The sequence below is a fragment of the Delphinapterus leucas genome, chromosome 4 (genome assembly GCF_059928025.1).
Source record: "Delphinapterus leucas isolate spDelLeu-1000000601 "Yukka" chromosome 4, BTC_Dleu_Yukka2, whole genome shotgun sequence".
NCBI lineage: Eukaryota > Metazoa > Chordata > Mammalia > Artiodactyla > Monodontidae > Delphinapterus > Delphinapterus leucas.
The window spans coordinates 148,418,514-148,562,692 of NC_143132.1; positions in this window are offsets into that span (position 1 = coordinate 148,418,514).

A 144,179-nucleotide genomic window follows, 5' to 3' on the forward strand; every position below is an offset into this window, starting at 1 on the left:
TCCAACTGTCAGCATCCAATAATCACAGTCTTCTAGTCATAAGCTCTCCATTTTTGTAGGAGTTTAGAATCAGCCCTTTTCAACAGGAGTCCTAGAAAGAACTAAGCCCCAATGTCCTAAGACATCCCCTGCATCTAGAATGGTAGTGACCTTGTAACGTCTTTGAGAACATTGTGAAAATAGTTATTCAGATGGATTTCTGCATCCTTTGGCTCCGCTGAAGAAACATGGTTGAGAAAGCCTTAGACTCTAGAACAGGAGAGTGCAATAGAACTTTCCATGGTAACAGAAATGACCTCTGTCTGCACTGTCCAGTACGCCAGCCATATATGGCAACTGAATGCAAGAAATGGGACCAGTATCACTGAGGAAGTGATTTTTCAATTTCATTTAATTTTCATTTGAGACAATGTGGCTGGTGGTTTCTGTACTGGGCAGCACACGTCTGGATATTTTTGCTCCATCAACATATAAAGCCACGTAACAGCCCTGTGTTGTCAGAGATCTCATACTAGTGCATTTGAATATGTCCATGTTTTGGGAGGAGCATAGCAGCATTGTGCTTTATAGGACATGGTCTACAGGGCCTGGGTTAAGAACCTTGCACTAGCAGCTGGGTGTGATTCAGGCCAGGGTCTTAACTTCTTGCAGAGTAAGTTCCTTACCCCATGAATGAGGTAAAGAATAAAGGAGTTAATAGTGTGCAAAGTGCTGGTGGAAGTAAATACTCCCTGTGCCAGATCCATGGTGGTGGATGCTACTCCTTGATTCAGGTGCCTCAGATGTGGCTTTCTGAGTATTTAGAAAAGAACTGTGGCCTTGAATTGCACAGACTAGCAATGTACTGAGGAGAAGAGACAGTGGCAAGGAGTATTTTATCACTGAAATTGTTTAGAATCACTGAAGCTTGGAAATAATAAAATGCAGACAAGCATTTTTTTGGTATTTTTAAAATATTTAAAAATTCTCTCCAGACAATGCAATCCCTTCTCACCTGTTCCTGGGCTGAACACTAGCACCCTCCCCTGCACCCCTGCCCCAATATCCTTTTTGCACAGACCTAGTAACAAGGGTCTAATCTTGTTATTCTCACCTTTCTTTCTCCCCAGCCCTCTGAGATGCATTAATTAATGAAGCAAAAATTCTATCCCTACAACCTTACACTCTCCCTGGCATACCCAAGGCATTCAAATACTTGGTAAATGCAAGAATATATTATTCTCACTTATTCATTTTCAATCTATTTTTTATCATAAAATGCTAATAGTCATATAAAAGCACAGAAAACATGGTGGACTCCACTTACTCATAACTAGGTTTACAAATTGTTAATTTTCTGCCATATTTGTTTTCGATATCTCCTTTTAGAAAAAATCTCATGATGGTATATAGTTTTGAAAGCCCCCTCTACTCTTTTGGGAATGCAGCGGGTTGTTAATGGGAAGACACGTCCTGGCATTTCATGTACTATAGGATCCCAATAATGTTGAGTCTTTGAACAAAGAGAATGAAGCAAAAGCAGTAGGACATTAGGATATTAGGAATTAGGAGAAGAGGAGGAGGATAATAGTATTGTTGAGCCAGATTGCAGTGAAGGACATATGATATTGAAGCCCATTTGGGGGTATAGTTTACGCTAAGTGGTGGGAACCAAAGCATTGTTTCCCAGCAGCTCATTGCTCAGTTCTGTGGTGCTTCAAATATAAATGCCACAGTCCTTGCCTTCAAATACAGGTTCAACTGGAGAGATAATACTGACCCACAAATATATCTGAATTGAAAAAAGGAACAGTTATCCATGGATGGTGCTAAAATATCACTGGAAAGCTAAGCAAGTCACCAGGACAAGAAGGATGAGTTAATGATGGCTTTAAAGTGTTTGAACCTGATGGAGAAATGGGGTTGCTAAGGAAAGAGAGATTAAGAGCAATTTTTGTGGTAAAAATAAAGACTTTGTTTTTGGATCTATCAGGATGGAGAAGACAACAGGGCAAGCTTAAGTAAGTATATAGCATGCTTTTGAAAACCAAAGCCCCTGGATGCTATGTTCTAGGCTGCTGTAAGAACAAATTATCCTGTTCAAATAGTTTATTGTTAGATCAGGATAAATTACCCAAATGAGGCTTAATATGATACTCCCATCACTACCCTATTCTCAAGCCAAATGTGCTTGGCTTAAGAAATGAAGTGAAAGGGCCAGTCTTAATGTTTTCTTGCCATAATTCAGCTGAACTTCAAACAGGAACCATTGAAGGTTGATTCCATTAATTTGCAGAGTCACACAAGACCCCTAAAGATGAGAAGAATGCACTTCTGTCATCCTCCCGTTACTATACCAGCAGGATAGATTGATCCAGTGATGTTGTTATCCTAACCGCCCTCATCCTCAAATTACATTTTTCTTGTAGAGCCATTTTTGTCCTTATATTATCAAATCAAACACTTCATTCAGTGACTCTGATACTTAACTAGACTCTTGGATCTGTATAGAAAAAAAAAATGAAACGTGGAAATTTTCATGAAGGAGCTTAGCTATCATTACATTTATTTATTGTTATATAGGAATCACTTAACTTGTTCTGAGTTCCCCAGTTCTGAATCCCCAAGTAAGCTATGTACTCCATTGTTCCTAAAAGGATAGTAAAAGAATTGCATGTAGTGGACGTGTTTTTACATGAGGCAGCCCATGTGGCTTCTGCACGGCAATGGGATACAGTGGCCATGATTGTCTTTGGTTGGGGATGTATTGAGTTGAAAACTCTGTGTAACATCTGCTTATTTATCATGTCTTAAATACTTGAGTGTCTGTGGTAGCTCTGATGTGAGCTGAAGACTATGGTCAAAACTCAGAAACATGCAAAGGAACCTGTGGCTTGGAAAGCATTGCTTATACAGTGTTACAAATGAAGGGGTTAATTAACCCGTTACAAAAGTATCCCTGGTCTTAGTGGACAGGGTTCCAAAGAGCAAATGCTTTTTGTACCCAAAGTATAGTCCATCTATTACATATCAAGAGTGTAATACATGGGTTAAACTTTGGTACAAACATGTATTTAGTAACTACACTTTAACAGCTTTCATTATATCATTGAATATAAAGATGGAAAGACCTGAGGGCAACAGATAGTCCTTAACTCTTGAAAGTTTTTTATACTTAAAAGAATTTCTTCAATTTTAAAGGATTTTTCTTTCAGCCAAGTGATCCTTCTCTTCCCATAGTCTTAATCGTTTTTTAATTTAGACTCAATCGCTGAAAGTTCTTGTTTTGGGGTTCTGGTTTTTCAGTGTTAACATTTTTTGCTGAGAAAGAAACTTATCTCACTGTCTGCTGATGCTTTTCGTGGTCTTTTTTAAAAACTCAATTAATTTTTGGCTGCTTTGGGTCTTCGTTGCTGTGCGCAGGCTTTCTCTATTTGCGGTGAGTGGGGGCTACTCTTCGTTGTGGTGCACGGGCTTCTCATTGCGGTGGCTTCTCTTGTTGCCGGAGCACGGGCTCTAGGCACGCGGGCTTCAGTAGTTGTGGCACACGGGCTCAGTAGTTGTGGCTCGCAGGTTCTGGAGTGCAGGCTCAGTAGTTGTGGTGCATGGTCTTAGTTGCTCCGCGGCATGTGGGATCTTCCCGGACCAGGGCTCGAACCCGTGTCCCCTGCATTGGCAGGCAGATTCTTAATCACTGCGCCACCAGGGAAGTCCCTTTCTCGTGGTTTTTAGAGCCAAGTGAGATCTAACTGTTCCTCCCCAGATAGATACTTGGGGTTAATTCACATTCTCAGCCACCAAATTCTCACTCAAACTCCCCCCAATTATAAGAGCACTCTTCTTCCATTTAGAGGTTCTCTCTTCTTATTTCATAGAACACATATAGTGCTTCTAAATAATCTGGTATAACAAATCATCTTTATTTTGCATTAGTATTTCCTAGAAACTGGGTTGTTTTTTAATACAGAAAACCTTGAAACAGAAAAAAGAATCTTACTACCCAGAAATGATCACACTATTAGTATATTGATCATGTTTTCTCCTAGTCTTTATTGTAAACAGTGAAATGCCTATTGTTTAGAAAAAGGGCTTTAGAAAAGACATGGTGTAAAAGCAATGAAATGAATATTTTCCCACCTACTATTATGTCAAATTTACAATATTCTTTGAAAATAAGATACTGAATTTAATTAACAAACACATTTACAAATAGAAAGTATTTTCAGATATTCCAAGAGAAGACAGAGTGAGGACAACAGGTTACTAATGGAATCTCTTAACAGATGAACCTGAGTACTAGCATTACTTAATATTTTAATAAATGATTTGGAAGTTAGAGTGCACAGTGAAATCTCTGCGTTTGCACATTGCACTAGCTATTCTTATGGATAAATTATAGGAAGATCTCACCATGCTCTTGAGAGTAAGCAGAAAAGTGACTGATGATATTCAATAAAAATGCATTTTAAGGGGAAAAATGTCCTGAGCTGTAGTTTATAATATGATGGTTTGGAACTATCACTTACAAAAGAGCAAAGAAGCAGTTTTATTCTGCTGTTTGAAAACATGATTTTAGACCAAAAAGCTAAAAAAACACTGGTCATTATTCATTCACTACACAAATAATTGTTGAATCCCCTTACATAATTGTAAACACCATGCTAGATTCTGAAGATGTAGGGTTAAAAAAACACAGTAATTTATGGCTCATTTCTAGCAGCTAGATTGCTAAATTCTCCCTCCTTTCTCTCTTTTTATTCCATCTCTCAGCTCTGCTCCTTAGCACTTCTAGACGAACCAAAACTTCCAAACTCTACCTGATAGCAATATTAATGTAATCAGTATGGCCTACCTGTAATGCCTGGGCAGTGCTGCTATAGGGGTCAACGCTTCTTCTTTGGATTGACTCCTTGAGAAGCATTTTCTTAATAAGTATGAAGGAGTAACTATGAAGAATGTTTCTTAATAATTTTGAAGAATAACGTATATCTCACTCTACCTATTTTACTGTGGTTTTTCTCACCTTTTTTCATTTCTCACTGTGAATAATAATCTAGCACAGTATGATAGCTCAATAAGTTACATGTCTAGGTATATTTTAAAAGGGATATTGACAGCATTCTGGAGTCTCCTTTGATACAGAATATTTTAATTTGAATGAAAAAAAAAACAGCAACAATTTTCTTTTCTTTTTTATAGGTCATACTGCCAAAGAACATTTTAACACACTGAAAACAGAAGCGGGTCTATTAAAACACAATTAATATTGAGCTGCATGAACTGCTTATGTATTTTGGAGATTAATCCTTTGTCAGTTGCTTCATTTGCAAATATTTTCTCTCATTCTGAGGGTCGTCTTTTCGTCTTGTTTATGGTTTCCTTTGCTGTGCAAAAGCTTTTAAGTTTCATTAGGTCCCATTTGTTTATTTTTGTTTTTATTTCCATTTCTCTAGGAGGTGGGTCAAAAGGATCTTTGCAAACAATAAATGCTGGAGAGGGTGTGGAGAAAAGGGAACCCTCTTGCACTGTTGGTGGGAATGTAAATGATACAGCCACTATGGAGAACAGTATGGAGGTTCCTTAAAAAACTAAAAATAGAACTACCATACGACCCAGCAATCCTGCTACTGGGCATATACCCTGAGAAAACCATAATTCAAAAAGAGACATGCACCACAATGTTCTTTGCAGCCCTATTTACAGTAGCCAGGGCATGAAAGCAACCTAAGTGTCCAACAACAGATGAATGGGTAAGGAAGATGTGGCACATATATACAATGGAGTATTACTCAGCCATAAAAAGAAACAAAATTGAGTTATTTGTAGTGAGGTGGATGGACCTAGAGTCTGTTACACAGAGTGAAGTAAGTCAGAAAGACTTACTGTATGCTAACACATATACATTGAATCTAAAAAAAAAAAAAAAAAAAAAGGTTCTGAAGAACCTAGGGGCAGGACAGGAATAAAGACACAGACATAGAGAATGGACTTGAGCACACGGGGAGGGGGAAGGGTAAGCTGGGATGAAGTGAGAGAGTGGCATGGACATATATACACTACCAAATGTAAAATAGATAGCTAGTGGAAAGTAGCTGCATAGCACAGGGAGATCAGCTCGGTGCTTTGTGACCACCTAGAGGGGTGGGATAGGGAGGGTAGGAGGGAGATGCAAGAGGGAGAGGATGTGGGGATATATGTATACACATAGCTGATTCACTTTGTTATACAGCAGAAACTAACACAACATTGTAAAGCAATACTCCAATAAAGATGTTAACAAAAACCCACAGTTAATGACATGAGCAAGTATAAAGTACAGTTGTAACACAACAGTTGTCTGCATTTAGACAGAGTGCACAGAGTTTTCCTGTGAGGGTCGTGTGCTTGGGGGTCTTACCCTTTGATGGTTCTGAATGAAAGGGGGGTGGGATGCATTGAGGCGCAGAAGCTTTACCACCATTAACTTTGTGTCTATGACTCCTGCTGGAATTGCAAAATATAGTTGTACTTACGGTCTTAAAATTCTCAACAAAATTCCCCAAACGGAAATAATTTTAATTCACAACCATTAAAGAAGACCAGTGAAAGCCATTCGATGGGGCATTGAATGTTCCTTTGCTGTAAATTCCATCAGAGCAGGTGGTTCTTTGTCTTTTTCATCCTTACATCCCCAATGTCTGGTATCCAAAGCATGGTACATGATAAGAGTTCAGTTAATACTTATTTATCCATCACATGCTTATACACTGCCTACTCTCTGCCAGACATTATTCTAAATGCTCTGCACATATTAACTGCTTAATCCTTAAGTCAGTTCTGTGAGATATGCATCCCCATAAAGGTGAAGAAATACCAACAAGTTAAGTAATTTGCTCAAGATCACACAACTTGTAGGTTAGAGGAGTTGGGAGTCTAACCCAGACAGTCCAGCTCCACAGTGCATGCTTTTAACCACTCGACTGTGCTTCATTGAACTGAAAATAATTTGGGGAGAACTACTGATTCTTAGGATATATTTTTGAGCATAGACCCAATTATTCCTCTTCTTTCCTGCATGAAAATTCCCCCACCTTCTAACCACATAAGGAAGAACCTTACACTTCTTGGCATGTCATTTAAGACTTCTCTTAATTTGACCTTCTTTATTTTCCACCTTATTTATCTGCACTTCCCTTATGGCTAGAATACAAGAAGCGCAAAATATCCCAATGGCTGTTTGATTTTATACTTCAGTGATCTTGACTTCCCTTTGCCCAGCCCCAGTTCTACAAATCTATCAAGACCAGATTAAATGTCATCTGTTCTATGAAGTTTACAGGGAGTTGTCTAATTTGTATACATAATCCAGGGTCTAGCACCACATCTGGTACAAAGGACTGATGGGTATGGTCACAGAAGCGTGCACTGAACAGCTCCTGTAGGCTTCTCATGTGCCTTTGTAAGCATTCTCACACACATCTGCCTGTGGTATTCCTATAGTCTACAGGGTAAATGGTGACCCCAGGATTTGGGCAGTGCACACTGGCACAACAGTACAGGGCAGCCCTCTGGCAAATAGCAGGAGCTCATTAAGGATTTGTTGACTGAGTTAGGCACTTTTTGCTATCATGAGGCCAGAGAATGTCCAGTCTGGCTCTGTCTTCCTATTAGTTGTTTGGAGAGCAATTACCATTCTGTTGGTCCCTGGACTTAACGTTTCTAAATTTATATCTCCTTCCACAAAACTATTGGGTAGAAAAATTGAGGCGATTCCAACTAAATGCCAAGCTGTATCTTTGGATACCTTTGATTTCCACAATAAACAAAATTTCCCAAGTTTTGGAGGCTGCTTGAAAGAAAAATTTATTGTTTTTATTTTTTTTTTTACCTATTCCATGTACCATATGCTCTGATGAGAAAGAAGTGATGCACCTTAGAGTGTGGCCCTCACCCAGGGGAATTAAGTGCACTTCTTGATCCACAAGACAAGCAGAGAAAAAGGGAAAGAAGGCAGTGACTCCCAGCAGGTCTCAAAGTCACAATTCTAAAATTGGACCAGCCTCTCTCCCACTCCCAATGCCCCAGCACCAGAATGAGGGCATGGAAGCCCCAGCACTGACCCATACATTTGTCTCATTGTGTAGTGACTCCTACCTGCTAGAATTGTTGAAGGTGCTTATATATGTTTTCTTTTATCATTTTAATTGCCATTAAGTTCATATTCACTAACACCTCTAAAGAGCTCATTAAACGTGCATTTTAATGTGTTCTAAGTGTATACATATGCACACATTTTTTATACATATTCATAGATATATCTGTATGTTGAATATCTCTGTTGTAATTTTCCAGCAACCTCAAAGCCTTCTATATGTTTATCCTGGGCTGAGTTTATCAGATTGATCTACTTTGTTATTTTTAGTAATTAAAAAAAATTATATGGGGACAAATAGTATTGTCTTCAGCAAGTTATTCAGAGAGACTGTTGGAGGTTTTGATATGTGACCAGAAAAATATTATTTACTAATGAAACAAGAAACATCTAGCAGGATTGAATTATAATTAATTGCTACTGCAGTTGGGAAAACTACCACTGGCTGACAGAACTCGTAGAGGTGCTGATCTTTCTTCCACTTTTGTTTCTGTCCCTGCTCAGAGAAAGTAATTAATCATTATGGAAGAGGGGAAGCCTATATAATTTGTTTACTGATAAAACATCCTTAAATGAGAGAACCAGAGGTGAAGAAATCTATCTTCTTTCAGAAAATTCAAATGAAGTATGATTCATAACGTCATAAATTAGGGAAAAATAATTTTTAGGAAGAAAGAAGGTACATAATTAAAGAGATAAACAATTTAAGGTTATTTCCCTGTATATGAATCTATTTTTTTACAAAGCAAGGGTAAAATATGTACATCTTTTCAGTCTCTTAAAGTAGAATTTTTGACCTTCGATTGAGGAAGACCAATAACAATAGTATTTCACTTCAGATTTTCTTTACAGATCTTCATGAAAGTAATGAATGTTTAAAATATGAATGTATTAGGAAAGAATATTTTACGTTTTACATGGTTTTTCTAAGCTTTCAAAAAAAAATTCCCTAAATGTTGTTTTGAACACCGATAAGAATTTTTCAGAAGCCAGTTTAAATAAAATTGAGTATTCTATCTTGGTAGTCTTGTTAGTTTCTTAGTGACACTGTCCTTTCACAGTCTTGTCTTTGAGTAGAGTTTTTACCTCTTCCAGCCAGGAGCAGCAGTGTGGACTGGTGGTTAGAGCGAATTGGGACCACACCTAGCGTGTGTATCCATAGCTGAGCTTGTCAAGAGCAGGATGGTTCTAGAACACTCAGAGACATGAAAGCTCTAGAAGACGAGAAGGCTTACTTATACAATGGCCAGTTTAACACATTTTAAAACAATTTATTTGAAAAAATAAAATATCCATAAATAGGTTTATGACCACTTTTTTCACAATCCCTTTATTTTTGTGTTGTAGCATATAAAGACATAATCTAGTAAGAAAGCATCAGATAAAACATTAAAAAACAAAATGTTGCTGTTCTAAACTGAAGTACACATAAACATGTATATATCCATTTATATTTCTTTGTATTTTCCAATAAGGTAAGGTAATAAACTACATACATTCTAAAGAAGAGACTAGAAAACGTTTTCAGTATCCTTGGAACCTTCAGAGAACGACGTTTTTGTCTTGTTAAGAGACTTCCCGGCTTCTCAGTGAAGTAAGTTCCCTTTGAAGGACATAATGATAAATAATGGAGTGATTTCAATTGTTATTTTGCCAAAAGGTATTGTCTGCTTTTTTGTGTTCATCATGACTTGTGAAAGTCAGCTGTGTCCTTGGTCTTAGCTAGCCAGAGCAGGGAAAAGGCAAAGCCATTCCATTGTGGCTCTCTCCGGTGTGAAAAATCAGATGCCATGCATTAATGGTTGTCAGTCTGATGACTGCTCGCCTACCATTCTGGCTGAGGGGTGGAAAAGTTACCCGCACATCTCAGCCTGAATCAACGTAACCCAGAGATAATCTGGAAGACCTTTCTGGTAAGAATAGCTCTTTTTAATGTATTGTTTAGATGACTTTGAAGATTTAAACTGCTTTTGTCTTTCTTACTTACATGTCTGCTGAGGGAATATACCGTACACTCTGAATTTCTTACTTTTATTAAGTTGGATTTGGTCTTGGTCTATAAACTGTGGTTGAATAAGCCGGACGTCTCTGTTAATAGAAACTTCTGTCTTTTTGTAGTCTAATGCATGAAACTAATAATTTCACACCTCTTAGGCTATAGCTATACTGAGTTTTAGTAAGTTCTTTGGTTGCTTCCATAATCAAAATATAAATAATTTTCCTACCATAAATAATTATATCCATTTTAATGTAAAAGAAGAAAATGCCTGGCTGTATTCCTGTATTGTTAGGACCAAATATCATTGGGGAATTTGCTGCACTGGAAAAAGTTTTTAAGTGAGCTATCATAAGGTATAAAATGAATTTAGAGTCTGTGAATGACAAATAAGATTTATCAAGCAGCATAAAGCAAATTGGTACATTTAAAAGTTAATGGTATTTTGGAGTACCAAATTACAGTGGGGAGATGACAGAAATATTTTGCAGTTCCGAAAAGCACCCTAAAGACTTGAAGTGTTTAACAAACCATATCATGTGGTATTATAATATTGGTTTCCATTCCTTTTGGACTGTGACTGCATTAACTTATGTTTTCCAGAGGTAGGTGTTTTTGAAAGGCGGAAGTTTATTAATGTTTGTCATTTTCTTCACAAAGCTCAGTAATGGGCTGTAGCTGGCTAATTTAATCCATAAGGCACTTTCATACCCTGTTGCAGGTTTTAAGCAGAAGTCAAATTGCTTTGTTACATTTAGGTATAGAACAAAGGCATTATGTCATTCTATATGTATACATCCCACTGAGCTCCAATAGTTACCAAGAGAAAACCGCACTTCATTCCTTTCCCTCTCTGGAAAGCCATAGGTGTACGACCTCCAAAGCAAACAAACAAAATTACCATGCCTTAAAGAAAAACAAAAACCCAAAATGAAACCTAAGGCAGTATGAAAGCCTGGAACTGACCCTGTCCAAGCTCTGTGCCTTTTTAATTTTAATCGCCACAGCCTGCAACTCCAGTCTCCTCTGATTTCACAGAAGTGAGTTGACTTTTAAAGATCTGTTGTCAATGTGTGGAAATATCTGCACCTCTAACTCTATAGGTAGATATTGGAAAACGACCAGGTTTGTGTTGATCTTTCATAATCCTCAGGAATTGGACTGCGCTGCCATTTGCTAGGGTCAGATGACTGACGTTGGGAGATGGGTGGGTGTCCTCAGGCAGGCCTGGCGGGATGAGTGGAACTTGTCTAGATTCAGAAACTGGATTGTTTTTACCTTCTTATGTGACGACGCTGATATGGCATAATACTGACTGAGCTGCGATGCAGGGCCGTCTGCTGGCTGATTTTCATTGCAGGCCTATTGACAGAGTCTCATTGTTTCTGCTCGGTGTTAATCTTCTTGATTTCATCACTGATGAATTGGCACAGAGTAGGTGAATTTTGTTCATATTTTAGGGGAATACACCAACTGAATAATTATTTGAGAGGATCTGAACGTCTTCTGAAGCTTAACTGTTTGGAAACAGTGTGGCTTCTAAAGAGCCACAATGTACCATTTAAAAAAAGTCCTCTTAAGGTCTCAAAATTATATTCTAGAAGCACTCTTCTGAATTTTTCATTTCTAAATTGTATCACCCTGTCCACGCTTGTACCGGATATGGCATAGGTGTAAATGCTTCTTATTTAGCATCATAATTTTGAGATGTGTGATGGTGATTGGGGCACAGAATTATTCTTGAGATTCTGTTTGTTTTATAAACTAATATACTGAGTGAAGACGTTGTCTTAATTTTATGTGTTGGGACCTCAGGTCACACAATAAAATAAAAATATCTCAAGACTATAATCTACAACATAATATTTAACCTTCTCAGGATGCTCAACTTCACATAATCTTAGTTAAAAAGTCAGGAAGTACTATCAAGAACAAGTCCAGAAAGGCATTTTTTTCACATCAGCTTAACCAAGACTCTTATCCGAGGCAGCTAACGATCAGCCCAAATGACTAATTTGATTTTCTACTTCTCTTCCTTTCCTTAATCAGAATTGTGATAGAGGGATTAATTAGCAATAAAGCAACATGAGGAAGATGGAAAGAAAATGAGGGCATAGATAATCCACAAACTATATATAATCATCCCTGCGTAATCAGAAGTTAACTATCATTAACATGACATTTGCTTTTAAAGCCAGGAAGAAAGTTATGATTTTTGGCACTAACCTAATCTTTAATTATAGCACAGTACCATTCTTTCCTTGTGTTTGTTAAGATAGCTATAAATTATATTAGTCTAGGGCTTTTGTGTCATTTCCTTTCCTTTTCCATGATTTATATAGTCAGAATACTGACCTATAATTAAGTGTACTTGAGAATGGTCTCCAGTTAATTAAATGCTCTGGAGTGTGTAGGGTGTTCTTTGCCAAAATTCCAAGGGAAGAGGCCATCCCTGGGTTAAATATCTACAAGGAGTCTGGGTAAATCTTCAGTGCTAGTCTTCTATGACTGTTGAAGCTGTCATGAGAAGTAAAAATAAATCTTTCTTGACTATTGTCTATAAAAGAACATAAGATTCATCTTTTCGTATAATTTAAGGATATCATTTCGAAAAGTAATTGTCTCATTTGAGGCATGCCTGGTTTTTAATAACTAGTAAAACAGATATATCATATGGAAATGAAAAATAAACTCTTGTCTTCCTTCCTCTCTTTATTTCTGTCCTTTTATCTTTCTCCATAACAATTCTCCATTCTCTGCCAGAAACAACTAGTGGCCACTCAATTTGATTCAATATATGGATGTGAATTTGCTTCTGTGTGCAGTGCAGTAAGCTGAAGAGGGCCTATTAACACAAGTAACTCTTACCCAAAGAGCCTACCCAGGTGCCAGAACTTGCCCTCACTCTAAGGGTGAGTGGAGACCCTGTCCCTCTTTATCTGGTTTTCCATCCTTACCTCACTTTGCCAGCAACACCTCGCCACCCAAATGCACGTATGCCCTGAATGATATGGAACTTGTTTCCATTCCAAGATCCCAAGGCAAATCCTAGGGCCCATATCAACTAAAGGGAATGAAGAAGGGAAGGTGGGGGGAGGGAGGGCAGGGGTTATGTGGAGGATGGGAAAGACTCTCATTCCTCTGTGGTTTCACGTAGAAAGGAAACTAAATTTGCTTGGAGGCTGCATCAAAACATTTATTCAGGCAATTGCTCACTGTAGTTGGGTCATCTGTATACAGCAGAGGGATATATACTGGCAGCTGGGTGGAGGGAGTTGGGTCTACAGATGTTGTATTTGGCATGCACAGTGTTTTAAAAAATTGAGCCAACATTTAAAAAATTAACAGATTTCAATCCTAGTCCAGATTTCTGGCTTCTTTTGGGAAAATCAGAAGAGTGGCAACACTGCATCTGTAATCTCCAAACTAAACCTTGAGGTGACCAGAGGTGACAAGGGTGAGCATACTTACTGGTGATCAACGGGATCTGTTACATTACTGCCTGGCCCCTATATAGACGGAGCTAACCTCCTCCCTCCCACCTTTCCCCTCACACCTACACATGCACACCATTCATGATGTGCAGGTAGAGGTGCTGTTTTGGAGGGAGAGGTAGACGACTTGAGAGGTGATCAGATCAACCTTGGCTGGGCCAATATTAAGGTGAGGGTAGGAAGAGAGGCAAGGCACCCTCCCAGGTTTAATTGGGACCATATGAAATTTACCTTTTTATAGTTCAGAAGCATCACACTGGCACTTTTATGTCTACAGTCCACCTTCCCTCTCCTTTTCAAAAATTCTGCTGTAGCCCTAGAGTCTTCATTGTTCTATGGAATTTGTTAAAGAATGGTATATTGTCCTTTTAGATCCCTAGGACTTCAGTGATCCATGATTGGATTTTAGGGAACAGCTTGCCTTTTCTTTCCTCCATAGATTTATTTTTTATTTTCAGCCCAGTAGATATTCTGTTTCTCTCCAATTAAAAAAAAGTAATAATTTACAGACAGAATCACTCACTGTCTTGTGATCCTAAGCTTTAATAACTCTGAACTCAGAAAGACTAATATATATATATATTTATTGTGATAAAATACACATAACATAAAATTTACTATTTTAACCATTTTTAGATGTACAACTGACAACATAAAGTGTATTCACAATATTGTGCAACCACCCCTGTCCATTTCCAGAACGTTTCTATCATCCCAAACAAATTCTGTGCCAATTATATAATAATTCCCCATTCATCTTTCCCCAGCCCCAGGTAACCTACATTCTACTTTTCTTTCTCTATGAGTTTGCCTGTTCTAGGAACTGCATACAAGTGGAATCACACAATATTTTTCCTTCTATGTCTGCTTATTACACTAAGCATAATGTTTTCAAGGCTCACTCACGTTGTACTATGTATCAGAATTACATTCCTTTTTAAGGCTGCATAATATTCCATTGTGTGTATCTATCACATTTTGTTTATCCATTTATCTGTTGATGGACATTTGGCTACTGTAAATAATGCTGCAGTGACCACTGATGTACAAGTGTCTGAGTCCCTGCTTTTAATCCTTTTGGGTATATATCTTGAAACGGAATTGCTGGATCATATGTTAATTTTATGTTTAACTTTTTGAAAAACTGCCAAACCGTTCTACAGTTTTACAGGGGTGACAAATGCAAACTGCCTTAAATCGTCCTTTTAAATTACGATAAAGCCAGGCTTTTTTTTCTTTTGCCATAGGAAATATTTATCAGGTCAGAGAAAAGGTAAATTCTTCCTAAATATTCTAATCAAAAAGAGTTTCATTAGGGTCCAATTTTGATGAACACTGTTTCTGGTTTTCAAGCCTATATGCAGCACTTTTTAGTTTCAGATTAACTGCTCTGATAACGATTTTTAGAATTTAAATTCTTCCATGGAAACCATCATAGCTAATGAGCCTATTTGCACAACCAACAAAGTTAACTCTGGGTTCCCATTCTTCTAATCCTGGAAGTTAATTTGTTAGCACATTATTATCACACAAATGCCTTTATGTAATCATACATGAACACATGTGGTTTGAGTATGATATTAACATACATGCACACATGTGCGGAGGAATGTTAAACACAGTGCAATCTATACCCACCAGTAACAGTTTGTGCCATGCGTTTCCTTATAAGCAAATGGCACTCGTTTTAGATAAATTTTATGATTCTCATCAAAACAATTTTTCTCATTTAAGCCCTCTTTAACTTTATTATGTAAATGAACTTTGGGGATGGCAGTGTAAGAGTTAAAGTGAGCTCTGAAACACTCTCTGGCTGACTTCGGGAGAAAAGAAAAGTCATCATTGGCAGTAATGTAGACAGACATGTCTCCTTTTAAATGGTGGCAGTGGTCTGTGTCTGCAGTCAAAGCTGTAGCGTGTGGGTTCATGTTTTCATAGTACAAAGGAGTTGCATTTGACAATTTCATACCAAATAGTCCCTTATGTTCAGCCATGGAAATAACGGGAGCAGATCTGTGGGCGGGAATGGCTACATTGGCTCAAAAAACTCTCAGGACCAAGATCCAGGTCTGTGATGTTGACAGTGTGGAGAGGAGATGCAGTGTGGAAAAGGAGGAGCTATGTCTTTTGTTTAAAGATCTCAGTTAATCCCATTTTCTGTTATATTTTACAACGGGATAAGAGGATCAGAAGGATTTTATATCATTTTAGTTTTCAAAATAATCATTCAAGTGAACTGCCTGGCTAAGTAACAACTCAGATTTCTTTTCCATCTAATTCCTTTCCTATGTTTTTTTGTTTCCTTGTCTTGCTTCTCTATGGCAGTATCCTGCCGGGCACCCTCCTCTAGCTGGACCCAGCTGAGTTCCTGCCTATGTGCATTCCCAGTATAAGCAGCCAATCTAACTTACCACATACTGGGGGAAAGGCATGGACCCAGGATTTCATTCTGCCACTTGACAGTGATGGGACCCAGGGATAGCACGGGCTCTGCAGTTACGCAGCTCTGGCTTTGGGGTCTGATTCTGTCCCTTACTGACATTGTCAACTCTAGCAAGTTAGTCAACCTCTTGCAGCATTTAAGTTTCCTCATCTGATATGTTCTTTGTAAGAAGTGTAGGAATTTAGAGAGAAAATGAGGACTGGGAACCAGGTAGAGAAGAAGGACAGTGAAGCATTATCTGAGATGGAGTTGCGCAAAGGACTTTTAAGAACAAAGCCAGGCAACATTAAATTTTAAGTTGCTTATCATCCCATGCTATAATGGAATCCCCTTCTTGTACTAACACCTTGTTTAAAAAAAAAAATATATATATATATATATAATTTATTGCTGATACTTTAGAATGGAGATGAATTTAAAGGGGTTTCACTTCTGAGCTAATAGACCCTGAAAGAGAGAAAAGAATAGTCATAGGTGAAGTATATAGTATCCTATATGGTACCCTATATGGGGAAGTCATCATAAACAAAACTAGAATAAGTGATTATTAGGGGAAATTGAGCCTTGCTGGGCATTCCTGGAGATATTGGACTAACCTTGGATTGCCAAATTGTTTATTATGTCAAAGGATATTTTCAAAAAACCTCATTATTTCTTCAGTGATTTTAATGCAAAAATGAAGAATCATAGAACAAAAGAAGTTCCTTTACACTGAATAAATATGGCCTGATGGAAATTTTACTATTATTGTTTTTATCTTTGCCTCATTTTCCCGTGGGCTGTCAAATACTTCATTCCTAGACCAGCATGTAAAAGTCTTGAATCTAGCTTCCAACTCCTTTCAAAGCTAAGACTGACATTTACCTAAAGTAACTGCCCAGTTTACAAGGTTGGGAGGCCCAAACCTTTGGGGTAATTCCAGGTTTTGCACTTGTGATTCTTTGTGTATCATCAAACATTCCCATGGGAAGAAAGTGTGGCTAATCAGGATCCCAGGCTGAAGGTTATAAACTTTTTTCCCAAAGGGAAGACAGAGATTCTGTACTACAGGAATGATTCGGTCGTATTGATGTGGAAGCTTTCTTAGATTTTTTTGGTCCTATAGCCTCATTTTACAGATGTTTTCATTTAAGTTTGGAAGCGTTAAGTGATTTATTCAAGCTCACACATCTGTTTTGTGGTAAAAATGAGATTGAACCCAGGTTTCATAATTCCTGGTTCATCTAGATATTTGTCCATTTTAACACCTCCTGGGGGCCACTATTGCATGAGGTACTGAGAAATCATAATAAACCACACAGTTCTGTAGCTCTGTTTATCAAGTGTTGGGAAGATACCATCTAGAAAGCAACAAATAGATGCATCAAACCTTAAATTTGAAATGGATCTTAGTGTTTATTTACTCTAATTTGTATTTAAGATAATGAGGCCCTAATCTAATGAGGTAACTTGGGATGAACAGACAGATTTGAGTAATTCTGGTGTTAAGAGTCAACAAGACTTGATGGCTAGTTAACCATGGAGGCTGAAAGATAGAGAATTCAAAGGTATACAAGGAATTAAGAACTTGGTAGCAGAATAGCATAGTCATTAGAAACACAAGCTGTGTATTTCTCTGCCATTACGATTTGAGGGACATGAGATCAGGAGACCTCAGTTTACCCATCTGTGAAATCAAGATCATTTCAACTTGAGGGGTTTTGTGAGGATCAAGTGGTATTACATTTGTTGCACTATATTGCCTGGCATGTGTAGGTGAAGTATTATTATCAAGAGCATAGTGATATTGATTTATGAGAAAAAATGAGGTGTGTTGGTTTAGGGAAATTCTTTCTCCATTAACTTATGGATTCAATTTTTGATTTATGAAGCCTCTAGAGCCTGGCTACATCAATTAGCCATACTTTTTCTTGTATCCGCCATCATCTCAGAGCTTTTTAACTACTAAAAAAATTAAAGGAATAAGAGTAGACTTGGGCTACCAAGTTTTGGAACAAGAATTCAGTGAAACGTGAACAGGAAGACCACTGAGTGCAATCCAGGGAAAGAATGATCGCTGTAAATCATACAGTGTTGGCTATGAACTCTTAGTGAATGATGCCAAGAGGATGTCTTGATTCAGATACTGTAAGCCGACTCTGCACGGGAGAATTCTCTTGAGGTGATCTTAGTTGGTAGCACTGGTTTGTAAAATACTTCTGAGTTTAGGGGGAGCAATAGTAACCAAAAGCATCCCATAAAACAAACTTCTGTTTCCTTTTATTGCACTTGGTGAAGGTTATTAAGAATGTAATTCTTTCTGCTTGCTATGTGATTAGCAGCTGAACCTTTTGGGGGTACATTTCCATTGCTACGCTCTTGTTATCGCAACTGGAATTTGCATGCCTAATTCCCTTCCCTCCATATTGAATCCATACCCCTTCAGGTCTAACGGCATGCTAAAAATGATTCCAAATCTCCGATGTTGATTGTGGGCCATATGTTAGCACTAATTATATAAATGAGGCTTGGTGGAAATGTGACATGCTAAGCGTTTTGAGCTTAAGGAATTACCTAAATGAATTCTAGCTTGAGTTAATGCTAGGAGAGACAAGGAAATGCGGGTGCAGGTTTTGAGCAGATGTCAGCAGGTCTTCTTGGCTCTTCATGGTCTTTATTTGTCTAACGATAAGGACTGCTGATGGAACATTGTGTCAGAATATCTTGAGGTGCCATTTTCCTGAAAACTGCATTTTGCACCTACAGATGGATCCATTTTCTGAATAAGCAGAGTGGAATGACAGAATATCAAAGATCAGAATCTGCAGTCTTGCTGTGAGTTTGAAAACTTAGCATTCACTGGGGCCCATTGCTGAGATCATTATGGCACTGAAGCTGGAAACTTTCTAGAAGGACATTTCATTTCAGTATCCAACATTCCTGAGCTTTAATTTTCAAAATAAAAGTGAGAGAGGAAAAGAATGGTTCTGGTTCAAAGCAAAAGTGAACTACAAAATCGAGACACATTTTCTCCTTGTGTGTAACAATTGAGGAAGCTCGTGCCATGGCATGTGTTGCTTGCAGAGGTTTGGGGAGCTTTGGGACCCTAAATCGTGTCAGGGCGGGACTCCAGCTCACTCCCTTTTCCTGGAAATCATGAAGTTCCAAACGTGTCAATGATTACCTGTTTCAGAACCCGTGGTAAACCTCACTTATATCCTTGTCTATTTCCCTCACAAACTTCTCAAGATTGGACTGTATTGCCGTTTAAAATTGGCAAGAAAGCAGCTGATTGACAACCAATCCCCAGTCAATAAGTATATTTAGAGCATTTCTTTAGTGTGTGGCACTTAGGTCCCACCGTCCTGTCTTCTCAGGTGCTTTACACAGACTTTGATCCCCTTGAGGATGTAAACTCTGCCTTTTCTTTCTGAGCCCCCAGCATAAAGTCCAGTGCTTGACACGCAACAAATATTTGCTGAATGAGTGTTGCTGAAATCGTAGAAATAGCTAACCTTATTGAGGACTTACCGTATTAAATATTAGACCAGCATCATCTCATTTTATCCATACTGTTGTGTTCTTAGAAGGGCTGCTCTTGTGGCTTTGCAGATGAGGAAACTGAGGTTAAGAAAGAATAAACAGCTTGCCTAAAAATCACAAAAATAAAAGTGATAGAGGTGGAATTTGAATCTAGAAACGTCTGACCCTGTGTCTGTCTGTAGGGTATGGATTCTGTCTTTTAGACACCTCTGAGGTAAGTTCATTGTTCTCAAATCTGCATCTCTGAGTATATTCTTGAGGGCTGGTGAATTTCCTTGAGTGAGATGTTCTGTGTTCTGTGTGTTTTTATTGCAGTGGTAATCTAAGTAGAATGGATCTGAGTGTATTCTTGATCATCTGGATGACCATGTTGTGATGGTATTTACTATCAAGTTAGTGCTTTTTCAACTAGTATTACTTTAATTGTAGGACATTATTCAGGGAGCAACAGAGACAGACTAAATATGGAGATAATAATGTGTTTGTGCCAATGAAGTGTCTGTAACATTAAGGGTTGTGGAGTGGTTTAAATAGAGAACTAGAGTGAAAAAAAATAAATTTCTACAGAGCACAAAGCAGTGGTGATGTGACAACACCATAGAAGCTGTGCCCTTCCAGTCAGACCACATTCACATGGGGAACAGTAATATGGTTTCAATAAACTAATATTAGCCATTATATTGAAGAGAAGTGATTTATTAATTTCTTTTATAATCTTACATACTTGTTTTTCTTTATAACCTTATTTTGTTTATGGATATAGAGCACTTCAGACATAAGGAGTTACAATTTCATGTTTATGCATATTTATGTAACAATAAACTGAATCTGTCAAGACTGGGGAGGGAGCCATAATATTTTTTGTTGTTTTTTGTTTTTTTCCCTTTCAAAGGAATCTGTATACTCTTTGAGGGGTGAGTGCCTACATCAGCCTTTGGGCATCATATGATCCCCAGGGATAAAACTGAAACTAGATCAGGATAGTGTGTGTGTGTGTGTGTGTCTGTGTGTGTGTGTGTGCATGCATGCGCGCACATGCTTATATCCGTGAAACATAAGTGGTGGTAGTGGAAGTTTGGGGGGATGGTTGACTAGCATCTCCTGGGGCCCAACTGTTTAGTCTTGACATTAAGCAACAGTTTCTGAAGAAGATTTCCTACCCCAGGTGGTTTTCTATGGGTGTCTTATGTACTCAATTCCTATTGCACCGAAGAAATGTGGCTTCTTTGAACCTATATATTTCCAGAATCTTATTCTTGGTGACCCTCTTTTGCCAAGAAGTGAAAAGACATTCCCTTGGCACATTGGGCCACTGCAATATCTTTATATGCTGGTCTCCAGCCACCGGACTGCAAACCTACTCCATGTAGAATGACGAGTACCCCCTTGTAGATGCATTTACCGTAGTCCAGATCAGACCCTGTGCCTCTTTTAGATCATGACTCAGTGCTCATCTCTAGGGCCAGCTGGCCTGAGGAATTGTGCTCAGATTATTAGAGATGATTGAAAAGGTCTTTGAGAAGGAAGCGTTGGCATCCCCAGGACTTAAATCTCCATGTACCCATTGGAGTAGCACCAGTTATAGAAGCAGACATCTCTGTCTACCATGATGGAAAGTCCAGGCAGAAGGGGAATCAGAGGGAGATGGAGAAATAAATGCAGATAACACCAGAATTCTGGGTTCAAATCCTAGCTCCTCTGTCTTTAGCTGGGAGCATTGCATTCTTCATCAGCAGGATATGGAAAGGCAACCACAGGGAGTGTAGATGAGAAGCAGCTGAGAAGATGTTTGTTTATTCCCATCCTTTCCACTGGGTCCCTTTATCTTAGGCTAGGAAACCTCTAGGGCTTCTTTTCTGTTTGCTTAATGAAGGCTGAAAGAAATTTAAGAGGAAAAAGTACTCTCGTGCTGTGACTCAGTGCTATTTCATGTTCCATCCATATAACCCCTATGATCACCTCCTTTACCTGTTTCCAGTTGGAAAATACTCTTAGTTGTCCTCAGTTTGTAGAACAGGGTCAAGAGATACAGCCTGATCCTGCTAAAGGATTGGGACCTTCCCAGCCTCGGGTACCACTTGGCCCATGTCATCAGCCACCTACAAACTTTGGGAAGCTTCCCTGCATTTTCTCCACCTGGTCTCAGATCCACAGCTCTCAATGTCAAAGCAACAGAGCAACTCCCACTGGAGCTGCTCTTGACCTCATTCTCCCGAAGTCAGGCTGCAGGCACCGCTGAAGGGAGGTGTTACAGAACACACCCAAAGAACTCCCTCTAGGATATGGGGAAAATATAATTCTCTTTCTCCCCCAGAACAGATTGTGCACATAGGTGGATCTCCAGCTCACCTACTCGGAAGAAGGTGCACAGTACAACTGAGGATCAAATTGGAAGAAAGGCAAATTGTAAAAATAACTAATATAGCAATTTAAAGTTTGTAAAACAATTTCACATACATTTATGCTTATGTAAGGAGACATGTTACATGAAAAAATTACAAACAAAATATTACTATTAAATTTTAAAATGAGAATATATGCTTTTTGAGTCTTTCCATTTGATCTAAAATTTATTTAGATCTTTGTAAGCTTTGCTGGAAATAACCTTTGTGTAGGACATTACACTAGAGTCTCTGGGATGGAATAAAGTACTCTGCAATTCCAAAAGCTGGATTATAAATTGCATGCTTTCTGAATGGAATGGGTACAAGATGAATTTGATTTGTACCTTTAATTTTTCCACCAATATCCAGCAACTGGTTAGAAAATACCAGGCTTGGTTGGCACAGGTGTAGGGACAAGATTCACCAGCCAGCCATATCCTCCTCCCTTTGGGAGCCTCCGGAGATTAGAGAGCAGAAGGAAGGGACAGATTACTGCAGTCGCAACAGTGTGTAACAAAAGTATTGTGCCCTTGAAATGCTAATATGGGTGAGCATCACATTGTAAAATTCACACGGTTAGGAGGCAGCCTAGCCACTTGAATCACATAGACTGATCTTTATGGGAGACCTCTTATTTTATTCTTTGCATATTTCATTTTCATCCTGTGTTTTCTTTGGAATTAATAGAGCCTCTTAAAAACTGCTGTCTATAAATTTTCTCTCCTGCATATGTCTCGAAACAGTTTCATTTCTTCATTTAAAACATTACAGCCATTTCAAAATGCTCTATTTTGTATTTAATTTCACCATCTCATATAAAATACATGTTCTTCACATAATTATGTAAAAATGGGTTTGCAAATGTGCTAGAGATCCATATGATGGGCACATTATAGGATTCTAAGTAATAATAACCTCCTGTTTACATTAGACCTGATTTTCATGCCAGTTTTTATACTTTAATAGAGCCAGAACAGGGCTTTGCTCAAATATGCCAGTTTATTCTGGTCCATGAAATACACTTGAAATATCACAGATAAGTTTGCCTGGGAGAATGTGCAACTACATCTGATACTTTAGAGGTGAACGTAATGGAGCCAGAGATGGGAACCATTGTTGTCCTGTTTGCTGTGAGCAGAGCTAAACCAAGCCCAGCAGGATTACTGGAAGACCCAAGGCATAGGCAAGGGAGGAGGAAACAGAAAAAGGAAAATATAAATTGAAAACAGTAGGCAATTAGGCAAACGGAAAAAAAAGAAAAGGTATCGTGTTGTATAAAGGAGAGCTCGAGCACACCAAGCTCAATTGATACAAGGAAAGCACAGTGGTTTTCAAGTGTGGTCCCGGGAACGGCAGCATCAGCATCACCTGGAAACTTGTTAGAAATGCAAATGCTCGTGCCCTACCCTGTCCCCATCCTGAATCAATCCATGGGGAAGAGACCCAGGAAGCTGAATAGATCTTCCAGGTGATTTTGATGTGCACTCATGTTTGAGAACTCCCAGTCTCCTGGAAGGTTCCAACAGCCTCAGCACAGTGTGCTGAGTGTTTGAGAGGCTGTGCACCTGTGTGGAGTGACACCAAGCCCAGCTCAGGAGGGGGAGAGTCAGGGACCCAAAGGACATGGGGATGGAGAGCAGAGCCTAGCTAGTAGAGATATACCAGGTAGTTATTCTCTCCAGAGCAAATGTTTTGAAAGCAGCACCTTTTCAGTGACTTCTCAGGTGACAGTGTCATGACAGAGTTTAGACAGTTGGAGGAACCATGTGAAAGGCATGGAGAGAATCTTGTCCAAGGGTGGAGTTATGTGTTTGCTCTACCACTCAGCGGTCTCCTGATGTGTCACTGCCCAGCCTCAAGTGTATGGTGTTGGCCAAACCTTTAGGAGGGGCAGCAGGAAGCAGGATCCAGGCAGAGGGGGGAAAACGTTGTGCCCTGGGGGACTGGGCAGAAGTTAGGGCATGCAGAGCACAAAAGGCTGAGGGGGCGATGGCCAGAGATGTGGCCATCAGTGCAAGGCTTAGGAGTCATTGGACACCCAAGATAGAAAATGAACCCCACACTAAATGGGATCAGTACTTTATTTTTTTTTCTTTATAAATTTATTTATTTGTTTTTATTTTTGGCTGTGTTGGGTCTTCATTGCTGTGCACGGGCTTTCTCTAGTTGCGGCGAGTGGAGGCTACTCCTTGTTTTGGTGTGTGGGCTTCTCCTTGTGGTGGCTTCTCTTGTTGCGGAGCATGGACTCCAGGTGCGTGGGCTCAGTAGTTGTGGCTCGCAGGCTCTAGACGTGCAGGCTCAGTAGTTGTGGCACATGGGCTTAGCTGCTCCGCGGCATGTGGGATCTTCCCGGACCAGGGCTCGAACCTGTGTCCCCTGCATTGGCAGGCGGATTCTTAACTACTGTGCCACCAGGGAAGCCCAGGATCAATACTTCCTCACAGTCCCCTACTAGAGGCCCATCTCTGGTACACTCACTCTGGGACATCTGACTTCAACCTGGCCCAAAGCACTTGTCTGTGGATATTTGAGAGAATGAAAATCATCTAGTCAATAGGAAACAAATGCCAGCGATCCCCCAAAGAAGCAGAAGATGCAAGAGGAGAGATGCTCTTCCTTAGGGCATTCCCTCCTCTCATTCACATTCATGAAAATATTCAGGGCAAACAATTTTTTTTGTGTGTGTGCTGTACGTGGGCCTCTGATTGTTGTGGCCTCTCCCGTTGCGGAGCACAGGCTCCGGACGCTCAGGCTCAGCGGCCATGGCTCACGGGCCCAGCCACTCCGTGGCACATGGGATCTTCCCAGACCGGGGCACGAACCCGTGTCCCCTACATTGGCAGGCGGACTCTCAACCACTGCGCCACCAGGGAAGCCCCAACAATTTCTCATTTAACCTTAGAGATAAAGCCAAGTGGGATTTGACTCATGTTCGGTTTCCTATAGAGAATACATTTGAAATATGGGAAACATGGTGATACACTTTTGCTGTAGGCAATGCATTGCAGTTGACCTTGTATTTAGGGGTGATTATCAAAATATTTTATCATCTGTTTACCTAGACAGTAACAGCTAATTCAGCCTTGTCCATAACCTTCCTTTTTAAAAAGTAGCATTTGCTTCTTTCAGTGGTTTAAACAATGATTAGGGAAATGTACTGTAAATAATATTTTCACTATATGTTAACTAGATGAGTTTTCCCCCAAGTTTACAGAATTAAATGCACACACATTTCCTGAGATTTTTAAACTTGTCTTTGAACCTCTTTCGAATGCTTTTCTAGGCCTTCTTTTTCCAAAATGCATCTCTCCTCCACTACCACCCAGTCCTAACTTCACTCTTTGAGTTCAAATGGCTTCCTCTCTAAGTCCCATAAGAGCAAGATGGTGTGGGCTTGGCTCTCCCTTGGCCTCTAGCCCAGTGCCTGGCACAGTAGGTGCTCAATAAACATTAATTAAACCAATGAATGGCTACGGAAGACTGCTCTTTGGACCTGCTTTTGAAGCCGGTCTCTCTCCCATTGTCTCCTTTTTCCCTCTTTCTTCCCTCTCTTCCTGATGGGTTCATTACAAAGACATTAAACCCAGTCCTCAGTTTCTCTAAATTGTTTATACAACTCATTAGGTTATGTTAAAAGGTAACAAAGGCACGTAGTAAAACTATTTTTTTTTTTGCATCAGAAGCTGTGTAATTTAGAGATGTAGCATAGCTTACAATGCACATTAATTATGAAAGAATATATAGTATTGAAACTATGAATTGTGGCCAGAAAAAAAATCTTTTTGATTGTTTAGTGTCCAGTGGACTCCGTTTTAGGTGTAGTCCCTTCCAGGGAGAGGCTCATAGAAAGGGTGAGCTGGGGTTTGAGAGCATATAGATGCATGTAGATAAAAGAGGTCATGGGCAGGGTTTCATGAAATTTGAATGTGAAGTGGTATTATGCATCTCTTTCATTTAAATAACCTAAAATGAGTAATTCACTCCCCAGAACATTTGATAAAAATCCTTGGAGGTTTGCCAGCAGGCACGGTGGAGGAAGGAATGCGTATTCAAAAGAGAAAAAAGAGAGAGAGAGAAAATGAGGAAGCCAAACCTGCAGAAGCAATCTATACCTGATTTATTTTCTAAAATAAATGGAAACATCTTAGTAACAATTGCTTTGAAGAGCCAGGACCTCACTTTACAATGCTAAGCAATACATTCTTCGGAAACGCTACCTTGGAAACGCCAGTGCATTTAAGAAGGGACCCCAGAACACTTCCTTTGCAATGTGTTCACCTCAGGTGACAGATCCCTGCTCTGGAAGCTAGGTTCTGGGGTGTCAAAACACCTCCGTGCAGTGGTGATCGTTGCCATAGAGATAACTAGATGATGGATAGCTAGATGATAGATAGGCACTGAAGAGATAGTAGATAAATGATCTCATATGTCAGAAGAGGGCTTTGTGCCTAGGAAATTACAGATTTTTTTTCAAAAACAATTCTTCTGTCAAAATCAAACATAGAACTCACTTTGCTTTACTCCCACTCTGTGCATTCCACTCCTCTTCCAAAGCTTTTTTCTTATTATCACATCTGTGATGTGTTCCGCCCATTCGATTCTTGCTTGACTTCTTGTCGAGGAGATTAACTTTCTTCAGAGGTTAAAGGCACTACCAGTGCTGGGGGAAGGACGTAGGCAGCTGACCACTCAGGTTTCTTTATTTTACACTAAATTAGGGCTTCATCAGTTGTTTTGTCCTTTTTTGTACTCAGACCAGTTTTTTCCCTTTTCTTCTTCCTTTTTTTTTTTTTTTTGTGCCGTGTGGCATGCAGCATCTTAGTTTGCAGACTAGGGATCAAACCCACATAACCTACAATTGGGAGCGATGTCTTAACCACTGAAGCACAGGGACATCCCTCTTCTTCCTTACTTCCTACTTCTTTGTTTCTCCCTTTCCTTCTTTCTTCTTAACCCCTCCCCCATCTCTTGTTCCCATCTCCATGTACCCCTGACTTTCCTGCCTCACTGCTTTCTGTCCCTACTCTTTTTCTGGGCACCTCTGTGTATTTTTCTAATTCCAGATATTCTAACACATCGAGTCCACTTGATTCTTAAAATGACAATGGGCAATTTCAGCAGATATATCTACACATTTTATAAAATGATAATGAGGTGGGACCTTGAAAACTCATCTTAAAATATGGCACGTGTCCACTGGTCTGGATTCCAGAAAGGACTCTGAAGAATAAATAGGTTCGAACGTGGGCTCAGAGCTATTATTTCCTCTGCAGTGTGACCTCTGACAGCTGAAAAATCAGACCCCATTTTATGGGCCGTTAAACAGCAACGGAGTCCTAAATTGTGCTTCTGCCACAGGAAATCACGAAGAAATCAGAAGTCAAGATGTGCTCCTTGGGGCAGCTTTAGAAAATCACGGAACAGATTCAATTCCTTCATTTCACAGTGTGCAGAGAGGTTGTGATTTGCTCAGAGTTTTATAACTATGACAACTCCGGGAATCTAGAACCTGGGGATGCTGACATGTTATCAAGTGACTTTTCCAGTCCACCCCATTACAGAAAGACCATGTGAGAAAGAAAGGAGAGAGAGCTGTTACTGCTAATGGAGCAGAATTTGGGGCCCTTCTCCAAGTCTGGGGGAAGTGGCAAAAGGAAATATTTTTAGGATAAAAGAGAGAGACATGTTTCTTCTGAAGAGGATGAGGGAAGAGGGAGGACGATGAAGATAATAATTGGAAACATCTTTGGATCTCAACTTTCTCATTTGTCAAATGGAGATAACAATATTTTTATTGTAAGTCTGTTTTCCTGACTAAATGGAAAAAAATGTAAAGGGCTTGATATACAGAAGGCACTCAGATAGTAACTGCTGGTGCTTTGGATTTGTGACTGAACCTTCTTTTTAACCACCTTCCTATGAAGAAGAGTTAGCACTCATGTCTTAATGGTCTGGAGTTCCTGAGGCTGGTTTTCAACAAGGTGAAAACCAACTGCAAACGAATTCCACCTAGCTCTGAAACCAGAATCTGAAAACCTGGCCCCAAGCTGTTTGCTTCCCATTTTGTAATCCCAGCTATAATTCTTGGATTGCAACTGTACCCAGGGAAGAACACACAGACAGGACAACTGTTTGTCAAAAATTATTAACTGATGCCACATGCATGAATACATCTGTAACTTGGTCTCAATTCTGATGAAGGCTGATCTGCTGGCTCTTCTTAACATTACAGTGACTGATCACGGTTACAGGTCATACAACAATTTAGGAAGTGGACTTAGTCTTCTTCCCCAGGAAACAGACTATCAGCTGTATATTTGCACACTGGAAGCTTATTGCAAAGTGCCCTTGGGATCTATACCCGTGACAGAATGAGGAAAGCTGGATCAGATAGGAGAAGGAATTCAGTACAGTTGCAACAGCAGATGTGGTTCTCAGCCAGACCCTCAATGAGCTCTGCCATTGGGGTGGTTCTCTTGGCTTACCCAGAATTGAGGCCAAGGGGCTGGATCTTCATCCTCCACACCAATAGGCCGTTAGATGCTGGCTGCCCCTGTGGAGGAGGACTGACACGTGAACAGGTGTCTCTCTTCTGCTGAGGGAGATCTCCAGAGCCGCCTCAGCCAAGCCGACAGCAGACAGCACTTCAGGCAGCAGGGGTGGTGAGTGCCCCTCCTAAAGTGGGGTCTAGACAGAGCACTACAGAAACCAGCACCGAAGCCCACACTACCTCCTACGTAGAGCACAGCACCTTTGGGAAGTGTTGGCTTGTGTTCTAGGGGACCCTGAATCATAGTGTTACTGAATACAAGTTTGTGTGTCCGACACACAGTGAGACCAAACAAACTGAAATGTCGGAGTTTGGAACAGAAAAAGGTTAATTGCAGGACAAAGCAAGGAAACAGGTGGCTCATGCCCCCCAAAATCCTGAACTTCCCGAAGGGTTTCAGCAAAGCATTTTAAAGGCCAGGTGAGGGAGGGGTGTGGTTGGTTGGTACCAACTTCTTGGTGCAGGAATCCTTTGTTCTTCAGCTGTCCACATAGGTCAGGTCACGACGTTCCTGTAAACCTCCAACAAGACAGAAGTTATTCTCTGTTCTGCAACTTTTAATATCTATATGAATGGAAAAGTGTTATCGCCTTAAAGGTCAGAGCCTTGAGAAGGGGCTGTCCTGTATATTTCAGGTTCTAGGCAACATTCTTAATGGGAAGCAAAAGCAGTAGACTACAAATGCTGAGGTAAAAGCAACAGATCCAATATGGAGTCAGATTTAGTCTTCCCTATGACAATAGGAAAGGGACTCAATGCCCTGGAAACCCGAAGAAACATGTTATTTGCTCCTCCTTAAGAGGTCTAAAACCAGAGCTTCTTCCAGTTTTAACAAAACTGATTGTTTTATTAATATTACTGAGGAATCTTTGGCTGAAAACAGGCCCATCAAAATTGTCAGCCTGTGGAACCAGAGAGAACACCTCAAATGTTCTCCCAGTTGGCGCCAGCATTCTACTGGAGAGTCAGCAAATGGCCAAGAGGAAGGTCCAGTGTATACACCATTAACTGTGAAGAAGAAGAGAAAAGGTTGGTTCTGAGGAAAGCTATGATCACTCACAGGATAAGAGAAAACAAAATTGTTATCCAGATATTATGAAGCTACAGGCACACCTCACACCTTGATTATTTGGAGCTTTCAAGCAAAACTGTTTGCTAATTGTGAGAATTTTCCAGATAATTTATTCAAATATGGCCTCATTTCGTACATAGAGATGTAAGACCATTGCTCTAGTTTTCTGGCTCTAAACTAAGCTATATTCTTCTCACATGCTCACCAAAAGTTTATATCCCCTTAGGAGTTCTTTGTGCTTAGTCTTCATTGCTTTGCGTTAGCAATTTGCCCATCAGTTTTATTGGACTTAAGCCCAGCTCATTCACCCATCACATGGGCAAAGTGAAATCAAGGTAAAGCCTTTGGTATGGACAAGTTACAGCATGTATAAACTAATGTGCTGATCTCCAAAGACAATTTGGATAATTCAACTTTAACCCTGCTCTTGAGACTCAGTGTGTTTTTTTTTTAACAAGAAATGTTATTAATAATCAACATTTCTTTGCAATGTGACTGGTTTGCCCAAAACCACTCTCTTAGGAAGCAAAATTGAACAGGGCTGAACCAGAGCTAAGCTCTTCCTTCCTCTCCTCCGTGTCTGCTCATCTGCTCCTGTGGCTGCTTGTGTCTGGCAGAAAGAAAATAGTACCATCTTTCACTCAGTTGCCAAAGACAGAAATATGGGAATCATATTAAATGTAATCTTCTCTTGCACCTGTATATTTAATGTCACCAAATACTGCCTGTTCTATCTTCTAAATGCCTCATCTGTGTCTTCTTCATAATTTCTGCTTCCACTGCCTCACTCTGGGTTCAGTTATTTCTTACCTGGTTACAATTATAGGGAAATCCCTAAACATGGCTTGGCTCCTTCCAACCGGCTTCCATACCACTGGCATAAGAATGATCTCAAACAAATCCTTCATTCTTTCCGTTTTCACACCCCAGGATAAATTTGAGATCCCTGTAAATGTCAGAGAAGACTCTTCATCTTCAGTAGATTTTTCCCACTCTCGTGGAATCCTGCTCCACCTACCCCAAACTATTTCCCCTATTTTCCCGTGACACTTTCCATGGCTGGACATGCCCTTCATTCCCAGGCCAACAATATTTATCACCTCCTCCATGAAGTGTTCCTGTAAGGACCCCCAGCCCACGCCCCTTCTGTGCCAGATTGCTTGCCCCCTCTGTGCTTCCATACATCTGTCAAGACATTCACATTTTTTTCAGAAATATGATAGTCTGTATGCATGTCTTTATCTCACATTAAAAGGGAAATAACTGGAAGGGCAGAATTATCCTTTCCTCTCTACTTACAGTGTCTAGGACAGGGTTTGACACTTAATACGGGTCCAGAAAGTGTTGTACGTTTAGCCTTTCAGAGGATGAGAATGTTATACATAATGCTTTTAGCTCTTAACAACAGAGAAATTTGGCTTTTAATAATAAAGTAATTCTTGAGTCAAATGAAACATAAGATAAAAATTATTTTTTGATCAGGTTAATTAAGTGCTTGGAGTTCACAGAGTTCTAGTTAGTTTTTCCTTCTATGCCCTGCAGAAAGAATAATCCATCAAAATAATTCCATATTTGGTTCATTCTAGAATTTAATATAATTTAAACATTTACTCTCTGGATGATTCTGTTAGGTCTGTTTTCCCCCAAAATCTTTTTTTAAATTAAATTTTATTTTTTTTAATTTTGTTATAGTTGATTTACAATGTCATGTTAGTTTCAGGTGTACAACAAAGTGATTCTGTTATACATATACATGTATTCATTCTTTTTGAGATTCTTTTCCCATATAGGTTATTACAGAATATTGAGTAGAGTTCCCTGTGCTCTACAGTAGGTCCTTCTTGGTTATCTATTTTATATACAGTAATATGTGTATGTTAATCCCAACTCCTAATTTATCCCTCTTCCCCCCCCACCACCAGATTTCCCCTTTGGTAACCATAAATTTGATGTAAATAAGTTCATTTATATCATTTTTTTAAAAAATTAGATTCCGCATATGAGTGATATCATATGATATTTTCCTTTCTCTGACTTACTTCAATTAGTATGGTAATCTCTAGGTCCATCCTTGTTACTGCAAATGGCATTGTTTCATTCTTTTTAATGGCTAATATTCCATTGTATATGTGTACCACATCATCTTTGTCCAGTCATCTGTCGATGGACATTTACATTGCTTCCATGTCTTGGCTATCGTAAACAACGCTGCAGTGAACATCAGTGTGCATGTATCCTATGAAACCATGGTTTTCTCCAGATATATGCCCAGGACTGGGATGCTGGATCGTATGGTAGCTCTATTTTTAATTTTGTAAGGAACCTCCATACTGTTCTCCATAGTGGCCATACCAATTTACATTCCTACCAACAGTGAAGGAGGGTTCCCTTTTCTCCACACCCTCTCCAGCATTTATTGTTTGTAGACCTTTTGATGATGGCCATTCTGACTGGTGTGAGATGATACCTCATTGTAGTTTTGATTTGCATTTCTCTGATAGTGATGTTGAGCATCTTTTCATGTGCTTTTTGGCTATCTGTATATCTTCTTTGGAGAAATATCTATTTAGATCTTCTGCCCATTTTTTGATTGGGTCGTTTGTTTTTTTGACATAGAGCTGTATGAGCTGTTTGTTTATTTTGGAGACTAATCCCTTGTCAGTTGCTTCATTTGCAAATATTTTCTCGCATTCTGTGGGTTGTCTTTTTGTTTTGTTTATGGTTTCCTTTGCTGTGCAAAAACTTTTAAGTCTAATTAGGTCCCATTTGTTTATTCTTGTTTTTATTTTCATTACTTTAGGAGGTGGATCCAAAAAAGATATTGGTTTGATTTATGTCATGGAGTGTTCTGCCTATGTTTTCTTTTAAGAGTTTTATAGTGTCTGGCCTTACATTTAGGTCTTTGATCCATTTTGAGTTTGTTTTTGTGTATGATATTAGAGATGTTCTAATTTCATTCTTTTACATGTAGCTGTCCAGTTTTCCCAGCACCATTTATTGAAGAGACTATCTTTTCTTCATTGTATATTCTTGCCTTCTTTGTCATAGATAAATTGACCATAGGTTCATGGGTTTATTTCTGGACTTTCTATCCTGTTCCATTGATCTATATTTCTGTTTTTGTGCCAGTACCATACTGTTTTGAGTACTGTAGCTTTGTAGTATAGCCTGGAGCCAGGCAGCCCAGTTCCTCCAGCTCCGCTTATCTTTCTCAGGATTACTTTGGCTGTTCATCCTCCGAAATCTTTACAGTTACTGCTTCAATTTGTATCTGGTTGTATGAAAAGGAAAGCCACTCAAGGTACCTCAGATAAAGGGTAGTTAATCACAGGAGTATGTGTGGGGAAGTTAGGGAGACAGGGACTCCAGAATAAGAGCCACTGTGCATTGCAGACTCAGGGAGTATGAAGAAGAGGACAGTTCTTGACCCAAGGCAGCGCCAGAAAGCTGTCATGCTCTTCTGCTAGCATAGCTCAGGGCTGTGGCCCACAGTGGGTTGGCACTCTTTGCGTCAGGTGCCCATCTGAAGTTCAATCAGCAATCTGGGAGAGGGTCCAGTTACAAGTGGACAAAACTTAGAAAGTTTCCTCAGCCACCAGGAAGCACTCAGTCAACTTGAGAATTAATAATTTACTCACAAGTCATTCTCCTTATATACCCTCTAGTAAAGGCAAAGAGAAAACTGCTCTTTCTGTTCTTAATTAGTTATTTGGTTCCCAGATGTCTACCAAAGTGATCATGAAGGCAATTTAATTAAACAAAAAACAAAGTCATTAAAATTCTCTTACACCCTGATTTTTAAAAATGCATGCTGCTCCCTTTAGGTTTTCTTTTTTCCATTGGTTAGAAGTTTTCCTGGTGTTTCTTCTAGAATGTCCATACTCAGGGTTATTTGCATGACACAATGAGGGGTAAATCTCATGGAGACTGCCAGTCTGCAAAGACACCAAGCATGTGTTTAAGTTAAGAGAATTTACAGAGTCCTGAGTTCATAAACTTGAGATTTGTTAGTAACATGTTTCTTAATGCCTGGTGGGATAAGGTCTTTTGGCCATGAACCCCATATAGTCACTTCCTTGGACTTACACTGCAGTTTGCAATGAAGATTTTTCATGTATTTTCTAGGAGTATTTTAAGTCAAAAATGTGGCTGGGGTTAAAAAGCAAAACAGAGAATAATTTGACAGTGAGCTCTTCGGTTTATGCTTATCAGAAAAAGAGCGGTGAGAAGCAAGCAACAAGGGTACCAAGGCAGAGAGGAGAATGCACCATTATGTTCCAAGCCCTTTATTTGTATTTGTCTATTTCATCCCCACAAAACCCTCTAAAATCAGCATTATTTTCTTTACTTTTACAGTTAAAAAATGGGTGTTCAGAGAAGTTAGGACACTTATCCAAGATTAGGCAGTTGATAATTGGATTTGGTATTTGGGTCATAGTCTGCCCGTAGGTCCCAAGGTAGTGGCAGAACCTCAAAAGCAGTGATTCCCACACTGAGTGATCCATGGGTCACAGCAAGAGAAAGGCGGTACTGAGCACATTGAGACTATTTTCTCTAATTCATTATCCACCGTTTTTCCCTTTAAGGTTGTTCTGCACCTGAATACCTCCTGGTAGTTATAATGGCATTAGGGCTTCCTATTTTGAGGGGAAAAACTCATCTAATACTTAAACTGGAATTTTTAGCGCACCAATCTTTGAGCACCTGAAGGTTGCCTTCGAATTGTTATTGAGATGTCTCTTATGAAATTGATCTGTTCTAGGAATCTATCAGTGCTAGTACAATCTGCTAGGGTAAGTTATGCATCACAATGGCTTTCGTAAATGTTGAGAGGTGTTCCTGGGAAAAACAGTTTGACTTCCACACACAAAATATTCCACTGAAAAGGTTTTCTCCCAATCTTTGAAGAGCTCCATTCTTTCTTTTCAATTGACTAGACGTCCCGTCAGAGAGAGAGAGAGAGAGAGAGAGAGTGTGTGTGTGTGTGTGTGTGTGTGCATGCACGTGATGTGACCCCACACACTTTTTATACACATACTGGGCTCAGGTGCAGAGCAAGTCAGAGGAGGTGAGACAGAAAATTGTGGCTGCCTTTTGGGGACACTAAATTTGAATATGCAACCTCTTGTTCCTTATTGAAACAGACCCAAAATAAAATGCTGTGGATGAAATGATTTTTGACACTGTAGCTATAACCATAGACTATAGAAAAGAATAGAAAATTGCAACTTCCTGTTGAGCATTAGAGCTTTGAATTTTTTTTTCACTTTGGTGTGTCACATAACACTTCTTGTTTCTACATATTTGGAGGCTAATGGTATAAAATTCTTATCTATTTTTTATTAAAATGTGGAAAAAATATGATTATAGGAGGAGTCTTCTTGACATCAACATAAAATATGTTGGTGGGATTGGAACGCTGAGCAGAAAAGGCAAAATGTGAAAGAAAGTGGGTTCTGGAATCTTGACAGTAGCAAGCAGTGGACCCTGGAGGGGGGCAGGAAGCGGGGTAGAACTTAGCTTCTCTCATGTTTTCAATGAAATATGTCTTGTTAAAACTATTAAATGGGGAGGGAACTGAGGAAGCATTTTTGAAGACTGTGAAGCAGTATTCCATGTTTAAAAGCTGCTTTGCTGTTATAAATTTTAATGATAAGTAGGAGCCGAGGGTTGCTGTTAAATAAATAAATATTTATTGAGCATCTACTGTGCGAGCCTCCCTGCTAGGATAGTTATACAACAGCTCTAATTTTCCCCTTTTTTTCCGGACCCAAAACAAACATTGTGCAAATATTGTGCCATGAATAACTTGGAAGTAACATATTCACGTTCTTGCTGAAATCATCCTAACAGGACTCATGGCTTCATCGCTCAGCTTTGTGGGTATTAACTGAAGATGAAACTGATAAATCACATTACAATTGGACATTTTCTGTATCTGAGAGAGTTTGTAAAAGTGGAATTAATTTTTTTAGGTCAAGCAGCCCTCTACTAATAAAGGTAATAACTCATCATTTCTGTGGGACAAATCATCTGAGATTTTCAGGTCATTTGGAGAGAAGGATTCCATGCAGCTTGCCACACTATGAGAAGGGCGGTGGGACCACAGAGTCCCGATGATGCTCCAGGTGTCTCAGAGAGTGGGAAAGGAGGGACCACCGCAGAGCACAGGTGATGGGGGTGGTCAGGAAACTGGCGCTCCCAGAGGACATTTGGCCACCAGCAAAACACACAACCGTCTCTATCAAGTTAAGAGTTACCTGATCTAGGCTTCAGAACACCATGCACTTAACAGTGTCTACAAAAACAAGTGTTTGGTTTTCTAGAAGTTAAGTGTATGTGTTTGTGAGAGAGAGACCTATAATGGGTTTGTGTTCCACGTAGAGTCTTTTTTTTTAATTTTTAGTTTTTTATTGATGTATAGTTGATTTACAACATTTCAGGTATACAGCAAAGTGATTCAGTTATACATATATGTATATATCTATTCTTTTTCAGATTCTTTTCCATTATAGGTTATTACAAGGTACTGAATATAGCTCCCTAGGCTATACAGTAGGTCCTTGTTCATCTGTTTTATATATAGTAGTGTGTACATGTTAATCCCCAATTCCAACTTTATCCCTCCCTCTCCCTTCCCCTTTGGTAACCATAGTTTGTTTTCTATATCTGTGAGTGTATTTCTGTTTTGTTAATAAGTTCATTTACATTATTTTTTAGAGTCCACATATAAGTGACATCATACGGTTATCTGTTTTTCTCTGCCTGACTTACTTCACTTAGTATGATAATCTCTAGGTCCATCCATGTTGCTGCGAATGGCATTATTTCATCTGTAGTCTTTTAAAATATATCCTTAGGTCAGGGTTTCCTGACCTTGGCACCATTGACATTTGGGGCCAGATAACTGTTTATTGTTGGGGGGCTGTCCTGTGCGTTGTAGGATATTTAACAACATTCCTGGCCTCTGCCCTCTAGACTCCAGTAGCACCCCCAGTCACAACAATCAAAAATGCTTCTAGATGTTGCCCAGTATCTGCTGGGGACAAAATCACTCCTGGTTAAAAACCACTGCCTTTGATGGTACTACCTAATGTAAATGATTACTACTGTGTATCAGGTACTCTTCTGAGCCCTTTACTTGTGTTAACTCATTAATTCTCACAGCTGCTTTGTAAAGTGCATTCTGTTGTCATCCCCATTTCCAGATGAGAAACTGATTCACAGAAGGTTAAATAACGTGCAGTTATAATTTCACCCCCTCAGCCTGGCTGCCGAGCTCTACAACCTTCACTATCTATTCTTTTTTGTTCTGCATCAGTAATTTGTGCCTACTAATGAACCATGCATTTTAACACCCTGTTGAGTTTCTCTTCTAGGTACCTTAAATTTTGTTTTTCCCATTGTTCTTGTTTATTTTTTTCTTTAATAGAGGGAAGTTGTGTATTGTTCCACAGGGCCTGGTGGCTCTCTCCGTGACCCCTTGGCTGTTTGAAATGGAGTGAGCTCTAGGCAAGTTCCTTTGCAACATCAAGCAAAGAAGCACGTTAATATATAAACGCCAGTGAATTAATTAAGGAGGCTCTCACAGGGGCAAAGCACTGGGAACTCATCTATTTTTGTCCTTGGTCAGCTGTGCTGTATCCAAAGCATTAGGGCCTAATGGCTCCCCCTCCGTGTTGTCACGCTCATGGCTTCTTGATCTCATTTGCCTTCTCCTGCCTGCTTTAGCCTGACTTTAGCCTCCTCTCAGAATGAGATTATTTTCCATTACACTATGACTATTATTTGCTTAATGAACCAAATTCAGGAAGCAGAATAACTTTTAGAACGAAACCCTCCAAATCCTGGAAAATGTAGTTGCCTTGGGGAATCAAGAAACCTGATCAAAGCTACGAGTCCCAAGGATGAGAAACACTTCCTAACACCAAAGGAGAGGAGCTAGTCCGTGTGCGGGTGTGCTCCCCACCAGTGTGTGGCTCACAGTCTCAGTTACAGAAATGCACCTGTCAACAGTAGGAGCCTGGAATAAACGTCTCTATTCTTTTCACAAAACAACTTATTGAGGCTCAATCAATATTTAATTAATCTTTAAAAGAGATTTCAGAGACAAGTCCGACTGCAGTTTTGAAGAAAAAAAAAAAATCTTTACTTTCTCTTTAAAAAGTCTTTTCCAGAGTTCTGGTAAAGGGCCTTGTATACAATCTTGACCAGCAGAGGGCTTCCATACCTGACAAATGATGCCTGAACAGAACAAAAGGGACCAGGAACATTTCTTAAATAACATCTTCCTTTTTCTTTTTTGTTTTTTCTCCCACTTTTATCACCAAAGCCCTTTCAAATTGAGTTTCTACCCAACTACAAAACGTTGATTTTTTTTTTCCCCCTGCATGTATTGTATAGGGTACAATCAGGCCTCCTTCATTTGTAAAAAAAAAAAAAAAAGTAAGGTTAAAATTGTGGGAATGTTTTCTGCTTATTTGGTTAGATAAAGGCTGTGCCTAGAGTGATTGATATTTTAAAGAAATTTACAAATCAAAGAGAATGAAGAGACTGTTCATTGCTAAACGTCATTAAGAGAAATAGCCTCTTTTTCCTGCATATGTCACATGAAACATTAGCTTTGGAATAACGTTATTATTTATCTCTTGCAACTGTTCTTGAATCTTCCTTTCGGTACCTGGCTGCCACAGAAACTCTTTTATCAGACCACTGCTCTCGATCCCCTTTTTACATTCTAGTCCTTTTTAACATTTAGAAAACTTTAGATTCTGAAAGCACACCCAAGACTGGTAAGGGCTGGCTCAGAGTATTCTGAACACGTGAAAGAGAGGAGCTGTAGATGGTGTGTGGATACGTCGGTGCATGTGGATACATTGGTGCTTGTGTATGCCCTCCCCATGAGATGGTGCCCACAAGCTGTTGAAATTGAGAGTGATCACTGGCTAATCTGGTGAATGCTTCAGTGCAAATGTGGGGATGTGTAGAGGGGCACCCTAGCAATCTTCTCTCTGCCACGTAGCCTGCACATTGTCACTGAAGTCCTCAAAGGTAATGCCCTCCCTTGGTATTCAAGAGAGTTCTGTAACAGCAGTACCTCGGGCACCCTTGGTCTAGTGGGGAAGTGGTGAGCAGTTTCCTTGCTAACAGCACATAGGTAGGTGCTCATTTGTACTGGTCTCACTTCTGAGCTGTTTGTAGTGATAGGAAATATTACCAAGGAAAGGTATTTGTGAAGGTGCAGCCCTTTGATTCTAAGGACAGAACTGGAATTAGGTTCTGATTTATAGAAACTGTGTCTCATGTAATGAATTATTCTCCTTTCCATGTTGGCTGCTCGACCTCTCATGGCCATAATGACTAGACTCACCTCCAGTGAGGGTTCAGGTCTCATAACGCCAATAAGTGTGTTCCCCTCATTTTTCCACTTTCGTTTATTGAATGTATTTTTGTCAGGTATTTGCATTCTTTGGGGTGCCCAGGAGAATATAAAAATAAATATAGAAATCCCAAATCCTGGAGTAGAGTGGTCATGCCAGAGCGTAACACAATTTCATAATGTTTGGAGCCAGAAATATTTTCACTGGAGTCATTTTGAGGAAGGCTAATGACCTATCCTCTCTTAATCTATGGAAAAAGTAGTAGGTTTTGTCTTTCAGGTTTGTGAGTGAAACAATTGGAGCAGAATTGAGAGGGTAGTAGATCTGGAATCAGGAAACTAGTTTGCCTGTGGAGAGGCAGTATTTTATGGCCATGGAGTGGGTGGGCTTTGGGCAAATGGTTCACTTGAATTCCACCACCCCCCAAAGGTCACTGGATGACCTTGATTAGTTACTTTACTTCTCTGTACCTCAGTTGTGTCAACTGTGAAAAAGAGGACCATTTAGTCCCTGCCTCACTGGGTCATAAGGATTAATTGAAATAATACATGTCAAATGCTGAGAAGGTGCCTGCTACATAGTAAAACCTCAGTAAATCCTTTTGTTACTGTGACAGTTATCTGGTTCTGTCACTTTTATTGGAGTTGTCACGCCAGCTGAGTCGAGGCTTCCTCACTCTCCCCCCACCAATAATAATATCACCTTATAATCCTCTTGTGAAGACTAAGGAAGATAACTGTGAATGAATCTGTAGTTGCAGAGCCCTGAGGAAGAGTAACATGGTACTAGTGTTGCCTTCTTAGTGCATGTTTTAGTTTGTGTTACAAAAAAATGCGCGGCTTAGCATTGAAAGGCACTTAGGGCTGCTTGGCTTTATTACGGTGAGTGAGTTGGGAAACTTATTCAGAGAGGTGAAAAATACAGCTAAATTGATACCTCTGCCTTTCGATGCTTTCTTTGTTATTTTGTAATGTCATTCAAGTATTGTTCTTTGGCATTGACCTATGACATTTTTAATACTTCATTGCAGAGATCGGACATACGTCTTTGATCAAATTGGGGGACATCAGAAGGAGGAGGAGAGACTGTGTTAGGTCACCCAGGAGTGAGATTGAAGGTGACTGAGTTGGCAAGGCAGAGGGGGGCCACCTAACACTTAGGAGAAACAGTTTTGGGGAAATGACAAGAAAGGAGGTGGGCGTTAGTTTAAGACCCAGGGATTTCTATTCATATGTGTCTCTTACTATCGAGGGTACAGTATCAGCAGGTGGCTTGCATTTCTAACCAACCCTGCTCTCTCATTTCCCTGGTGATATGTTATGGTTTCCACACCTCAGTGTGTGTTTTTCTTAGCACACTCCTTGGTCTGATTAAGAACAGGAATGTCAGGGGTCACTTTACCATCCTCTGCGTCTGACCTTGGTTTACGTGCGTCGCCTCTCCTCTCTCTGAAGTCTAACAAAAAGCAGAGCAGGAAAGATATTGGGCACATGCTTAACAGACCAGGGATGCTTAAAGTCAGAGCTACACTTTAAAGAACAATAACAACAAAATTCAAACTCAGCTTTTACTGTTTCGGTTATCAATGTTGAAAATATTTCTCAGATGACCTTAATGTGTTAATATAGCTCAGATGCTTGTTCCATTAATTAATCACACCCTGCACCCTTCAACTGTTATGACCCACACTCTTCCCTGAACTCACTGTACTTTTTCATTCTTCCATACTTTGCTCATGAATGCTTTCTGTCATGAAAGTGACAAACCAACTGCCTATCTTCAAGAGTAAATACACTGATGTGGTTTATTTGTGTAGTTTAAAAAATTTGAGTTAGTTGCAAATACCTCAGAAGCAAATGATTTTGTATATAGTTGTGGATTTCCACATTATCTTGAAAAGTCAGAAGATCTGGTGATTCAGCTCATGGTCCTCCGTAGCAGTGGACAGAACTACGTGGTGGCTGCCACCATTGACAGATACAAACCCTGTAGTTGGTCATGGTTGCCACCATGCCCATCTGCTTTTCTTTCCCTTGGCTGGATTCATTCCCTTAAAGTATCTGTCTCTATCCTGTAAGGTCTGATCGTAAGACCTTGGATTAGAGGTTGGATCATCCCTCAGTGCTTCCTGGGTCGGCTCAAGCCCCTATGTTTCCTCTAGTGAGTTGCTAGGACAGTATTTGATTTCCTTCTTGCTCTGAATTGTAAGGAGTTGCTTTGTAAATTTGTCTCCTCAACTCACACCGTCATCTTTTAAGGGCAAAATCTGGTCCCTTCCCATTTATCTCTGATTGCACCAAGTATACAGTTTCCTCCACTTACACGTGTCTTTCAGCATATTTTCCTGGGTACAGAATGAACCGGCTGAGTGATAGTAGGAGCCTCGGAATGAGTTATTGCCCTATCACTGGCCTTTATGTTCTCCTCTGCAGTCATGTAATTAAGAAGGCATTCACAGTATGCTTTATAGCGCTATCAAAGTTTCCAAAATGAATAAAATAGCATCATCATTAATAATTTGAGTTCATCATCTTTGACCCAAAGGCATCCCACACTAGAGACTGCAAATATTATTTTAAGCAGTTTAATGGATTACCAGGAGAGTAACTAATGGATTAACAGGTCAAATAAATTAATGGGTAAATTGATGTGAACATGTGGTTGGACGACTTTCCAGTTGTAATTGTAACTGTAAAAGGCAGACACCCTGAGGGAGAATTAAGCAGTAGCAACAAACACTATTATCATTAGAATTTCCGGAAGCAAGCATAACAGACAGGATGTTTTCTAATGAAACTGTAAAACAATTAGAATAGCTCTTTGGAGCTTTGGTGGTTTTTTTTGTTTGGTTTGGTTTTTTTTCCTAGTGCTTCCAAAGGAAGAAGCTGGATTTAGAGTGTCAGCCAGTTAAAGTATCACAATTATTATAAGTAATCATCTATTTGAGAGACAAAAAGATGGACAGCAAAGTAGACAGTTAAACATGTGCTCCATAAATACGCATAAATCCGATACCATCTGCCACATTATCCAATTTGACTAGTTGTCTTTATATACTAACCACATAAATCAGATTAAAAGGGTTCCCTGAAGCAATGTTCCTGGTAATGACTGGGTAAAAGATCTTAATTCTTTCTCTAAGACTTCAGTTCTCATGTTTCTCGTGACAAAATAACATACGTTCCTTTTGGGGGTAAAGAATCCGTTAATTTTGCTGTATAATAAACCACCTTAGAACGTAGTAACTTCAACTGACAACTGTTCATTTAGCTCATGATTCTGCTGGACAAGTTTTTCTGGGCTGGGTTGAATTTGGCTGATTTTAGATGAGCTGCCTCCTTCTATGGTTAACTGACAGGTGGGGTGTGGTGGACAGGGCTGGCTAGGGCCTCACTCATGTATCCGGAGATTGGCTGTGGGCTTGGGCATGGGTGACGTATTTTCCATCGTTCCACAGGCTAAGCCTGGGCTTATTCACATGGGCTTCTAAGAACAGCAAGAGAGGGCAGGCGCCAGCGTGCAAGCACATTTTAAGTTCTGCCTCACAATTACTATTGAACAACTGGCCAAAGCAGGTTTGCGGTTACTTTAAATATATTTGGCCACTTTTTTTAAAAAAATAAGACTTCCTATAATCAATAAATTACCTGTTTAGGCACAAGGAGAGAAAAAGTGGTTTGTAATTTCAATACAGTATTCATTTTGAATAATATAGAAAATAATAAATGATAAGTCTTTTGACGTTGTGTCAGTCTATGTATTTTCTTTTTAATTTATTAATTTATTGATTTTTGGCTGCATTGGGTCTTCGTTGCTGCACGTGGGCTTTCTTTAGTTGCGGCGAGCGGGGGCTACTCTTCGTTGTGGTGTGTGAGCTTCTCATTGCGGTGGCTTCTCTTTTTGCGGAGCACAGGCTCTAGGTGTGCGGGCTTCAGTAGTTGGGGCATGTGGGCTCAGTCGTTGTGGCTTGCGGGCTCTGGAGTGCAGGCTCAGTAGTTGTGGTGCACGGTCTTAGTTGCTCCGCGGCATGTGGGATCTTCCCGGACCAGGGATGGAACCCGTGTCCCTTGCATTGGCAGGTGGATTCTTAACCACTGCGCCACCAGGGAAGTCCTGTATTTTTATACATACAAATATTATACAGATATAAAAATGGGTGTCACATTTTTGCATGTTTATTTCCCTTGCATCATCAATTTCTTGTCTATAAAAAGAACATGCTGAAAAGTACCTACCCCATAGAGCTGTTTCTCTGAATGTTGTCTGTGAGGGGTGATATGGAACAGCCAAGGTGCTTCTGCTGCTGTTATTTTGGTTACACAGTAGTGATGACATCAATCACGGTATCTCCCTGAGAAGTCAGATTTTCATCATACAAAACTGGACTTTTGAATTTCACAGATGAGTAAATTTAAATAAAAGCGTTGAGGCAACACAGTTTCAGATTAAAATAAATTCTAGTAAAGTCTTTTAAACACACATGCACAGCTTCTTTGTCACCATCTACTTTAACACCTGTAAGAAAGGCATTTCATTTTAGTACTAGAGTAGAGAGGACTTAAAGGATAGTCCTTTGAGGTAGAAAAACAGACTGTTGTGTGAAACGTAGTCTGTGTTTTCCTCATTGCTTATAAATACTTTGTCATGGAGCAGTTCTGGTTCACAAGCCTGTATTTCAGATGGTTCCATCAAGACTGCCATTTCACCTACTCTATTTCCAAGTCAGTATAGGAACACTTTTCAGGAGCTTTGTGAGTTTAATGTAAGCTGAATTACTTTCCACTGGATGCCCAAACCATTTTCTCTAATGAGCACCTCCCTTTTCATAAACATGTACGAGAACTGCCCTTTTTTCACCTAACTGCTGGCTACTTTCTTAAAGATGGTGATCCAATCTTATTAAAAATCCTGTGAGCTGAGCACTCATTAAACTAAGTGATACAGGAGGAAACTGAGGCTCAGAGCATCTGAGGAATTTGCTTGAATTTTTTGCTTTATGTAACTCATCAGTCTAAGCTGGGATTTGAACCCACGCCTCTGACGCCAAGTGTGTTTCTTTGGCTCCTGATGCTCTTGTTCTGGCAGCCCACAGCTCTGATGTCCCCATCAATGTGAGATTCAGTTCAGCGGACTACCTTCTGTTGTTCACCAGTTCTCCACCTGGGCGCTCTCTACCCTTGGCTTTCATGCCCCCTGGACTCTAGTGTCTGGTGGTACCCAGTGCAGAGGGTGTCATTTCCAAGATGACAGCAGAACCTAACAGATGAGATCGTATAAATGACACCACTTCTGACATCTGCTGAGAACTTTTGATATGCTAGGTACCACGCCAGTCATCTTCATGCATGATGTCATTTATTTTTCACAACAAATCTGTGAGGGGGATACAATTATTACTCTAATTCAACAGATGAGGAAACTGAAGTTAGGAGTTTAGTCATTTAACCTTTATTTTTTTGCGAGGGACAGGCTTATTGTTTGGACTCTAGCCTGCCTTTATTTGAAAACAAAAAGGTGAGAAGCTAAATCTTGTTTGAGATGATAGTGATCCTTAGCTTTTAACACATATATAACTCTAATAATAGATTTAGAATAACATTTGTGTTTTAAATCAGAAATATAGTGATTTAATAATTCTTATGCATCTGATACAGTGGAGTTTTTCTTGTAAGTGATATTCATACATAATTAAAGCTTACTCATTAAGTGCCAAAACCTAAATTAAAAAAAAAAAAATTTAAGTGCAGTTTTAGAAAGCTGTCTTTGTAAAATTGGTAACACATACCTATCTAGGGAGGTTGCATTGTACATCAGATCTGGGCAGTGGCTTCCACAAGTGGGGAAATAAGGATATTAATCTTCTGACTTTTAATGAACTTTAAAAACAGCATAAATTAGGCTTGGTACAGTTTGATTTTGGGGGGTACAGAATACATTACTTTATCCCATAAATTCTATATGCAGAGGATCAAAAAATTTCATGATTTCATGTCAAGCATTGATGTATTTTTCAATACCGTGAAAAAATATTAACTTTGAGAAGTCCTGCCTTTGAAGAGAAGCCCACATGTGGAGTGGGAGTTTAGCACAGTGGCTGTTCCATGCATTTGTTTTTCACATCCCATCCTGTGCCCAGTTCTGTGACCTGACCTGACTCAGCACAGGCTCTGAAGGAAAGATGAAGAAATCTCCTTATTTTAGTCACCGTCACTTTCATCATCCCATTAAATAATGATGTTCCCTCCCAATATGACTGTCTATGGAGTCATTAGGTTCCTAAGTTCATATACACATAAACAACTATACAATATCCCTAAGTCTTCCTATAGAGAGAAACACATAAGAAATTGCACATAAGTATCTATCAGCCAGTGTAACACTTAAAGCTTTTCTCAGGCACTGCAAGATGTAAGAGGAACACTTTCTCTCAACCATCCATATTTTGAAGAGGAGGAAGCTTTGGAGGGGTCCTTAGAGGCGGCTAGAAGTGACTACACTCTAGTCAGCACTGTCTCATAGAGCTTTTTGTGGTGATGGAAATGGCCTATAATGTTTGTCTATCTTCTGGAGCTCACTGCCCACCGTGGGAGCCACCAGTCACATATGGCATTGGATGGCCACTTCACATGGGGCTAGTGTGACTGAGGAAGTAAATCTTAAATTTTATTTAATTTTAATTAATCATTTGAATTGAAATAAACTTCTGAAATGAATTAAGGATGCATTTGTACTTCATTCACAGTGAATAGCTTAAGGATTTGGGGTTAGAATCTGATGAATACCTGTTGAACTACTGAGGTTAAAATGTGGCTTTCATGGTGAGAGGTGGCATGGGTTGATTATTCCAATTCTATACCCTTCATGTTAATTGCTTAATAAATATGCATTGCTATTATTATAATTATTAGTATTGTTATTATTAAAATTAATATTTATTCACTAATTTTTGGAGCACCTTCTACATGCCAGGCTTTGTTCTTGGTGTTGGGGACTCAACAGAGAAAATATCAGGTAAAATCCGTGCCTTCATGGAGCTTACATTCTAGTGATTAATTATTGAATTAAATTCTTTTTTTAAATAAATTTATTTATTTATTTTTTAAATTTTTGGCTGCATTAGGTCTTTGTTGCTGCGCGTGGGCTTCCCCTAGTTGCGGCGAGCGGGGGCCTACTCTTCGTTGCGGTGTGGGGGCTTCTCATTGTGGTGGCTTCTCTAGTTGCGGAGCATGGGCTCTAAGCATGCAGGTTCAGTAGTTGTAGCATGTGGGCTCAGTAGTTGTGGCTCGTGAGCTCTAGAGCACAGACTCAGTCGTTGTGGCACACGGGCTTAGTTGCTCTGCGGCATATGGGATCTTCCTAGACCAGGGCTCGAACCCGTGTCCCCAGCATTGGCAGGTGGATTCTTAACCACTGCCCACAGGGGAAGCCCTGAATTAAATTCTAACTAAATGATTTAATGAGATTTGGAAGTTTGCTCATGTTACACTGAGATGTACAAAGAGAATGTGTATGTTTAATTTTTCTATGATTTGATCTTATGTCCCCCCGTCCTACAGGATTTAATACTTAGTTAAATCCTGGGGGATTTAAATACTTAGTTTGGTTCCGTTCAGCAATTTTGTCTTAGTCCAGTGCAATAATTTAAATTTTGAGGGTTTTTGTGAAGGAGGGGGTAACAAACTGAAGCTCTTCAGGTACGAATGTTCAGAGATCTTGTAACTTTGTCCTTTTGCTCCTGAATTCTCCGAGATGGTATCCGATTGTCTGGAGAGCAGTTTGGCCAATGTGACCTTAAGACAGTGGGGAGTAGTAGGGAATCTTGGCTGTACCTTCATCATCTCCATGCTGTTCTCTGGCCCGAGCCGGCCTCTCTTGCAGGGGTGTCTCATGTCTGCCTAGTTACTGCATGCCCTGCTGGCATGTGTGGCCAGATGACATCTATAGCTGGTGGGCCTGGTGGCCTGGGTGCTTTCTCAGCTTGGTCAGAGCCCAGCTGCTCTTTCTGCTGACTTGGTTCAACCTCTGCTTTCCCCAGTTTTATAACCTCCCTGAGATGAGCCGGGACTCCCACTCAGGTACACAGGGTCACTTTGTCCTCCTGATGATCCCTTCTTCCAGCCTAATTCTTCTGTTGGCCCATCTGTACATCCCCTCTCAGGCTCTCTTCCAAGCTACAGAGGAACCCAGGCTGCTTAGGAAAGCTCAACTCAGGTTGTCTTTCTGCCCACCCACCTGAGCTGCTCATTAGCTTCGGGGCTGTCTTTGTCCAGGTGGGATTGGGATGGGGTGGTCTGGGAGCACACCTCCTTTCATGGTCCTGGGTCCACTGGTCCCTCTGCTTTCTTTTCTGTTTATGTAATACTTTCTCCTCTGGGCAAAAAAGAATAGAAGAGAGCTCAGAACACAAAGTGTCTTAACCCTTTTCTCCTCTTCCCGTAATTCCCTGGAGTTGTAGTGGTAGTTGTTCTTTTTAAAACTCCCTCCCTCTATCCAGCCCCAGCTTCTCTGTCAGTGGCTCTTAATTGTAGTTATACCATCCCAGGGGTGGGAGTGGTTAGAAATGTGTTGGGGTATTTTGTGGTTTGGCCATCATAATGTTTGGGGGACTCTAGAGCATTTAGTCCAGGGATGCTGAACAACCTTCAAAGCATGAGAGCCTCATCTAGCCACATATACATCCTGTGTCTGCATGGCCTTCACATGTTCTTCCAGAAATTGTCATAAGAAGCCTGTTTAAAATTATCTGAGCCTACATTTATAACTCTTTCTTACACTTACACACACACGTATGTTAAGTATCGCTACTGAATTGTCCAAGAATGTAACAAGCAAACAAATTGAAAGAATTTTTCTTTGTAAATTTGCACACATCACCAATAGTAATGCCCCTGCTGGCATTTCAGTTGCCAATAAACACACACGTGCTCATCAGAATTTGTAGCTGTCACCTTCCCGATGATATTGCATATCGATGTACACATCTGCCAACCTTGTTATGCCTTCTAGTGGAATTGTATCTGACACTTCCGTATGAAAATGCATATTACATCCTTATCATTTGCTTTCCTTTTGTTTATCCTTTGTCTTACTGTCAGAGAACTATTATTGATTTTTAAACTTATGTTTGTAGATAGGTTATATTTTCTACGAATCTCACTTCAGGATATTTTATCAGTGTTTAAAAGAAAGTGTACCTTCAGTCTGTCCTGCTTCTCCTCCATGACCTCAGCCTCATGGCTAAAGCCTAATGTGTGGAAGAATGTGATTATCTTATAAAATATGGGGAGGGGGTGGTCGTCACCTAAGACTTCACATAAGATACTAAGGAACATGAAATATAACTCAAAACAGGATAAATGCAATTACAGAAAAAAAAAGACATGTAGAAATAGCCAGTGCAATAAAATAAACCAAATGAAAAGCACAAGTAATTTCCAATTAATTTTTACTTGGTTTTCATTTTTCATGATTCTCACTAACTCCAATTTAGGTTGTGATGGAACCATTCTGCTACTACACTGTTAGATCGTTATAGATTAATAAAATTATTTGGGAAAGTAATTTGGCTGTATAATCCAGAGTCATTACAGTGTGCATTCCTATTGATCTGGTAATTCTTCCCTGAAAATTTAAGCTAAGCCAAGCAAAAGGGAAGAAATAAACCAGACAAATCAAGGTGTTCGTTGTGGTGTAAAAGTAACCGAAGTAGCAAAGAACAGGTGGAAATGTTAGTAAATATGAAGCAATAACCACCTGGAAACAAGCATAAAACAATTACATATAGTGTAGAAGTGTGTTTGTGATCATTCACTCATTTGTTCATTTATTCATTCAGCCAATATTTATTTACTACATACTAGTGAGACGCATTGTATTAGGTCTTGGGAATATTACAAGAAAAATATAGGAGAAGGGAAAGAAAATAATATGTGTCGGGGGGGAGTGGGTTTTAAAAAATTCACCTAACATCTTCAGCTCAGTCAAATGTGAGTGCACAAAGAATAACCTATAACCTGTTCTAATCTGAACTTTTCTGCCAACCACCTGGGCAAGTGTTCTCATATGCGAAGTGGAGAGTTTGACTTTCTGAATTCACGGGGTCATCTTGTTCACTGATTCTGTAAATGCCTTAAATACATACTCAGTTCTTTCTTCTCCATTACATTGTAGATGGTTCTATCCAGTTAATCACCAACACTGCTAGTGTGGAAATCATGAGGATTTTTTTTGTTTGTTTTCTGTTTTTGTTTTTTTCCCCCAAAATATTAGCAGTTAATATGTCTTCCACTTGCTCACATTCTAATTTAGTAGTTGATGTTGATTATTACAGATTATTGCATGTTGTAACAGATCCTAAGAATTGACCTTCCTCACCGTGGAATTTAATGGGGCATTGAGATTGCAAAAAACCACAACTGGGCTACACTGTTTCCATCACTGCCATCGCATTTTGCTCATGGTTATTTCTGATGAGAATATTTCCCAACTGAACAATATTGTGTTTGTGTTATGCTAAGGAGAAAGTTGATGTGACTTCTCTATTAAATCTAAAGGGATAAACAAACAGCAGACAAACCTTTACTTAGTTTGGGTAATTTTACACAGAGCAATTTTACCTTACACGTTTTCCGCATGGGAAAAAAACTAAACAAGGGTCATGATTCAAAAAATACACAATACATGGCAAGGACCCTTTGGTTTGAACCTCTAGATTGGCAAAACATAAAGAGTTAATGTTTGCCTTTGGGAGAAGGAGGAGGTGTGGGCCTTTTGTTTCCAGAAATTTTGTTCATTTTTCTTCCATTTTACAAGCCATGCCTTTTCCAGGGCAGTTCTACCCTTTTGTACTTCACACAGTAGCTACAGAAGCTGTGTTCATTAAACAGCTACGTCACAGCGCTGAGGCCGGTGCCTGCTGCCACACTGGCAGCCGGGAGCCTCCACACATGGCAGTTGCTGCAGACGCAGCCACACACTAGCGGAAGGGACAGGGCAGATGCAAAGAGGAAAATAGTAGGCTAACAACAGAGACTTAGCGCTCATCTGTGTCCATGTTAAATATACCATACAATATTTATGGGATTAAATACGAGCACACTTTTCTCCCCAGCCTTGGAATATTTGAATATAATTCTAAGAACCCTGGGTAAGATCACTTATAGTGGTGACAAGCTGATTTTAAGTGCTAGCCTATTAATTGTTTGATTCTGAACACTGTGCAGAGTTCATTGATGCAGGAAATATTTATTGAATGTCTGGGTGTTCTGCCCCGTGTTGGGTAGAACTTTAAAATTATACAAAGCATGTTCAATTCTAATAAATATTTCCAGTGTAGTAAAAATGCCAAATATATTGTGTGTGTGTGAAATTATTCAATATAACTAACCATATGGGCCACTTCTACCTCCTCAACTACAAGAGAAAATATTTACCATGCAGATAAAATCAAAGATCTAGAATATAAAAATTATTTTTGAAATATTGAAAAAATTCCAGTTCTGCAGTTCATTCTTGTCAGAGTTTTCCTTTTTTCCAAAATGAGTCTTGACTGTTTGTTGATTACTTTGGGATTAATGTCCAAATGGTTTTTGTTGTTTTAGTTAAAGAAATATTAATAGTAGTTCATGTTGTGTCGCTGAAATTTAATTTGTCTTCTCTGGATTCTGTTTGCATAATACTATTTTTTGTTCTAATTGATTCATAAAGATCATTAACCAAGAGAGTAAAAACAATGTGTAGTTAATTTCTGGAAGATTGCAGTGTGTGTGTTTTATGGTTCAAATAACAGATGTTATTTCAGAGAAGCTAAGCAGTACTGAAACTTCACTGGAAATCAGCATGGCAAGTCACATGGCAGCCCTCTCCTGGTACCTCCTGATAGCTGTGCTGTGAACTTCTGCCCCTTTGCCAAAAGAGTGGAAATGCACACCTCAACAGTTTCACCTCTCTGGGGCGTTATGCTTTAGTCTGGCTGAAGAAACCAAAAGTAGCCTATCAAAATCTCATGACTCTAGAACATTCAGAATTCAGCGGGGGTCATCTTTCCATTTTCAGAAATCTGATACTCATTCAGAAAAATGCAGGTTTGAAAACAAAATGTCTCTCTCCCAAGAAAATTCTAATATAACCCCCCAGCTTCTAGTGCTATAATTCTTATTAGCCTTCAGGGAGTTGCTTGACTAAATCTTGGGCAATGAGTGGAATATATATTCATAGCATAAAATTCAGAAGTACTTACTCAAAAAATAACCCTTAGCAATCTGCTTTTCTGTTGTGCTGCCACCTGTATCTCAAAATCAATCTCTTCCTTTAGTCTCCCTCCCTCGTTTTTTATTAAAACATTTCAAGGTAAAGACTCACCCCAACTAATGCATTTTGGAAGGTGAAGAGGATGGAAGTGTAACAGAAAAGTGATGTAGTGGCTGTGAAAAGGAGACCAGCAAGGAAGACAGGGTTTCAGAAGGAGAAATAGTGCAGTGTGAAAAATGATGATCCTGGAGGGGCACATGGAATCCTTATCTTAAATACACACTGCAGGGGGGTCAGAGAAAGGAGGAGAGGGTTTCTCTGATGCAAAACCATCATAGTAGTCACTTGCCTTGGGGCCACGTAAGAAATATATTCCATTTTTAAGACAAGAGACTTTATAGCCCTCCTGAGGAAATGTTCTGCAGAGCTAAAGACCAGGTTTTGAGAAAAAAAATAGATTATTTAGGTCTGATGGAAAATGAGAAAGAATTTTCAAATTTCACCACATACTTTTAAATGGGTAAGTTGAAAGTAAGGTAATAGATTTGAATTTTAGCCACACGGCTCTCTTCCGGCCCCCAATCTGGGCTCCCCTGCCCCCCAGACACATCCAGACCCAAAGGTCTCACACACACACACACACACACACACACGCACACACGTGCACGGGCACACATAAACACACACATAAAACCAAAACAAAATACAAATAACACCAACAAAAAAATATAGCGCTGACTTCTCTCCTTTTAAGAACATTTGCTCCATTCCCCCTAATTATCACTCTTAGTTGTAACTGGAACATTTTACAGTAAATATTAGAGAACTTGTCTCTGTTTTGGAATGAACTTGGTTGAGATGCTGGTTGTAATTGTTCCGCAGAAAACCTTTAACCAAGACATTTCAAATGTGATACTGATTTCTGGATCACTCATGTCATGGTATTGTCCATGGTTACCATGTAAATATTATCTGTTGCTATATTTTCAGACTGTGATTAATATGATTCTACTGTTTTACCATTTGGGATGATTGAATTTAAAATCAGTCATCCTTTTTAGCAGATGCAAACTATTATATACAGAATGGATAAACAACAAGGTCCCACCGTGTAGCACAGGAAACTTTATTCAGTATCCTGTAAAAAACCATCATGGGAAAGAATCTAAAAAGAATGTGTGTGTGTGTGTGTGTGTATGTATATTGAATATATATATAACGGAATCACTTTGCTGTACAGCAGAAATTAACATTGTAAAACAACTCGACTTGAGTGAAATAAATTTAAAAAATAAAATAAAATCAGCCATCCTTTGAGCTCAGGAGATGTGACTAGTTATAGACATTGAGGCCCTGAAGTAAATCTCTCTCTTTCAGTCAAGGTAAAAAATGCAAGGTTGCTCAGTCCTCATCTTTTCTTTTTATAGTTACCATATTTTTTCAATTATAAAATCTTTCAAATATACTAGAAAATATGAAGAAAAATTTAATACCATGTTCCTTTCTATGAGTCTTAATAAATGTTCATTGAAAACGTTAAACATTCCATGTGCACTTGAAGATTTGTTTGTTCGATCCCATCTCCTTCCTTTGCTCCATAAGCAGGTAGTCACATTCCTGAAGTGGGCGAGTGTACTCTAGCTCATCTGTTAATGCATTTGTACTGTGGTCATATATGGCCATATATGGCTTGTTTCCTTAAACAATATGTAGTTTTGGCCTTTCTCTTTGGACGTTTTACCTTAATACTATCACAATGTACTTGCCTTTTACAACTTGATTTTTTAAAGTTTTGTTATATACTTAATAATATCAAATTATTGTTAGATATAGATCTTGTCAATCAGTTTAACTGCTATATAATAGTGATAGTCAAAAATTTTAACAATCTGTGCAGCATGAGTGCTGCCAGCCCATGAGAATGGGATACTGAACAACAAGAGTAGATGCTGTGTCAGATGTGCCAGCTAAACAATAGCCCTGGATCTAGAGTTCCTCCCAGGTAAATACTTATAAGCATGAATGGTTGTGTCATAGGGAAACACTCAGCTACTCAATTAGAATTTGCTCTCCAACATTGTAGTATCAGTATTCTCCTACCACTATTAGAGTTTCCACTTCCCTACATCCTCACCAATTCTTGATACTGCAAGATATTTTAATGGTCACCTGATGATGGGTTTGAAATATCATCTCTCCTTGATGTTTAATAGATATTTTTCTGATTATCAGTGTGGTTGAACATCATTTCATATATTTATTAACCATTCGGGTTATCCAATCTGTGACTTATTTTTATTATTTGTTCCTTTTCTATTTAAGCATTATTTTACTATTGTGTTCAATATTAACTCTTTATGAATTATATGCAAAGCAAATATAGCTGCCCAGTCCACAGTTCGATTTACAACTTTTATTATGTTGCTTATTGTCATATACAAGTTTTGTATTTCAATATAGTTGAACTTTTAATATCTTGTTTTAAAAAAATCTTACTTAATCCAACATAGTAAATGTACTTAGTTATACTTCTAAAATTTTGAACTTTTGTTTTCATAGTTATTTTTAATCTATTGGAAATTTCAAATATAATATCAGAGAGGAATCTGATTTGCTCTCTTTATGCAAACATAAGCCAAGTTTAAATACATAGTAGGACTTTTCTGCCCCCTATGTTTTGCTCCATTTCATCTATTTGTCTAGCTTTATACTAGTACCACTTTGTCTTAAGTACTATTGATCTTACATTGCATCTTAGTCTTTGTTCAGTTTAGTGGCACTTCACTATTAACTCTTTTTTTTTAATGAAATATAGTTGATTTACAATATTGTGTTAGCCATATCACTGTTAACTCTAATTCAGAGTTTTCTTACTTTTTCTTGATACTTAACTCTTCTATATGAGTTTCAAATTAATTTGACAAGCATCCAAGAAATCGCTGATAGGATTTTGGTTTGGAACTACGTTGAATTCTAGACCAAAACTTGTGTATAACCCCAGAGCCCTAACTATTCCAGGAGGAATGGAATCTTTGTCAGACAAACTCAAGTGTGCCATGTACTTTCCTACCTGACAAGTTTCTTTATATCCTCTTTTTCTGTTGTATTGATAAACAGCCTCTAATTTGATTTAGAATGGTATACTATATTAGAGATGTAAGTCCTCTTATGTATGTGAATGTTCATCACATGATGTGCGATTAAAGATATCCTGCATGATAGTATAACCTCTGGTATAAGCCAGCCATGCTATACAGATTTACCATATGTAGCATGCATAAATGTCTTCCAAAGCCTGTTCTTCCCTATACTTTTGTATAAGTCATCTATTCCCAGGAGCTTCTGCTGGTGTGCGTTGTCAAGTTGGAGAATTCTTCAAGTGACTTTTAGGACTGCAGTGAAGGAAGCTTCTAATTGCCCCTAACCCCCATCCCATGAGCATGGTGCTGTGAGGTAGGTCCTTAGCTAAGGCATCAAAATCTACAGGTGTGTACTTTGTACATGTCTGTGTAAACTTGTTTAAAGTCAGTAGTTGATGACATCAAATGGTCAGATGCAGGCAGAGGAGAAAGAAACACGGGTGTTTCTTGGATTGCAGTATGCAAATTAAGGACCAACAAGAAAATGGCAAGACGAGGTTGCTAGTACTCAAGACTCTTTCAGTTGTATGAACTCACGATACAGTTTAGACTTACTGAAGCACAAAGGACTTTCTTAGCTCCTAGTTAAGTTCTAGAAGAGGTAGATGGGCTTCAGTCATGGCAGTATGCCTCTCTGTCACTCCATCTCTTGGGTCTGTTGTGTGAATTTTAATTTCAGGGAGATTCTCCTCACAAGTAGCAAAGGTGGCCCCAGAGAGCACCAGGATTACTTCTTCTTTAGAGCCTTGGAAGCAAGAAAAAGAGAGGGAGACGGACCCTTTTTCCCCAACAGGCACATTGATCCAAGAAGATATTTTGACTAGCTCTGCTCGGCTTGAATCTTGAACTCACTCCTGAGATCTCTGGCTAGGGAAAACGGCCACATTTTTCCCCAACAGGCACATTGATCCAAGAAGATATTTTGACTAGCTCTGCTCGGCTTGAATCTTGAACTCACTCCTGAGATCTCTGGCTAGGGAAAACGGCCACATGGCTAGTCAGGGTCATGCACCCAGTTCAGTGGCAATGGAGATCAGGCTTCAAACAGTAGAGTGACAGATGGGCAATTTATACGAGGAAAAAGGTCTTATATTTCCAGAAGAGAGACAGGATGCTGAGAAGTCAAAACAACAGATGTCAACTACAAAATTTCAACTTTCGCATGGGTGCAATGACTTAGGGAGTCTGATAGTTTCATGAATTTAAGGTACTGGTGCTTTACTTATTTCTGGGTTGTAAATTTTAGACCAGCCCCATGTAACCTAAATAAAAGTAACACAATTATTTTATAGACTTTGCAAATTCAGGGGAAAATAAGAAAAAGTCACGTCCAACAATACCATGGGAACTACCCAGATATGTTTATGTAATCACTTAATTATGGGCCATGATGATTTTGGCTCATTTCTTACTTATTTAAAGAGAGAAATCCTCCTTTTTTGCAGTTTCTTTTACCTGGCTTAGGGTTTTTTCTCTTATAGAAACCTTAAGTTCTCTCTTGACCTGCAAAACTGATTTTTAAAATCAAATTTTCCCTGGCTTTTTAAAAAATCTTTTTGTTTTTCAACTGGCAGATGTAATTTATTTTGTACCCCTGGATTTTATTAAAAACTTAGGCTCTGGGTGAAATAATCAAACAAACGAAAAGCCACAGACTGGGAGAAAATATTTTCAAAAGAGACATATGGTAAAGGATTGTTACTCAAAATATAAAAAGAACACTTAAGACTCAACAATAAGAAAACAAACAACTCAGTTAAAAATTGGCTAAAGACCTTAACAGACAATTCACCAAAGAATATACACAGATGGCAAATAAGCATATGAAAAAATGCTGCACATTCCATGTCATCAGGAAATGCAAATTATAACAGTGATGCGATACTACTGCACACCTATTAGAATGTTGAAAATTCAAAACACTAATAATACTAGATGCTGGTGAGGATGAGGGATAACAGGAACTCTTTCATTGCTGGTGGGAATGCAAAATTCTATTCTCATAAATGCTAGAGTTTGCACCACTATATAAAAGTACACCAAGGCTATAGATTTTATATACAGTTGACCCCTGAACAACGTGGGTTTGAACTGCACAGGTCCACTTATATGCAGATTTTTTTAATAGTAAATGCTACAGTGCTACATCATTCCTGGTTGGTTAAACTCATGGATTCCTAACCACGGATACCTCAGATACGTGGGAACCTCAGATATGGGGGAAACGTGGATACAGAGCACTGACTATAAAGTATACACAGATTTTCCACTGAGGGGAGGGTCAGCAGCCCTATCCCCTGCATTGTTCAAAGGTCAACTGTATATGTATTTGTTTATTGAAAGTATTTAGAAAAATTAAATTTGTCTTAAAGAGAAGAGCAGTTGTTTCAGTTATATTAGTTTTCACATAGAAGCTGAGAGACTTGATTTTGAAATGAGCTCCCCCAAACAAAGTGTGTTTGCAAACAATTTCTGAATTTTCAGTAACAATGCTTTAAAACTTTGTGAGAATGGGGAGAGAAGGAGGTGAATAAGGGTCACATTCATCATCGTAAGTAGATGACAGTTTTTCTACTAACACTGCTGAAAATAAACAAAGGCAAGTTGTAAAATGTTTCTAATCGAAGCACATAATACAAAACCAACGGTGGTTTTTATTTCTAAAGAAAAGCAGTTGCCAACCACTAGAACTTTTTAGCAGTGGCCATGTTTTATGGATGTGAAGACATTCCACCTAGCTTCTCATTTGTTCAAAGGAACCAATGTCTTTCATAAGAAATTTTGATACACCCTCAAACCACTCAGCAGAAGAGTAATGTGGATATTTTGGCCATTATTCTCAACTGTCCCCTCTCCTTCAGGTGGAAAAGAAATAAGAGTGGTGGGAGAGGGCTCCTTCACACATGATGATGGCAAACACCTCCGTGATGGACAGCAGGCCCAAATCCCCAGAATTAAGTAGAAAGATCAGCTCTTAGGCTCATGTCTCCACTTATGTAGATCCCAACTCACTTGTGCAATTGGTAAGAAGAGAAATCAGTTCAGAATGTGTGGCCTGAGGAACACTGATAAGTATTGCTCCGTCTCATTTGTGGTAGACGCAACTAATCTGAACAATTTCTTTCCTATCTCAAATCCCCTTCTTACTCGTAGCTCTTTTGATCATGAAAGTGTGTTCCCTGGATCCTGTGACTACCATCCATACATGAGATTCGTGGGCAGTGGATTTAGGGAGGGAATTCTGGTTTAACTTTTGGCTTGTAAGCATAGAAGTGCTTACAAGTCTATGGCTTACAAGTCTCTGGCTTCTGGCAGTAAACCATAGACTTACTGGCTTCTCAAGTTGAAATGTACTCTGCTTCATGCATCTCAGCCTTCAACCCAACATTTATCAGATGCCTTCTCCTGACAGTAATTGTGGCCAGGCAGGGTAATTTACATCTCACTGTGAAATTGAACCTTCCCATCACGAAATGTTTACAAATGTCCCTGTGTGCTTAGAACAGTACCTGATACAAAGGAGGTGCTCTTGAAGGAAGGAAGGAAGGAATCAACTAATGAGCATCATGCAGCCACACACTGGGCGTTGTTCAGACTGGGCTGCTGTGTAGAGTGGAATTCACTAGGTCTAGTGTGCATCCATCTTTTTATTGTTAGGTTAAAAATTAACATTATTAATTTATTATTTATTTATTTTTAACTTTATTTTTTAGATTATAAAGCTTACTACAGAAAGTAGAATATTTTTGTTTAAAAAACATGGAAGAGGAGAAATATTCTCTCTTTATTTTAAACCAGTATCACTCTGCTTTTTTAATGTACAAAAACTCTTTTAAAATAATTAATTAATTAAATTTTGGCTGCGTTGGGTCTTAGTTGCTGCACGTGGGCTTTCTCTAGCTGTGTCGAGCGAGGGCTACTCTTCATTGAGGTACACGGGCTTCTCGTTGTGGTGGCTTCTCTTGTTGCAGAGCACAGTTTCTAGGTGTGCGGGCTTCAGTAGTTGTGGCACGCCGGCTCAGTAGTTGTGGCACATGGGCTTAGTTGCTCCGCGGCATGTGGGATCTTCCTGGCCCAGGGCTGGAACCTGTGTCCCCTGCATTGGCACGTGGATTCTTAACCACTGCACCACCAGGGAAGTCCCAGATATTTTTTAAAATATAAAAAAGCTGAAAGTTTAATATTTTGGCATGTTTCCCATCAGCTTTTTCTATGCTACATATATATTTGGAAATATATGTAAATATGTACATATGTGCATACATAAAATATCTGTACATATACATATGTATGCATGTATCATACATACACATTAGGGACAAAATTAGGCTATGTGTGTATAATACATAGATTGAGAGTGTGTATTCTGTGTTTTTCTTTTGCACACTGGTTCCACAGTGTATCACCTCACCATTGGACAAGTAAGTAACCTCTTAATGCCTCGGTTTCATCTATAATATGGGAATAATGAGAATATCCCACAGCTGTTGGGAAAATCAGTTGAACATATATTCAGATATATATGTGTGTGTGTGTATATATATATATACACACACACACAAATACATATATATTGCATGTATATATATAAAATGCTTAGGAAAGTATCTGTTAACTGTTAATGTTATAGAAATATTACTTATGATTATACTGTGATCACTTTAAAGCAGTAAAAGATCCTTGTCCATAGACTTACTGGCTTTGCAATATTCTCTGAATTGGTGTAAAGTTGACTTTTCAGCTGTTGGATATTCAACCATTCCGACCTCTCTGTAATGGTCTGACGGCCATCCTCCATCTCACCCCTCACAGCCTTTGCTTAGCATCGTTCCTTATTGTTTTCTAGCTCTGCTTGAATTGTTCTTCTAATGTATGCACAATAAAAACATGCTATTGAAATGAAGTTCATTAGGAATAATTACAGGAAGGAAAAGCAGAATAGACATGAGATATAGTCAGACCAGCTTGGCAGGGAAGGCTCAGCGTATCAGGGCATACCTGAGACCAAAGGCAGGTTATTGTTGTGGCACTAAAGTTACAAAATGAAGTCTATTGTGAAATCAAAAATAACACTGGTAATGATGAGATGGTCTTCCCTCTTGACTCTAATTTTGTCAGGTATACATTAGCACTGGTATATGTTTTTGTCAGTTTCATAGATATTTCATATATTATGACAGAAATAGTACAGCTAAATGGTTTAATGGATAGAAATACAAATACTCATTAAAATGTCCACCAATTTATTTGGTACTCTCTGTGTATTAGGCACTCACAGAAGCAGAAAATGAAGACAAAATCCTGCCTTTAAGGGACTCATAATTAGTTATACGAAAATATGATCTTTGCTAGAATAAGGGTATTTTTTAAACAAAGTTTATGGGTTGAAGGAGTAAGGATCCACTCCTTGTCTGGGGAGAGATAGGAAGGATAGATGGATAAAAGCCAAAGAAAAGGCTCATGAAAGCTACCTTCCATTTTCACTCATGGGATCTGTACTCCTGTAACCATATGGTTTATAGAGCATATGGCAGCAGCTTCAGGCTACCTTTTGGCCACAAAATCTGAGAAATCAGATGGGCCTCATCAGAGCCTGACAGTCATGCCTGGTAGCACAGGATATGTTTTGCTGTGATGACAGATAAACCCCAACTCTCAGTAGCTGAGCCTATAAAAAGTCCTCTCTCTCACGCAAGGTCTTATGCACATGGAGCTTCAGGGATCCCAGCTTCCTCTGTCTTAAGATGCTACCGTTTCAGCACATCACAGCAGTAAGGGAAGAGAGAGCATGAAGCTGGCACATGATGGTTCTAAGTTCAGGGCCATGTATGACTACCTCCTTCACAGCCATATCTTATTGGCCAGAATGCAGTCACATATCCCAACCTAATACCTTGAGACCCTGGAAATACATTCTTTCTGTGTGCCCCAAAACAGAAAAGTGTAATGGAATTTAGTGAAAACATAGCATTGTCATTAGATCCCCATGCCATGGTCCAGCCTCCACTCACTCCCAGTAGTGAGCCTTTCTCAAATTTGATGTGTAAGGACTGAGACAGCTGAAAAGTTGAAGTAGTTTTAGTTGCAGTTTTATGGATATTTATTAGATGTGAAAATCAACTATTCAAGTCATATTTTTTAGAGTTTTACAAAATATAAACTGTATCACTAGGACTCTTCAAACAGTGATGGAGCAATTCTGTATGCTTGATTATTTTGAATTCTCATTTTCCACTCCTGTTCTTTTTGGCAGTTTTCCCTATTCAGCCAATGGAAATTCCACTCTGCTAATCATTCAGGTAAAAATCCTGGAGTCATCCATGATTCCTTTCTTTTTTTCTCATACCGCATATCAAATCTCTAAGCAAATTCTGTTGGTCCTACTTTCCTAACATGTTCAGCATCAAACCACTTCTCCCTGCCTCTACTGCTACCAGTTCGTTCAGAACACTGGGTCACCTGCATCACTGAAATAGTCTACGATCTCCCTGCTTGCATCCTTGCCCTCCTTGTGTCCACCATTGCCTGTATCGGTTATCTGTTACTGTATAACAAATAAACCCCAGACTTCGTGCTTTGAAACAAACATTAGTCATCTCACTCTCTCTGCGGGTCAGGAATTCGGGAGCAGCCAAGCTGGTGCCTCTGCCCCAGGGGCTGTCATGAGGTCACAGTCAAGTTGTGGACCAGGACTGTAAGGCTTACCTGGAGCTAGAGGATTGGCTTCCAAGGCGACTCACTCAGGTTAGTGCTGGCTGAGAAAGTTCCTGGCTACATGAGCCTCTCTGAAGGGCTAAGTATCCTTGCAAGATGGTAGCTGGTTTTCCCAGAGCAAGTGATCCAGGAGAGAAGAAGATGGAAAACCACCGTGTCTTTTATGACCTAGCCTTGGAAGTCACACGCCGTCACCTCTGCAATATCCTATTGTTTACATGGGTCAGCCCGCTTCGTCGTGGGAGGGGACTATACAGCCGTCCCTGAGTATCCCCTGGGGGAATGGGTTCCAGCACCTGCTCCCCATACCAAAGTCCACAGATGTTCAAGTCTCACATAGAAAATGGCATAGTACCCTTGGTGTTCCATCTCCCTGGTTGAATCCACAGATGTGGAACCCGTGGATATGGAGGGGCTGGCTGTGTGTACTTGAGGAGAGGAACACTGGGGCCACTTTGAGGGCTGGCCACTATGCTCTCTGTGGTCTATTCTCTACCTAGCAGTCAGAGCAGCCTTCTGAAATATGTGAATCTGATTGTGTCATTTCTCTGTTGAAAACTTTTCAATGGTTTCCCATTTCTTTCAGCATAAAAGTCAAGGTTTGGAAGGCCCATTACCACCTCCCTGACTTCACCTCCCACTGTTTTCCCCTTTCTCATATACTGTAGCCATACTGGCTTCCTTGTTCCTAGAACAGGAAAGTGGCAGTCCCCCTGAAACCACACTCCTTCTGACCCACCCACACGTGAGATTTGGGACTTGAACCCATGATCCTGACTAGGAGGGGACTCAAACCCACTGTCTTTTTATTTATTTATTTATTTATTTTTGACTGTGTTGGGTCTTCGTTGCTGTGCCTGGGCTTTCTCTAGTTGCAGAGAGCAGGGGCTACTCTTCATTGCAGTGCGCGGGCTTCTCATTGCGGTGGCTTCTCTTGTGCAGCACGGGCTCTAGGTGCGCGGGCTTCAGTAGCTGCGGCGTGCAGCCTCAATAGTTGTGGCTCATGGGCTCTAGAGCACAGGCTCAGTAGTTGTGGCACACGGGCTTATTTGCTCCGCGCCATGTGGGATCTTCCCGGACCAGGGCTCGAACCTGTGTCCCCTGCATTAGCAGGCGCATTCTTAACCACTGCATCACCAGGGAAGTCCCTCCTTCAGTTTCTTGCCCATGGCCACTTAGCAAGTACGAGTCAGAGGTAGAATTAGAGCCCATTTCTGTTATGAAAAGTGTTCTAAGCAAGTGCAAGGTAAATTTAATAAGTAGCTTCAAGAGAAAGCAATTACTAGAAAAATTTAAACCATGCTTTTTTTAGTAATATCACTGCACACATCCCTGATTGAGTTAAACCTTTCTCTTAAATGATAGCATTGTTAGTTTGATGTTTCATCCCTTGTCGGCAGTGAATTATTCTTTTCCCAACATTTTTATTATGAAAAATTTCAAACACAGAAAAAGTCAAGAAAATTGCACAGCAAACCCTCATCTGTCTTGTTTTTCACTTCTTTGGAGAATCCTTTATACTCTGCCTTCCATCTCCCAAATTTGCACACCACCCAAAGCCACCCCAGATGTGAGTAATTCACTGCTGGGCCTTTTGACATATAAAATGCCCTGTCATCTCATTTTAGTTGAATCTTGAAACATCATACATAGAAACTTTTATTTGTAGCTCTTGTAAGACGTTGTCTAAACAGAGATACCTTGGCCTACAGGCTGAAATATAGCTCATAAAATTTTGTTCGGCTAGTACAGAATTTTTAGGAAGTGTAAATTTGAATGCCTTTGGGCGGACTGTACAAATCTCAGGGCTTGCAATGAACCATATCATGACCTATGACTTTGTTACTTTGCGGTAGAAGGCCACCTTAAGCCTCCCTGACCCTCCCCAGTTCCTCCTCCGCAGATCACCACCACCCTGAGATGTATCACCGCAGGTTCCTTTTGCCTGCCTTGCTGCAGAAGCTTGGTCTCTCAGGTCCTAGCTGTCTTGGCAGCTCTGAACTCTGGTTCAGTCTTGTGAGATAGGGAAAGCACTACTCAGGTTGTATCTGTGGGTAGCTGCCTTCTTCTCATCTTTTCAGCTCCTCAAGGGTACTGCTTTAAGAGTCTTCAGATACCTTGAGGGGGAAATTGGTGCAGAATATTGGCTTGCCTCGGTGCGAGTCCTTCTTCATTCCTCAGGTCCTGGCTGCTATGGTACTTCTCTAATGCCTTGTAAGTCTGCCACTTCCAAAAAGCAGTCCTCTCTATCTCTTTAACCCTGTCTGATTCACACAGGCACCAGCAGCCTGACCCTCAAGGCATTTGATACAGACACTCCCAGTTGAGTGTAGCCAGTGGTAAATAGTTTGGTCATGTGAACAATGACATTCTTGCTTTACATGCTTTTCAAATTTTATTTATCAAGTTCAGGTTTTCATTATATTGAAGTTTTACTAGTAAAAGATAATATTACTGTTGAATCCTAATTGTAACAAGTAGTATCCTCTTAATTGTGTTTTTTAATTTCTGAAGATCTAATATTTCTAGTAATCTTGAATTTGTTTCAGAGTTAAAAGCAATGAAATGAAATCTACTTGCCCAAAGAAGCAATGTGACTGTTAAGAAGTCCCTGATGCAAGGATCAGGAGATGAAATGTAGGCTTTGCCACAATCGGGCAGTGACCTTGAGCAGATCACTTAAGTTTGGGTGTATTTGTCTAACTACAGAATTATAGCTCTAAAATTCTGTGACTCTAAGGAAAAGACCATGGCTATGGGGGTATGGAGTGGAAAGACTGACAGAATATACTTATCTGTAAGTATAGATACCTGGGTCTATGCTTTTGTGACTGAGTTTATGGAGCACTTTTCTCTTTTAAAATAATCATATATTTCATATTTTCACATTGAAAATATTCCATTCATCCAATATCCACAATCCTACTCAAAACCATTGTGACCTTAAGTCTCTCTCCTCTTACGCTGCAGTCCTCACAAACAAAAGTAAGTAATTATCAGCGTAAAAATTCAAACACTGTGGCTCTAGTAAGCAGCTCTAACTTCAGAGAGTTATTTTCAGATCCCTAGTTTCAAGCCATCCCCTTAGGAATAGGAGTCTCCTGACTGGCAGGAGAAATGTCTCCACTCGCACTTTTCATGGGTTCATTAGAACTGTTAGGCACTCCACTGCTCGAGTCCCCAAGGGGTCCCAGCTCTGGCCCCACTGCAGCTGACCTTTCCTCACTCTCTCTTGCCAGCTCTGGCACTGTGAGTTGGGATAAGCCTCGTTCCAGAAGTCTTAGAAGGGTGGTGATAAATATGCTCATTGGCCATGTTCTGTCTGGGAAGGTCAGAGTGGCGTGACCATGCTGTCAGGGTTAGGGGAAGCAGTGGAAGGGGGACAAGCAGGAAGGAAGGGATAATTTAACTGAACCCAATCTGAACCTTTAAGCGGTTCAGTTCAGGGACAGCGCTGACGTCAAAGCTGTTTCTTATTTTTAAAAAGCCAGGCTGTCTGATTCAAGTAGCCCCTCTTACCTTCTGCCATTCTAAAGGGCCAGGCCATGACCCCTTGGCAGACTGTGCTTTATAACCTCAACTCAGGTAGAGCTTTTCCTAGGTTGCTCACCCCTTTCTTCCTCTTGTAAGATAGGGTTCCAGTGCTGAGGGCCAAAGGACAGAGGAACTAAAGAAAACCTTAAGACTCACATCTGATGAGTTTTACAATCTTACTCCATCGGATTCTGGATCTTAAATCACAGCCTCTCCCACAGTGATTCCAAGCCTTCCACAAACTTAAACTTTCCTTTTTCTGCCCTGTTTAAACTAACACAAATAATAAGAATTTTTTAAATTACTTAACTCTGATGTTAAAGAATTGCCGTGACAGTCAGTTTTATAGATGTGCTTGCACAAGATTTTTTTTTAAAAAACCCTCTATCTGTATAATTATAATATTCAGTGAACCTGATATATAAGTATCTCAGCTTTGGGAAGTGTGATGTTTTGCTTTGCATGCAGACTTTTTATTATGTAACATAATATTTCCACCGTTTTAAATCTTTGTCCACCACTTTGTTTGGCACCTTTGTTTTCAGAGCAACAAATTATTATAGGGATTCAGGTTCAGCTCACACTGGAGCCTCTTCCATCTGGTTGCCCTGAGGTGGGCATGTTCATTGAACCCTCACAGTATCCCTGTGAGAAAGTTTGCCATGTTTTGTTCTTCTGGAAGAGCAGAAGGATGCTCAGGAGGTTTTGTGATTTGCCCAGAGTCGAAGTTCTTCACGAACGTTTCCTGATCCTTCTCTGGTCAGGATTAAATCACTCCTTCCTTTAAACTCACACAAAGTACTGCATGTGGTTCTGCTTGATATATTTGCAATCCTGCCTCATGTTATTTATGGTCTTCCTAACCATCTCACTTTCCAGACTTCTCTTTTTCTTAGCGTGTGACGACATCAAGAGCAAGGCTTTGTACTGTTTCCACGTCCCCCTCAATGCCCAGTGTACATGACACCTGTTTAGAATTGTGACTCTTTTTGTTTCTTGCGTTGAATCAAGTTAATTTATGTCTATTCTGTTACTTTTTGTTGAGTCTTTCATTCAACAAGTATCTATTGAATGCCTGTAATGCGCCTGCCTAGGTGCTAGGGGTACAGAAGTAAGTCAGACAGAAATCCCTGCCTGTATGTACATACATCCTAGTGAAGGGAAAGAAGCAATAAGCACAAGAAACAAATTATAAAGAATCAGATGGGATATTGCTATGGAGCAAATGAGGAAGGAAAGGGGAAAGTTGGTGAGAGGCTACAGTTCTAAATGCGGTAGTCAGAGAAGATCCCACTGAGAAGGTGATGCTTGACCAAAAGCTGAAGGAGGTTAGGGACTGGTCCGTCTATATATACCACTGACATTTTAAAAAATTGACATGAACTTAAAACATATTTTTAACTGTGAAGCGAAATGTTGGGGGTATTTCTCCTTCTGGTTTTAGATCCATGTTGTCAATATTAGACTAGAAGGGGCCTTAGAAATTATCTTGTCCTTCATCTTTTTTTTCCATTTTGTGATGAGGAAACTGAGGCTCAAAGAGGTCAAGTGTATAACTTTCTTGACTTGGCCTTAGACTGACCAATTAAATTGTAGCAGCTTACTGAAAATCCAGTTGTGTTTTACGATCCAGGTCATTCTTTCATCCATCCATCCACTACCTATTCTGCGGTAGTGCTTCAAGCCTGAAAACAATGTCAAAGAAACAGGTCTGAGGACTTAGCTGGTGGTCCAGTGGTTAGGACTCCGTACTCCCAATGCAGGGGACCCCAGCTCAATCCCTGGTCAGGGAACTAGATCCTGCATGCTGCAACTAAAGATCCCACACGCGCAATGAAGATCCCACATGCCGTAACTAAGACCTGGTGCAGCCAAATAAATAATAAATAAATAAATATTTTTTAAAAAGAAAAGAAATGGGTGTGTCCTTCGTGGACTTTATAATCCACCTTGAAGACCAGACCCACAGCTAGGAAGCAAATTCTATCTAAGGCAAAATATAAGTAAGTGTATGAATTCAAATTAATAACATAATCACTAAGGCATGGAGTTGGTCAGAGAGTGGAGTCTTGATCTAGTACCTAGAGAATGGTGAACCTCCTCATCATTTGGGGGCGAGAGAAAGTCATTCGTTCCAAGCAAAGGACACAGGAAGCTACAACGCTAATAGAGCAGGGAGCACAGACTTCATCCAAGCTGCCTTGGAATTCTCGCACTGAGAAATAGTGACAAACAATTCCAATATACCATATAAATTTAATATTAGTGGAGAAAGTAGTAATTAAGCTTCATTTAGTTTCCAACTCAGGCAGAGTAAACGTCTGCATGTCTCATGGCTCTGGACTATATCAGCCCAGCTAAACACTGACAGGAAATCGAAGGCACTTCAAAAATGTCCTGACACATATGTTAAATATTCCAAGCTGATATTAGCATCCTAAAAGATTATTAATATGTAGGAAATCTACTTTGATTTTTAAAGCAGTTTCTTATGGATAAGAAAGCAGTTCACAAATCTAGCTGACAAGCTGAGTCACCTGGGAAGTGTTTAAAAAGCTATTCCTTGGTCCCACACCCAGATGTTTTGATTCAGAAGGTCTGGAGAAGGGCAGCAGAATGAATATCTTTAACAAGCTCCACATGAATTTAAATAGTCAGCCAGCTTCAGACATGCCCTGTATGGAGGGCTCAGCATTGCATAGGACTGTTAGCTGCTCTCATCCACATGTTAGGAACTTGCATGATATATGGATTTCAATTTTAACTGTCTTATCACACATAAAAGGCCTGAAGAGGAAAACGTCCTGTATCATTGCTTCCACAGATTGGCATATTTTGACTTTCTAATGAATGAGCTTCTAAATGTTGTTTGAGGTGATTTAGATTTCTTTTCCCTTAGGTTTAGGAAAAATGAGATGCTTTATCTTATTTCTAGGGGAGAAGTAATCTATACAAATAAAGAGATGTATGAAGACCATGCTCTTGAAATGGAATAATTGATTAATTTCTTCTTTGATTTCCTTGTTGACCCATTGGTTTTTTAGTAGCATATTGTTTAGTCTCCATGTAATTGTTTTTTTCTTGTTTCTTTTTCTGTGGTTGATTTCTGGTTTCATGCCATTGTGGTCAGAAAAGATGCTTGAAATAATTTCTATTATCTTAAATTTGTTGAGGCTTGTTTTGTGCCCTAGTATATGGTCGATCCTAGAGAATGTTCCATGGGCACTTGAAAAGAATGTGTTTTCTGCTTTTTTTTTTTTGGATGTAATACCCTAAAGATATCAATTAAGTCTAACTGTTCTATTGTATCATTTAGGATCTCTGTTGCCTTATTGGTTTTCTGTCTTGAAAAAGACATCCCTTGATGTCAGTGGGGTGTTAAAATGTTCCATTATTGTAGTGCTGTCAATTTCTCCATTTATGTCTGTTAGTATTTGTTTTATGTTTTTGGGTGCTCCCATTTTGGATGCATATGTGTTGACAAGTGTAAAATCATTTTCTTGTATTGATCCTTTTATCATTATATAGTGTCCTTCTTTATCTTTCTTTACAGCTTTTGTTTTGAAGTGTATTTTGTCTGATACGAGTATCGCGACCCTTGCTTTCTTGTCAGAATAATTTGATTCTTCCAATTTTGGAAAGAACAAAAATGTACATGAACAATATGATGGGCACTCCTGAAACATGGTGATAATGAGAAGGTCAGTTCCATAGATCAAACTGGCATAGCTTCTGGTACGTAGTTAGTATTCCAAAGTAATAATAATAGCTACTATTATTATTTGTTTTATGAATCTCCTTTATGTCTTCCTTAGGTCAAACCCTAAGTGGACTAAATACATAAAATAATTGGTGTGTATGGAGGAAGCACAAGTGGGTGTGTAAGGGGTCTCAGTAAACTGTATCGTCTGCTCAGACCCTTCTATCATTGCAAACCTGATTAGTTCTTCTCAAGTCCTAGTCCACTCGAGTCACCATAGACTCAGGAAGCATGTTGCAAACAGAGTTCCCTTGAGGAAATGACCAAGTGGTTACATTAGATCAAGAATCAAGTCAGGGTTTAAGAAAAACTTTGACATGAATAGAAGAGTTTAATTCTGCTTAAGAATCTCAGAACTATCTCAGATCCTTAGGTCAATGTGAGAACCACTTTTGTCTCCCTGAGATGGCCCAGATGAAATAGTCATCCGGTCCTATGCAGTTGCTTTCACCTAGCTGGCACACCCCTGGGCGGTGCCTCCTGCCATCACATAGGTCTCTAGAACCTGCTTTGGTTTCACTGAATTCATTCTGAGCCATTGTCCTAATGTGTTCTCTTTTCCTCACTATCCCTGACCATCTCATCTTTTGACTTTTGTGATTAGTTTTCCTGTGTCTGTCCTTGCCCTGCCATGAAGACCATCGTGCTTGGGGCTGCTTCGTGAGCCCTGATCTCTGACTTGGGCCCTTAATCACATTCACCCTCATCTCATGACAAGATCAGAGTCAGCCACTGGGTCAACAAACACTCATCCAGTTCTAGTAGGAGAATCAAGCACTGTACATCCTAGAGCCTGAAGATGGCCTTGCTGAACGGTGCTGATGGAGAAGTAAGGGCTGCAGAAAAGAGGGACCAAGTGCTGTTCAGACAGCTTTCTGTCTTACCCAGAGCCCCAAGGTTCAGGTGGGGGAGCTGAGCTGGTTCCTCCTCTCTGCATAGACAGCCATCTGTGTCATTCAGGATTGTTTCCACTTGTAGTGTGACAACACAACTAAAACTGACAGAAAAGAATTTTTTGACTCTAAAAACTAGAAGGTCCAGGACAGTGTTATATTCAGGAATGGTCTTGTTCAGGTACTTAAATAATATTGTCAGGACTTTGTTGAATTTTCTGCCTCTCTCAGCTATGGGTTCTATCCATTCTCAGGCAGGTCCCTACTCATGTGATAGATGGAATAGACATATATTTTATGCCATTATCACTTCGAGCAGAAACAGAACACTTTTTTCCTGGTTGCTGTGTAGCTTAGGTCTTCATAGGCCATATTCCGCACCCCCCCCCCAGAGATGTCTTCTGATTCTAATGCTGTTTGGCAATGTAACATTCTATAACAGTATGACAAAGTGTCTCTTCCCTCATCAAGAGATGGGATCTCTTTCCCCACTCCTGGAGACAGGGCGGGTTGTTTTATTTTTTGGACCAACAGAATGTGCCAGAGTTTTGCTGTGCCAGTTTTGGGCCCAGTTTTCAAGAGTCGTTGAAGCTTCTGCTTTTATTCATTTTCTTTTTTTTTTTAACATCTTTATTAGAGTACAATTGCTTTACAATGGTGTGTTAGTTTCTGCTTTTTAACAAAGTGAATCAGTTATACATATACATATGACCCCATATCTCTTCCCTCTTGAATCTCCTTCCCTCCCACCCTCCCTATCCCACCCCTCTAGGTGGTCACAAACAATGAGCTGATCTCCCTGTGCTGTTATTTTCTTCTTTGGATCTTCATGTCAGGAAATTAAGTCTATCCTTGTGGAAAGAGCAGCCACCTAGAAGGAGAGGCCCTGGAGGAGGAGGGAACGCTAACCGAACAGTTTCAGGGAAGAGAACTGAGTTCCTCCAGCTGACAGCTGGCACCAGGGGCCCAGTTATGTCCAGTTAAGCCCAGGTGCTAGTATGCAGCTGAATGAGTAAGTCCAGCCAATGCCACATGGACTTGTGGAGTGGAGGTGGTCCAACCCCAATGAGCCCCGTCCACATTCCTCATCCACAGACTTGCAAGTAATAGTTATCATTTTAAGCCACTGAGTTGCGGGGTAGTTTGTTATTCAGTAATAGAAGTTGGAAGAGTCTTTTTACTTTTTATTAAAAAAATTTTATTGAGGTATAATTGACATAACATGTTAGTTTCAGGTGTACAGTATAATGATTCCGTATTTGTGTACACTGTGAAACGATCTCCACAGTAAGTCTAGTTACCATCATCACCAAACACAGTTTCAAACTTTATTTTTGTTTCTGTATAGGGAGAACTTTCAAGATTGACATTCTTAGAAACTTTCAGATACTCAATGCAATATTATTAACTATGGTCACCATGCTGTATGTCTCATCTGCATGATTGATTTATGTTATAACTGGAAGTTTGTACCTTTAGGCTCCCACACCCCCCACCTCTGGCAACCACCAACCTGTTCTCTGTATCTATGAGCTTGGCATTTTTGTTTGTTTTTTAAGATTCCACGTATAGGTGAAATACGTCACTTATGTTGCTTTCATACCTTGACTATTGTAAATAATGTTGCAATGAACATAGGGGTGCATGCATCTTTTCGAATTAATGTTTTCATTTTCTTCAGATAAATACCCAGAAGTGGATTGCTGGGTCATATGGTAGTTCTATTTTTAATTTTTTGAGGAACCTCCATACTGTTCTCCATCGTGGCTGCAGCAATTTACATTCCCACCAACACTGCACAAGGATCCCTTTTCTCCACATCCTTGCCAACACTTATTTCTTATCTTTTGATAATAGCCATTGTAACAGGTATGAGGTAATATCCCATTGTGGTTTTGATTTGCATTTCCCTGATGGTTAGTGATATTGAGCATCTTTCCATGTGTCTGTTGGCCATCTCTCTGTCTTCTTTGGAAAAACTGCCTGTTCAAGTCCTCTGCCCATTTTTTAATTTGATCATTTCCTTGCTGTTGAGTTGTATGAGTTCTTTATATAGTTTTATATCAACCCCTTATCGGGTGTTTGATTTGCAAATATTTTCTCCCATTCAGTAGGTTGCCTTTTCACTTTGTTGATGAATTCTGTTGTTATGCAGAAAATTTTTAGTTTAATATAGTCTCGTTTGTTTATTTTTGCTTTTGCTGCCTTTGCTTTTGGAGTCAGATCCAAAAATTCATTGCTAAGACCAATATCAAGAAATTGACTGCCTATATTTTCTTTTTTTAAAAAATTAATTCATTTATTTATGGCTGCAGTGGGTCTTCGTTGCTGCACGTGGGCTTTCTCTAGTTGCGATGAGCGGGGGCTACTCTTCGATGCAGTACCTGGGCTTCTCGTTGCGGTGTCTCCTCTTGTGGAGCATGGGCTCTAGGCACGCAGGCTTCAGTAGTCGTGGCTCATGGATTCTAGAGCGCAGTCTCAGTAGTTGTGGCACATGGGCCACAGTAGTTGTTGCTCCACGGCATGTGGGATCTTCCCGGACCAGGGCTTGAACCCATGTCCCCTGCATTGGCAGGTGGATTCTTAACCCCTGCACCAACAGGGAAGCCCTGCCTATATTTTCTTATAGGACTTCTATGGTTTCAAATCTTACATTCAAATCTTTAATCCATTTTGAGTTAATTTTTGTGTATGGTGTAAGATTCATTCTAGTTTCAGTCTTTTGCATGTGGCTGTTCAGTTTTCCCAGCAGCGTTCATTGAAGACACTGTCCTTTCCCCGTTATATATTCTTGCCCCCTTTGTTGTAGATTAATTGACTACAAGTGTGTAGGTCTGTTCTGTTCCATTGATCTGTGTGTCTGTTTTATGTCAATACCATAATGTTTTGATTACTATAGCTTTGTAACATAGTTTGAAATCAGAGAGTGTGATGCCTCCAGCTCTGTTCTTTCTCAAGATTGCTTTGGCTCTTCAGGGTCTTCTGTGATTCCATGCAAATTTTAATATTGTTAGTTCTATTTATGTGAAAACTGCCATTGTAATTTTGATAGGGATTGCACTGAATCTGCAGATTGCTTTGGGCAGCATAGACATTTTAACAATTCTTCTAATCTATAAACACAGAATATCTTTCCATTTATTTGTGTCTTCAATTTCTTTCATCAATATTTTATAGTTTTCAGTGTAGTGGTCTTTCACCTCTTTGGAAAAACTTATTCCTAGGCATTTTATTCTTTTTGATGCAATTATAAATGAGTGTTTTCTTAATTTCTCTTTCTTACAGTTGTTTATTGAATGCAACAGATTTTTGTGTATTGGTTTTTGTATCCTGCAACCTTACTGAATTTGTTTATTAGCCCTATTGTTTTTGGGTGGAGTCTTTAGGGTTTTCTATATATAAAATCATGTCATCCTCAAACAAGGATAGTTTTACTTTCTCCTTTCTGATTTGGATTGCTTCTATTTCTTTTTCTTGCCTTATTGCTGTGACTAGGACTTCCAATGCTATATTGAACAAAAGTGGCAAGAGGGACATCCTTGTCTTCTTCCGATCTTAATGTTGAAAAGCTGAAAGCTTTTCCTCTGAGTATGATGTTATCTGTGGGCTTGTCATATATGGCCTTTATTATATTGAGGTATGTTCCCTGTATATTTACTTTGCTGAGAGCTTTTGTCATACATGGATGCTGAATTTTATCAAATGCTTTTTTTGCATCTGTTGAGATCCTACAATTTTTATTCTGAATTTCGTTAATGTGGTGTATTGTGTTGACTGATTTGCAGATGTTAAATCATCCTTGCATCCCTGGAATAAATTCCACTTGGTCATGGTATATGATCATTTTAATGCATTGCTGAATTCCATTTGCTAACATTTTGTTGAGCAGTTTTGCATCTACGTTCATCAGGGATATGATGTAATTGCCTTGTAATTTTCTTGTAGCTCCCTTGTCTGCTTTTGGCGTGGGGGTAATGCTGGCCTTATAAAATGAGTTTGGAAGCATTCTCTTCACTTCATTTTTTGGGAGGAGTTTGAGAAGAATTGTCAGTAATTCTTCTTTGAATGTTTGGTAGAATTCATCGGTGAAACCATTTGTTCCTGGATTTTCCTTTTGTTAGGAGGTTTTTGATTACTGATTGAATCTTCTACTAGTAATTGGTCTATTCAGGTTTTCTTTTCTTCATGATTCAGTCTTTGAAGTTTGTATGTTTCCAGGAATTTATCCATTTCTTCTAGGTTGTCTAATTTGTCAGTGTATAACTGTTCATAGTAGTCTCTTACGATCCTTTGTATTCCTGTGGTAGCAGTTGTGACTGCTCCTTTTTCATTTGTGGTTTTAGTTATTTGAGCCCTCTCTTGTTTTCTTGATGACTCTAGTTAAAGTTTTGTCAATTTCATTTATCTTGTCAAAGAATGAGATCTTAGTTCCCTTGATCTTCTCTAGTCTTTTTAGTCTCTATTTCATTTATTTCTGTTTTGATCTCTCTTATTTCCTTCCTTCTACTAACTTTGGATTTCATTTGGTTTTCTCTTTCTAGTTCCTTTAGGTGTAAAGTTAGATTGTTTGCTTGAGATTTTTCTTGTTTCTTGAGATAGGTCTGTGTTGCTCTTAACTTCCCTCTTAGAACTGCTTTTGCTGCATCCCATACATTTTAGTATGTTGTGTTTCTATTTTTGTTTGTCTCAAGATATTTTTTGATTTCTTCATTGACCCATTGGTTGTTTTTAGCATGTTGTTTAATCTCCACATGTTTGTGTTTTTCCCAGTTTTCTTCTTGTAATTATTTCTAGTTTCAGGCCATTTCTGTAGGAAAAGATTGATATGATTTCAATCTTCTTAAATTTATTAAGACTTGAATTATGGCCTAACATATGATCTATCCTGGAGAATGCTGCATGTGCACTTAAGAAGAATGTGTCTTCTGATCCTTTTGGATAGAATGTTTTATATGTATATGTGTGTGTATATATATATATATATTTAAAACCAGTTTATATATATATATATAAAACCAGTTCATCTGGTATAATATGTCCTTTATGGCAGAGGCTTCCCTGTTAATTTTCTTCTAAATGATTTATCCATTGAGGTAAGTGAGGTATTAAATTCCCTACTATTATTGTATTACTCTCTGTCTCTCCCTTTAGGTCTGTTAGTATTTGCTTTATATATTTAGGTGCTCCTATGTTGGGTTGGATTGATCCCTTTATCATCATGTAATACCCTTCTTTGTCTTTTAATACAGTCTTTGTTTTAAAGTCTATTTTGTCTGATATGAGTATTGCTAACTCAGCTTTCTTTCAGTTTTCATTTGCATAGAACATCTCTTTTCATCCCTTCACTTTCACCTGTGTGTATCCTTACATCTGAAGAGAGTCTCATGTAGTCAGCATATAGATGGGTCTTTCTTTTTAATCCATTCAATCACTGAGTCTTTCCATTGGAGAAATTAGCTTGTTTGCATGTAAAGTAATTATTGGTAGTTATACTTATTGCTATTTTAATTGTTTTGGGGTTGTTTTGTACTTCCTCTCTGTTCCTTTTTTCTCTTTGTGTCTTCCTTTGTGGTTTGATGACTTTATTATGTTTAGATTACATTTCTCTTTTTCTTTTGTGTATCTACTATAGGTTTTTGCTTTGTGGTTGCCATGAAACTTACATATAACAATGTATATTTATAACAGTGTATTTTATGTTGATAACATTTTAAGTTTGAACACATTCTAAAACTCTATATTTAACCCCCCCCCACGACCACCAGCACATTTTATGTTTTTGACAAGGCTAGAATATTCTTCTACACATTCATAGAATAAGGGGATGAGATTAACCCTACTAGAAACATACTGAATGGGAGTAGTGTCTATGTGGGAAATCAGGATATTATTATAGGAATAATTATGCAGACAAAATGCTTATATGTTCACCCCCCCATCTACTTTGGTTATATTTGCCTAACTTTGTCTATACAACTGTTTCCACATGTATTTATGTAGTACCTAAAGAATAAGACCATTTCTACTTCCTTTTTACATTTCCCTATGAGTGTGACACATTCAGGGAAAGAGTTTTGTTTATATACAAACAGATTTGAAGTGCTTATAATCAGGACCTTTCCACATTTTGTGTTCTGTTGTCTCGAAAAAGGCTTTGCGTGTGTATATATAAGCAGATGGCTTCCTATACATAGCATGCTGAAGAATTGCAGTCCTGCAAAAAAGGAAAAAAAAGCATACATATGAAGATGGGACTTTACCTCAAAAATTCCCATTAATACTGATCAAAATAACTTACATTAAATCAAAAAGCACAGGAGGGAATGAAAAATGCTTATAGGTTGGAATCTGTTAAACACAAGGAATTTAATATTCATATATTTTTAAGTTCATTCTAAATTTCTTATCATTACAGTATGTTTCAAGGAGAGGTGTGAGAAATACTTCGTACTTTGCAAAAACTGAATCTTTCATGGGGAGAGAATACTTTCTTTACAACTTGTTAGAGCAACTGTGAAATAAACTGAATCTTTCTGTCTTCAGAGCGGAAGGGCTGGTTGACACCATCCCTCATTTGTTTAAGAGTTTTTTCTTTTCTCCCTGAACCAGGCATATGGAAAATCTCTTAATAAGATTTGTCAATAATCCCACTGATATGAAGAATTCATCTACTCTCATCTTTAGACATTGCCAACGAAATGAGCCTGGTTCCCATAGCCTTCCTCTTGATGCAGTCTAAAATTTTTAAAAGCCATTTATTCCTCTGTACACTGTTGGTTATTCCAAGCAGGGAGATGTTTTCTCTTTCTGGTCATAGATGAAATAGACTTCATGCTTGTAGACTAAATGCACATGAATATGAACTGCAAGGCATTTCAGGAAGTCAGTGGACCGGCACGTAGAGAGAGTGATAACAAATAGCAGATTGTAAATATTGTAAATGTTGATAAGCCTAAGGCTCTCTGACTCCCCATAAGTAAATCCAGCCATACCATGTTGGCTCTCCCACCACAGGTGAAGTGGCCCCAATGGATTATTCTTTCAGATTTTGCCTTAACTCTGTTTATAGAAAGGCATTCTACCAAAATTCAGAATGTATTCATTTCTTCAATGATCTCCTCATTGATCTTCAGATCTTTGCTAGAAAAATAGAAGTTTGCTATGTGTTGGTTGAATGAGTAAGTGGAGAAGTGTTTGGAGCTGAACAAGGGCAAATTCAGTCTAGATGAGATGGGAGTCACCTACTTGTAGTTTGTAACAATTTTTGGCAATGCTAGTATTGTTGAATAATATGTAGAGCACACTGTACTTACAAATTTGAATGTGAAAGAAATGAAGCAGGGGTCTGGGATGAAGCTATTGCTTGGCTGTTTTTACTTGTGCACGTAAGTCTCTCTTGCATTTTCACGTCCAAGCGTTGCTATTGGGGCATTAGGGTTAGTGCAGGGTTTCTCAACCTCAGTGGTATTGACCCTTTAGGCTGGATAATTCTTTGTTGTAGGAGGCTGCCCTGAGGATTATAGCAGGTTTAGCAGCATCTCTGACCCTTGACCCACTAGGTGCCAGTAGCACCCTCCCCCCCCCCGTTATAACAGCCAATAGTATCTTTGGACATTAACCAGTTTCTGCTGGGGCAAGGAGGGAGAGAGGAATCATCACAGGTCAAGAACCGTTGGTTTAGAACATTCACAGATAGCAGGCTTGAAGTTTTCAATCACCTGTCATGAAATACTCTAATTAGAACATCAATAAAACCCATCATTTATTCTACAAGGTTGGGCTCAGAAAAAAGTTAGTGTACTGAGCACAATCATTTGACCATAGACTTAGGTGTGCTGAAAATACAAGTTTATTTGGGGGGATTTTTACTTAATTTCTATTGTGATGCTCCCTCCAATCCCATTCTACTGGAGTGGCAGAAATTTAATTATGGTCTGTATAGCATTTCTTTCCTTCAGAGCATGCCAAGCCTCAGGGACATAGTGCCCAGGAATCAAGGATGGGTTCCAGCATCGTTTGCCTACACTTACATCCTCTGAGATGTTCATCATTCATTCCACCTGGACCTCAGCCATTGATGCACATTGCTCGGTGCTAAATCATTCCTCTCCCCATCCTCAAGTGTGCTCAAGATCCGGTAGCTCTCTCTGCCACCTCTGTGCTATTCTTAGATACAAGGAAGTCTTTCTGCTGCTCCTACACCATCCTGAGAGATAGGAAATTCCGCAGGCTGTCTAAACAATTGGGAAGGTTGGAATAAAGGTGAATGTTATCTTAGATCATGATCAGGGGCCGTTTTTGTCCTAGTACACCCCTTTGGTTCAAATAGATTAACATCGTACTCTGTATGATTTATTTTTTCCACATTGGGTTGTGTGTTGTTTTCACTTAGTGATCAGTTTCCATAGCAAGTGTCGTCAGTAAGTTACTCTCTCTACTCTCTCTTGAGTGGAGCCTAGTTTAGTAATCCTTAAGTCTCATCTGTAGTATTAATATTTGTGCCCTAGTCTTTTCCTCCCCCTTTCCCTTCCTCTCCTGTCTCTTCCCTCTCCCTCCTCCTCCTCCTTCTCCACCTCCCTTTCTTGAACTCTCTCTCCCTTTTGACATCTTGTCTATATCCTAAATTTCCTCATTAGAACTATTCTTGCCACCTCCACTCTCCTTGGTGACATTTACATGTAATAAATACTGATAATGGCTAGCCAGACACTAGTGTTTTACTATATTATCTCATTATATCCTTCAACATCTCTGGGTTCTGAGAAAGGGTTTCCATTTCAAAAGACCAAGGCAGAGGTTGCAAGGCTTTTCTGACCTAGCCTTAGGAGCCATATAGCATCACTTTCACTGCATTGTTTTGTTTACAGGTGAGTCACTAATGCTAGCCTGGTTCAGCAAGAGGAGAGTTAGACTCCATGGCTTGCTGGAGAGTGGCAGGGCCACATTGCAGAAGAGCACATAGGATGATGGTTATTGTTGCCACCTTCATTGGAAAATACAGTTTACCATGTCCATGTTTAGATGCTGGTCCTGTTGTTTACCAGTTGACTGGGTTTTTTTTTTTCCCCCTTTCAGGATCTAAGCTCCCAAATCTCTAAGATGAGAGTTAACTTCAGTTATGATTAATTTCTCTTCTGACTGTCAATAAAACGATCTTCTTTCCACATAGACCCCACATAACCCAGGCTATGTCTTCCCAAAGTTTAAACAAGTCATTCATTAGGGGAAAAAAAAGGAAGGAAAAATTCTGCCATTTTGATAAATCTACCATCAACATTAATTCAAATATAAAAGTTAAAAGGAATCTGAAGGTCAGGGTTCCCCTAGAGCATTGGCTTATCTGGAGCACTTTTCATATAATATTCTAAGAAAGCAGTGTACCTAATAACTAGCTTGAGTTCAGCTCTTTGATTGATCAAATACCTTTCTGTTGAAAGATGACTATCTATGTGACAGGAGGTTAGATAGAAACAGGAAGACAGCTTGTTAATACTGTGTGAACTGTAATTCTTTTTCTGTTAAGGTAGAATAAGAGGCACTTTTGATAAGTACTACTAAACTTACTGCCTCCGAATCAGGGCCAATCATTTCCTTTTTAAATGAAAGATCACACAGAATAGTCTCAACCCTTAGTATGTAGGTAGATTTGAAGTTTTAGAAGGTCTGTTCTCCAGTGCCTAACTGGATGGATGACTTAATTACTGCAAGCACAGATGTATTTTAGTAGAACAAATATATTGTGCACAGAGCAAAGCAAGTACAGTCAAATCATATTTCCTGAACCTGCAGGCCATCAGAGGTAGATAAGTGCATTGTTATACAAAATTAAGTATAGTAATTCTTCCCATTCTGGTTTCTGCCATCCTGGAATTCCAGTTGTTGAACTGGTTATCATAGGCTGGAATCAAATATGGAGTTGCTGGGAAGAAAGACAAGTCAGTTTAGAAAGATCATTTTAGAAAATTGTCAAGAATTTTAATATCCTGACAATATGCCTCAAAGTCTTAATAATTGAAGGATACCCCCTTTATCACACTGGTTCTGTCTTTGAAGCCCATCACTCATGATAGGCAATTGTGAAGACATTCACTCCTTTATCTTGAAAGCTAGGACATATGAGCAAATCACATTCATTTACAAAGTTAAGATGATGTTATCCCATGTAGTTAGAAAAGCCATTGTAAGTGAAGTCAGAAATTTTGGAAAGTCTGGCTTTGAGTCATGACTCTCTCACCTTGGGTAAGCACCTGTCCTGCCCAGGCAGAAGTTTGCTAATAAGTAAAACCCTGTGATTCCTTCCAGCTCTTGAGTTCTACCCCCATTAAATTGTCCAAATATAGCAAGTTTTCTTGGTGATTGATGTTGTAAGAGACTTTCACCAGTGCCAGAAGTGGGAGCACGTATTTTTAAACTCTTGCATTTCAGCCATTTTCCCCTTACCATCCTAGCTCAGGGGTTGATGCACAAACCCATTAAAAAACCTAAAGACTTCAAATTAAACATGTTCGCATTGATGACTGGCATAGAAGTACAGCCTGTTGAAACCATGAAAAGAAGGAAAAACAGAACTTGTTCAAATACCGAGATACTCTGAAAATTAAATGCCTTCAACTAAGAGATGACTCTTGGGAAATCACCTTTTCATTACAGCCGTGGAGCTCCCCTTGTCACACCTCATTTGAACATTTCACCATAGCATCCACTGCCCTGTACCGAGCAGAGAGAATTTTATGCCTAGTATTGTTGAGTAATTGTTATTTTTTAAAATGCCCTAAAAATGTTGAATGAGATTTTAGAACTGTATTTGAGGTGTAATAGAAATTCAAGAAATAAAACTAAGGCAAGAAAGTCAGCATGATTGTTAGAGAAGCCCGAAAGAAAGAAGGAAAACAGAATGTACTGTGAGTACACAAAGGGCAGTGCAGAGGGGAGGAAGCCATGCAGTTGTGGGTGTGCTGGCTAGTGACTGGCACACAGAATCCAGTTTGGATATAGGAGGATGCCAGTGATGCCAAATCCCCATCACCTTTTTCTTCATAGGTTTATAAGCTTCTAAAAATAATTCTTTGCAGCTCAAGGTTCACAAAGCCTAATTTGCATTAATACTTAATGTGTGGTGAATGTGAATATCAGAGCTTTTTATCTGTGTCTCTGAGAGGGAAGCAGAGACAATAACCAAGCCTTGTAACTAGCTGAAAAGATAGACAGGTAGGGTGTTCATTTCCATTCCCTTTTGCTGCAGGGGAGGGGGCGGGGTGGAGGAGGCTGAGACACAGCATGATTATATTCCCTTGCTTTTTAGGAAGATACTCAGCAAGGTACTCAAGGAGAATGACAGGAGAGTTTGGAAGGCAGCCCTGTCCAGCCCAGGCCGGCCCATGCCGAATGGTTTGGGCTGCAGTTTGGCTCTGACTTGTGAAGTCTTCTGTGCTTCACAGGCAGCAGGGCAGAACTCAGAATTAGGACTTGGAGATGAAAGAGACTCCAGGTCACTGTAGATTCTGAGCAAGCAGCCCCAAAGGAGCTGTCTACCCATCTCTCAGCCCAACTCTCACCCCCTAAACCCTGGGGAACGGACCACCTTTTCCAACCTCCACAGGGCATGGAAACTTTCATATATGACTGAATAGAAGGTGGAAATTTTACTCAAAGCAAGCCCTCAGAATAAAAGGTAGGAATTATATTCGAGTCTCTGTAAAGCATCTCATGTAGGGGACAGTGTCCCAGTCCCTTTACTTTGAACAACCAAGAATCCTCCTTGGAGAAATGTATCCTCCATCATTGCTGGTTTTGAATACCTATAGGGGTCACATGAAAAGAATCGTTCTTTTAAAAAGAGACAAGTTTAACATGGGGTTGGATTTCATTAGCTGAAAGCCTTTTGAAGATCCCTTTCAAAAGCAACAGAGCAAGTTCCTATGTAGTGGAGATCACAAACACTTATAGGATGAATAAATAAGTAATGAATCCCAAGGTTGTACAAATGAGTGCTTAAGGTTTGACCTAAATTTTCCAGTGGCATCATTTTACATGGACTCAAAAAGTCAGCATCTCAAATGGAAATAAAATGATACTCTGGAAAATTCTTAGAAGATGAAATTATGGTTCTCTTGACGGTGAAGACAGATTTAAAAGATGCATGTGGAGTTTTAGTAACATTGTTTGAAACAGTGAGGAGTAGTATTTCTGAAGGTAATATATTACTAGTGTAATATAATTTTACATCCTAAAGTAAGAAATTAAATATCCTCAATCTATATTTAATCACTTAATCACCTTCCCTAAAAGTTTCTATGTTCAAGCCAGTCAAGAGTTTTTCTAGACTGGAAAAGTAGCAAATCAACCTATTTATAATCTTGTCATTTGGAAGCCATAGTTTATTACCGATTCCTTCAAAAGTGCCCTAAGATGTCTTCTTTTTTTCTGTTTTTTTAAAAAAATATTTATTTATTTGGTTGCACTGCGTCTTAGTTGAGGCAGGCAGCCTCCTTAGTTGTGGCATGCGAACTCTTAGTTGCAGCATGCATGTGGGATCTAGTTCCCTGACCAGGGATCGAACCTGGGCCCCCTGCATTGGGAGCGCAGAGTCTTAACCACTGAGTCAACCAGGGAAGTCCCTAAGATGGCTTCCTGTAAGTGAGCTAAGAATTTAACCTTATAAGCTGTAAACTCACCAGAACAACCAGATGCTATGGTATCTGGACCCAAGAGGCAAGGAGAAGTGGGAAGTGGAGTCTGGCAGGGCTGTGATCTCAACAGTTTAGAAATGAGCATATACATTTAGGTTATTGCAACCAGGATGAGAGAAGTAAAACAGATGGATTCATCTTGTTATTTTTTTGTTCACTTGAGGGTATTGTACACTGGAAAGATACTAAATCCAATTTAATGTGCATTCAATCTTCCATTCGCTCAACAAAAACAAGCACAAAAGACTGAGAACCTGTCATGTTCCAAATACTGTGCTAAGTTCCAGAGGAACAGTGGTCAACCAGACAGAGACCAGTCACTCCCTGCCTCAGCCCAATAGATGCCGGTCTTACAAACTGAGTGCTGGCGCCCAGGTCCTGGGCTGCCCAGGTCCATGCTTCAGATTACTGAAGGAGGATAGTATAATCAGATAATCAGAGATTGACATTGGTTTGTGAAGATGGGCATTTCTGCATTTGTCCTTTTTAATCTATCAAATATTTGATAAATAATGAGTGAGGCGCTGGAGAGTAATGATTATTAAAAACTCTAGAACTTCAGTCAAGACTTGAGAGGACAACAGAGGCATTGATCAAGTAATGACACAAATCAAGGGTAAAATTTTGAGAGACAGGTGCTACAAAGAATGAGTATTTGTTATTTCCAGAACCTAAATGGAGACTTCTTGATATTTTTTATCAATGTGTATTATACATGCAGAAAAATGAACAAATCATAGATGTTCAGCTCAATGAATTTTCACAAAGAAACAGAATATAACCAGCATCTCAAAAGCCTCCCTTGCCCCCGTTTGTCACCACTCACCGCAAGGGTGACCGATATCCTGACCTGTGAAACATGAAATATTTCTTCAATTTCTGAACTTTATATAAAAGGAATCACATTGCTTGTTCTTTTTGTGGGTTTCTTGTATCAACTTACTTTACTTAACATTACATTTGTGAGATTCATCTATATAGTTGTGTATAAGTCATATAGTATCCCATTCTATGTGTACCCTTCAACTTATCCCTTCTGCTATTAGTGAGCAAAGGGAGCCATTTCTAAGTTTTGTCTGTCAAGAATAGTGCTACTATGGACTTTCTAGTCCATGTCTTCTAATGAAAATATGTACACATTTTTGGTTGGCATATGAGATTGGCAGGGATGGAATTATGGGATCAAAGGGTGTATATGTTCATCAGTAGTAGAGGTGCCAAACTATTTTCCAAAGTGGCTGTACAATTCTGCCTTTCTTTTTTTAAAATTTTAGAATGTTTTTAAAAAATTCGTTTGTATTGGAGTATAGTTGCTTTACAACGTTGTGTAAGTTTCCGCTGTACAGACAGCAAAGTGAAGCAGTTATACATGTACATGTATCCCCTCTCTTTTAGATTCTGTTCCATAGAGGTCATTACAGAGTATTCAGTAGAGTTCCCTGTGTTGTCGTAGGTCCTTATTAGTTATCTATTTTGTATATAGTAGTGTGTATATATCAATCCCAATCTCCCAATTTATCCCTACCCTCCCTTTCCCCCTTGGTAATCCTAAGCTTGTTTTCTACATCTGTGACTCTATTTCTGTTTTGTAAATAAGTTCCTTTGTATCATTTTTTAGGTTCCATATATAAGTGATATCATATATCTGTCTTTGTCCGACTTCCTTCACTCAGTATGGCCGTCTCTAGGACCATGCATGTTGTATTTCTAACCACAATGTACAAGAGTTCCAGTTCTTCCTTATCCTTACTAGCTCTTAGTACTGTCAGTGGTATCACGTTGTCGCTTTGATTGCATTTCTAAAAAGGGAGGGCAGGAACAGCTCCCCTGAAGAACTGACAATTGAGCTGAGGCTTGAAATGATGCACTGTGGTTAACTAGGGGTGGCAGGACGTGGCGTGGTCAGGAAGAGCTGCGGAAGGGAGCAGGTGTGGCTGGAGCAGAAGGAAAAGGCAGTCAGGTGAGGTGAGGATGGCTGTGTCTGGGGTACCTGATGGAGCAGAACCTCGGAGGTTTATCGTTATACTCGAGGCAACAGAAAGTCCTCATAAGACTCTAAACAGAGGAGATGATCACATTTGCTCAGATCAGTCTAGCTGCTTCATGGAAAACAAATTATAGGGGCTGGATGGGTGGAGGGAGGGAGTTGGACCTGCAGAGGGGGCTACTTTGTTGCCCAAGAGGAGAGCTCCAGGTCTCCAGGAAAGAGGCTTCTTTCTGTGGCTTTGTGCTTTGTCTGGGTCTAGGAGCCTATGGTAGGCCTAATTTTCATGACAACCTTCAGACCTTTTGGGATATGTAACCTCTCCCTCAAAACCACAGGTTACACTCCATAGTAATGTGAGGAAATTCTGGCCACAAGCTTAGCACTGATCTGGTTAATCAAGAAACCTATTTTGTAATTTCCAAGCACTTGAGTAGACTGATTGACTAACACCGTTAAAATGATGGGCTCTGTTGTCTTTTCTTCATTTACTGAAGCTGAGATGAAAGCTGGCTTTGCCTTTTAATTGATTAAATGAAGGCCTGGGACTCATAGCTCAGTGTGTGTTTATGGGCGATCGCAGAATATACCGACTGCAGCCAAGGTTTCCTCCCACATAAAGGAAATGTAGGTGACATGGCTTTGTGACAAAGGGAGCTTATCCTTCTTGGGTTCCAGTCAAACTAGAATCTGGGTTTGCAGGCTCTGGATCACTATTACTAGGGACTTGGGATGAATTTTTGCCACCGTGATTAGTCCTGAGAGTATGAAATATAAAAATGTGGTACATTGATGTTTATATGCAATACAACTGTGAAAGAATAGAGCAGAAGTTCATGTGAGTTTCTCTAGTGAAGCCTCCATAGGTTAGACTAGCTATCTAAACTGTCATTAACATGGCAACATAATCATCTGGAGAAATTAATTTAGAGTAAATTAAAAAGTAATGTGCAGAAATCTCTGTGGATGTGGATGGCGGGATGGAGGAGACATGAGTGTGACTCTGTGTGTGTGTGTGTGTGTGCGCGCTCGTACGTGAGTGTGGCGTTATCATGGACTGAAGTTTACCATGAACTCATGTGAACAACTCACTACCTCTCTCTAGACATTGGTTTCTATGTCTGTGAAGTGAAGGAATTGGCCTTAGATAATCCTTAAGGACTATTAAGCTCTAATGTCTGAATCTTTCATAATTAATCAACCACAATAACATGCTCTCCAATGAGCCCTCCTAACAGTCAAAGCCCTTACTCTCAAATTAGAAAATTGGGATGATTAAAACAAATAGAAATGTGTAAGATTTTTGTAGATTTTTCATTGTAACCCTGAGCAAACTAGATAGTTCTTTTTTTTATATTAGTTATTGAAATGTTTGTGTGATTTAGTGGATACAGCCAAAATGCAACTATTTAGTAAATAATATTTACTGACTATTAGTCAAAAAACTAGTAGAGAATACTTTGGAAATAGTTCTGAGTGTGAATTGTCCTAACTTTGAGACTCTGGGGATACATTGTGTTGTACTTTTTGATCCATATAAACGGACATGATTAAAAGTAATACCATTTGAGAGTAATTATAGAGACTATCGTAAACATTAATTAAGCAACAAATTGTGCTTTGTGATCAATTTTTATTTATCTTCTTTGCAGGTAAGAAAATTCTCTTAGGCCTCTTTTCTTATCAATAAAGCAACCTAAAATAGGCCTTAAATATCAGAAGTAACCTAACAGGCTAAAAAGCCATTAGCCAGTGATTTCAGCTGCAGCAAGATAAGAAATTAAATGAAATCTTGAAATTAAAGAAACTAAAAATTGGTTAGAGAAAACTATATCTGCCAATAAAAGTTTTAAGCATCGTATGAATAAAGACTTGCTATCCCTCCTTTGAGGTTGTCCTTCTGAAATAAAGTAATTTCGACGTTTTCATTTATATGGCATTTCCAAGATGAACTTTAAGTGCCATTTAATTGCATTCAGATGATAGCAAATATTCATGCGGGTTGTCAGCACATTGCTTCATTAGTAACCTTGGTACCAATTGGTTTAGGGTGTCAGAACCCTTCTCCTTTTGACTTGTGCACAAATATGAAGGCATGTTTGTATCATGTCAAACTTAGCCCTAGAGGGCTGTGCTGAGACCAGGGAGCCTGCCTTTCTGGGCTTCACTCTTGACCCCAGATGATGCGTTATATCTCACTTTGTATATATTCGACTGGTTGATGAGATGTGAGCCGGCCAAGGAAGTAGAAAGTTAGAGCAGGAACTGTATGTTTCATAGTTACCCACACAGATATGCCTGAGACCAGGCAGGTGACACAAATAGCAACATGCTTGTGCAAGGGTCTGGAACAATCTAGAGAATACGCTCCACTTTGAGGGACTAGTTGCCAGGAGGGACACAGGTGCCGTTCTGCCTGACCATCCATACAACCAGGAGCCCAGAATCTCAGAGTTCTTAGGGCACTTGCTCAGTTTTTAAATGTTGGAAGTTAATTCAAGTTGCAAATAAACACTCGATGGAACAAACAATATTTGTCTGTGAATCGTACAAATCCTGGTTTAAAAATAAAAAATCTGGCTTCCCTGGTGGCGCAGTGGTTGAGAGTCCGCCTGCCGATGCAGGGGACACGGGTTCGTGCCCCGGTCCAGGAAGATCCCACATGCCGTGGAGTGGCTGGGCCCGTGAGCCATGGCCGCTGAGCCTGTGCGTCCGGAGCCTGTGCTCCGCAACGGGAGAGGCCACAACAGTGAGAGGCTCGTGTACCGCACAAAAATAAATAAATAAATAAAATAAATAAAAAATCTGAAGGCGGCTCCCAAGCTACATAGTCAAATTTTATGAAATTGAACTGTAGGACATTGCTATGTTTATAGCTTAAGAAATGGTCAAGCATCAGCAGTTTCCTGTAGTTCAACCTAATAGTTTGCAGTTTCAAACTATTGAGAATGATAGTGTGTGTTGTCAGAACCGATGTGCAAGTTACATGAAATAGAAGAACAGCACAAAGTGAGTTTTAAGTTATTCTGGGTAACCATCCCCACTCCCCCCTCCATGATAAATTTCTTTAAATCTTTGGACCTTCTGAGATACCTGAACTTTTGCATCAAGTTGTGAAATATGAGGGAAAGGGAATTATAAAACCTAGAAATCAAGGCTTCAAGTTAAGGCCCTGTGTGTGAGTAGGTCTAATTGCAGTGCTGTATTAGTTTGCTCAGGCGACCATAACAAATGCCAGACTATGTGGCTTAAATAGAAAATTTCTCACAGTCTGAGAGGCTAGAAGTGCAAGATCAAGGTGTTGGTAGATTTGGTTTCTTCTGAGGCTCCTTACCTTGGCTTGCAGATGGCCACCTTCTTGCTGTGTCCTCACATGGTTTTTTTCTTGTGTGTGTGCATGCCCCTGGTGTCCTTTTATACATCCAGATTTCCTCTTATAAGAGCACCAGTCAGATTGATTAGGACCCACAAATATGACTTTTTGAAAAATCTGAATCACCTCCTTAAAGGCCTATTTCCAAATACAGTCACCTTCTGAGGTTCTGGGAATTAGGGCTTCAGTTCGGGGCATGAAGAGAGCACAATTCAGCACACAACAAGTGGTGCGCTCAAAAATTTTTAACAAACATCTCTCTAGGGAGGAAAATCCTTACTTGCAGCATTTGCCAATTTCTGTGGTGTAAATATCCCCATCATGGCTGATTTCAGGTTACCAACATGATGTCATGAACACAGACTTGGGCCAATATGGATAAAAGCGCGTCATTCCATAGCAGTGCCACCATCTGCATCCAGTAGACGTGAATAACCTCCAGACCATAAATAATAGTCAGTGTAATAAAATAATGAGTACGAGATGAGGGTTTAGTCTTTTGTTATCTTTGCTGTTGATATCATTTGCTTTTTGTAAGTTTATGTAATTTCATTCTTACTAACGGCTGTGCGTGTTTAACAATTCGCCAGCCAAATTGCTGAAAATTTAACACTGGGTCTCAAGAGCCAATACCAACCAGCTCCAGCACACCACTGAGTTATGTAGCTCTTAAGTAGAATTCTATAATCAGGAATGAGAAAGTAGGACAGCTTTGTCTGAAATTATAAAGGGAGAATCTACTGGACACAGTGACTGACAGGATATGGGTGAAAATAAGCAGGAAAAATCCAAAATGAATGAATGAGTTTGGAAAGAGTTTGAAGGGAGAGCTAGGTTAGGTGGGCAATGAATTAGTGAGGATGATGGAAGAGCCAGGTGGGGGTCCAGTGACCGGAATTCCTACCCTAATCCCACCCGAACAAGCCTGTTGATGGGGGGGACCCTCTCTGAGCCTCAGTTTCCCCTTTCTAAAATACACCCCCCTCTGGACGACTTCTCAGGAGCCTCTCAACTCTAAAACTGTGGGATCCTGTCACTTACTATATAATCGCCAAATCCTTTCTATGTCTATGTCTCTATAAGCCAAAAAAAAGAAAAAAATCCGAAGGTCGTGTGTGTGTCTCTCCCTTAACATATGATACGATCACCTCAGAAGATACATTTAATGGAAAGAAAGAATATAATTCTGTTGTCTCTAATAATTAGCAAGATTGTTATCAAAAAGAAGTTTTTCAAAGACTTCTTTTATCTCTTTATGACCCTCAGAGGCAATTATGAATAACCCATTTAAAAGTGCGTCTGGGGCTTCCCTGGTGGCACAGTGGTTGAGAGTCCGCCTGCCGATGTAGGGGACACAGGTTCGTGCCCCGATCCAGGAAGATCCCACATGCTGCGGAGGGGCTGGGCCCGTGAGCCATGGCCGCTGAGCCTGTGCGTCCGGACCCTGTGCTCCACAACGGCAGAGGCCACAACAGTGAGAGGCCCGCATACCGCAAAAAAAAAAGTGCCTCTGGCTTAGAAGAGCAGGTATGTGAACTGTATCAGAAACACAAGCAACCTCAGAAGGGTTTTACTTTCAGTTCAGTAGTTAATTAGTTAAGCTTCAGTATACACTTTATGTTTTGACTATATCACAGCAGGGCGCCTTGTTGCTGTACTCTTGAAAAAATCGTTTTAAAGAAAAACGGGGGTGGGGGGGTTGTGCATTTAAGGCGCTCTCTGAAAAAAATAGACATCTTCATTGGCTCATGAATTTTTCAAACTCTCCTGCAAATGTGCCTTCATAACCATTTCAGAACTGTCTTATAAATAACTATATGTTGACTTGAAATGAAAATAATCACCTTACAGTATGTCGATCAACCTCACTTCATTTTGAGATGGGATCCTCACCCCAGTGGTTCTCCGAGTGTGGTCCCTGGGCCGGCAGCATCAGCATCACCTGGAAACTGGTTAGAAATGCAAATTCCCAGGCCTTCCCTCAGACCTAATGAACGAGGGTCTCTGAGGACGGCATCTGGCCTTTCCAAGTGCCTCTGACGCAGGCTCGTTGATGGGATGCTATGCTATAGCATGCTCCAGGGAGTCAGGCTTTCTCCCCTTTGTTCATCACCAGCTTCATCTCTTTAGGCCAGTGATTCTTAAGGTGAGGTCCCTGAACTAGCAGCATCAGCATCACTTGGGAACTTGCTAGAAATGCAAATTCCTGGGCCTCTCTCAGACCTGTTCCATTAAGAGCTTGGGATATGGGCCTCAGGAAGAGGGAGCGTTATTGCCAAAGTGTAATTTAAAATAATGGACTGGGGTGGCTACACTGAGACTGGGGAGAGGAAGACGTTAGCCTGGTAGGACATCAGTTTTGGAGACACAGTGGATTCAGAAGAGGAAGGAGGAGCAGTGAAAAAGAACACTTCTGTGGTCAGGTGTGTTAGAATGGCGGGCCGTCGGGAGAGCGGGAAGCTGGTTTAAGAGGAGAGCTGTTCACCGGGGAGAGCTGACCACTCCCCCACTCCACCTGCCCGTCTCTGTGCCTCTCCCAGCTCTAGCCCCTGCCTGTTGCTGGCACAGAGGGGCCCAGACCTGTTCTCACCACCATCCCAGGGTTGTGGGTATTTCTCATTCCCTGAAGGATAGAAAGGCACATCCTTGGACAGGTTTCCTGGCAAAATCCTAGCTGCGGTGTAGGGTCGTCTACTTTAGGACTTCACTTCACATTAGGACCTTTTTCATCAGGCGGAGCTGGTTTTGGCGCTGGCCGATTGTATTCTTATAAAGAGGGCATTTTACAGAAGAGCAGGGCATCTTGGCGAAGACCCGCTCGCAGTCTGAAAGCTGAGTCTGTCCTCCATGACTTTCCCCCTAATATCCCTCCCACCCTCATAAAACCTTAGGTCGGTGCTGAGGAACCCAAAAGTCAAAGGACTGTGTGTTTCCTTTTCTTAGAAAGCAAGAGCCTCTGGCAAAAAATAAAAAATAAAAAAAAATAAACTCCAAGGGTAAGAAATAAATTAAATGAATTGGTCTTGAGTTTGGCCCAACTCTGATTTGTATAACTGCCTCAAAACTAGTGACCTGGGGATAAATTCCAAGTGGAAAGTATTTCCAGCTTCCGTTTATGGATAAGTGGCCCAGGAGAGCCTTTTCCTTGGTCTTCACTGGTGAGGCTTCTTAGCTTTTAAAAATGTGTGGCCAGTGGGGAGTTTCCTTTTCTCTATGTGATTCTGACCCATTTCTCAGCCACTTCCTCGACACCCCAAAGCACCGTTTAGCACTCCAGGACACCTTGTGTGTTAAAGATAACCCTTAGAGAGCTCTGAGTCCATAAACCAGTGTTAAGTCCCTCGTGGCACAGCAGTGCTGCTCATCAACTCAGGAGTGGGCAATAAGGGTCCTGCTACTATTTCAGCCAAATGGGAAAAGGAAATTAACATGGGACAGAGTAGAAGGCAGAAATCCTTTAGTTGCATTTCGCTGCTGTAGAACGCCAGGTCCAAGAAACCATACCAGAGCGAAAATACCTGCTTGATGATGTATGAGACAGGGCTTCTGAATTTGGGGACGCATAGAATAGGTGTCAGGCAAGACAAATCACATCCTTCAGTTATGGTGCAGCTAGAAAGCCCTTTATTCCTCTGAGAGACAGCTATCTCATGCCATCAAATTGAGCTTTCAGCACTAAGAATGGAGTCATATGGGGTGATCAAATAGATTGTATTGCTGGTCAATACCTTTTCTATTATTATTATGTTACTGGAAAATAATTATTATCTTCTGCTTGAGCCTGTGTGAGATTGAGAAAGATCAGGGAGAGGAAAAATATTGCATTGTTCAACTTGTACTTTATATTCAGCCCCTACACACATTAAAGCCAGCCATGCTAGCCGAAGATTACTTTGTATTATTTTCTAAATCATCACCCTAGTGTAATTTCTTCTGCCTTTTCTATGACCATTAAGCTAGGTTGGGAACATGATTCTGAAATTTATAATCAATAAAAAAGTGTTGGACAATACTTAATTCCATATTCTTCCACAGATTTGGCTTTGGTTAAAAACTTGATAGCTGTGGCCTTTTAATCACAATAAAGTCAAATAAGTTTAATAAATTTTTGAGGGAGGAAAACAATACTGAGGTTTAATTTAGTAAACGTTTATAATTTGTATTATCTTATGCCTCCTCCTGAGCACTATTAAAATAAATAAACTGGGGCCTAGAAAAGTTCAGCTTTCTGCACTTGGAACGTCTAAGAGAACATTTAGTATTTCGTCCCATGACTTTGAGGAAGCCCTACAGCTTCCTGGAAAAGCTGTGGAGGAATCATTCCCATCCGAAGAGCTGGTTTTCACTGTGTCATATTCTAGAGCTCCCTTGAATTTATCAAATATGTCTGTCTGGTCCCTGTAACCCTAAAGGTAAGTTCTTCAAGAGAAAAGGCCCTGGGGTATTTTTTTCTAGTTTATCCTCAGTGCATTTTAGGTACTCACATATATGTTGGTTAACTTAAAACAACAAACAAACAAAAATACCCTCTTCCGCCTTCAACAGGGACATACAGCAAAATATCAGTCTCTGAGTATTCTTATCCCGAGATTTTATATTCTGGAGGCTTTTCCCAGTCTACTTCCATTATAGGAGTATGAAACCTTTGTTCTGATGTGCTGCTTAGGGTTCCTTGATTCAGCACTATTGAACTGGACATGATAATTTCTGTTGTGGGTGGCAGTCCTCGATGCTATAGGATGTTTACCAGCGTTGCTGACCACTACTCACTAGGTACCAGTCACACCCTCTCCCACCAAGCTGGGACAACCAAAATGTGTCCAGGTGTTGCCCGGTGTGCGCTGGGGGCTAGAATTGCTCCCCACCACCACCACGTGGGGAGCTGCTGGGTACACTGCAGGTCTGTCCTCGAACTGAAACTCTCACGAAACCGAGACACATGGGGCAGGTCCTAAGCTAGTTTTGTTGTCCCCTTCTCAGCCCATAGGCTTTTCCTACAGATTCCCAAGGGAAGAGAGATGGTTGTTTTAATGAAAAGGGATGTTATGATCCTCCCTGTCCTTCCCCCCTGCCCATAGTAGAGACATTTTGCTGATATCTGGAGGAGGAACCTTGGGGTGGGGAGCAGAAGGTAGGGAGAAGGTATGAGGGCAAAGAGAACACAGTGGAAACTGAACAGGTTCACGGGCATCCCTGTTCTGTTGACCCCCAGCTTTCTCTTAGCTAACGGGTTCTCTCCCACCTGGCTTCACTATGTAGCAAACACTTGGGGTCGAGCCCTGGAAGGAAACCGCCCCTGGACAGACTTGTTTCCATCAGCCATACCTGAGAACATCCAACTTTTTATCTTCTCTCTGTATGAAGTAAGAGCGACTGAAAAGGGCAGTTGTAAATAATTCCATGTCTTTATATACTTGTTCCAAGGTCTCATTCCAGTTTTAGGGAATTAATGTCAGTGCTCAGACACTAAAAATAAACCAAGAAACCTAAGGCTGGAATGAGTAGTATCCCTATCAGGAAAAATGCAGTAAGAGAATTAATAAATTGTACTTTTCTTAACATTCTATTGTTAATATTTTATTATTCCTGGGAGATTTTGTCCTGATTAAAGCCATTAGAAGGATTTTTTTTCCCCCTAAACATCCACACCCATTTACTAACCCTGTAATCAAGGCAGAGTATCAAGTAAGCCAAAATTATTTTCTTTCCCAAGAAAACTATTAATAGGGCCATAATTAACAAATTCACTAATTGTTTATCTCTGCTACCAACAGTAGCCAATGTTGGCAACGGTAGCCACCATTGAAACTGCATTGTAAAGACATCCACAATCAGTGAGCTGCCTTATTTATCTTCGTTAACCCAAAGTCTACATGATAGAGCCTGCCTGTCCACACCTTCCACTTACCTGATGCAAGAATGGTAAAACAAAGACAGTAAAAGCTAATGTCCCTGTGGGCTAGGATAATTAGCTGCAACACTTATTTTTTCCCCGTCGAAGCCAGTTCCAGTCATTAGCTGAAGTGCTCCATAAATGCTGAGGATCCCTTATTGCCTTATGAAGTTAATCCATCCCAGGGTGAGACTGGTTTATTGATGGATTATGTGGAGCTGAAAGGAAGCAGAGGTGAGAACTCCAGGCACTACTCAAATTCAAGAGCAATATTCACTTTAAACAACACTGAGATGCCATTGTTCCCTGATCAGATCAGCAGAGGTAGAACAGCTTGATCGTATATCGCAGTGGTCGGGATGTGTGGGAAACAGGCACGTTTATACACTGTTGGTGGTAGTATCAATTGGTAGAACAGAGATGGTAGGTGGAGGGTGCTTCAGCAAGGCCAGGCAGGCGGGGGGCCAGGGGCAGGAACTACAACCGAACCCACCCTTTGTTCTAACAACTTCTCACAGCTTCTGTGCATTTATCCTACAAACCTTCTCACAGATAGAAGGGCAAGGTTGGTTGTGGTCACATTGTTTACAATCATACAAAAGAAAACAAGTCAATGATCAATCGTAGGCAACTGTATTACCTCATGCAATGAATACAGCACTTTGCAACCCATAGGCACTCAGTGAAACCTGTTAAGTTGAATTGAAAGGTCACTCAGCTTAAGTCATCTTTCTCTTCATACTCAAATAATTACTAAACGTCTTCTGGTTGCCAGGCATTCACCTAGGCTTTTGCTACTAATAAAACTTGTGCTTCTGTTTTTCAAATAGAGAGATAGTTTGATGGTGTCGATCCTATGAATGTTCCTATTTCTTTTATTTTGTCAATATTGATTGAGTGGATATTATTAGGAGGCTCTGGAGCTTTAAGAAAGGAGTTTCGGTGTCCTGGTCCCCCACGGACCTATAGGCAGTGGGGTAGAGACAAAATAGCAATCACACATCTGTAGTAAACGATATCTGTATCAGTCTGGGTTCCATCAGGGAAGCAGAGTTCACCCTGAGTCTTGGGATAAGGAATTCATCATAGGAGTCAGACCTTACTCAACTGTGGGAGGAACTGGGAAGTCAAAGTCTGAAAGGGAGATCAGAGAAGTCACCAGTCAGTAAATCTGAGACACAGGCACCTCCAGCCCCCAAAATGGGGCTGCAAAGGGAATGGGCGTTGGGGAGTGTTCTGAGGGAGGCTGCACAAGTGCACCCACTTGTGGGTGCACTGCCTGGCACCAGCCAGGAGCCTGAGGATCACTGGTCAGCGGTCAAGAAGAGCTGGACATGGACAGGAGTAAGAACAAGTCAGAACTGCCCCTAGACACAAGGACACGAGACAATAATAACCACTGCTTCCAGACCTCAGGCACATCACTCTTGACCCATTCAGAGAAGGGGCTTCTGGGAAACAAATGTCAGCTTAGCCAAGCTGGCTCAATGCAAAGCACCACAAGCACTATTTGTTAGCCTAAGCCTTCTATCTGACATCACTGAAAAACGTATGTTCCGGAAAAGTACATGGGGGTCTCTCCCAGCCCTCATCCCGTAAGATAGTGAAGAGTAGACAATTTAAATATTGGTAAAATCTATGTCTCCAGATTAAGGATTGTTAAAATCTTCAAGTTGTTCTGAGGCTGTGAGATGCAGTCACCCCAGCAGAATGAGTATTGAACTGAGGGTGTTTCTCAGCCTCTGCTCACTTGTTCACCATGGGGGCCAAAAGTGGATGCTGGGATGTATCTCAGATCTCTTAGGTGTGTGTCAGGAGGACCAGAACATTGTGGTTTGTAGGATGTTCTGCAACTTAGCATAAAAGCGCAGTGTCTTTCACATAGTAGGTGTAAAATAAATGCTTGAATGGGTGTGGGCAGGAAGTGTATGGACTGTGGTTTCTCTAGGTGGAGGAAGACAGATGCAAATTTTTGTTTGATATCACAAAAGTAGGTGTGCTAAGAGCAAACCTTCAACCAAAATAGCTTTTAATGGCAGAACAAAGGTATTCCAGGTCAACTCCAACACGAACATAGGCCGTCTCCTACGCCAGGCACAAAGGTCCTTCCCCTCTGCTCCTCCTCCTCTCTCTTTTACGGAGACAAACATCAAAAATAGGACTACTGGTGTTGTTTTAGGCTTACAAAGTGATTTTTAAAATTTTTAATTAGTTAACAGTATTTAAAAATGGGAGATTTTTACATAAGTATCTCAGTCTCCAGTGTCTCTTAGAAATTCTGAAAACCAGGACTTCCCTGGTGGCGCAGTGCTTAAGAATCCACCTGCCAATGCAGGGGACACAGGTTCGAGCCTTGGCCCGGGAAGATCCCACGTGCCGCGGAGCAACTAAGCCTGTGCGCCACAGCTACTGAGCCTGTGCTCTAGAGCCTGCGAGCCACAACTACTGAGCCCACGTGCCACAACTACTGAAGCCCGCACGCCTAGAGCCCATGCTCTGCAACAAGAGAAGCCACTGCAATGAGAAGCCCACGCACGAAAACGAAGAGTAGCCCCTGTTCACCGCAACTGGAGAAAGCCCATGTGCAGCAATGAAGACACAACACAGCCAAAAATTTTAAAAAATAAAAAAAAATTTTTAAAGTTCCATTCCTTTAAAAAAAAAAAAAAAAGAAATTCCGAAAACCTGGAAAACCTGGTCTGACACTCCTAGGTGACATCTGTTGCTGGATCTCGGGGCCACTGCCCCTTTTAGACAAGGGGCTTTCCTATGGCCATGGCCCCCACCCTCTGAATTGTTTCCACACAAAGGCTGCTCTCCTTTTCCTTTAGCATATACTATCCCACATGTGATATGATATGCCTTGTAAGTCAAGAAATATTGATAGGTGGTAATGATGAAGCTGCTACAGCTAATTTAACTCTTAGTTGCCAGGCACTGTGCTAAATGCTTCAACACCTAATCATTATCTAATTCTTCCAGCCATACAGGGTAGCTGTTGTTTCCATCTTATGGATGAAGAACTGAGATTAAGGTTGTTAAGGGCCTTCCCTGAGTTGAATCAAAGGAAGGGATGTGCCATCATCTCGGTACCGGAAAACGGAATCCAGCTTCAGAGCCCAGGTTCATAGAGTCAGCAGGGAAGAGCCAGATAGTAAACAGTTTAATTTCAGCTTTGTAGGCCCTACAGTCTCTGTTGTGACAACTCAGCTCTGCTCTGTAGTGTGAAAGTAGCCAGACGATAGGTAAAGGAATGGGTGTGGCATGCTGTAATAGGACATATTTACAGAGACAGGCAGTGGCTGGATCTCACCCAGAGCCTCAGTGCCTGCATCCGCCAGGGGTGGTTATACTTCAGGAACTGCCCAGAGGGCAGCGAATGCTGTAACGTGGTACTTCCCACGGCCCTTCATAGGAGGTGGAACCGTGAGAAAGCTCATGTAGTTCTACCCAGGTGCTGTGCCAATCTGGGTGAGAACTGACTAGGGTTCACTTTTGGATTCTCCATTATTCCTGGTTCCAAATTTGAGTTGTTTCTGTCTCCTTTTGTTTTTCAAACACCGTAAATGCCAGCCATGGGGACAAAAGAAAGGAGTGAGCTCCAGAGGAGGCCTGGCGTAGAAGGAGAACAGCATCCTTGCAGGACTGCAGGAGATAGACTTCCTGACCACCCCACTCCGTGGAGGGAACTGAGGTCCAGAGACCTTAGGAAACATGTACAGAGTCACACCACTCCTCGGTCCACAGGGTAGAATTTGAAACCCCAAGTCTGTGGCCCCCATAGCCCAAGCTGTCTCCATCTACTGTGTAAATATCAGGAGTTTCTATTCTGAATTCACCGATATTAAGTATATCCCTGAAAAGAAATGACTAGACTCATAGGTTTTCTTTTCCTTTAAGTATGCATTCATTCAGCATTATTTATTGGGGACCTACTGTGCGCCAGACACTGAGGTTTTGAGGCTGAATAAGGCAGAAAGCCTGGAATCACATTTCATATGGAGAGAGACAGCAAACATTTCTATGTCACAAATCCCCCAGCCGGCCACCTGGACCTCAGGTGCTGTGCTCACACCTGTACCTGCATGTGGTACCAACAACATGAACTGTCTTTGTGTGGAGGCTGCTTTGGAGAATGTCAGGATCACGAGGATGTCAAAAAGGCATCACTACAGGCCACGCAGCCAGCTGACTTCCAAGTGTGCTTGTTTGTGTTCAGGGTGGGTTGAGGGTATCTGGCCAGATTCTTTGGGGTCTTTGGTGTCTTGTCCAAGAGCTACATTTCTCTGTCTTAGAAAACTGAGTACTGTCTTCAAACCTGTGGGACTTTCAATGTCATATATGAGAGGTGTCGTGTATGCTCCGAGAAGTTGGGGATTTACAAAAGTCTGTGTGTGTCATGGTTTTATTTCCCCCCCTTTCAAAATTACTGCTGGCTCTAAAAGAGTCAAGAACTCAAGCTTGCATGAACTCTTCAACACCTCTCCAAATTCAACAAAACTGACATTTATAGCTTTGTTGAAGCAGAGACATGGCATTTGGCTTCAGATTGTTTGGACTGTAGCGTGTCAGTATAAATAGCTTTGATTGACTTTTGTATCGTGCACATCTGGAAGCAATTTATGGCATTCCAGCTAGATTAAAGCGCGTTTTAAAGGAATTTCACCAGCTCTTTTTTTTTTTTTTTTTTCCTGTTGGCCATGGTGAATAAAGTTTCAAAGAAGGTTTAGCTGTTGTTCTTAATGTAGACTGTGGTGAAGTCAAATTCAGGGCAAATGCTGGGTGGGGGGAGAAGGGAAGAGAGACGTTTGTTTTGCCAAAAGAGCTAAACACACAACTGACTTTTCCTCAATTGTTTTGTTCACACGAAACGAGAGATAAAACGTCAGACATCAGGAAGCTGCTATCAATACACAGAAACCATGGACTAAGCCGTTTTTAAAGAGAGGAATGGACTGACCTGGGAGAGGTGCAAAGAGCTACGTATGTGTCTCTTGGCTCAGCCACCAGAAGGGCTGAGAAGAAACATGAACATTGACTTTCATTTATGGAATATGTGTTTTGATTTTCGTTTACCAAATACTTACTAGTACATAATAAGAACAACTACTGTGAGGTAGGCGACAGAGTATGTGAGAGTGACCAGAGATGGGGGCTGACTTGCTGCCTTCATGGAGCTGATAATCTAGTGGAGCAGAAAGACTGCATAGCAAATTCCCCACACATCATTTAATTACCACTGTGACTAAATTATAATGGAGAAGTAAGTACAGGGTGTCCTGAGTGCCTGTGGACCTGAGGTAGTCGGCAGGATCGGCAAGGGCTTCCTGGGGAGATGTGAAATTTGACACAAGGCAGTAAGGGGAAAGCAAGTCCAAGGAGAGAAGAGGAATAACATTCCAGGAAGGGGGTGGGGGGGATTTTCATTGAAAACCCCTGGAACAGCCCAGCCAGGTAGGTATTTTCCCATTTAGACATGGGAAAAATGAGGCTTAGATTGGTTATAAACCTCTCCAATTTCACTAAGCTCTCAACTGTATAATCCACCTTAAGACCTGTTGAATCCTGTAGCCCTGATGGGCTGCATGGGTGAAGGCAAGTCATCTTATCTCTGGGCCCCAGTTTCCCCATTTTTATGATGAGGGAATTTGATACATGCTCTGTATCAAATGGAGCTGTGTATAACCTATACATCATCATATATAGCACAATGAATGCAATGGATACACTGTGTATAACACATGGGTCATCATATACAATGAAGCAATGGAAACATTGCTGTTCACAACATTGAAAGATGAAGATTCTCTGATGGACAAACTGGGAGGAACAGTAAAATCCTTGGGGTAATGAGAATGTACCCTCCAGTTTCTCCAGCTTAGATAAGAAAATGAAATCTCCATTTTTAAATGAGACTCATGTGCTGGGAGAGTCCGGCCCGTGCATTGTTAGAGCTGTAATATATAGGTCATTGTGGCCCTCCTTTTTCTTTTTGTTGCTGAAGGAAAGTGTTGAAACGGTGCCAAGAAAGTGGCAAATTGCCCTAAAAATCACATAAAAGAGCAATTTAGTGCACACAGTTCTGCTGAAGAAAACCACCTTTGTTTCATTATTAGCTTCCCAGGGATTTCTTTCTTTGCTTGGCATTTAAGTGTGGAAACTTGTCCTTTTATTCTTAACATAATGAGACAGTTCTTTTGTTTTAAGAACAATAGAAAAAAGCATGAAGAGTTATCGATACATTATTTGAGATTTACTGGCTACCGACTGGAGCCATATTGCTAACCTCCGGGTATGATTTGGAAAGGCAGGGAGGCATAAACCTCTGTTGTTTTATGTAAAAATAGAAAGAAATCTAATCTCTGAGACCATAGGATGAAAAATGTCCTATTAGGGATTTGCTTTGCCTTTTTTCCCTGATTTCAGGCTTGGGATTTGACCTGCAGACAAAGAGTGGCTACTTTGCCTGCGAGGTTTAAGACTAGTAGGAAGGTAAACTCTGTAAGTTATCTGCTGACATCATTTCGGGCAGTGTTTCCCAGCTTCTGTTTCAGTTCTCTTTCCACTTGTCTGTACAGGCTTGACAAAAATACATCAAAATAAAGCTCATGTGCTGGCCTATCAAATTTCATGCACTCTGCCCTTGATTAAAGGGATGCATGTAAGACCAATTGGGGGGAGGCAGAGCAGAAGTGAGATGCTGAGAGTGTTGAGTCCTGTTGAAGTAGCAGGAATGGTTGAAGTTGAGACCAAACCTCAATGGAAAATGGGCTGTGAATTCAATAAGACGATGGGGAGACCAGCAAAGCCTTTTTATTCTGTTGATGAAAAATATGTTGTTCTGTGTAAGCCTGGTCAGAGAGATTTTGCAGTTCAAATGATGTTCAGTGCTTGGCATAGAGAATGAACTCAATACGTACCTGTTGAATTTATGTAATAAAAGAAGTTAAAGGATGAAGGTGGTGGGCAATACAGATTATCGGTCTGTATTGCTATTAGATGTTTTAAAATTTAAAAATCTGGGGATATTTAAATCTGAGATTGAGATCTGGCTGTTACTAATTGTCTCTAATTTGTTAATTCTTTTACTTCAACAAATATGTATTAAGTGCCTCCAATGTGGAAAGAATTATATCAGATGTTGGGGAACACAGCCATGAGGAGACAAATATGAACTGGATATGTTCTAGGTGGAAATGGACATTAATTAACTAAGCCCACAGTGGATTATGCTTTTACAATCGTTTTGTGTATTACTGGATGCTGTGAAAAGCTAGGAGACGGTTTGGGGGTGAAAGCTGAGATCTAAAGGATAAGAAGCTGAATTCTTGGCTTCTGTCCTTATGGTTAATTTGGAGGCAGAACTTTGGGCTGTAGGTGATCTTAGCTTCTTGAGTCTTGTCCCTGTTAGAAGTTCCCCAGTCTGAAGAAGTGTCAAGAATGGACACAGGGCTGTCTTTGGAGAAAAGTGGAAGTGGAGAATCATTGCAGAGTTTTTGCAGAAAATTAGATGTGGCTGCTGGACTACTCAATTATATAGCATTTTTAGTTGGATGGTAGACAAACAGTCTGTAGATTGGGATAGAAAGCCACGGAGAGACAGCTCCTCACGGAAGGGTTTTACTTGGCTCAGAAAAGCGAAAGATGTTAACTAGAGAAAGTCCACTTAATGGTACTTCCCGTGATGTCCTGAAGGTGAGCCCCGCTGGCCAGGGGCACTTACGGAAATGTGGGCTGCATGTACATTTTTATTTTCTGGTCTGAAATGTTGTGGAAGCAGTGGAAAAAATTCTGTCAACAGAAACAAAATGAAGTGGAAAAAATTGAAGCTCTTTGGGAAAGCAAATAATTCAGTTTGGATGTTCTGTAGATTGCAATTGAGACATGATATTCAGTTCTCTGCATGGCCTTTTTTATAGAGTTAGTGGACTCACCATTCTTTCAACAGATTTGCACCAGGTTTGGGTTAAGGTGAAGCCAGTAGGCGATATTGTGTGGTTTATAGGAGGATGGAATCAATTACTATGGTTTCTCTTACATCATGACTGGCCAAATGAGCTGAATCCGTCACTGAAGTGTTAGAATTTGCAACAAAAGTTTATAGAACCCTCTGATGTTACACCACATTTTTGTGGTTGTTGTATCACTGGATAGTTCCAGTAGTCCTAGAAGGTAAATGGGCTGTGGGTCTAAGGTCTGCCTAGTGTGCTATAAGCCTGGATTGGGTTCAAAGACAACTCAAGATTGGAATGTGAGCTCCAGGAGGGCTGGAACCTTTGGCTGTTTGGTTCATGCTGTATCACCAGCACCCAGAACAGTGCTTGGCATAGAGAATGAACTCAATACCTGTCTGTTGAATTTATTTAATAAAAGAAGTCAAAGGATGAGGGTGGTGAGCAGTGAGATAATTGGATGGTCTGTATTACTATTAGATAATTAGAAAAAAAAATATCTGGGGATATTTAAATCTGAGATTGAGATCTGGCTGTTACTATTGTCTCCAAGGCCTGAGGTATGTCACGTATGCAGTCCTAAGTTCCCCACCTATAAAATACAGTATCTCTTCCAGCTCTAACATTCTATGCTGGATTAATGTTTCTACGGATACATCTTCTCCACAAGTTTTTTTCAAGGTCACCATTTAGCGTTTACATATTTAAATTCTTTGACACCATCCTTAGGAGCTTGCATTTGAAAAGTGTGCAGGGAAAGGCCCATGGGTCTGGCTCTCAAATACATATTCTTTTCTTTGCCCCCATAGCTCAAATACCTTGCCCCATATCCTTAAAGAGGGGAAGAATACAGAGAACATAGTTGAGAGGGAAAACACAGGACAAATAAAAGGTCTTACCCTAGTCCTCCTACAAAATGTAGACCAAAATTTATGGTTTTTGGGCTTCCCTGGTGGCGCAGTGGTTGAGAGTCCGCCTGCCGGTGCAGGGGACACGGGTTCGTGACCCGGTCCGGGAAGATCCCACATGCCGCGGAGCAGCTGCGCCCGTGAGCCATGGCCTCTGAGCCTGCGCGTCCAGAGCCTGTGCTCCGCAACGGGAGAGGCCACAACAGTGAGAGAGGCCCACGTACCACAAAAAAAAAAAAAAAAAAAAATTATGGTTTTCCACATGACTCTCCAGCTAAGAATTTTTTTTAATATTATTCAAGTATAGTTGATTTACATTGTTGTGTTAATTACTTCTGTACAGCAAAGTGACTCAGGTATACACACACACACACACACACACAGCACATCTTCTTTATGTCGATGGACATTTAGGTTGTTTCAGTGTCTTGGCTTTTGTGACTAATGCTGCTGTGAACGTAGGGATGAATGTATCTTTTCGAATTATAGTTTTTTCTGGGTATATGCCCAACAGTGGGATTGCTGGGTCATATAGTAGCTCTATTTTCAGTTTTCAGACCCTCCGTACTGTTCTCCATAGTGGCTGCACCAGTTTACATTCTCACCAACAGTATACAGCTATTAGTTTTTTAAATCCCTGCTACTCTCCACTCTGAACTCTTCTTTTAGATTATGGAATGTGCCTTTTAGAACAGCGATTGTGCCTTATACATCTATTTGCTCACCCACAATCCCCAATCAGTATAAAATAATAGGTAAGTATCTATTGAAATAATAAATGTATAAATAGTTGAGGGTGGAGTTGGAACTGCCACAGAAATGCAGGAATTAATGAATAAAGGAGCTGAGTAAAGTAGAGGTAATAATATAGCATCCATGGAATAGAGGAGGGCAAAATGCTGAAAAGCATGAATTGTCTAAATTAGTGATGCAGTTAAAGCTTGAAATTTATAAAGCAGCTGCCTCCAAAGGCAAGGTGTCTAAAGTCAGTGAGGTCCGCCTCCCACATCCCCCAAGGTGTGAAGATATCAGGAATGGAAGAGACTATGGTAAAGTGGGTGGCACACTTCCCATTCTAGAGAGAAGCTGAAAGCTGCTGTGTTCCTGCTGAGTGAGGCTAAGATGGGAATATTGCCAGACCTCCCCATTCTTCAAAAAAAAAAAAAGAAACTGGATATGTAGTTGTTTATCTGATATTTTTAAAGCTTTGGCAGTGATTTCTAATATTTTTAAAACATTGCATGGCCGAAGAAATCCTCCCAAGCCCTACATGTTTACCAAAAGATCTACTAATTAAAGAGATCTGATACTATAATATTTAGTGAAGGCGTTAGGGATTTAGATTAAGTTCTGAAACTGTTTTCAGACCAAGACTAAGTAACTACTGTTTCACTCAAATATTCTAGATTGGTAACAGCGTTCCAACACCCGAGAATTTTTGGCTGCATCATGCTTTGCTTCGCAGGTTGCCTTAGTGTCTGCTCTGGACTCTCCCCTCTGCCAGTTGATCTGAGCCCATCCTTGTTATCCGAAGCTGCCGCTCAATAGTCAGGCTAGAGAAATGACATTAAATTAACATTCAGATTTCTGATTGCATGAGACAGCTTGACATGGAAATGTCACTTTAAAAAACTCTGGTTTCAAACACTACCCACCATGATTATAACACTACAGTGCACTGTATTGACTGTCCTATCCCCCTCTGAGTGTGAGCCCCAAGATTGTGTCTGTCTCCTTCTCTGTCATGTCCCTGTTACCTGATGCCATTTTCTCAACTCTGATGCCAAGTTTTGCTGCCCTCTATAGACACAGCCTCAGGAGCCCTCATCCAATACCCATCCTCACAGACAGAACTGTTGAAAACGTAAGAGCAGTTTTGTGAATCGGATGTGTCTTCATACTGTAATGATGTGAAGGTATGGGAGTGGCCATCAAAGGTCGTCATGGTAAGCTTAAGCTTCCACAGTCTCTTCCTAAAACCCAGACATTTTCTTTGTCCTCTTTTTATGACCTTAACTCACTAAAACCATGTTTTGATTAATATTCATTCTAACATTATTCAAATCCATTTCTTTCTTTAATGTTGAATTCACAAGCTGTATTTCTATGGCATAATTATTTAGCAGTCACATAAAATGTGTATCTGGTCATTCTTAACAGGCTCATTTATACATGGGCCACATAAAATTTGCATTCTTATGCCAGCGACTCATTTATTAATGGTAATAAATACACCCAGCAACAGGCCAAGCACACTTCAGAGGCTTGTAACTTGAGAATGGTCAGAGTAGATGTAAAATGTAATGTGTTTTTTTTTTGCAAATAACTTTAGAAAAGAAAACCACTTACAACAGAACTTGGAAGTGAAAAAGAAATAGAGGAAGGAAGGGAGGGAGGGAGGGAAAGAGAGGGAGAGAGAGAGAGGAAGAGAGAGAAAGAGAGAAAGGAAGGGAGGAAGGAAGGAAGGGAAAGAGAGAGGGAAGGAGGTAGAAAGAAGAGAAAAAAAGGAAAATTTCTGGTGATATATTAATAGATTCAAAAGGAATGCCTTTCTACAGAAAGAAAGCTTATTCCTACCATGAAGTTCAGCACGAGGGAAGGAAAAGCAAGCTTGCAGATCTTTCCTTTTCTAAAAAAGAAAAAGACTACTTATAATTACATCAGTACGATTTCTCTCTGCATAGCATATTAGACTTTATAAATGAGGCAGCCTTGAACATTTTTATGACCCCCCAGCATGCTCCCTAAGATGCAAAGAGGTTTGCCCATGGGTCAGAAAAGTATAGGAAACCTCGAGACTGTGTCAGGAGGTTAGACATATGCAATAAAAGGCAATCATTTTGTGAATATTGGTGAGAATTAATAGCACTTTATTTTGTGGCTTGCTGAGGAAACGTGTGCTTGATGCTGTACAGAAGTACTTCTCGGTGGTTTTAATAGAAACCATGTGTGTGTGTGTCAGGACTTGGAGTGCAAGCCATCCCAACTGGGGGCTGAGGCTCTGCAGACCTCTCAGGCTTTCCCATGTCTTTAAAAAAAATTAAGAGTTTCCATCCACATTCACAGCTTGAAGGGGAGTCATCAACTTGATAATCAAAGTCTCTCAAGCTATTTTATTCTAGTTGTAGAATGGACTATACCCAATGACAAGGTTCAAAACTCTTTAAGTCTAGTTTGGTGGTACCAAGAGGTCTGAGAAGAGAGGAAGAAAGATGTCAGGTCTGTTTCTAGGAAATCACTGGTCTAAAAGCTGGGATAAGCACAGGTATAGCACCTCCTTGCAAAAGCAACTTTCCCAGATGATGGCTGAGTAAAGGACAGTCTTAAACCTCCAATCTGGGAAGAGAGAGTGAGATGTACATTTATAGATATGTCAGGAAGCTTCCTTCTCTTCTCTCCCATAGTTAACAGAATTGAGGAAGTTTGGGGTCCAGGATGGGGCAGGGGATGTTGATGAGGAGGCCTTTCCCAAAGAGAAAGTGAGGTGTGTTATCTGAGAGGTTTAAGTTAATGCACAGCCTGCTGGCCCCTTCTAGACATTCAAGGCCAGAGCTTCCTCCCCCAGGGAAGTGTACTGTTTCTGTGTGTGCATTGTTTGGGGCCTCTGTTTGTGTTCAACTGTCAAAACGACTTCAGCGTAGCTACTTCTGCTACACTGTGTGATTTGGTTTATCTACCAGAAGAATCAGACTTGACTGAACAGTTTTTTAAATTTATTTTTTCTAACAGCTGTGAAACTTTTAAGAAATGGGAACTGTGAATCTCTGGAATATAAAATTCATTGTCATGGACTTGAATCCATAATTACTTCAGTAAATTACAAGCTTATGACTAGGTTCAGCTGTATTTGTGAAGCTTCAGAAGTTCTTTAGGTTCAATATTTCTATTAGTCCTAAAATAACATTTTTGTAGCCTTTTTCTTAAAATGTTTTAATGAATATGAACTATAGAGGACAGTTCTAGATACAGTTGAATTATGACCATGACTTAGTATTTTATGATACATTGGAAAATGGCTTGATCAGAGTTAATACTGATTAGACCTAGCTGTTCAATAGCTTGGATAAATACGTGTTTCTTTTTATTGAAAATCTATCTTACCCAAGGCATAGGCCAACATATTAGCTTTCTAAATCACGTAGTCTGTGCAACCGTTTAAACTCGAGACCAGAAAGAGGCTGTCGTAAATCCACCACTCCTGGGGTTGGGTGGGAAATTAGGGGAAGAAGAAGGTCAGGAACCACATAGAGAGAAGATTCTTGTGCCTGTTGGTTTCTGAGCCTTTCCTAGGACATATCCTGGGATGGGCTGATGTGCTCACAGGCTTGCATGAGTATTTTTCACATTCCTTTTTAAAAAGGAGAAAAAAAATTAATATAGGCAGTCTACTAATCTATTCCCTAAGTGAATAGAGACTGACTACAAGCCAATCATAAACCAATTCTAGAACATATTGGAGACTTTGGTATTCTAGAAGGCAGCATTTTCCAAAATAGGGTACACTAACATCCTTTGGGATATAGAAAAATATCATAATTTCTATTATTATTTAGGCTGTATCAAAATATAAAGCTTCGCTAATAGTAAATATATGGATCAGCCATAGCAGTTGTATATAGTTTATTAATAAGTACACGTGTATCGGGAATGCTTGCTAAATTCTTTTTTACTGCTCTCAGTCACTGCTGTTCTGTCTCAGAAACACTTATTTCCTAAAACCCAGCAGGGAGAATCTGCCTCATTAACTTATTCCATGCCCAGAGTCTGAACAATTGTTTTTTTCCAGAATTATTTGTGGTGCATCACCCGACCACCCTGGTCCCCGAGAACTCCAGTGTCTCATGCGGTGAATGATAGTCTTATTCTAAGTTCTTCTCCATTTTCAAAGACTTCTGGAGGAGTTTCAGCCTTGAGTTTTACAGATTACTTACTGAAAAGAGCCCTGGAGTTACTGCTATCCGTCAGGTAATTAGGTAGTTCCAAGGAAAATAATAAAACTATTTTGTGCCTGGGAGATTAGAATGGCACACGGTGACTCATATTAGTCAGCTGAGTAATTATGTAATTACAGAAGAAGGGGAAGAGAACCCTTCAGATTGTTTTTCCTAAGAGGCCCTTTTGGAAGCGTTCCAGCCCATCAGGTACTTGTGTAATTAGGCCGGGGGCACAATCCATAAGGAAAGGCTAGAGGCGGGGAGTTCATTAAAAAAAAATGTTTATGTAAAAGATCCTGGTGGAGGAAGAAAAGGGAGTGTTTAAATATTCACCCAGACTCCACACCTACTAGATAGGATGCCGTAAACGTTAAGGAAAATGGTGTTTCATGGTAACTTGAGGCCGTGTGTCCATGGGTAGAATAGGATGAAGGACCACGGCATATTTTGAATAATCATGACCATTTATGAAGCCTACGCTGGGGGCTTTCTTCCAGTCACTCCAGTGGCCCTTGTGTTTTCCCTGTTTCTGCAGAGAAATAAACTGAGAGGCTCAACGAATTTGAACCTAGGTCCTTTGGGCTCCAACACCTGCTCTTCCCACTGCACCATGCTGCTGCCTACCAGCATTTCTGTACTGAATTACGTAGGTTGTCCTGCTAGCATAGATTAGTAGGATTATTGCTCATTTCATCTCCACTTTGTATAAATCTTATCTACACAGTGAAAAACACTGGATTGAAAAATGGTTAACTCGGTGGTTTGGGCCATTCAGATTACCAATCTGTATTTCCTACATGGTTCAACTGAATGGCTCCGCCTTGCAGAATACTTTGTACAAAGCAGCTCTACCCCCCAACATATGATATCCCAAATAAATGCATCCAGCTTTCCCACGTTAATGTATGTCAGTAAAAGCAGAATGTTGGTATTTTGAAGGAATGTATTATGATGTTCAAGGGCTTATTTCATTGTCCCAAGTTTTGCTTGTATATATTCACTAAGGTTAAAAAAATGTTCATAACTGTATCTCAATTTCTGAGACATTCTGCATGTGTTGATTAATCTTTATGGTAGCAGAAAACTAGTGGATTCTCTGGCGAAAGACACTTGCTCTCAGATTTCTTTTTATCTGATTGTTTTGCTCTATACAGCGATGCTTTTATAGTTTTAGGGGATGAAAAAGATTTATCTGCAGAGAAAGAAATTAAGGTCATGTCTCTCTTTAGTTCAACAGTGATATAACTGTCCTTGGTACAGAAATGAAACCAGGTGTAGTTTTCAGCTGATTTGGAGAAGTCTTGTGGATCAGGCCAGGTTGAAGTAGCTCAGAATAAGCAGTGGGACTCTTCAGAGGTGCCTGTGGAAGGACTGACATCCCAGGAACTGGGAGAAAGGAGCCAGGTTCGGAAGGGCAAGCTGAGGCTCATCAGAAACAGTTTTCTCTACCAGTTCTAGACAGATTTTGTCCTCTTCCACTACTGACTTTAGCATTCATGTGATTTGACAGAGAATTGTCAAAGGTCCACCAAATATTGATTTAGAGTTTCAAGAATTTCAGTGTTGACTTTGGAATATGTATGATCTAGACTAGCAATTTTTCCTTGCTAATTTCCGTCATCCTGGCCATTCTTTTTCCGATTGAGGTGCTTGTCATGAAGACGTTGGCAGACTTCCTGGGACAGGCTTTGAGGTTCATAAAGGCAAGAGGGCATACTTTGAACATGTAGTTCTGTGACATCTGTCTGTGCAAAATGCCTCTTATGTAGTGTTGAGAATTAAAGCATGGGATTTTAGCTCAGCTTCTTCACATTGATTGGACTTTTAGATATAAGCGGATGGTGGGGCTCTCAGTGATTTCCTGTAGAATTAATGAACATTTCAGGTATTTGATAGGAGCTACCTAAGTTCCTGAATCTGTTCATTTGATAAATATTTTTGGCACTGTGAATAAATAAGACACAGTTCCCTCTCCCAAAGACCTCAAAGCCTAGTAAAGGGAAGACATGTAGAGAGGTAACTGGTTGTGAGTGACGTGGTAAGTAATAGAATCAAGCAAACAGGAAGAGGATCCTTAACTATTTGGGGAAGGAAAGCTTCATGGAAGAAAGAATATTTACTCTGGATTTTTAAGGATAATTAAGAGTTTTCTAAGCAGATGAGGAAGGGAACTTCAGAAAGATGGAAAAGCATATGCCAGGCTTATATAAGTGTGTCAAGTTTCTCAACTCATGGAGTTTCATGTGACAACACGCAGATGGTATGATGAGATGGCTGTGCAAGAATCAAACCTGGAAAGCTCTGCCCCAACCCACTCCAGACTGGCTGGGGAAAGGGTCCAGCAGGAGGCATGTTCACCACCGCAGGGTTAGCCTTATTTGAGCACAGGAGACACATTTCATTACCGTACGACCAAAGTTATCTGAAATGGTCAATATTTTACAAAAGGATCAATCCTAAAGATGAGACCCTTGAGCTAATATTTTTTTAAAATTTTATTGAAGTGTATAGCTGATTTACAATGTCGTTTTAACTTCTGGTGTACAGCAAAGTGTTTCAGTTATATATATAATATATTCTTTTTCATATTCTTTTCCATTATGGTTTATCACGGGATATTGAATATAGTTCCCTGTGCTACATGGTAGGGCCTTGTTGTTTATCCCTCCTAAATATACTATTTTGCATCTGCTAATCCCAAACGTCCGATCCTTCCCTCTGCCACCCCCTCTCCCCCTTGGCAACCACAAGTCTGTTCCCCACATCTGTGAGTCTGTTTCTGTTTCATAGATAAGCTCATTTGTGTCGTATTTTAGATTTCACATGTAAGTGATATCATAGGGTATTTGTCTTTCTCTTTGTGACTTGCTTTGCTTAGTATGATAATCTCTAGGTCCATCCATGTTGATGCAAATGGCATTATTTCATTCTTTTTCATGGCTGAGTAGTATTCCATTGTATATATGTACCACATCTTCTTTATTCATCTGTCAGTGGACATTTAGGTTGCTTCCAGGTCTTGGCTATTGTGAACAGTGCCTCAATGAGCAAAGGGGTGCATGTAACTTTTTGTATTACAGTTTTGTCGGGGTATATGCCCAAGACTGGTATTGCTGGATCATATGGTAATTCTATTTTTAGTTTTCTGAGGAACCTCCATATCGTTTTCCATAGTGGCTGCACCAATTTACATTCCCACCAACAGTGTTCTCCCTTTCTCCACACCCTCTCCAGCACTTGTTATTTGTCCTTTGAGGTGATACTTTTTAAATGAAGCTTTACTTCTCAGAAGGCTCATGATTTCAGAAATATTAAAATTATGTCCTGTTACACTTGAGTGAAGAGGTCTCTTTTTAGAGGAAAAGTATTACCTGTATTCAGTTCGAGAAGTCAAATAGTTCTGCGTGGCTTATGACAAAGCAGCAATGCCCTGCTCCGGCATTTTCCAGCAATGATTCCTGCTCCCTTGGGGCAACTGTTTTCAACTTTTCAGCAATTTTCTTTTATTCTGTTCTGATGTTTCTAATCTACTTTTTCACACTGTTTGTGATTATTCAATCGTAGAAATGATTTACTGACATGCAATTATAGAAGATCAAAATTTAACTCTTTCATATTATACTCATGTACTCAGTTCCCATCCGCATTTTCCAACATAGCTCTAGCACAATTTTAACTCAGTCAGTATTCAATATTATGCATATGATTGTGTAAACATTGCTGTTAGACAAAAATGCCATATTCTATGATGACCTTTCCTTTTGTCGTATAAACTGGCTTGGTTCTTGCTGACCATCCACTCCTCTTTGACTCAAGCTACAATTTACTGTTTTAATTCTCTCTGGTCTGCGAAGTTTTCCATATGCTTTCCAGATACTAAAATTTTGTTGATATCTTTCATCTGCTGTCATCTCCTCTCCCATTCTCTTTAACTTTGTGGATTTATGCCTTTAGGGAGGAAGTAGAGATAAATGTGTATCTTTGATATGCTGTGTTTAACATAGGTAGAATAGGCCTTTCTAGGTGGGACCATAGAAAAGGCAGAAGTGGAATTTTAAGTGAAAATGTTTAATCATCACAGAGGAAAAGCAGGTGTTGAGATAGAGCAGAGTTTCAACTACTTGTCAGGGGTATTGAGAAACACAGATAAAGTACATGTACGGAGGAGGAGAATGCTCACAATTGTCATTCTATTTGTAAATGTAGGAGAGAGGGAGATTTTGCAGCAAGAAGACAGGTGTTGGCCTGAGGTTTATAAAGAAATGAAAAAAGGAAGCTTGCAAATACTTTTGAAGAACTGTCTAAAGATGCTTTGTACCTAAAAATCAAAGTAGAGTCTACCCTCTTTGAATCTTAAGTGCTTAAAAATATGAGAAACATGAGAGGAGGATAAGGGTTTTTGCAAATATCAGGTGATAAACCTTTGAATTTGTACAGGAAGAAAATTTATTGCTAATAGAGCTTTTTTCTGTTTAAAAATAAGACCTCATGTTCAATTCAATTGAGTTTTGAGGATACGACTATTAATTCATTAGCAACTCTGTGTTATCAGACAACAGATACTTCAAAGAAGTTACAGTTAAGAAAAGTCACTGAGGCAAAAGTACAACTAAAATAAGTCAAGGTGAACTAACTCATGGAAGAGAACATGAGTGAGCTGAGAATTCATGCAGATGAGAAACTACTTTTATCTTGGAGGAGGTAACATCTTAAAAGGGCCCTGAAACAGGATTTTTCAGGCAAAAAAAAAAAAAAAAAATGGTGAGAAATGTGTTCTCTGAAGAGGCAGAATGCACAATGACGTAAGGGCATGGGAGGGCTAGGTGCACTTGGAGGACAACCCGTAGTGAACTTGGGCAAGAACCTTCATGTCAACATTTTGAAAGTTGGTTAAGAGACTTGAGATAAATTGATGCCAAGTTATAGAGGACTTTTATTGAGGTTTTTGAGGCATTAGCCATATTCCTTCACCTATGGGTTCTGAACATTTTGATAGAAAGAAACAGGAGTCAGACACAAATTAAATTACCAGCAGAATTTAACAATAAAGTTAGCATGGGGGATGTAGTTTGGAACAGGAACTTAGTCAGGCTTTCTAAAGTTTGCATGTATTTGTCTACAGAGCATGTCGACAACCACAGGCCTCTAGACCCGAGGGTGGAGTCTGTTGAAGAGAGGGGACCAGGGATGTCTTGTAACAGAAATCAGCCAAAGCTCGACTACATCACGGGTATACAAAGATCTTTACCTCAGTCTTACCAGACTGGGCAGAAATGAATGTTCTCCCTGACACTGCTCTCTTTTGAAGGAGGGACCAGAAGTGAAATTTCTTCTATGGAAATGTGGTGTGGAGAATGAGTGTTAGGTGTCTCCACCAACCACCAACAACCTTGACTGTCAGGTAGAAGAAGTCATGTGGGCTTCAGTAGAGCAGGAGAGCTACTACAAACCTTGGAGTAAGGTGCTAGCGTAGAACTGCTCTCTAGGAAGAAAAATCAGGTGGCTGTAGGCAAAATATCTTAGAACAGGATGGATATAAAGGTATTGCAAGAAGGTGGGATGCTGTGATTTCAGGGGTAAGAGGAAGGAAAAAGCTAAAGCTGCTTATGGACAGTGGGTGTGGAAGGATGGGACAGCTGTGAGGAAAGGAATGAAAAACACTCTAGGACAGTTGGAAGAGGAGAGCAAAAGGGGCAAAAGGTCAGTGATTCAAATCTGGATAACTAGATTAATGATAATTCCATTCACAGAAGTGGAGAAGTGATTAGAAGCAGAAACTGGAGAGGAATGAGTTGTTTGTGGACATAATGAGTTTGAGTTATCAAACCATAGGAAAATGTCCAAGAGAATACTGGAAATGTGGATAAGAAAAGAGCATCAGGGCCAAAAGAGAGGATCTGCAATGAAAATTAGGAAATCACTAAGTCCCCTGTTTAACTCAACTGACCCCTCCCCCCCAGTTTAAAACTTTATCAACAAGGGAAGCCATGTGTTGGTTTACGCTGTGATGATGCTCCCTGTCTCAACATCAGCTGTCCCTTTTAATGTCCTGACACCGTTACCAGGCTTTTATAAGGGAGACTGTCAATAAATTCAGGTAAGTCGCTTCATTTCCTGGTGTTTCTCTCCTCATGGATAAAGTGGGGTGGTAATAGCACCCATCGCAAAGGGTTGTGGGAACTCGATGAGTTAATATTCGTAAAGTGCTTAGAATAGTGTCTGGCATGTAGCAAGTCCAATAAAAGTGGTGTGGCGCTTACTGTGTTTTTGTTTTGCTCTTGTTCATGAAACACCCTGCCTGGAATCTTTTGAAGTATAAATTTTGGAAAGGAAACCTAATGGAGCTACAGGGCACCATGACCCATTCATCCCACAGATATGGTTGAGCTCCTACTTTGGGCATGGACGCCACTGTCCTTGCCCTTGAGGGGTCCTCAGTTTAATAGGGGCTGGGTGGGGGTCCACAGGGACACAGAACCAGTACAACCCAATCAAGGCTGGGATCTGTGGATAAACAAAGGCTCTGAGGTGAGTTAGTGAAACTTGTGCTGCAGAAACTAAAGTAGTTTCATGGGGCTAAAACACAGAAAGCCTCTCTTAACCCACTGCTTATTAATTCATCCATTGGTTTATTTATTCATTTAGACTTTTTTTTATACAAGTTAAAACTTTATTTTTTCCCCAATTTTAATTTTTTAAATTAAAGTAGAGTTGATTTACAATGTTGTATTAATTTCTGCTGTACAGAAAAGTGATTCAGTTATACATATATATACATTCTTTATTTAATTTTTATTTTATATCAGCATATAGTTGATTAACAATGTTGTATTAGTTTGTGTACAGCAAAGTGATTCAGTTCTACATACACATGTATCTATTCTTTTTCATATTCTGTTCCCATTTAGGTTATTGCAGAATATTGAGCAGAGTTCCCTGTGTCATACAGTAGGTCCTTGTTGATTATCTATATTATATATAGTGGTGTGTGTATGTTAATCCCAAACTCCCAGTCTGTCCCTCCCCCCAACCCTTCCCCCCGGTAACCATAAATTCGTTCTCTAAGTCTGTGAGTCTGTTCCTGTTTTGTAAATAAGTTCATTTGTATCATTTTTTTAATCCCACATATAAGCGATATCATATGATATTTGTCTTTCTCTGAATTCAGACTTTTTTGGAACAAGGAGCATAGCTAAGCGTTACATGAAATATGTAGATAAATGGTTTGTTCTTTGTGACCTTGAGAAGCCAGTTGTCTAGTGGAGGAGAGAGGCGTGTGAAAACCTGTAAGCCAGTGGAGGAGCTGAAGGAGGGTGGGAGGGGTGCAGAGGAGCCCGGGGGGCCACATGTTCCCTCCTACCCCAGGCAGAGCTGCAGGGGCTCTGTGGAGACGGCGGTCTTTGATTTAACCCACCAGCTCACTTCTTGGTGCATTTGGATGTATAGGCAGAGGCCACCTCAGGCAGAGGCACAGGATGAGCAAAGGCAAGGGGCTCGAGATCCCAGGTGTGTGAATCACTTTCTCCTACCACTTGCCCTTGGCGGGAGAGAGGGGGCAGGGGTGACCACAGTATGAGAAGCTGAGAAGCAGGGGGACTGTGGATGCTGAACAGGCCATAAAGCAAAGGGCTGGGGTGTGGACAGCTAACCGTGTCTCCTTAGCTCTTTTGCCAAAAGCCAGCTCTGCTTAGGAATCTAAAAGGAAAACTGAGATTATTTATGTGCTACCACCAGCAATACATCGGAGGCCAAGAGGAGTGAGAGTTATTGAGCTGGTTCAAAGCAATCTCGATTATTGAAAATGAATGAAATTGAATTCCACTTCCTACAGAGTCATTTATTGAGAGACAAAAGCAATTAATATTGAAAATAAAATAATTGTGAACTTCTGAACTAAATTACCATGCAGATATAATGTACTGTCTCATCAGCCTTTAAATACTTCATGTATTAGAAAATCATAACACCCGTTTCTGAACCCGAGGCTACATCGTTAACGCTTATTCGTTCTGCTTTTGCCAAAAAGCAATTCTCAAGAGTAACAAATTAAAAGTCATCGTTTCAGAAATATGATTCCAAAGTTAAAATTCACAACCATATTGAGGTTTGAGATTTCAGTTTGTAAATTAATCCTGTCATTTGGTAAATTAAAAAAAAGAGAGAGAGACGAACTGGTAAGGTGTCCCGTAGTTCCTTGACAGCAACAGGAATTTTTGCACATTATTGCAAATTTAGCATGTCCTGGAAGTACCTGTTGCCAAGTACCAGGCATGCATTTGATGGATGATTCTGCTGTCAGCCTCAAGCATCCTTGTGGTAACTGATTTATGTACTGAGGGCCCTTGAGAATTCAAAGTGCATTGCATGTGCAGAGATAGTACAGAGATTGTAACTCACAGAAGTTCCAACTTGAGTCACCTTGTTTTATGGGAACACTATGGGGTCTCTAGAAGAGTCCTTTCCCATTTAGGAAATGAGCTGTCTTAAGTAGATTTCCCAGAAGCAGAGCTTATGGTGAGGATTGGGGGAAAGTAAGAGGAAGAGCTGGGGAGGGGTAGGACAGGAAAGAGAAGGAGACTAACAAAGGGGTCGTATCAAGAAAAGTACGCTGGAGAGTAACTTAGGTCCTGTCCTGCTGGGGAGCTCTGGAACTAATGTAGAACGTACCCCGGAGTCACGGCACCATATTTATTACTCCTGTATCTGATGATCAGCCCACAAAGAGTCACAGGTGCTGGCTGTTTGGAGTGAACACACCTGGGGAGCTGGTGTGTGCAAAGCTCCGAAAGGGATCTAGGAGGGTGTGGGCAGTGCTATGTCCAGTATTCCATGATTATCATTAAATGCTATGGGAAGAAAGTTTAATTTTACCAGTCCATGGTGACAGTAAATAATCACTATCATCATCCTGGGAAACATGCCCAACTCTTGGCAGTGCTCTTGATTCAGAGTCCAATGTGCAGGAAGAGGTTTCAAAGGGGCCAAGAGATTAATTTCCTGCTGGCAACAGGCTGGTGGCAGAGGACTGACACATGCTGGGCACTCTCCTAAGATAGGAAAACAAACCATGAGAGGCGGGGTAGGCACTGTCAGTGTGAGAAAGCTTCCAAACAGCTGGTATAGGCAGTGGGGGAGAGGGGAGCCTCTGAGAAGCCAAAGAGACCCATCTAAAAGCACTGAAATTCAGCCTTAAAGAGTACTGGCTCAAAAACATATCTGTGTGCACAATTTGACCTGTAGCTCACCAGTTTGCAACACCGAATGTCTAAAATAAAGGACCTTAATATGTGCAAAAATATGGTTTGGACATTGATAGAAAACTTTCCAGAATATAGAAAGCAGGTGTAAAGGGAGAAGAAGGTTGAACCTACTAGATTCTTGCCACCTGTTTAAAAGTTGGGACTCTGTCTCAGAGCAATAGATGCTCTTAGTAGCAGGGTGTTTTTTAAAAAATTTTATTGGAGTATACTTGATTTACAGTGTTGTATTAGTTTCAGGTGTACAGCAAAGTGAATCAGTTATACATACACCTGTGTCCACTCCTTTTTAGATTCTTTTCCCATATGGGTCATTACAGAGTACTGAGAAGAGTTACCTGTGCTATACAGTAGGTCCTTATTAGTTATCTATGTTATATATAGTAGTGTGTATTATCTATTTTATATATATGTAGTATGTATATGTCAATCCCAATCTCCGAATTTATCTCCCCCCTTCTCCTCTGGTACCAATAAGAAGATTGTGTACTATCAATACATCTATGACTCTATTTCTGTTTTGTAGATAAGTTCATTTGTACCATTTCTTTAGATTCCACATATAAGTGATATATGATATTTGTCCTTCTCTGTCTGACTTAACTTCACTCAGTATGACAATCTGTAGGTGCATCCATGTTGCTTACTCAGCCATAAAAAAGAACGAAATAATGCCATTTGTAGTATCGGGTTATATTGTGATGGAATTTTCAGTATATGTCTAATACCTGTTGATTTGTTTAATACTTGTGTGCATCTCAGGGAAGATAATTAAACCCTTCTTTTGGCTGAGGGTTTTGCCATCAGCATTTTAAGAGGATAGAATTCTTTCAATGATTCAACAAAATATAGTGTTATTTGTCTTTACATACAAAATAAAATACTCTCTCAGCGCAATTCTTCCTTTGACCTTACTCAGAATCCTGAGGGAAAAATCTCCTTAATGACCAATAACCAGCTAAAGTCCATGTAAATTGATTGAATGTAGAACAAATTACTAAGCCTTGAAGTAACCATATCGTTAGTATATGAGCCTTCATTGTTAGCTCTCCATGAAGCAGTATTTCATGGTGGCACTCCCCACCATTTAGCCCAAATACCAGGATATTGTTGCAGTTTCCGCAGTGATTCACCACCGATGATCAGGTAGATCATTGAAACGTTAACTTCTAACCTTGAAGCTTATGGGCTGAGTCGGAATGGTCCCACTGCTACATTTAAGCTTTATAAGACTTTCTGCCGGAAACTTCCATGCGTGTTGCCTTCAACATGCAAACCAGTCCCACTGGCAGTTATAAACCAGTAGGGAAGAGACATTTTAGGGATCTTTTGCAATAAGCACTCTTGTGTACTGATTATGACTTAAAGTAAGATATTCCATTGTTAAGTGACTTGTGGTTGTCTCTGTAATTTTTCAAATTACATTTGAGAATGGGAGTTGGGTTTTGATCTAGTTATTTTATAACTTTTAATTTAAGACAAAAATGCTTACTCTAGAGACTGAATTTTAAATCCCTAATCTCTTAGAAACATCATAAGCAAAAATCGGTACTTAAAATGGAGCCTCAATTAATCTAGGTTGGCTTTCCTCACTGACTGAATTTACCAGATAATTGAGTAACTTTCCCCTTCGATTTTTGTTTTGATCACTTGGTGTAGGAAAGGCTTCCTCATTCGTGGATCCTATGGTATTGAGAGCAGCTTCAAAGGAAAAATGAGAACTTCTTTTGTTTCAGTTTCTTGGCCTTTAAATAGTATTTGTGCTTGCTTTTATATTTTAAGGAGATGATGAACTTTAATTCATTCCAACCTACTGGAGGAAGACTAGCGCAAACAATGGAGAAAGCTCAGCTATCAGTTAGTTTTAAAGAAATAGAATATTTTTACTAAAGGCAGTGTATTCAGAGCTTGACAAATAAAGTCCTTTAGAAAAGCTCTCCATGAAATTGAATTATTGCTTAGAAAAAAATGATTCACACAGAGTTGTTTGAAAAACATGTTGCTTACACTATTAATTTGCTTTGGAAGCCTGTCTTTATAGGTGATGTAAAGACAGAGTTCTGCACAATCAGCATTTTATACACACACACACATGCGTGCACGCGCGTAATATTTCCTGAATTAGACTCTCCTCTCTAGACATGGCTGACCAATGTCTAATCATGCACTTCCATTGCACTCAGATGCAGCATTCTCAGTGTGAACTTCCTGCACTTTGACTTTCACCTAAATGGTACTGGGGTGCCTCTGGTTAATTATATTTGGAGTTCAAAGTTTTGATTATGGCTGATTTATCAGATGTAATCTTTTAAAGGCATAAAATTAAATAATGGGCAGTGCGGGTAAAGATTAACTTTCCCTAGATCATCAAGATTGATGGTCTTGGTGTCCATAAATACACTGGAGGTTGATATAGTACACTCTGCTTTCATGTGGTTGGGTTCTGTAAGTTCCGAGAGGTTAATTGCGGGAAACATTTTGCCAAACTTGGGCCATTAGAGATTACAGGAACCGACCAACCAATCTAATGACTTTTGATTTTAAGATGTTACAAAGCTTTAGTTGTTTTGTTCTTTTACCTAGTCTCGCTGAAGTATTTAATGAGATCTGTGCCAAATGAAGCAAAAAGATATGACTCCTGCCCTCATGGAGCTTACAATTGAATCGGCAGGTGCATCAAAACCAAGTAAAAAGCAAATAAGTACAATATTACAGGTTATTTTAAAAAGAGCTCAGAAATGAATGACCTACTGCCCTAAGAAAAAGAATGAGGGCTTCCCTGGTGGCACAGTGGTTGAGAGTCCGCCTGCCGATGCAGGGGACACGGGTTCGTGACCTGGTCCAGGAAGATTCCACATGCCGCGGAGCAGCTAGGCCCGTGAGCCATGGCCGCTGAGCCTGCACGTCCGGAGCCTGTGCTCCACCACGGGAGAGGCCACAACAGTGAGAGGCCCGTGTACCGCAAAACAAAAAACAAAAAACAACTGTTTACTTAGATTCAGTTAAAATGATATGCTTCCTGAATCATTGAAATGATTGATTCCATGAAGTTCTGATCATATGGGTAGACATAATCTAGAGACTTTACAGTTATGTTTATAACTATAATTTGCTGCCCCTAAATAATTCTTATGATAATATAATATGTGGTCAATGCAGAAAGATTGCAAATTTACCGAAAGATCCAAAAATTTACTATAATTCTTTCACCAAGTGGTAGCCAGTATTGACATTTTGGCTGGAATCCTCCCAGTTGCTTTCTGACATACATAAAAATCTTTACACATATACATTTTCACAAGAAATGGAATCCTATTATATGCATTATTTTACAGCCATTTTCTACTTTTTAGAACCAGCATTTCCCCATGATCTTTTATACATTGTTTTTATATTATAATTTTAATGGTTGCATAGTACTTAATAACATTGTTGCATCTCAGTTGCCTTAAGCAAGCCACTGTTTACATACATTTGTTTACTACTTCTTCATTTTTATAAATAGTGGGATGTCTACCTTTTCTTTAATTTTAATTATTTGCTTAGGGTACACTCATAAAAGTGAAATTTCTTGGCTAAACTCCTGAGGCTTTGAATATATGACTGAAAATATCCCCCCAGAAAATCATAGTGATGTACACCTCCACTAGCTGGGACTGTGTCCATCCTCTCCATAGGTCACTTTTACTGGGTACTTGTTTTGATTTTAACTTCCGTAATTTCGTCACAAAATGATTACAAAAATATGTTCTGTACTTTATATTTGATATAAAATTGCAATATATATTTAATGATGTTTCGAGATTTGTAATGTTGCTTTTAAAATAAAACTAAAAACAAAATCAAATTTAGAGGAAATGGGAACTTCTAGGATATGAGCATTCTGAAGACAAAAGTTCAGTGTCATGTTCTTTACAAAAGCAAGTCAACAAATTACAAATGCAAACATAAGTCATAGAATGGGAACCAAAAAAGATCATGTTTAGAGAAAACAAACTTGAAATCGGGGTAGAGAACCTTTGTCCCCAAGAATCACAGTTGGCTATGCTCTCTGATGAGAAATTAATTTTAGACTGAGTTATAAATACGGTGGTATCTTAGAATTCCTGTGACTATTCTCGTGAAAGAGATTCTAGTGAAATGGTCTGAGAAGAGTGAGTTGTCTGTGAAGGTTACTTCTAATAAAAATGACAAATGGAAAATTTTAAATTATAGGCTTCCCCTGCAAACATCTTTCCCTATGATTGGTAGTTATCAAAATTAAATGATCCTAGGAAATTGGGCGGCTGCATTAAATACAGCAGCGGGGGTTAGAATTATAAGGAATTTGAAAGATTGCCTAACCCAGCTCCTCATTTTACAGATAAAATAGAGCCCTGCAGAGATGAAGGGAACTGCCTGAGGACCCACACCTGGTGAGTAAAGAAAGAAGAAATAAAGAAATTCAAATAAGCAGATATTGAAGTAATTTAAATATTTAAAATATCATGAAAGTTTCCCTATATAATCTGATGCCTCAGATATAACCACAGTTTGGCATATGAACTTTGCAAGTATTTATATGTATACATAGAAGCAAATGTTAACTTTTTTCCAAAAACAGAGTCATACTATATATATATATATATATATATATATATATATATATATATAAATCTTTCTGCAAATTGTTCTTTTACATACATCTTGTACAGATAGTCTTATTTTCTCTCAGCTAACATGTAGATGGAATAGGGCAGAGGCTGGCAAACCTTTTCTGGAAAGGGCCAAATAATAAACATTTTAGACTCTGTGGACCCACAGCCTCTGTCCCAGCTACTCAGCTTTGCTGTTGTGTCAAAAAAGGAGCCACAGACAATATGTAAACATGTGGGTGTGTATTCCAATAAAACTTTGTAAAGACAAGCAGCAGGGAACATTTGTGCTACAGGTTATGGTTTTCTAACTCCTGAAGTACAGAAAGAAGAAGAGTGATTTTGGAAAACCACGATGTCTGGGTATAGAGAGGAAGGGGACTGAGCTTGAGTTTCCATTATTAGATATGGCCTTGGGTGAGGCATGTAGGCTCACTGGCCTCTTGAGTAAAGTGTGGGTACTAATACCCAGACTGCAGGGTTATTCTGAAAACTAAATGAAATAACCTATGTAATTCAGTAGTTAGTATATGAGAAAATTCTCTTCCCCCCGGGATGGGGGTTAATGCAGAACTTTGGTACTCATGTAGGTGAAGAAGCACTTGGGCAAGGAAGAATTGCCCAAATTTACTGATATCTCCGCAAGTCCAAGACTTGTGTAGATCCTCTTAAAAATCATGTTCTCAAACTGTTGGCAAAGTTTGGGTAAACACAGCTATACCAGAATGATCCTGAGATTTCCTGAGAAACGATTAGCATGCTTTGCATGGAATTTTGCAATAAAGGAAACACTTATAGTTTAATTCACAGTGATTTAAGAAGATGGACGATTTCTGAGAGGGGAAATCTAATTATAGTGAAAATAAAATTTCATTTACCCATCACTTCCTTCATTATTTATTATTTTTTATTGGGAAGATAAGTATGTACAAAGAATAGGAAAGAAAAACATATTAAAGTGTACTAAGGAGTTAATGTAATGCTACTTAACTATAAATTTCTCATATTATAATCACATTTTAATTTATCTTCAAGTGAACCTACTGGGTAAGTTCAATTGGTTACTTTAAAGCAGAATTCCTATAGCCGTTCCAAATAACTGTATTTCTTTTTCTAATTCATTTCCAATTTAACGTATTTTTTATGACATGATAAATTTGTTTTTTTTCTCTGCTGGGATAGTTTCATTCAACTGAATATTTTAAAATTGAACACAACATTCTTCTGTTTTGTGTTTATGTTGTTGCTTTTTCTTAACTCAGAGCTAGCTCTTTTTGTCCAAATTTAAATGTAAACTGGAATAATTCTATTAATTTATTGTTGCAGTTTATATTCTGGAGAGCAAAGTATTTTATACTAATTAAGTATTGCTAATAATGACTATGGCATAAAACTTAGGGAAAAAAAAGTTAAGTGATTCAAGTTGATATAGCGTTCATTTTTGAGAATAAGTATGTGAATATAGTCAAGATATTTTGACAACTGAAGAATTTGCCCAACCTGATCTGGCGGTTGAGTCTGAAATGTAACACAGCCTTTTAATAGTCACAGAAGTTATCCCAGCAATGAGATCTACATCAGTGGTGGTACCGTATTAAATCTTATAGTGAGGAAAGTATTTTATTCTCATTTCACGTCTCCTCCAAAACTTTTGATTCTCTTGACAAGAATGGCTGTGTGGTGATATTCCATCTTCTGTAGCTGTTTTTAACAAAGAGATCAGTCCTGAGACTTACAGCTATCCTTAGGCCACAGCATCTAACCAGGATTCAATTGCACTGGGTTTTTTTCCCAATCCTTTTTATTTTTACAGTTTACCTTATATTTGTGGTAAGTGAAGCTGATTTATCACTTATAGGAGTGTTATAACTTGTCCATCTTAAACATATTTATTCAGGTAAAAAACAAACAAAAAAGTGTGCTGACCTAAATAAAACTAATACATGAAGAATGGAAGTTGCTTGCCAACAAGGCAGAATTCATGCCAGTGGAATCTGAATAACAGAAGTTTAAGAAACAACTTAAAGACTATAGCAGTCATAAAATATTGGCGTTCAAAGGGATCTGTAGACTGTGTACTAGTTGAAGACACTTGTTGTGCAAATAAAGAAGCATAGACCTCTACTGCGAGGTTGGGGCCTTGCACAGGGTCACATTCAGGCTCAGTTTCAAGATAAGAGAAGCACTGGTAAATAAATCTTTTTACTTCACGTGCCTGAGAGGTCTCAGAGGGTGTGGTCTGGGTGAGCTGAACCAGAATTAACAACTCCTATGTGACTTAGTAAGACTCAATTAGCGAAAACTGTGACTACCAAATGTCTGGTTGCAGTTGGGTGTTCTTGAACTTTTGTTGTCAAGGGCATCATCGAGCTAGAGGGAGGGGATTATGTAAAGGCAGGAGGGAAGAGTAGACCCATCTTGCCTTTTTGTAAATGCCAAAGCTAATTTCAATGATTGCTTTAGCGATATAACGATAACCAAGATTAAAGCAAGCAGGCATCCACTTTAGGATATGAGAGCTGGAATTTTAGATTTCATTATAAGATTGCCACTTCAACACAATAGTAATATAATGGCAATGGATTTCCATTTCTTCTCCATTTCTGTTGAAATATTATCTCATAAATATACTTTGATACAAAAGAGATCTCTCAATTTCACGAGAGCTCCAGAGCTCTGCTTTATTCTTTTGCTGACTTATCCCCAAAATATCTTTTTGATGTACAGCTTCAATATTCTTGCCAATGCCCATGACATCAGCAATCAAAAATGGCATTATTTTTAGTATTTCTTTTTCACATATAGTTGTAGGCTATCCAAAAAAGGGGTCCTGCTTTTAGTGCTCACTGAAATGTCCTTATAGTATCATCAAGGGACGTTTGTGACTCATGTAGCTAATTGTTCCATTAGAGGAAACATACAGCGTCTATGAAAGGAGATAACTTTACCCAGTGCTAACCTAAAATGTATGTGAAGCACTTAGGAAGGGAACTAACACCTTTGTATATTAGGATTTCTTGTACTAGAAGAAAGCGTTGTTTTCCCAAATTATATTTTAGGAAACTGAGTTTCTGAGACCACATAGCTGGAAAGTGTCAGAGCTCTGCATCTCTCTACTCCACTGCACTTGCAGGTCCACGAATTGAACTGCAGACCACTTACATGTGGATCAGTCTTCCCAGAACTCAGAATGAAATGTTTCACCCACTGAAGCTCTGAGTTAAAGGTAGTGATCAAATGTCATAATCAGTGAAGTTCATTTAGTTGAAGAACATAAGAAAAGCATAATTTGGTTAAGTACACTTGATTTTAGGCATTATTCTAGAACTACCCTTTTTTTTCAGTTTCTGGAGTCACTCCTATGTTATTGTGAAGTCTTTTTTCTATTATTTTAGTTATTAAAACCCTTGCAGAGAATCTAAGATTCATTCGGTTCGCATAAAATTTATTTCTATGCCATAGAGTGCTTTAGTGAAACTTGAGCTCTCTGAAATATTGGCGTTAAAGAACTAGTTATTGGGTTAATAACTATGCTTTTCCTCTAGATGGTCCATTTAAAAAGAAAACTGAATATATTTTAATATTCAGAAAACGATGTTAAACTGCTGCAGTAAAATAAGCAAATCTTTGCAGTACACAAGCAGCACTGGCTATGAGTAGCACTGATAGTGTTAACCTGACTCAAGCGTTATAGAAGTACTTTCATTAGATGTGCCACATATTGGACTAATTTTTCCGTTATACTCCTGGTGATTTAACAAACATAACCAAGATAGACATGAGCATGATTGTTCCACCCAAAGCATGACCAGAATTCATGGCTGCTTTCCTTATCACAGTGGGCAGAGGCTAAAAAGTTCCGCAAATAAATGTGTAGTTAGGGAATTCTTGGTACCATATCCGAGAATCTAGGGTGTGAATTCCCTACACGAATCCAGCTCACACGGGCCAAACACACAAGGAATAACGTCAGAGGGCTGACGCAGGGCTGGAAGGCATGGGAACCACTGGCTCTGCCCTGAAGGAGGGAGCTGCCTGTTGCCTGACATACCTGATGGCTTCACCACTTTGATGGCCCTTGAGATTGCTTCGTAGAATCACTCGTTTTTTTCCTGACACACCTGATGGCTTTACCACTTTAATGGCCCTTGAGACTGCTTCGTAGAATCACTCTTTTTTTTTACCGATAGAGGAAGAATTTTTTAAAAGGAAGAAAGTCGTACTCCTTTCTTCTATGATCCATTAACTAGTGCAGAAATATGCCCTTCCCACCCCACCCCCTAGGGGAACACAGGAGAGAAGAAGTCATACAGTGCCAGCATATAGAATAAACAGGTTTTTTTTTAATGACCCAAGGTTCCCTTATTACTGTAATGTTTAAAGAAGCTGCTGCCTTTTCATTTTAATATGAGATGTAATTTTCCTGTTGTTTTCCAAGGCTGTCAGGTAACAGACAAATTGCCTTTGATAAAACATGCTTTCAATTTCTCCAATGTAATATTCAATTTTCATTTTCATAAGGGGTTGCTTATTTTGATGGCTTGAACGGCTTGACTAGGATGTCAGTGTCTACTCATCAAAGATTGTAGTCTGAGTTAGAATGCAGGAGAGCATATGTTACTATCAAATTTATTATGTAAAAATACATTTTTGTGTTTAATTCTCGAAAATCAGGAGTGACAGGCCATTTGAGTAAATAATTTCTCTTTGTCCTATTTCTCCCTAAAAGAAACAAAGGCAGTTTGGGCAACCGCTTATTGAAGAATTTGGGCAATACTTTTATTGAAGAAAAACGTGTTCTAACTCCTTGGATTCCAACTCCTAGAATTTCTGCTAGAAATTCACATTCCTCTTTTTCATTTCACTACACTGACTCTGTGTATGTGTATCATACACACATACTTTTCTCTCTTTTGTCCTATCAATACATAGAGCAGACCTCAAAAGAAATTGTTAAAAATCCCCAATTGGGACTTCTCTGGGGGGGTCCAATGATTAAGACTCTGTGCTTCCACTACAGGGGGCACAGGTTCAGTCCCTGGTCAGGAAACTAAGATCCCACATGCCGTGTGGTGCAGCCAAATAAAAAATAAAAAATTATAAAAACCAATTATAAATGTAGTATATATACATTGCAGAAAACTCTGATAATACAAAAGTAACAGAAAAAGTAAAATAAAAATCAGCCATGTTAAATCCCATGTATACATTTTGTCCTCCTTTTAAGAGATTATAATTAAGAGATTATCGTCGGAAAAGTTGTTCCCGTAGTGAGCTATCTTAGCTCATCTGCCAAGGCAGAATGACCCAGCAGCACCCCAGTATGTGGAATGGTGCCATGCCTTCTGCCCCCAAGCCCTGCCCTAATTCCAGTCAATTCCATGTGAACAAACTGTGAACCCACACCATGTGCCAGACGCCTTCTCAAACACTGAACACACACAGCTGAATAATGCACAGGTCCTCACTGGCAGATACAGACAGACACAGACTTACCAAGGAAGTGCCCAGCAAGGGTGCAGCTAACTCTACACGGGCACCTGGGAGAGGCAAGCATTCCACTTGGGTTGTAGAGGGAGAATTCTGCCTGGAGCGATCATTTGAGTGTTCTTGGCACCCTGAAGGTAACTGAAGGCAGAGGGTGAATGGTATTGCCTAGGAGAGCACAAAGAAGGGTTGGTCCTGTGCTTCCATAAGCACAGGACCAAACCTTGGAGAAGTCGCCACATTTTATGGTTGGCAAGAGAAGATGATGTTGCAAAAGAGATTAAAAAGAAACAGAGATGTAGTTGGAAAACCAAAGAATGTGGTATGCAGTAGACCCAAGAAGAGAGTGTTTCAAGATGGAAGAAGCGGTCGATTAGGTCAAATAATATTTGTTACAATAAGATCTGAAAGATACTCATTGGGTTTAACAGCACAGATGTTATTGGTGACATTGACTTTTTTGTTCTTTGTTGTTGTTGTTGTTTTGTTCTTGCTGTTTTGTGATGTGATGTAAGAAAGAAACCAGACAGGGCTGTATATAGAGGTGTTGGTAACATCTCTCAATGCCTTTTATCACATTATAACATTGAATGTAATTATTTGGTTACAGGTCTGATGTTTTTTCTTTTTTATAAATTTATTTATTTTTGATTGCGTTGGGTCTTCGTTGCTGTGTGCGGGCTTTCTTTAGTTGCGGCGAGCGGGGGCTGCTCTTCATTGCAGTGCACGGGCTTCTCATTGCGGTGGCTTCTCTTGTTGCGGAGCACGGGCTCTAGGTGCAGGCTCAGTCGTTGTGGCTTGCAGGCTCTAGAGTGCAGGCTCAGTAGTTGTGGTGCATGGGCTTAGTTGCTCCGCGGCATGTGGAATCTTCCCGGACCAGGGCTCGAACCCATGTCCCTTGCGTTGGCAGGTGGATTCTTAACCACTGTGCCACCAGGGAAGCCCAGTTCATTACTTAAAGTGTGGGTTCCTTATGTGGATTGACTGTCTTAGCTCTGATAACCCGAGTCATAGTGTCATACCTACCCTATAAAGTGTTCAGTGAATATTTGAATGATGGATAACACTTTTTTCGCCAACCTGCTTCTCCTCCTCTGCTTGCTCTGGTCTTTGATTCCTCCCTTCCCCTTGCTCACCACACCTGATAGGTTGCCAGGTGATCTCCATCTGCTCTTTTGTGATATCTTTCATGTCTTGGTTTTTGGCAAGTGACAAATTAACTGCCCTTCCTCCAGGAAATTAAGTCTCCAGTTAAGATTTAGGTGTTAGGCTTCCTAAAATCCCTCCTCCTCTCCTCCCTCCCCCCTCCCTCCCCAGCTCTCCCCCTCTCTCCCTCTGTCTCTCCTTCCCCTCCCCCTCTTTTTCAACCTCTCTTCCCCTCCCCTCCCACCCCCGCCTCACCTTGCCACCAGCCATCCTCTCTCCCGTTTTTGCCTTTCACTGAGAATTCAAGTGTCATTTTGACCCAGAAATTACAAGTTGTAGAAGTTGGGAAGAATTGCTCATCACCACATTTGTCCCACGAAGAGATGTTTGAAAGATAGCTTAAGGAGAAAAAAACAGATTGACATGAAACCTAAGAACAAATATTAAAGGGTACTCTGAGGAAAACTTCGATTGAATAAAAAGGCTTGAATTACTGAATAATCAATACGCTGTGAGTCTGACCTCTGGGCAAATGACGCCTAAAGAGAATGAACACAAGTTAGGAGATGGGGTGCTAGCTACTGCATTCTCCCTCCCACCCGTGATGATGTTTGAATCCTCCGATGCCCATTAACAAAAGGACCTGGCTGAGCTTGTGTGTCCTGTGGGGCAGTCCTTCAGTGCAGGGCAGTGCCTGGGCCGCTGAGGAATGAATCTGATTGCGGCGAGAAGCGCCATCCATAACGGAGGGCTCCTCTGTAAGGCAGCCGCCCTTTCCTCTTGAGATGCTTGGGGGAGGAGCGGCTTATCTTCGGGATGGCCAATCCTTTATAGTTAGTATCAGAAATGAGCCCATCAATCAGCCACAGGAGACTTGTAAAGGGGCACCAGGGCCATAAACTTTATGAAAAAGGCTAGAGATTGCATTCAGCCCTCAAGCAGACACACAATTACCCTAAGCCCAGTTCAGGGCAGGGAGACTAAATCTTAAAAAAATAAATAAATGAAGTGAAGACCCCACACTCAACATAGCATTTAGAAGCTGAGAGGTAGGAGATAGCAGCTGTCAGACAAACCTTTCCTCCTTTTACAATGCAAAGACTAGCAGAAGAACAAGAAGGGGAAGGAAGAAGTAAAGAAATGGTAGAAAGACAGAAAGGAAACAAGAAATTAGGCTGGAATGGGAAGGGGAGAAAAAAGAAAAACTGGAGATTTTTTTTCAGCATCTGTAAATACTTGCCTGCTTATCAGATAAACTCATTGATATTGAGGGGACTTGAGAATACCATTGATCTATTCACTGTAGGCAGAAGTTAGAGAAAATCTCCTTTTCATGAGCTTTCCTTCCTATCACTCAGTTCCCTGGTGACACAAAAGGTAAACCTTTTCTAAGGACTTTCTTAGACAGCTTGACATGTTGTTGAATTAACTGGCATATATTGCACCAAATTTTTATGCTGCATCTTTCCACCCAAGCAAGGAATGATTTTATATTGAATAGAGTTCTTAGGGCACCAAGAGAACCCTGGAAACTTCTTAGGGTAATCTCACTTCTAAAATCTGCCTCGAAAATCTCCCCAATTCTCCTACCTGGACGTAAATGCTGAGGGCACTCTAAATCAACGTGGGATTGTTCTCTGACACCCTGGATCTGTCCCCTGTGGCTTCTTAAGTGTATGCTGTCAGAGTGTTTTATCTGGCAGACTTCAAGAACTTCTGAACTATTGGGGAAAAGGTGTAAGGAGGGAAACTTAGATGAATAAGGCATCATTCTCCTAGGACAACTGAGTCTGTTTTGACCTGTTAGTGGCACATATTCTATGTATAAATGTTGAGCCACAAAATAAACCGTGCGTCTTGTGGTGAGGAAGCCCATGCCGCACAACTACTGATATGAACGACTCGGAGGAGACCCTAGTCTCCTGGGGCTGCTGTAACAAAGTTTCACAAGCTGGGTGGCTTCAAGCAATGTAAATTTATCAGCTCACAGTTCTGGAGGCCAGACATCTGAAATCAGGGTGTCAGCAGGGCTAGGCTGAACCCTGGAGGGTAGAATCCTCCCTTGTGTCTTCCTAGCTTCCGGTCGTTTGCCAGCAATCTTCGGCATTCCTCAGCTTGCCGCTCCCTAAGTCTAGTCTCTGCCTTGACCATCACCTGGTCTTCTCCCTGTGTCTCTCTCTGTCTCCACATGGCTGTCTTCTTACAAGACACCAGGCATATGGATTAGGGGCCCATCCTATTCCACTGTGATCTTAACTAATTACATCTGCAGTAACCCAATTTCCAAATAAGGTCATATTCAGAAATTAAGACTTCAATATATCTTCTTCTTTTTTTTTTGAGGGGGTGGGGGGACACAATTTAACCCATAACAGTGACTCCAGGAGATGTTTGTCTGAAGTCTTAACTGAATAGACCTGAAGACTTTACTTTTCTTTTTTAAAAATATATTTATTTATTTATTTTTGGCTGCGTTGGGTCTTCGTTGCTGCACGCGGGCTTTCTCTAGTGCAGGGAGCAGGGGCTACTCTTCGTTGCAGTGCACGGGCTTCTGATTGCAGTGGCTTCTCTTATTGCGGAGCACGGGTTCTAGGCGCACGGGCTTCAGTAGTTGTGGTGCACGAGCTCAGTAGTTGTGGCTCGCGGGCTCTAGAGCGCAGGCTCAGTAGTTGTGGCGCACGGGCTTAGTTGCTCTGTGGCATGTGGGATCTTCCTGGACCAGGGATTGAACCCGAGTCGCCTGCATTGGCAGGTGGATTCTTAACTACTGTGCCACCAGGGAGGCCCTAAAGACATTTCTAATTCAATTCAGTACACACTTAGCTAGAAACCCTTGGTATTAAAGGCAGTAGATGCTGTTTGAGTTACATGAGATTATCAGAATAAGACTCAACCTCCAGGTACCTTGAGGTACCTGGATACAACAGTATCCCATTATTAAAGATATTTTTAGGTAGAGACATAATTGTATAAAATGTTTAGGACTTACAGTATACGGGACAAGAGGACCCAGTGAGGACACAGTGATTAATAATACTAGTAGCACAAAAATATTTGCTGGGCACAATTCTGAGTACTATACACTCATTTAACCCTGTGTGATAGGCACAAGGGCACAGATCAAGCCCCTTCCTATGGAGGGAAAGGTTTGTTCTTTGAGTCCCTGGGGGCCTGACTTGTTTCTTTTCTAGCACGAGATGCAAGGAACTACATGGTTGTCTCGTACTTTCCAATGTCCAACTCACTAGAACTCTTGTCTCCATTGCCTCGTTGCTATAGTCTGGGGAAGATGCAAGCACCAGGGGCTGTTGTCAGTCAGAACGCAGCTAGAATAAATTTCTCTTAAGATCTTCCCTTGGCATGGGCTGCTGACATTCACCAGTCTCAGTCCACCATGTTTCCTCCAAGTCTTGAGTGCCACTGACAAGTACAAAGTGGAGTCACTAAAATGTAGGAATTGGGCTTCCCTGGTGGCACAGTGGTTAAGAGTCTGCCTGCCAATGCAGGGGATATGGGTTTGAGCCCTGGTCCAGGAAGATCCCACATGCCACGGAGCAAAGAAGCCCGTGCACCACAGCTACTGAGCCTGTGCTCTAGAGCCTGTGAGCCACAACTACTGAGCCCGCGTGCCACAGCTACTGCAGCCCGCGTGCCTAGAGCCCGTGCTCCGCAACAAGAGAAGGCACTGCTATGAGAAGCCTGCGCAATGCAACAAAGAGTAGCCCCTGCTTGCTGCAACTGGGGAAAGCCCACACACAGCAACCAAGACCCAACACAGCCAAAAATTAGTTAATTTTTAAAAAGTTAAAAAATAAATAAAAATAAAATGTAGGAGTTATGACCATTCGAAAATAAGCTCCATGCAAGCTAGAATTTTTACCTGGTCACTTCTATTTCTCTAGTACGCAAAAGAGTAGCCAGCCCATTAGGAGAGGCTCATTAAATATTCGTAGAATGAATGGTTGACAGTGGTTAGCAGGCAGTTCAAACCCAAAGCATGAATCAAGTCAGGGAAAACAGAGGTTGTTACTGGCTTTTGGTAGTCATAAACAATATATTTTGGCTATAAAATTAAAAATATATATCTTGCTACTTCAGATACAGTGATTTGGGATTTTGCTGAAAGAGACATGCTAGAAGGTCCAGCATTATGCCTTTCCCTCCACACCCAAACCAACACTTACTAAGCCAAATGCATGTCTGCCCCGAGTGGGTGGTTTGTGTTTGCGGCATTCCTGCTTCAAACTCCTTCAGCCAGAGGAGGAAAACACAGTCAGGAAGCTCCTTCTCTACAACCTTAATTCTTTCACTTCCTGTCCAGACCCTCAGGTTACATCCTTTTTGGTGACAATACAATCAGTTCACTTAGAAGGATGATAGTAACCAGTTATGAGATGCTGACATTTGACATGATTAAAAAAGCAAAAGTTGCAAATTGGAAAATATTTAGAGAAGACAAACCCTGATTTTACAGTCTAGGGAGAGGCACTGCCGAAATATACTTTATAACCTGAGGTAATGAAAAAGAAAGTATATGTGGGACATTTTGGTAAAAACAAAAAGAAACCAAAAAAACACCTTCCCAGCTTGATGTCTCAAATGCTTTTGGAATCTACTCTTTTTAAGGAAATCGTGGTATGAGTGGCATACACTACTTGGAGAGCACAAGTAGAGCACAAACAGAACAAGCTGTCTCTCACTTTGCCCTGTTGATGCTCTCCTTTTGCAGAAGTCTTGTTTCTGTGTTGGTCTTCCCTGCTAGAAGGCTGTGTCATGGTTATATACCAAATGCCCCTTGTGGTTTTTGCATCTTCCCCAGTATGTCCCCCACCATGGCCTCAGAAGTTTGCAAACTAAAATATGTTCCCTTTTAAAATTTAGAAAAAATAAATTATTTTCAGTAACTAAGACACTTTTAATCACACATTGGGCAGTTTAGCATATCACCACAAAAGAGTAATAAACAGGATGTTTTTGAAAAGAGGAAATAAGGACCCATTCTGGAGAGCGAAGAGCTTCCTTTGGAAGGCAGTCTGCTTGCTGTATAGACCCAGTGCTATTTGTTGGTAAATGTGAGAGTTCTGTCCAGAACTCCATAGACCCCAGTAGAGCAGCCAGTCGTTGGAGTGTGAGCCTAAAAAGATCTGAAATGAAATAAGAAATGATCCCATTCAGAAGTAAGGCTCCATTTCTATGGAGCACAAGTGAAACACTTCATAGTGGTGTTTTGTAACATCCCAAGATCCCTGTATTACTTTGAGGATTATAGATTTGCAGGTGCAGAAAATGGGACAAATACCATTTGGAGGCCAAGATGCTGACATCTGCTCCTTCTTATTGCTTCCTTGAAGTTCAACAGATATAGCAATTACCACCTGTAGCTTAAAAGGGGATTCATCTTATACTGACTTTTCTCTCTTTTCTTTTTTTTTGGCCTTTGAATACTGGCATTCCTTTTTCTTCTAAGTGTAGTAGGAACAACTGAACGATTAAGATACCTCAGGGCAAGAATTCCAAAGTCAAATACCTACAGGGACCAGGCAAGTGATGTACATGCCTGAAATCGTCTGGGAGTAATATGGGAACGCCAGCGCCATAATGAATCAGAGAAACTATGCCCATTGAAAAGGGGTAGGAGGGACTGATGCTAGGAGGGACTAGGGTCCCAGCGTTGCCAGATGTGCTGACATCTCTCCTCTCTCTCAGTGTGTGCCGTCACTCAAGGATAAAATACCATGGGCTCAGCAGCTTGTAATCTCTACCTTAGGACCTTGTCCCAAGGTTGCATCTCAGAACACTAACTAGTTCTGAAAGAGTGAAAGCCATTCAGAATAGCCTCCATGGTCATAACAGTTAGAAAAACACTAGGTTAAACCAGAGTTCATTGGGCTTCTTTACTACAGGGCTTCTGAGAAACTTAAGTGTGTTACTTACAAAGTGAACCTCCAAGAGTAGGCTCAGGGTATGAAGTATTTTGCAAACTCATCTGACCCTTGGACCCCCTTTCTGTGGATACTTCATCAAAGTACTTTGGAAGACCATGAAGCAATTTACTTTGCAGTAAATAATGTGAGTGTGATTCCTGTAAGTGAAAATCCAAGGGGAACAGTAGATGCTAAAAACAACCTAAAATAAGGATGCCTGTAAGTGACCTTGGCAAGTTAGAAACCATGATTTCAATATATGGAGTAAAAGCGGGAAACAATTGTGATTTTTTAAATCATCAACTACACTGTGAATTAGACATTCTTATCATTCATGGAGTGTTTGGATTTTCAAGTTTTAAGTTGAGAGTGAAACTAGAAATGATAAAGAAAACCTATTCTATAGAATAATCTATTCCTCAGTACATGACAATATCTTGACTATTGATACTCATTCAACAAATATTTCTCACATACCTACTATGTGCCAGGCACTATGTCAGGCACTGAGTAGAGTCTAGGATTAAATTACTAGTGTAGCTAATGCCAGTTACAGCCTAAACCCAGGGATCAAATAAAAATGTGTATTTTCAATTCATAATTTGTCATAATGGGAAACTGCTAATACAACCCTCTCTATGAGGGTTTTTCTGACATTTTGAAAAGGAATATCTTAGTCTACAACCATTTACTGAGTCATAATGTGACCTGACTTGGTTTGTAGTTGCAGAGGTAGCTACACACAGCATTTGCTTTCCCATCAGATACTGAAAATCAGAATACTAAGAGTGTGTTCATTTCAGCCTGGACAGTAGCTGCTGACTATTAAGAATACCAATGCGGGCTTCCCTGGTGGCGCAGTGGTTGAGAGTCTGCCTGCCGATGCAGGGGACACGGCTTTGTGTCCCGGTCTGGGAAGATCCCACATGCCGCGGAACGGCTGGGACTGTGAGCCATGGCCGCTGGGCCTGCGCGTCCGGAGCCTGTGCTCCGCAATGGGAGAGGCCACAGCAGTGAGAGGCCTGTGTACCGCAAAAAAAAAAAAAAAAAAGAATACCACTGCTATTTCCTGTTCAACCTAAGAATTCTCCATTTGTCTTGTCCTACTGTTCTTTGTTCTTCCTCAGTGTCATTCTGAACCTCCAAACATTTATAAATATTGATGCCCGAATCGCATGCCACCTCTCCATAATGTCATCTTTGACCCTTCCAGCCAGAAGTAAACTTCACCCTTGGAAGCCCACTACTCACATCTGTAACTTTCTTATGGCTGTTACTACTTCCGCCTTAAATAAGAAATAATTTTTCAGTAATTTATTCAATAAATACATGTTAAGGAGTTATTATGTATACTGACAGTTGGAGATGAAGTAGATGCTTGTAACCTAGTATATATTTGAATGTCTTTCCTCTGCTTAATTTAAGCTATAGGATCATTGAATTCAGGATCCTATCTTATATATATGGAATGCAGTGGCTTGTACATATTTGCCAAATAGTTCACTAAACATGGGTTGTTTTTCCCCATATTTCTCAGTCTTAGTTTTCAATCCTATCGCTTGATGATGCTTCAGCAAAGAAGGTTCATTTTCCTGAAAAGAATATGTCCATTCCATTCAGAAACATTGTTGAGTTCCTCTCTTCATTGCTCTAATTTCAGTTCTATTTACAGGTAAAAAATTTCCTTCATTCTTAACCATTGGGCACAGAAAGCATGTAAGACAGTCTCAGCTGCAGATGCGGGGTTCTTCCAAGAATTCAGCTGGTGCCTGCCACTTGACAAGAAAATTACAACTCAATTAGATTGTGTCTCCTCGCATTTTCTCCAAAGTCGCTAAGCTTGCTCTCCCATGCAGATCCAGCTCTCCTCTCCCGTATACATCCCATCTTTCTCTGTTAATGAAAATTGTCCTTCAGTCTCTGTTTATCCTTTAGCCAACAAATGAGTTTCAGTGGCAGCGTTATGGTTACAGCCCACAGAAACCTTTTCTATGCAGTAATTTAGCTGTCAGTCTGGAAGTGGTAAAGCATCAGGAAGATCGATGCTGAGCCCAGGGCATGCCTTAGCAGGTATCCTGCATGTCCTTACTTGGATGTGCACTTATTAAAGTAGATAGAAAAATGTGTGCCCCGATTTCTCTTGGCCATTACTGCATTATAGCTAGGGAAAAATATTTTTACTGGAACTCTGCTAATTGCCAAGAACCCTCTTATTATCTGTAGAGAGGATCGGGATGGAGGGTGAAGATCATTTAGTGAGAGAATTGTCCTCAACAACTGGGAAAGCAAATGACTGTGACATTTGTTGCAGGTCCCCTGATATGATATTATATCAGCATGCTGTTTTGGAATGATTTGGCAGGGGAGAGAAAGTATGAATGTGGGAGCTTCCTGTTGAAGAGCTGGTATGCAAAATAATAATTTCAGGCCCATCTGCTGACTGATAACCATGAGCAATCAACAAATTGATAAATTACCTCTCCTGATACTTTGGTTTGTAGACCAACAAATTGTTTATTTGACTGTGCCTTTAGATGTGAGAAAGAGGGTACTGGAAAACTCACAGTCAGCATCTGATCATCAAACTCAATTTTTAAAAATTAATTCAGATATAGTTTATTGCTTTGTATTCTCAACAAACTTTGTTAGGATGAAGCAGTCTATTCAAGGATTTAAGTCCTCACTTAAATTAGCAAGCTCATAAATTGAACATTCAGTAGTATACATGATATATATGCCTTATACATTATATATACATTACACATGCCTTATACATTTTATATATATATATATATCAATTTATATATATAGTCAATTTATATGTGTATATATAATGGCTATACATATATATATATATATATATATATATATATATAATGGCAATTACTAGAGGTCTGTAACTATTTTAGACATGGATTTGCCCACATGTAGTTTTCTTCTCTTGAGCATTCAAGTGATCACCAGACTTTACTCTGTCCTGAGATTCCCAAAGTATGTGTTCCATGGAACTCCTTATTGCTGAGATTTTCAGTGAATAAATGATTCCATGCTCAAATAGGTTTAAAAAGATTTCTCAGTGTAGTCCCGTTCTGAAGAGTCACGCTGAACAATTGCATATTAAGGACTTTGAGGAGGCCTTGCAATAAATTAAAACTTTTAAGGTTTTTTTTTTAAATAAAGCAAAGTATTCTCCAAACCTACTTAGCCACTGAAGTCTTTATTCAAATCAATTACATGTAGAAGAACAAGAGATTCTCAATCTGCTTTGACAGACATGGAGTTACCTTAGTTACCTTATGAACCACAGTGCTTCCCATGAGACAGAGGTCCGAGGGTGGAATTTCCAAGAAAAATTTGGTCCAGCGTGATGGGAACTGTAAGTGGACTCTTGGTAACCAAGGGCACCAGATCTCTGCTTTTCCTAGTCTTTTAGATCTTTGTTGGCATATAATTGTTCCTAGAAGTCTTTTATGATCCTTTGTTTTTCTGTGGTACCAGTTGTAACATTTCTTTCATTTTTTGATTTTGAGTCCTCTCTCTATTTTGCATGGTGAGCCTAGCTGAAGGTTTGTCTGTTTTATTTATCTTTTCAGAAAACTAGCTCTTTGTTTTATTGACATTTTTCATTGTCGTCCTAGTCTCGGTTTCATTTAGTTCTGTTTTGATATTTGTTATTTCCTTCTTTAGACTAACTTTGGACTTAGTTTGTGCTTCTTTTCGAGTTCCTTGAGGTATAAAGTTAAGTTGTTTCAGATCCTTCTTGTTTCTTAATGTAGGTATTTATCGCTATGCATTTCTCTCATATAACTGATTTTGCTGCATCTCGTAAGTTTTGGTATGTTGTATTTCCACTTTTGTTTGTCTCAAAATACTTTGAAAATTTTTATTTCTTCTTTGATGCATTGATTACTCAGTATCATGTTTATATCCACATATTTGTGAGTTTTCCAGTTGTCTTCTTATTGTGGATTTCTAGTTTCATGTTATTGTGGTTGGAAAAGATGCTTGATATGATTTTAGTCTTCTTAAATTTATTTAGACTTGTCTCGTGGCCTAACATGTGATCTATCCTGGACAATATTCCATGTATGCTTGAGAAGAATGCATATTCTGTTGCTTTTGAATGGAATGTTCTATAAATGTCTGTTAAGTCCATCTGGCTTAATGTGTCATTTAAGTCTAGTGTTTCCTTATTTTTTGTCTATATGACCTATCCATTATTAAAAGTAGGATATTGAGATCCTCTACGATTATTATATTGCTGTCTATTTTTCCCTTTAGATCTGTTAATATTTGCTCTATTTATTTAGGTGTTCCTATATTGGGCTCATAAGTATTTACAAGTATTATATTTTCTTGTTGGATTGACCCCATTATCATTACCTAATTACCTTCTTTGTCTTGTATTACAGTCTTTGTCTTAAAGTCTATTTTTGTCTTATATAAGTATTGCTGCCCCAGCTTTCTTTTGTTTTCCATTTATGTGGAGTATTTCTATCCTGTTACTTTCAGGCTGTGTGTTTCCTTAAAGTTGAAGTGAGTCTCTTGTAGGCAGTATATAGTTAGGTCTTAGGGTTTTTTGTTTGTTTGTTTTTTTAATATACTCAGCCACTCTGTCTTTTGATTGGAGAATTTAGTCCATTTAACATGTACAGTAATTATTGATTGCAGTGGACTTACTGCCATTTTGTTAATTGTTTTTTCTGTCTGCTTTGTAATTCCTTTGATCCTTTCTTTTCTTTTCCTTGATTTTTTTTGTGATTTAATGACTTTCTTGGTGGTATGCTTAAATTTCTTTCTCTTTCTTGTTTGTGTATCTACTATAGGTTTGCTTTGTGGTTACCATAAGGCTTACATGAAACATCTTATATTTATAACAGTCTGTTTTAAGTTAATAACAACTTAAGTTCAAACATATTAAAGCTCTACATTTTTATCCTGTCCTTCCATGTTTTACGTTTTTGATGTCACAATTTTTTTTGTCTTGTGTATCCATTAAAATATGATACTTATAGTTATTTTTACTACTTTTGTCTTTTAACTTTAAATACTAGATTTATAAGTGATTACCTATCACCATTAGAACATTAAATTATTCTGAATTCAACTGTATATGTTGTATATACTGTATATATACTTTTACCAATGAGATTTATACTTTCAGATGTTTTTCTTTTACTAGTTAGTGCCCTTTTGTTTCAGCTTACCACGTCCCTTTAACATTTCTTGTGAGGCCAGTCTGGTGGTGCTGAACTCCTTCAGCTTTTGCTTATCTGGAAAACTTCTTATCTCTCCTTCAATTCTGAAGGACAACTTTGCTGAATAGAATATTCTTGATTGGCAATTTTTTTCTTTCATCACTTTGAAAATATTGTGTCACTTCCTTCTGGCCTGCACAGTTTCTGCTGAAAAATCTGCTTATAGTCTTATTGGGGTTCCCTTGTAAGTAGCAAGTTGCTTTTCTCTTGCTTCCTTTAAGGTTCTCTCTTTGTCTTTAACTTATGACTATTTAATTATAATCTGTACTGTTGTGGGTCTCTTTGGATTATCTAATTTGGATCTTTATGGCTTCCTGTACCTGGGTGTCTGTTTCCTTCCTCGGGTTAGGGAAGTTTCCAACCATTATTTCTTCATGTAAGTTTTCTGCCCCTTTTTCTCTCTCTTTTCCTTCTGAGACTCCTCTAATGTGAATCTGCTTGATGTTGTCCCATAAGTTCCTTAAACAATCTTTGCTTTTTATTCTTCTTTTGTTTTTTGTTTTTTGTTTTTTTGCTTCTCTGATTGGATGAATTCCACTGCTCTGTCTTTGAGTTGGCTGATTCTTTTTTCCACGTCATCTAGTCTGCGATTGAACCCCTTTATTGAACATTTTAATTCAGTTATTGTATTCTTCAGCTCTATGATTTCTATTTGGTACTGTTTTATATTTTCTATCTTTATTGATAAAATTTTCACTTTGTTCATGCATTGTTCTCCTGACTTTGGTGAGAATCTTTGTGACTGTTATTTTGAACTCTTTATCAGGTAGGTCACTTACCTCCATTTTATTAAAATAGGTCTTTTTCTGAGGTTTTATCTTGTTCTTTTGTTTGGAACATATTCATCTGTTTCTTTATTTTTCTTTACTCTCTGTGTTGATTTCCATGTATTAGATAAAACAGCCACCTCTCCCAGTCTTGAAGGAATGTTCTCATGTAGGAGATAAGACTTATCATTCAGCCCTGCCCTAATTCTTGATTTTCTTTTTAAACCTTTGTGATTGTCCAAGCAGCCTTCTTTGTTCTTAGTGGCTCCCAGAAGTTGAGGATGTGCCAACACCTGTCAATATCCCAAAGCAGAAGATCACAGTCAGCATCTAGATGCAGGCTGATGGGAAGCTGGACCCTTAAGCAGCAGCTTTCAAAGTGTGCACCTCTTCAGGGGAAGACTGGGAGGTGGGTGTTTGTCTGCTCCCTCTGCTCAGAGCCCTGCAGGCGTAGTCACTTAAGAGCTGGTTCTTTCTTTGCTACTATCCCATTGAACCAGTGAACACAAGGCCCACTGGTCACCAAAGCCAGGCTATCAAGGGATGCATCCTCTGGTCATTAGCCACAAAAGCTTTGGCACCAGATATGTGCACAAGCTCCTTTCTCAGATACAATGGCAGCCTGGGACGTGGCAGAGGGTAAATGTGAAGATTGTGCCAGCTGGCATCCCCCATCTCTGAAAATGATTGCAGCTGGCCCCCGGATGTGTGTTAAATTAGAAATCTGCCCCCCAGGACACAGCTTTTAAGATAAGCAAATTGGCCTCTTTCAGGGAAAGACAACCAGGCCTTTCTGTCTGCTGCCTCTACACTGTGCCCTAGAAGAATGGTGGTTAGGAACTCTTTCTCTATTTGTTTACAGTTCTGTAGCACCCACAAACATAAGCCCCACAGAGCACCAGAGGCACATCCCATGGGTGGCAGCTGCAAAAACTAGAGCACTGGACATGTGCACAAGCTTCTTTTTGGGAGATATCAACAACCTGGCGGGAGGCCGAGGGAGAACATGAAGGTGGCATCTGCCTGCCTCTGTAGTCTCTGGATAGAATTGCATTCAGCCTTTAGATGTGTGTTAAATTAGGAGCCTGCTCCTCAGACCCAAGCTTTAAGATAAACAAATGGGCCTCTTTTACTGTAAGATTGGGTGTGTTTTAGTTTGCTGCCTCTGCACTGGGTCCTGGGGGCTTTTGAAACTGAGCAGGACCCTGTGGGTCTCCTGGGCATGGAAGCCTTTCTGTTTCCCCTGTTTCTTGTTTGTAGGGAATAGGCCTCAGCCTCCATGACCTTCCCTGAGTTCCAAAGGGGAAGTTCAAACAGCTGTTGATCAGGGAAGGCAGGGGATGCAGAGACAAGGGAGGAGCAGCCAAGATACAATAGTGCAGCCTCGGGGCAGGGCCCTGGTTCCCCCTCAAGGGGTACATGTAACAATATCTTCGAGCTCTTCTGCAGAACTAAACCCCCAACATATGGAAGATGTTAACTACTTGATGAAGCATTCTTTATTCCAGAAAGAAGCTCATCAGGAGACCACCTGAGGCCAGATTAAAGGAGCCAGGCCCTGCACACACCCTGATCTTTATCAGCAACCCCGCCCTTGAACCATTGCTATAAAACTCCTCACCAAATCCCCCTTCAATGGACACGCAGGTTTTAAAGGGTATGAGCCTCCTGTGTCCCCCTTTGCCTGGCAAAGCAATAAAGCTAATCTTTTCTACTTCACCCAAAACTCTGTCTCCAAGATTCGATTTAACACCTATGCACAGAGGCAGAGTTTTCAGCATCATTTTGCCACAATGAGTCCATGAAAGCCATTTAGGAACTGTTTCTTAGTTCACCTGTAGCCTTGTGGGTGTTGTGGATACAAGTCCTATTGGCTTTCAAAGCTAGGTGTTTTAGGAGCCTGTCTCTCAGGTGGAAGTCTTAAAAGTTGGACACCAGATGTGGAGTACAAACCTTTCATTCCTCAGGGAGAAGCTGGGAGTTGCGTGTCACTGCACCGAGGGTGAGGTTTATGGCAAGATTATGTCTCAGGCTCTCCTACCTATTTCAGTATGTTTTTTTTTCTTGTTTTCACAATGCATAGAAGTTACTCCACTTCTGAATTTCTTTCAGAGGGAATTGTTTGGTATGTAGCAGTAGCTTTGGTGTGTGTTTGGGAGGAGGTGAGTTCAAGAGCCTCCTGCATCTCCATCTTGGTCTGGAATCTCATGAACTTACTCTTTATCATTATGAATTATCCCTCTCTATCCCTGGTAATACTCTTTGTCTTGAAGCTCTACTTTGCTGATATTTATGTACCCACTCCAGCTTTCTTTAGACACCTGTTTCCATGGTATATTTTTTCAATCTTTTCTTTTAATCTATGTCTTTATATTTAAAATGTAAATATAAAGACCATATAAAATATAAAGGTAAAGAGCATAGAAGTGGGAACAGCTTTTTTCTGAATCCAGTCAGACAGTTCATTCTTTTCAGTTATTTAGTCCGTACACATTTAATGTAATTGTGATATGGTTGGGTTTATGTATAACATCTTATATTTCTCCCATTTTATCTTTATAACTATTTTTCCTCCTCTCCTACCTTTTTTTAGATTATTTGAGAGTTATTTTAGCATTGTTTTATCTCCTCTATATGTTCATTAGCTATATTTCTTATAGTTATATTTTGTATTTGCTTTAGAGATTATATTCATCTTTAACTTATTCTAGTCTGCTTTGATTTAATGTTATATCTCTTCAAGTATAATGTTAAAAATCTTACATATCTTTCTACTTATCCCCTCCTGTCCTCTGTGTTACTTCTCTTGTATCTTTTTTATATATTTTATGAACCCCAAAGCACAAGTCATTATTTTTCTTTAAGCAATCATTTGTCTTTTAACAAATAAAGAAAAAAGATTATTTATGTTTACCATGTAGTCATCTTTTCAAGAGCTCTTCAAGTAGACTTGAATTTCTCCCTTATAGTATTTCACTTCAACCTGGAAAACTTTCTATGACATTTATTATAATGCAAGTGCTCTAGTACCAAAGTCTCGAAACTTCTGTTAATCTGAAAATGTTTTTGTACTGCCTTTGTTTTTGGAGAATATTTTTGTCAGCTACAGAATTCTAGCTTGTCTAGTTTTGTTTTTTGATTTCAGTACTTTACAAATGTTGTTCCATTGCTTTCTGACCTGCATGGTATCTGATAAAAACAGCAGTTACTCTTACTATTGTTTTTCTGTATGTGATGTCTTTTACCCTGTGGCTGCTTTTAAGACTTTTCTCTTTATCTTCTTTTCTCAACATTTTTAATATGATGTGCTTAAGGTTTGCTTTTTCTTATAATTATTCTGTGTGGGATTCATTAAGCTCCTGGGATCTTGATAGTTAAAAAATATTTTGGAACAATAATATGGGACATTATTAATCATTTTTGTTCAAATGTATTTCTTTTGCCCCAGTTTGTCTCTTTTCTCTTTTGGGGACACTGGTTACATGTATTTTATATATATATATTATATATATATATATATGTGTGTGTGTGTGTGTGTGTATATATTTATTTATTTATTTATTTATCTATCTATCTATCTATCTATCTGCCTGTCTGCCTCAGGTCTTAGTTGCAGCTTGCAGGATCTTCGTTGCTGCATGTGGGGTCTTCATTTCTGAGGGATGGATCTTTAGTTGGGGCATGTGAACTCTTTAGTTGCAGCAGGCATGTGGGATCTAGTTCCCTGACCAGGGATTGAACCTGGGCCCCCTGCATTGGGAGCTCAGAGTCTTAGCCACTGGACCACCAGGGAAGTCCCCATGTATGATAAACCATTTTATGTTGTCCCATAGATCACTAAGGGTCTAGTCATTTTTATCTTTTAATCTTCTCTGTGCTTCACTTTTAGACAGCTTCTGTTGACCCTTCTTGAAGTTCACTGGTCTTTTCTCTTGCCATTTCCAATCGGCTGTTGATCTCATCAATGAAATATTTTCCTTTCAGACTATGTTCTTCAACTTTGGAATTTTTACTTGGACCTTTTATAGTTTGCATTTCTCTGTTGTGATTTGCCTCTTGTTCCCTCATTATGTCCATCTTTTATTTAAATCATTTTAATTTTAACTATAATAACTTTTTTTTTTTTTTTTTTGTGGTACGCGGGCCTCTCACTGTTGTGGCCTCTCCCGTTGCGGAGCACAGGCTCCAGACACGCAGGCTCAGCGGCCATGGCTCACGGGCCTAGCTGCTCAGCGGCATGTGGGATCTCCCCGGACCAGGGCACGAACCCGAGTCCCCTGCATCGGCAGGCAGACTCTCAACCACTGTGCTACCAGGGAAGCCCCATAATGACTTTTAAAATTCTTATTTGCTGATTCTAACATCTGTGTCATGTCTAGGTTTCTATATTTTATCTCTCATGGTTATTTTTTTTCCTGCTTCTTTTATTGTCTATTAATTACTGAATGTATGCTAGACGTGGTAAATTCTGTGTTGTTGGCTGTCTGGGTTAAATTATCATTCTTTAAAGATGTCTGAGTTTTGTTTTAGTTGGCTTTTAAGTAGCTAGAGTCTCAGGTTGGTCTTAGGATTTTGGGGGAAATATCTAAAGTAGCTCTGATTGTAGGCCTAGAGTTGCCATGCTTCTAAGGTATAACGTTTATAAAGTGTCACCTGAATTTTCTGGATATTCCACAAAGTCTATCCACTCTGAGTAGAATTGAAATGTCTTCCAGTGCTGTGTTACCTTCGG